Source organism: Panthera leo, chromosome A2 (genome assembly GCF_018350215.1).
Source record: "Panthera leo isolate Ple1 chromosome A2, P.leo_Ple1_pat1.1, whole genome shotgun sequence".
NCBI lineage: Eukaryota > Metazoa > Chordata > Mammalia > Carnivora > Felidae > Panthera > Panthera leo.
This window is the reverse complement of record NC_056680.1, coordinates 160,724,248-160,846,143: the sequence shown is the minus strand read 5'-3', so window position 1 is coordinate 160,846,143 and position 121,896 is coordinate 160,724,248. Positions and strand designations below refer to the sequence as shown.

Genomic DNA, 121,896 nt, shown 5'->3' with positions numbered 1-121,896 from the left:
CCCTCCCCCCCAGGCCAGGCCTGGTCCACTCAGCAGGCAGGGACACTCCGGCATTTTAATCTTCCACCCGTTAAGACTGGCTAAGCTTTGGGGTGCTTGGGTGGCTCAGTTAGTTGAGCATCTGACTCTTGATTTCAGCTCAGGCCACGATCCCAGGGTCGTGGGATCGGGCCCCGCATCAGGCTCTGTGCTGAGCGTGGAGCCTGCTTAAGATTCTTTCTGTCTCTCTCTGCCTCTTTCCCCAGCTTGCTCTCTCTCTAAAATAAAAATTAAATTAAATTAAAAAAAAAAGAGAGACTGGCGGAGCTTTAACATCTTTGCAGCCTTCTGCAAACATTATAGGGAGTCAAGTGAAAGATCTTGCCCTCGTGGCATTTAGAATCCATATAGAAGACAAGCACCAGGGGCCCTGCAGTCTCCAAAGAAATAAAAGCCAAGGTCTGGGCTCATACACCTAAGCTTTAGGGAGAGAAAGCTTGAGTTTTATGAAACACCCAGACCATCCCATGTGGTAGTATATGGCCCACTGTGGGCACGGGGGGAGTCCAGACAAGGGGAGGCTTCAAGCCAGAACATCAGAGAGGGCTTGATAAGTAGGAGGGTCCTGAGTGAGTCTTGAAGGATGCTAGAATTGGAGCAGAGGAGGTGGGAGAATCCAGAACAATGCAAGAGAGCGGTAATTAAGGGCTGACCTGTGCAACCGGGCGCGGTGCCACAGGAGGTCAGGCATTTGTGACGCTGAGTTTGCAAGGAGAACGGGCTGTCTAGCTCCGTGTGTGCAAAGCAAACACTTCTCTCCAGTTCCCCTGCTGGTGAGGCATGGAATAATCAGGACTCTTTCCTTCCCCTAGCACTTCACAGAGCTGGCTGCCACGCCCCACCTCCCGGTGTCAGCCACTCCAAAGAAACTACCGAGGGAAGGGGCAGGCAGTGTGAGAAGGGTTTGCCATTGCTACCGCTAGTAATAACGGCAGCTAATATTTACCTAACACAGCCAATCTTCACAATAACTACCATCATTATCCCCGCTTTACAGATGAGGAAGCTGAAGCACAGAGCAATTAAGTCATTTGAACGAGGTTGTTCATTCATTCAACAAACGTGCATTGTCTGGCACTGTTAGATGCTGGGAATAATAATAGTCATAAACTAAAATATCTTGGACACTTACTTCGCACTAAGTACTCTACAGATTAAGGGTTTTACAAGTGCTGCTCCCCTCTTCTCACTGCCACCCTAGGAGTGAGCATCACTGTCCTTGGTTTAGTTTTTCTGATGAGGTAAAATAGGCTCAGAGAGTCTAAGTAATCTGCATACAATTACACAGCAATGCATGATGAAAGCAACCCAGTGGTTTGGTTCCAGAACCTGTGCTTTTTAAAAAAAACAAACAAAAGATTTTTTTTTTGAGGAGGGTAGAGGTAGGATAGACGTCCAAAGTCAGGGTCGATCCCCTTTGAAGTGTCTGAGGGAGAATGTGTTCCAGGCCTCTCTCCCAGATTCCATTGTTACTGGCAGTCCTTACTGGCTGTTCCTTGACTTTGTGAAAATGAACAGAAATATATTCAAAATGGGGGGGGGGGGGGCGCACCTGGGTGGGTCAGTCGGCTAAGCATCCAACTTGGACGTGGTAGTGATCTCACAGTTGGTGAGTTCCAGCCCCCCCTCGGGCATTCTGCTCTCAGTGCAGAGCCTGTTTCAGATCTTCTGTCTCCTGCTCGCCGCCCCCCTGCCCCCCCCCCCCCCCGCAGGCGCTCTCTCTGTCTCTCTCTCTCTCTCTCTCTCTCTATCTCTCAAAAATAAAAATAAAACATTTTTTTTTTAATGAAGGTGGAAAGCCATGATGGGATGGCTCTCACACCGCTACCACACGTGGGAGCTTACTTACATAGAGCACCAGGAGAAAGGAAGATTTCCTCTCTGCCTGGCAACCATGGAACCTGCCCTCACTTGCAGCCAATGAGAGGTCAGCACTTCAATCAGCTCAGCCAATGAGAGGCTGCCACCGCTCGGAGCTCCCATTTTCCTCCGATGAACTTTTTGTTCAAAACACTCTCCTCCCCAATCCTTCCTCTCCTCTATAAAAGGATGGTCTCCTTTGCTCTCCCAACTTGCCTATGGTTCCCCTTCGTTTGTGCGTTCCGAGTTGCAATTCCTGTGCTATTCCCAAATGAACTCATTTGCTACTGGAAACCCTCTGTTGTTTTAACTTCTGAAGTTAACAACTTGCAGACGCATCACTCCAGTCCCCTCCCCCTCCTCCTCTTCCTCCTCCTCCTCCTCCTCCTCTTCCCCGCTTCCTCCTTCTCAGGTACTCTTCTCTGTGTGTCTGTCTGTCTCTGTGTCTCTTCTTATAAGGATCCAGTCATATTGGATTAGCCCACCCTGATGACCTCATTTTAACCTGATGACATCTTCAAAGAGTCCATTTCCAAATAGGGTCACCGTCATAGGGACAGAGGGTTTGGCCTTCAACCTATGTCTTTAGGGGACACGTTTCAACTCAGAACAGAGCTTCACTGAGATACCGTGTCACAGCTGCAGGAGGAGAGACGGAAATGCAGGTTCCTAGCGTTGGGCGAAGACTGTGGTGGGGACGGGCCAGCTCGGTCCACCAGGGGAGGGCTGCGGGGGGGCACAGTTCTGATCGGGCGCGGGCAGCAGTGGACCTGGGCTCCCCAGCGGCTGGCATGCCCCAGAGCTCTTGCACTTCCACTGTGATGGGCTGGAAACCTTTGGAGATGTATCAATGCACTCAAAAAAGCTAAAAGATAATACTTTGGCTTTGTGTTCCTTTATTGTAGAAGTGACTTTTAAATTTGTATGTTCTTACTTCTATAGCAGTACAATAGCTTTGACATGACCACAAACACACGAAAAAGCACAGCTGACTTTTAGGTGACTGTAGGAGCAACAGAGAACGGAGAAATCCACCATCAAAGATGACTGCTTTGTATAGCGTTTCTGTGAACCGTGCGTGTAAACCGCGCATGCGCACGCACCTGGGTGCTCTGGGGCTTATTTGTGATGAGACGGAGGGGAGGAGCCACGCGGGGGAGATGCTGCCCCCAGGGGTGAGTGGGTTTGGAATGGGGCTGGTGGGGCCTGGCGGGGGCTGGCTGGGGCAAAGCCGGGGAGGGCTTCTGGCCAGCATCTTGAGGGAGAGTTGACAGCCTGAAGTGGGGTGGGATGGGGGTGGGGGTGTGTGTGGGGTGGGGAGAGTGAGGTCAGAGGACAGGTTGGTCTCCAATAGCGAACGTTGTTTTTCTACCCCTGGTTACTCAAGAATCTTCCTTGGCTTGTGGAACCAAGCCTATGGTCACAACATGGCAGACGCCGTCTGGGAGGAAAGTGATTCCAAGGGCCGGGGTTGGGTGGGGTGGAGACACCCGTCCCCCTGCCCAGCATGGGAGAAACAACCACTCTTCAATCCCTATTGATCCTTGGAATTTCTTACACTTCACACTCGGAGGCGATCACTCTGTTGTAAATAGGTGACATCCTTGTCCTTTCTGGAGAGCTTTTATCTGGGGTAAGGTTGGCACGTGCCATGCCTTGGCCTTACAGAGTCGAGAAACAGCCACTGGGGAGGAGGGGGGCACCAGGGGTCCTCGAGAAAAAGCATGGCTGTCAGGGCCTGACAGAAAGGTTTTAGGAAACAGACTTTTCCCAGCCACCCAACAGAGGACAGAGCTTTAGGCTAGGATTAGGTCAGCCTCAGGGCAGGGGCATTCTTGGTCAATACGAGGACATGAACTTATGTCATGGGCTTATGTAACATCATTATGTAACATCATTAGGAGCATTGCAAATTGGATTCTCCTTCGGGCTCTCCAGAAGCCAGACCCTGGGCTCTCCTCCAGCCCATCAAGGCAGTTGCTGCTTAGCTCAGAGCCCCCTTTCCCTCGCTGGGATTTCTCCTCTCAAGGTGGCCCTGGAGGGCTGTATGGGGGCCCTCGGTGACCACCATTGCGCTGCGGTTTCTTCCCAGAAGGCCCTGAGTTTCAAAGGGTTGAGGCTCACTCTTTCCGAGCAGGCGGGGCCATGGGGATCCTTTCCCAAGAAACGATGGGCCTCAAATCCATTAACACACTTGTACCTGCTGATGCACATTCCCCCTGCTGTACTTGGTCCTCACCGCGCTGTCCACACAAGTCCCCTGACAGATCTTCCTCTTGTCTCCAAGCATGCCAAGGCCTTTCCGCCTCCCCTGCTTGCCTCCCTTGGTTTTCCCATCTTGAAGTGACCACCCACCCTGACTTCCTTTGTAAGCCCCGTTGGAGGCCCCTGGGTGGCCTGTCCTGAAGGCCCAGCCACAGGGCTGTCCTTTTTTAAAGGCCTGGACACCCGCTGTTTGCCATTTTATCAGATGCGATTTCCACAGGGTTGTTTCCGTATACTCTACACGGGACTCCGTGCTTATTGTGACCTCGGCTCTTGGTGAATCCCCCAAAGTCCTCTTTGATAGGGAGTTATTATCCTCATTTCACAGGTAAGGAAACTGAGATTCAGAATGGTTCAGCCACTATGGGTGTGAGGGCCTTGTCTCCCCCAGCCACCAGGGAGTGGCTCCAGGGCACTGTTTCGTCATCTGGATTCCTGGGACCTGAGGCCTTTGCGTGACTACAAGCTTGTTGAACTGGGTAGTGGGAAGAAAAGCCTTTGGAAGGCCCACCTATCTCAAAATCTCTGCCCTGCTAGGGAGCCTTGCGCCCAGAGTCCAGCTTTTCTGAGTGAAAGCTTTGGGCTAAGTTGTGGTAACCGCCAAAGCACAAATCCTGGAGAATGAATAAATATTCAGCAATCTACTCTTTCCCCTCGGCTGCCGGAATGCTTAAAACTAAATGTACTGCTTGGATGCACTGTCCAAGCCTGACGTCTGGTGTATTTCAGATACTTTACATCTCTCCCAACTTAACAGCCTTATTGTAATGTACCGTTTTTTTGGGGGTTCTTCAAGACTCTCTCCACATGCGTTACTAGATGAGAAGCCAGCCATAGAGGCTGAGATGAGCAGAGGACCACACTTGGGGAGGGTACATGAAGGGAAAGCAAGAACCCTGGTGTCGGAGGGGATGGGGAATTCTCTAACCAGAGGTCCCCAACCTTCTGTGGGCCACCAAGCACATTGTTAGGATGTTTCAGGCTTTCCTCAGAAAAGTGTCAGAGACACAATAGTTTGCATGTCCTTTCAGAGGGAACATAGACACCCGCACAAGCCCGCCCATGGCCCTCATGGTCCCGGAAGCTGGCTCGAGAACTTCTGCTCTCTGTTCAATTGTAACCCTCATCCTGCACATGTGAGAACAAGAGCTGGAGGAGAGAGCCCCCCCCCCCCACCCCCCGCCGGGACTGAGGGGTGGGAGGAAAGGAAAGATGGAATCCAAGGGTCTGCCAGGGCGGTCCCTGCCTTCAGATGTCCTTGTGACACCTGGGCTGCCCCTACCACAAGAGGAGCCCAGAGGCAACTTGGGAACCATTGCGGGGCCAGAGGAAACACCCCGGCTCTGCAACCCCCTTCCTGTTGGGCAGGCTTGTGAAGGGGCGTATTCAAACCCACAACTAAGGGGGCTGAGGGGCTGGGACCAGATCAGGGCTCATAATTAGCCGAAGGACCCCTCCCACCCCCACCCTGCCTCCAAACCCAGACGGAAGCGCACCCTCCTGGCGAGGTCTGGAGGCCGGGTGCACCGCAGGACGACTACCTGGGTTGGACCCAGGAAGCCTGGGGTGCCCGGCAGTCACACATTCATGAGGAGCCCCGCCCCCCCCCCCCCCCGCCACCTCCTCCCTCCTCCCCACACCCCTCCCCCGGTCCGTGTGGAACAGTCTGATTAGGAGCTCTTCACTCCACAGCCGCCCTCCCCAAGGCCTCTTCCTGCTCTGCCTGCTTTGTTTCAGGAGGCAAACAAAGCGATGAGGGTGTATCCCACTTGTCTTTCCAGTCAGGACACAGGCCTCGCCTGTCCTCCTGGGGCCGGGGCTGGTCTTTTGAGCTTTCAAGAGCCCAGTGGGGAGATGCCTGGACGACCATTGCTGAGCGGGACAAGGAAGCGGGCCAGAAACTCGAATGATCCATTTGCCGTGGAGTAGGTACTTAGGCACCTGAGAACACCTGGGGGAAAACATTGAGGCCCTGTCCGGTATCACCGTGAGAATCTGCCTTCTGCAAACGCAAGTGGCCAATGAAATGAGGTGAGCTGGGTAGGTGGTAAGCCAGAGGCAAGAAAGACATTCTTTTTTCCTCCATCATCACCTTCGAATGCATTCTGTCGGATCCGTCTTTTCGGCCGTGCCAGGTTTTACACTGTTGTGCAACAGATCACTCCAAAACGCACTGGCTGGAAGAACCAGCGCTGATTTGCTCACAGCTCTGTGAGTTGCCGCTCTGGATGGCTCTTCGGCTGGTCTCACCCAGGGTTCACGCCCTTGCAGTCACCCTGTGACTTTGGGGCCCGACGGGGCCCGAATGGTCCCCACTGGCCCCATTCACGTGTCTGGGGGTTGGGCCTGCTACCAGGTAGGTCTCTCCTGGTCCAGGAAGCTGCCCCGGGCTTCCTAACGTGGCAACTTTGTGTTTCGAGGGGCGGGGGCAGAACCTGTAAGGACTTGGCTCCAGAACATGTGCAGTGTCACTTCTGGCACGTTCTCTTGACCAAATCAAGTCACAAGCCCAGCCCCGGTTCAAGAGGCGGGAAGTCGCCCCAGAGGGGACAGCGGCAAAGTCACATGGCAGGGCAGGAAGGGCTGCGGCCATCCTTGTGGCCAGTCTAGCTCACCTCTCCTGGACCGTGTAGCAGGTGCGTCCCCCTATGTCTCCCGTGTTTGGATAGTCCCATTTTCAGTCATTAAACAGTCTGGCCTGATCTAACCCCTCCCGGTCAAGGCTGGCCGTGTCTCCGGTAGACTGACCAATGGCTGTCCACCTTGACCTTTCCTCCTCCTCAGTTGCTCCCCGCCAGAAGGTGGCAGTGGGGAAGGGGGGGGTGGAAAGGATGCTGTCATCTGGCACAGTGTCCTCTGAGGGGCAGGATGCCGCTGGAATGCTGACTTTTTCTCTCACGGGTGCTTGCCGAACTCCTCCAACTCACTCGCTCCCCGAGGGGACCATGGCGGGCTGTGCTGTTGCCCCCGAGGGCAATGCACTCTCTGAACCTCTGCACGGCCGCTTTCTGCCAGGTGACTCACCGGACAGGGGGTCTTCTCGCTCCTGCTTCTCAGTATCTGTCCCTTCCTTCTTCTCAACGGTCCGGCATTCCTGCCTCTTCATTCTCATGGCATGGTGAAAGTGGCCTGTCCACGGCTTCCACCTGGAAGTGTGGTTACCAGTGTGGTTAGACGCCCCACTGACCTTCTCTCTCCCACATTCCTGGAAGAGAACATCAGCTAAGCGAAAGTCATGTTTATCCCAGTTTGATCAGCTATGACTAGGGGGGGACGGGATCACATGAATCTTAACGAATAATACTGAATGCTCAGTGGCTAGCACAGAGTAAGCACTTAAGAAACATGAGATATTGGGGGTCCTGGGTGGCTCAGTCAGTTAAGCATCCGATTTCAGCTCAGGTCATGATCTCACGGTTTGTGGGTTCGAGACCCGCGTGGCGCTCTGTGCAGACGGCTCAGAGCCTGGAGCCTGCTTCGGATTCTGTGTCTCCTTCTTTCTCTCTGCCCCTCCCTCACTTGTGCTCTGGCTCTCAAAAATAAATAAAGGTAAGAAGACAGTTAAAAAAAAAAGAAGAAGAAACGTGAGATACTGTGAGCTATTTTTATTTCTTCTTTATACTTTTGCCTTTTCCATATCTTCTATAAAGACATTTTTTAAATGATCAGAATGAAGATTCATACACGAAAAGAAGAGGAAGCTGGCATACGTAGGTGTATTTGTGATCTATCGCCGCATGACAGAGAACCATGCACACAGGGGCTTCGAACAACACACGCTGACAGTGTCTATGGGTCGGAAGTCCAGGCACAGACAGCCCGGCTGGGCCATCTGCTCAGCGTCCCTAGGGTGCGGTGATCAGGGTATAAACCCAACTGCTTTCTCTTCTGAGGCTCAACTGGGAAGAGTCCGAACCGGATCACTCAGGCTGGCAGATACATTTCCTGTGGCTGCAAAACCAGGGGCTGCGGCTCCCTGCTGCGTGTTGTTTGGAGGTCGCCCCAGACCCAAGGTCACCTGTAGTTCTTCCTCAGGTAGCTACGTCCACACGAGCTTCTCAACACGGTGCTTACTTCAGCGGGCCGGCCAAGGGAGTTTCTGCTGGTACGACAGACCATGCCAGTGACACCCATGACCTTTCCCATATTCCACTGGTCAGAAGCCAAGTTACAGGTCCTGCCCACACTCAGAGGAAGGGATCATGCCAAGGACTAAACACCAAGAGGTGGGATCATGGGGCACCTTGGAGTTTGTCCTCCGTGGTCAGTTTTGTGGTACTGAGATCAATGCCAGAGTTCTTTTTTTTTTTTTTTAATGTTTATTTTTGAGAGAGAGAGACAGAGTGTGAGCAGGGGATGGGCAGAGAGAGGGAGACACAGACTCCGAAGCAGGCTCCAGGCTCCGAGCTGTCGATACAGAGCCTGACGCGGGGCTCGAACTCACGAACCATGAGATCATGACCTGAGCTGAAGTCGGATGCTTAACCGACTGGGCCAAACTCATAATTTCTTAATCTAAAATAGAGATCCTCTGGGGCTAGGGGTCTGGGCTTTACAGGGGTCTCACTTAGGGTGCAGGAGCTGGCTGCGGTAGATGGAGCTTGGGCATGCTGGGAGCAGTGAGGGCCACTTGAGTAAACAAGGTGACAGTGCTCCCAGGGGGCAGCCTGGGGAGAAGACAGAATACGACCATAGCACCTGAGAGAGAAAGATAGTGTGTGAGTGTCAGTGCATGTTGGATTATGTGTGAGCGAGTGTGTGGGTGTGCCTGTGTTTCTGAGTGTGTGTGTGTGTGTGTGTGTGTGTGTGTCGGTAAGTCCGGAAGGATAGATCCACCAGCTAGTCTGAGACTGAGAAGGTGGACGGATCAGAAGTGGCCGCTTTGCTTGGTTTTTTATTTTTAAAAAAAATTTTTTTAACGTTTATTTATTTTTGAGACAGAGAGAGACAAAGCATGAACGGGGGAGGGTCAGAGAGAGGGAGACACAGAATCCGAAACAGGCTCCAGGCTCTGAGCTGTCAGCACAGAGCCCGATGCGGGGCTCGAACCCACGGACCGCGAGATCATGACCCGAGCCGAAGTCGGCCGCCTAACCGACTGAGCCACCCAGGCGCCCCTTTGCTTGTTTTTTTAGACAACGGACTTTTTGTTGTTTGCCTCAACCACTAACTCATAGATGCCACCTTTAGTGTTGCTGAGCAGAGGAAAAGCCTCCTTACATGAGTGTTCCAGAATATTCTCTTCCCCTTACTGGGACAGCTCTATAAACAGAGGTCACAGCCAAGGGGGAGAACCCCAAAGTGAAGAACCGTGGGAATGAGACAACGAGGAAGCAGGACTGAGAAGGAGTGGGTGGATTTTTGGAGAAAAGTTGTCCATGAGAAATATGTACCGGGGGTGGGGGGAGCGGGGTGCAAGGGGCACGCGAAGGCAGGTCACACAGTCCAAGGTTCAAGTTCACGTACCTTCTAAGCACTTTGACGCTATGGTTCCTTTCTGATTAGGCTGCATCTCTCTCTCTCAGGTGGTAGTGACAACATAAAGTCTAAGCCCCATGGCAGACCTACTGTTCAATGTGTGTGTCAAATGAAGTAGCATTGGGAGAGCTTTGGTTCAGCGACCTCAGAGACGGGCGTCCCCTTCCCTCAGGCCCCAGAAAGGTGAGGACTTAGCTCCCTCTGAGAAGGCTGGGGGGTAGGCGCCGATTCCCGGGGCCTGTCCAGGACCGCTGGCACACGTGGAGTGGGTGTGCAGGGTAACTGCCCTTTGCACGGGGCTGTCCCGTTATCCCGAGGTGCAGTCGGGTTTGAGAACCCTGGACGAGTGACCTCTGAGATGCTGTCGAACCCCGAGTCCCACCTTTCCCTGCTGAGAGATTCCTGTTAATTCGTCCAAAACGTCCCTTTTCCAGTTTCAAGGTGGGCGCGAAAGGGGGGGGCCAGGGGCGGCCCCTTCCAAACCCTAACACTCACCGAGCACTCGGCCTGTGTTGGACACCGCGTGTGCGCCATGGGGTCCTCCTGTGACGCGCAGCAGAGTCTTGGGGGGGGGGGACCTGCCGCTGCTCTGACAGAAGAGGAGACCCAGGGGCGCCGGGGCAGCTCCGTCGGTTAAGCCTCGGGCTTCGGCTCAGGTCATGATCTCGCGGTCTGTGAGTTCCAGCCCCGCATCGGGCTCTGTGCTGATGGCTCGGAGCCTGGAGCCCGCTTCGGATTCTGCGTCTCCCTCTCTCTCTCTGCCCCTCCCCGCTTGCGCGCTCCCCTCTCTCTCAAAAATAAATAAACATTAAAAATTAAAAAAAAAAATAAAAAAAAAAGGAGACGAGGAAACCCGGACCCAGAGAGATTGAACAAGTCGCCCGAGTAAGCAGGGACTGACTGGGGGAGGTCGGCGGGTCGGGTCTCCCGGCTCCAAACCTGTCTACACCCTGTCTTCATCTGCAAGATGGGGAGACTGGCGATGCCAAAGCACCCAGCGCCTAGGCCGGTCGTGAGAGCTTTGAGGGGATCAACACACACTGAAGCCTCACTGGGCACGTGGTCAGCCCTCTGTAACGTCAACTCTTATCGGGTTAGCGCGAGCGTCTCCTGTTTGGGGGAGTGGCACATGGGGCCCTGTTCGTGTTTTCTATCCTCTCCAAAATTTAAATTCCACCCCCTCTGAGTCATCTTGGGCTGCCAAACAAAATACCGTGGACTGGGCGCTCAAACAGCGGACATGTATTTCTCAGAGTTTTGGACACTGGGAGTCCGAGGTCAAGGTGCCGGTGGCCTGGTTCCTGGGAGGCCTCTCTTCCTGGCAAGGGCCTTGCCGTGTTCTCACATGCGGAGAGAGCAAGCTTTCTGATGCCTTTGTTTTTGTTTTTGTTTTTTAAATGAGGGCACCCGTCCCATTGGGCCACGGCCGCACCCCCATGACCTCCTGTGGCCTTGATTACTTATTCCAAATACAGTCACACTGGGGACTAGGGCTTCTTCAACATGTGAACTGGTGGGGGACACGGGTCAGTCCACAGCTGGCCCTTTTAGGCTTTCCTCTGTAGAATGGGAGCTGTCTCTCTTTACACCTTCCCAGAGCTGTCCTCCCTCGCGCACGACTCCCAGCCATGAATAAACATTAGATTACCTGCCTTGAGTAAAAAAGTGCTCAAAGGTGTTACTTGAGGCTCCCGTCCTGCCCTGAGGCTGGCTTTGGGCACAGAGGCTGCCACGTGCCCAACTCACCCCGCGTGACTGAGGAAGGCCGACTGAGGGCGTCAGGAGGGCTCAGGGAAGACAGTGCCCCTCTTAAGTGACATTGCACAGCACACGGCGTCAGTAACATGAGGGCCAGTAGCGAAGTCACCTCGATCTCCAACAGGGGTCCGCGGCCACCTCCTTGTGGGGCCACCGCAGGGCCCCTCATGGGGGATGCACCTGTAGGGGAGCCCCTCCCCTGGGCTGCACGCGTCTCCCCCTTCCTGGGGGCCAGGCCTTGGATGAAGGCTCAGGACTCCTCACCGGCCCTTCTGCGGGGCTCTCCGTTCTCTTCCCCAGGGCCCGGGAGGAGACCCGATGTCCCATGTCGTGTCCGGCTCCTCTGCCACGTTCCCCCAGCCAGCAGGCCGAGGAGGCCTTTGCAAGCTGGAAACCATCATTCTTGGCAGATGCCTCGCCTTCCCTCATGGCTCCCCCACTCCTGGAGACCCCAGAGCACCGACGGCGTTGCTGAGCCTTGTTTGCTCAGTAGAGGCGCCTCAAAGTACGAAATCGGGGCACACGGGAAGGGCGTGCTGCAGGCACGGGAAAGGGGGTGGCGCGGGCACGCCAGGGGGCTTCTCTGTCTCTCTCTCCAGATATTTACATATCTTAGTACAAAACTCCACCATTTTACACGGATCTTTGAGCCGCACGCTAACAGTAAGGTGTCCTGGGGTACAGATTCATCGCCCAGGTGACAAAGTCTCCAAGTCTCACCTCACGGACAGCTGACCCCTGAATAAGGTGGGGGTCGAGGCGCTGATATCCTGCACAGCCGAAAGTCCGCGTGTAACGTGGCTCCCCCAAAACACAAGAATGGCCCACCGCTGACCAGAAGCCTTACTGACAACGTAGTCACGTAACACATATTTTGAAGGTTATATGTATTATGTACTGTATTCTTACCATAAGTAAGTGAAAGAAAAGAAAATGTTATTAAGGAAACCATAAGAGAAAATACATTCAGAGTACTGTACTGCATTTATCGGAAAAAAAAAAAAAAACAACCCACGTTGGGGCGCCTGGGTGGCTCAGTCGGTTAAGCGTCTGACTTGGGCTCAGGTCATGATCTCATGGCTTGTGGGTGTGAGCCCCCTGTCGGGCTCTGGGCCGACAGCTCAGAGCTTGGAGCCTGCTTCCCGTTCTGTGCCTCCCTCTCTCTCTCGGCCTCTTCCCGCTCACGCTCTGTCTCTCTGTCTCAAAAATAAACATTAAAAAAAATTTTTTAAAACCCTCATGTAAGTGGGCCACACAGTTCAAACCTGTGTTGTTTGAGGGCCAACCAAAGAGAAGAGGCATCTTCACGGGGAAGAGATCTAGTGGGCTCGGCCATAACCAAGGGATCACATGTATCATCGTCACGGAACCGTCATCGTCACCGTCACGGAACAGGCTGACAATCTGTACTTCTTGACATGAAATAACGGGAAGCATCCAGCATCACCTATGTGTAGACTGGCTCAGAATGTTGAACCTGAACCCAGTCACGAAGAAACAATTAGGCAAACCCGGATACTGCGACGTTGTGCAAGGCAGACTCTCTGACCCATTCAGAAATGTCAATGTCACGGAAGAAAAGAGTAAGGGCAAAGTTCTTGATTAGAAGAGACAGACCAATTAAATGCATCGCATGATTCTCAGTTGATTCTTGGACAAAAAGAAATTGTAAAATCATTCTGGGGACGACTGGGGCAATGTGAATGTAGACTATGCATTGTATAATGATGTCAGTACATCGATGTTCAGTTTCTTGGCAGGGGGTGCTTAGTGGTAGTATGATTATTGCAGGAGATTGTTCCTCTTAGGATGTACATGATGGAATATTTTGGAGTGAAACACCATGACGTCTGAAATATTACCTACCAGTGGTTCGGCCAAAAAGAAAAAATACCTACATATCTATGGAGAGAGGAAGAGACGGACGGAGACACAGAGGGAGATAATGCGACTGTGGCTAAGTATCAACAACCGGTGAATTCTGGGTGAAGTGTATATGGATATTCATTGTACCCGTCTTTCACATTTTCTGTACGGTTGAAATTAAAGGGGAAAATATCAGTTCCACTCCGTGATCTATATTTGTAAAGCCGATACAGCTATGTGCTGTTAATGTTAAAGAAAGTGTGCTTTTAGAAACAATCGGACTTTCCCTGCCCAGATCCCTAAGACGCACGTATTCGGTGATCCTATTTCGAGAGATTTCAAAACAGGAAAAAAGCCAGGAGCGCAAAGATGCTCCCTGCAAGCCAACCATCAAGATGTCTAAATAAATGAAGGCACCTCAATTGCCTGGAAGACTGTCCCCTGATAGAATTATAATGTGAACCGATAGGGTCACGTGGAAACGCTGAGGCGACACTAACGAAAGGGGGCAGCAGAGAGCAGCAGTCGCGGGCGGACCTGCATTGCCGGCGCTCCACTCCCTCCCTCCCAGGTTTGTGATTTAGGACAAGCTACGGAACCCGCTCTGAAGCTCGGAGCTTGAACCTATAAAATGGGGATAACAAACCTTACCTTTTAAGGATTAAACGCCTTGCAAGCCCTTAGCACCACCGTTCCTGGAGACGGGGAGAGCTTACTGTATGTGAGCCGTCACTATTCAGAAGGGACTTTCTCTCACTTCTGACTGCAGGAATCTCCGTGCATGTCCCCAACTTTGACCTTTGCTGATAAAGTGGCCTTCGTCAAAACGTGAACATCGGGGACGGATACTTCTGCAGGGGAGCAGCAAGGCACTTGCGTGGGCCCAGGCTGCCCAGGGAGCAGCGGAAAAGTCCAGCCGGTCTGGAACAGAGGTCTGTGGGCAAGCGCGGTGCCCTGAGTGTCCAGCTGGCCGCGGCCGCTCACGGGAGGCTCTGGATGCCAGCTCACCGCCTAGCACCTGGTTCTGTGCTCTCTTGGGGAGTCTCTGAAGGAGCTGCCACCCCGCCTCCCCCCAGCAGGGTGGCAGCAGGAACCGGGAACACGCAGGATGGCCTCCTGGGTAGGACAGTGGACGCTCCAAAGAGGCCTTTAGAGTTGCTTTTAGGAGCCAAGGGGCCAATCTCCAGTGCTCACCTTTCCTTTCGGGGCCTGCTGTTGAGTGCTCGTCCAGCTGTGAGTGCTCGTCCTTCCCTGCAGGTGGCACTGAGGCCTGGAACCGAGGCCCCTTCGGTCGTCCAGATCCCAGCTGGACCCTAGGAGGCCCGAATTGCCGGGATGCCCCTTCCGGCCGCCCTGCCTGGGTCTGACTGAGCCAGCGGTCCCCTGTGGTTTGATCGACAGTGAAAGGCGTCCCAGACTGGAAGAGCTTTCTTTTCTGCTCGCAACCACCTGAAAGTCAATAGGTGATAGACTGATGATGACAGGTAGATAGGTGGACAGATAGCAATGCTGGGCCCCACTTCAGACCAGTAGAACTAGAATGCGCATAAGTGGGCTCCCTCCAGATTGCTTTAAACCTTTCCCAAGTGACCCCAATGTTCACACAGGGATGAGGACAGCTGTTCTAGGGTCTTGCCCTCCAACACCTTAGAGGCCACGTCCAGATCACCACCATGCCGGAAACGTTTTACAGGCTGACAGTGGAGAGCTGGCATGTCTCAGTACCCGCTGGTGGCCGCAGAGTCTCTAGGACTAGGAAGGAATATCTCTAACTTCTTTCCCATATGGAGGCATGACCGTGATCTCGTGGTTCGTGGGTTCAAGCCCCGCGTCAGGCTCTGTGCTGACAGTTCGGAACCTGGAACCTGCCTCGGGTTCTGTGTCTCCCTCGCTCTCTGCCCCTCTCCCTCTCGCACTCTGTCTCTCTCTCAAAAATAAATAAATATAAACATTTTTAAAAAAGAAATTTCCTTTCTCATCCTAGTTTATTTATAGATGTTGGCTCTTATCACATGATCTTTCTGCCACTATAGAGGTGACCACATGATGTTTTCCTTTATTATTGTGAGTTACCACTAGCGATTTTCAAATGGTAAGACCATCTGTGAATCTCTGTGACAAACCCTACGGGTCATGATATTTTATTCTTTTTATAATTTGCTAGTTTGATAAACTTTTTTTTTTTTTTTTTTTTTTTTTTAGAATTTTTGCTTCTATGTACACTTCTCTAGGTTAGCTTGTGATTTTCTCTCGTACTGTCCTCAAGTTTTGGTTTCAAGATTGTTAGTCTCATAAAAGGAGGCAAAAAGTGTGTTCTCTGGAATATTCTGTGTGGCAGTGGACTTGTTTGCACTCAGGTCAGCCAGGAGCCATCCGCCGGCCTACTTCTCACGGTGGGGGGCAGGCAGAACTAGATTCTTCTCTGTCTCCCCCGCCCCCCGCCCTCGCCAGGTCCCTGGAATCCCTGAGTTCAAAAAGTCCTCTCAGGGGGCGCCTGGGTGGCTCAGTCGGTTGGGCGTCCGACTTCAGCTCAGGTCACGATCTTGCGGTCTGCGAGTTCGAGCCCCGCGTCGGGCCCTGGGCTGATGGCTCAGAGCCTGGAGCTTGCTTCCGATTCTGTGTCTCCCTCTCTCTCTGCCCCTCCCCCGTTCATGCTCTGTCTCTCTCTGTCTCAAAAATAAAACTTAAAAAAAAAAAAAAAATTAAAAAAAAAAAAAAAAAGTCCTCTCAGTTCCTTTTGCCAGAGACCACATTTCCCCGTGCAGTGGGCAAAGGAGACACACACGTGAAGTGCACACAGATTTTTCACCAAAATCTGATCCTAGGTTTTTTGGGGAACAACTGCAGAAGGGTTTTGTGCTCGTGGGGCGGCGGACCTGTGGGATGAACACACAAATCAGGCAGTTTCTTATCATTCATTTTATTACTCATTTTCCACATTCTTAAAAAAAAAAAAAAGCTTGGGGCGCCTGGGTGGCTCAGTCAGCTGGGCGTCCGACTTCACCTCAGGTCATGATCTCGAGGCTCGTGAGTTCAAGCCCCGCGTCGGGCTCTGGGATGACGGCTCGGAGCCTGGAGCCTGTTTTGGATTCTGTCTCTCTCTGCACCCTCTCCCACTCACACACTGTCTCTTTCTCTCAAATATAAATAAAAATTAAAAAAAAAATTAAAAAGCCTTGAACTTCCTGTATGGCTGGATTGGATCTGGACCGCGGAGACTGGGCTGGCCCTGAGCGTCCTTGTCTGCGGCGCAGGTGAAGGCTGGAACGTGTCCCCCTGCGGTGGAGGGTGCGGGCACCGCCAGGGTGCAGTGCTCTTGCAGGCTCCGCCAAGGACAGGCAGTGCAAAAGCAAGGTCATTCACGACCTCTGAGCTTGTCTGTTCCTTCGTGCCTGCTACGCAGGGTCTGTGTGACGGCTGACACTGGTAGAGTCCACAAAACAAAACTTTAAAATGCCGTACAGAGGTGGGTGCAGACCACCTCCACGGCCGCCGCCGAGAAGGGGGCCAGGGGACTGGAGGCCGGTGGGCAGGACAGAGGGAGGGCCGAGCAGGGGAGCACAGAACTCTCCTCCTCCTGACCGCACCCCCTGACCCTCTCCCCTCATCCCTGTCCTACCGTTTCCATTGGCTCTGAGCCGTGCCCCGCATTGCCCACCGCAGCCCGAAAAAGACTCATCTTCCTGAGGTCTTTGAGTGGAAAGCCTAGAACTTTTCCGTTCCGTGTTCTCTTACCAAGTATGGCTACATGTGAAGAGACTGCCTACTCCAAACATCCTATTTACATGATCTGACAGACATTGGCTTCTGAGACGATCACCTTGGGACTCATTCCCGTCCTGAAAACATTTAACGCTTCCCTGCCTCCCTGCCCGACCCCACCCCACCCCACCCCACCAGGGTGTCTGTCAGCCCCAGGCCCTCCCCCTTCGGTCCCACATCAGCAGCCTGCTGCGTCTGTAGGGGCAGCCAAGGGAACAGGCCAGGCCCTGTGTGTGTCCCCAGCGTGCTGTGTCCCTGATCAGGCACGAGGCATCGCTTGTGCCACCATCGAGCGCCTTGGTCCTGGCAGCAGAGCGAACCATGCCAGGCCACGCTTGGCGACCCTTCCTGGGCATCAAGTATACACACACAGTTCCCGAAAATTATTCACATCTAGTAAGGACTAAAGTGGGAACATAAGGCTAGAGCAAAAGATCTGACCCTGGGGAAGGACAGGAGGCAGGTGACAGGCAAGCCTCCCAGTATATAACCGAGTGCCACCTGAGGAGGGGGGCCCAGAGCAGGAGCTCTCTTCTCCCAACACAAATTCGAGAAGACTAACTCAGTCCATCATACGTGTTATGGTTTGAACTGTGCCCCCCAAATTGGTGTTGATGTCTTAACTCCCAATACCTAAGAACGTGACCTTATTTGGAGACGGGGTTTTAAAGAGGTGATCAAGCCACAGTGAGGGCACTCGGGTGGCCTGGTCCTGCGCAGATGCCCCCTCACACGAAGGGGAAATCTGGAGATCTGTGCCCAGGGAGAAAGCCACGTGAACATGAAGATGACCACGGACAGGCCAGGAGAGAGCCCTGAGGCCGACCCTCCTTGCTGCCTCGGGCCTCAGCCACACCCCGACCTTGGACTCTGGCCTCCACACTCTCAAGGGTAAACGTCTGTTGTTTGAGCTGCCTGGTGAACAGGAGCCACTCTTCAAAGGAGTCGTGTACGAATTCCATTCTGCAGCTGCCTTTCCCAGCCTTCTGGGAGATTGCCGACTTCTCTGGAAGCGTGGAGAGGCAGGAGCTGAGCCGACTGGGTACTCGTGCTGGTACCATAACCGATGGCAGGAGCCCAGGGCCTTTCCCTCAGCACCCCACTTCTCTAACGTCAGACTCCACACGGGCAAATCCAGCTGAAACAGTGGGGCTTCTCTCCAAAGGAAACCGATGCCCCTATTTACCAGGAAAGCAAGAGCCAAGCCCCGCTTTGTGCCGAGATCAGGAAGGGCAGGTGCCAGGAAGAGGGGCTCTCGTGGTCCCGCTGCAGCTGCTCAGCTGCCCCGGGCAGGCGCGCCTCCCACCTGCGTGCCACGACAGATCCAGCGGGAAGGACAAGACGGGGAAGCAACACCTGAATGAACCTGAGCCAAGGAGGCCAGGGGCGTGGCTGAGAAACGCACCCAACAGCGGCCTCCCTGAGCAAGCAGCATCCCGGAGTTGGAGGGCGGTGGGGTCAAGGGCCGAGCTCCCAGCCCCTTCACGGTCCAGAGGCGGGGAAGGCTGGGCTGGAGCAGGATGAGGGGGCGGGACGGCACCTGGGGGAAGTGGCCAGGGTCGAGCTGCCTTCGGCAGGGCTGAGCTGATGAAGGTGGCTAGGGGCCCCCCACCTCAGGGCCCTACACCCCCCACCCCACAGTTCCTCCCCGAGGGCCCTCTGGACCCCCACCACCAGGCTGCTGGGGTCCTTGGGCCGGCCCCGGGTCCCAGGAGGCAGGGCTGCCACACACGGCGGCTCGGCGTCCACACTGGCGGTAGCACAAGCCACCTGCGGGGGTCCGGCGGTAGGCACTGAGGAGCTGGGGGCACTCTGCGGACCCCCGGCGTGTCCGAGGGGGGCATGCGCGGTCACCACGGTGTGGCAGCTGCATCCTGAGGACAGGGGCTGCTGGGAAGGGCTGCAGTCGGGGCCAGAAGGTTCTGCCGTGGGGGCGTCTGGAGGCAGCTGAGGAACCGGGCGGAATCTTCTGCAGGAGAGGCCTGAGGCGTCACCAGCCCTGCAGCCTTCCACCTGGCCACGCAGGATCTTTGGTTTCGGCCTGGCGGGGCCCTTCTGTCTCCCGTAGGGCAGGTGTCTGTGAGCAGGGCCACTGGCCCAGCGAGGTCCCCGGGAGAGGGCCCACGGCCAGGAAGCCTGGCACTTTGGCCCAGGGCCCCGAGGGCGCCTCCCTAGCCGATCCACCTGCGTCCTCATAGTGGCTACTTCCTGAGACAGGCCCGCCAGGGCGGCGGCGAGCCGATCCAGCTTCTCCGAGAGGGCGGCACCGAGGCCGCGGAGTTCCTGCTGCAGAGAACTTCCGCAGGGGCACGGCTGTGGGGGCGTCTGCGGCAAAGCCGGAGGGATGGCGGCCACAGGGGGTGGCTCAGGCAGGCCTCTGGGAAGTGGCTTGCCCTGGGTCCTGGCTAAAACCAGAGCAGGGACAGAGAGTTCTCAGGCTGTCAGAACCTTTCTCTCCCCCCAGGGAGCCCCATCGGCTGCCCTATCTGGCATCCTCCCCATCCGCTAAGGCCTGGCTTTAGATGGGACAGAAGTGACTCAGGCTTGAGAATATCAATGCCAGTGCTCATGACATCAAAGGTAGCACATCTCCTGGCCGCTCCCCAAATTCACGTACCGGACAAACTACAGACTGGGTCTCCAGCTTTCTTAGGACAGCGGCCTTCCCACCTTCTAGGAAAAGGTTCTTTGTGCCCCATTTGAGAGCATGGCACCCCAGACCACCTAAACCTGCCCTAGCACATCAGTGGGCAGGGCCAAAAGAAACCTCAGCAGACAGCATGAGGCCAAGGCCATGGACGGCAGCTGGGAGAGGGGCCCAGGAGGACCAGACCAGCCTGGGGCGTGGACGCCTCTAGGGGCGTGGCCAGGGGACCACGGCAGTACCCGGTGCTGTCGGTCTCAGCACATGCACCCTGGCCTTCACCATCCCCATTCAGAAGTCAGAGTCATAGGACTTGAGATCTCAAATTACTTAAAAAAAAAAAAAAAAAAAAAAAAAAAAAAAAATCAGCTAATCCTTCATCCGAAGGCCCCTTGGAACTGGTCTCCACCCCAGGCAAACCTACTAAGAAAACCCCGTTACCACCCCAGACTGGTGGGGCAGACCTGCTTTCCTCCACTTATCTGCATCCCAGCCCAGCTCTGCCCCCTCGTTAGCAACTCCCGGCTCCAAACAGAGGCGGAAGTGACTTGTGGGCTGCCTGGTCAGGTTCTTCCGGAAGGATTTAAGCTGAGGGCTGCCAATGCACAGGCAGGCTTCTAACTTCTGTCCCAGAGAGAGGCCATGGGCCTGGCAACCTTAGGCCAGCTCGGTGCTCTTAAAACAGCTGCACCTTGGGGCGCCTGGGTGGCTCAGGTCATGATCTCGCGGTCCGTGAGTTCGAGCCCTGCGTTGGGCTCTGTGCTGACAGCTCAGAGCCTGGAGCCTGTTTCAGATTCTGTGTCTCCCTCTCTCTCTGCCCCTCCCCTGTTCATGCTCTGTCTCTCTCTGTCTCAAAAATAAATAAATGTTAAAAAAAAAAAAACAAAAAAAAAACAGCTGCGCCTCCAGGGGCGCCTGGGTGGCTCAGTCGGTTAAGGTTAAGCGTCCGACTTTGGCTCAGGTCATGATCTCCCGGTTCGCGGGTTCAAGCCCCGCGTCGGGCTCTGGGCTGACAGCTCAGAACCCGGAGCCTGCTTCAGATTCTGTGTCTCCTTCTCTCTCTGCTCCTCCCCTGCTCACACTCTGTCTCTCTCTCAAAAATAAATAAACATTTAAAAAACAAAACAAAACCGCTGTGCCTCCAGAGGGCCAGAGCCCACGAGCCAGCAATGGAGCCCCAATCGAGTTGCTGGTGTGAGAGTCTTGGCGCATACCCTGCAGTGAGGACGCACTCCAGGGCCTCCCTCACGTGCCTCTAACACGTACAGGGAGGAGCTTCCCCAAGGTCAGGTGTGATGCAGAACCACATCTCTTGGGATGCCCTTGGCCAGATCACTCTGCATTACTGGGCCTCAGTTTCCACGTCTGTCTGTAAAGTCTCTTCGAACTCCAAGCTTTGACTCTCGGCATTATTTACTCTGGTCTCCTTGCCTCTAAAAAGTATCTGAGTGCTTTTATGAAAGAGCCAGCTATTTCTGTTAGAGAACACTGAAGTGAAATAAGCACCCTGGAGATCAAGGTGAGCCTCTTCCTACCTATGACCCAAAAAGCTTGGAAGGGCGCTGCGAGAGAGCGTTTCCCAAGCTCCTGGCCGGCCTGCCCCGCGGGAAGGAGCTGAGCGGCAGGGAAGGCGGGTGGCCACTGCAGATGCGGACCCCCTGCCCACCCCTGCCTGCAGGACTCCTGATGCCTTGAGGGGACAGGGAAGCCACCAGTTCACCTGCAACACTTGGTCTTCCATTTGCAGGCCCCAGGCCCCTGGATTCTTCACTGACCCTGGGCTTCCAAGACAGGGGCCCATGGGCCGATCCAAGGGGCTGGCAGGGCCCCGGCCCGGGCCTTTTCTCCAGCTGAGGGGCAGGGCAGGGGTTCACAGCGGCCCCTGTAGAGAGAGCACAGAGCACCTGGGGTGTGGACATGTATCATTTTGCAGGAGCCGTTCTGGCACGTGGATATTTGGCCCTGGCCTAAAAGCCTAAAAGCCACTGAGCTTGCAACTTTCAAACAATGTTAAATGAGATGCAAGATGGACACACAAGGCCTGTCAGGGAGTCCGGCTCTGCTGAATGGCCTGCTGGGGCACATGTGATGAGGGCAGACTGGATCAGTTCTGGAGTCTTCTGCAGCCAGGACCTGGCATCTCCAGCTCTACCATGAGGGGGAGGCCAGAGAGGGCGGATGGAGAGGGCAGTGACTGGCAAGCCCCCTTCCCCCTTCCCGCCCCCTCCAGGAACACGCTGGGGACGCCTTGTGGGCCACAGGAAGCCAGCCCGTGCCCAGACCCACACTGCTGTTCCCCACTAGGCCCACTGAGCAGTGGGGAATGCGGTACAGCCTGGCTGGGAGCCAAGGACCGTGTAGAGCCTCTGGCCCGAGTTGGGGGGCGGGTAGAGCTCCCTTCCCCGACTGCCCACCCCACCCCTACCTCCTCCGCCACTGCTGCCCAGGGGGCCAGGCCGGCCCGGGATTTCCGAGTACACTTCTCTCCAGGGCAACTGGCACCTGCCTCCCGTCTTCTCTTCGGCTCTGCCTGCTGGGGGCAAACACCTGGTCGGGCTTGGACCGAGAGGCGAGGCCGCCCGCAATGGCACACAGCTTTTCCAGCCTTCTTGACGGCACAACCTCAAAGTCCTCCCAGGGGGGAAGAGTCTGACTGTTGACACTGTTTTTGTTTATTATCAAATTTCCCAGTGTACATGACGATCATCATCATATGCACACACACATATACGGACATGCAGCCCAAGTGCCTGACCCCTGACCTTAAGCGTCCAATCGCCGGGCCGTCCATTCAGAAAACATCCATCTCAGAGAAACACACTGCCCTCTGCACGACACGGCAACTGGCAATCCCGCCCGACCCACGAATGCCCGTCTTTCAGAGGGCCCAGGGTGACTTAGGTTTAGGTAACTGGCCACTTGAGTGTCCCTGCTCCTCCCTTCCTGTGCCCTAATTCCCGCTCCGATGCTTTAAATTCCCCAGTGAAGAGTGAACCGGACAAAGCCCGACGCCCCGCCCTTGAGCCGAATAAAGGCAGAGCCCTAGGTTGGCACACTGTTCTCCTTTCCCTACCTGCGGCCACACTGTGCGCCCCTCAGGCCTACTGTGCACCCTGCAGGGCCTGTGAGTAATAGATCCCGTCCCTCCAAGTTCCCTGATGGTTTTTGCTGACATGCATCCTATGACAGAAGAACCACAGGGGACAGGCCCGTTAGGTAAACATCTGTGGGGCTGGCTGCCTATGAGTCGGGGCTGGGTAGGCGCCTCAGGCTTCCTTGTTGAGAGCGGCACCGCGGGTAGGCTGGGACCAACACAGCGGTGTGTGTACATAGAGACGTTATCAGTGCATATACTGTGTATGTATTACACGTATGGAATGTATACGGACTAAGTTCACTGCCAGGCTTCCTAATTAAACACACTCGTGTAACAATCCTGGGCCCTGGGCCCTCCCTCCTCTCTCAGACGCAGCTCAGCTGACAGGGAACTCAAGCATGACAAAAGTAGAGAACTTCCTGGTAAGAGTCAGGCAATATGGGGATCCAGGCCCCTCTCGGGAGACCCCAGGCTCACCTGCATGGAGGCCGTAGGGGGCCCCGGGCTCTGCTCTCCGTGGGCCTTCACCCAGGCTGCCGCCTGTAGGGGCGCCGCCGGGGCGTGGGGACAGGGGGCCAGGACCCCTGCAGCTCGGAAGGCGGTCCCTGTCTGGCAACACAACCAAAGCAGGGGTCAGGTCGGAGGCTGTGCCCGTGGGGCCTGGCTCCCTGGCCTCTCCTTGTCCCCCCCACAAGCTCACCCTGGGGAAGCAGCTGCCACAGCTCTTCTCCCTCCGAGCTGCTGAGGCTGGAGCTGGAGCCGGAGCCAGGGCTGGGGCTGAGGCCCGGGCTGGAGCCGGAGCCGGAGCCGGGGCCTGCCAAGCAGGCAAAGTGCAAGGGCCTCCCGGGCAAGATCCCCTTCAGGGAGTTCTCCAGGCAATGGAGTGGGGAGGGCTTCGTGGCTGCCCCTGGGCCATGACAACAAAAGAACACTCAGGAGGACCCTCTACCTTAGCGAACAGGCTAAGTCCCCCTCCAGCTCAGCTGACGGCCCCACACGAGCGCGGGCAGACGCTGAACAGCTCCCACTCCTGCTGGCAGGCGGACAGAAGCGAGGCTGAGCCTGGTCGGGCTGCTCCAGAAAGCCAGCGGGGCACCTTCCCGGAGTCTCACGTCCCTGGTTCCAGCCAGGCCTGCACCTACCTGCACCCCACTCAGGACCAGCGGTCCAGAGCAGAGACTCAGTTATGTCCCCAGGAACCTCACCCCCCACCCCAAGCCAGTTCTTTTCTGCTGGGAATATTTAGAAATACCACACTGAGCCAAACAAGTCAGACCCTGCCAGCCCACTCGGGCCGGGCTCGGAGGGAACACTGCTGTAAGTGCAAAGGAGCAGTGGCACCAGAGGAGGGAGACCCGCCCCCCTTGGCCCCAGGCAATCTCTGCAATAAAGGAAATGACCAGTCCTCTCCCAGAGAAACCCAACGGCTGCATAAAAACCATTCTCCTGCCTTCCTTTCAGCGACCCGGGTCACAGTCTTCTTTCAGCACACCTCGGATGCTCCAGCCAACAGCTGGAGGGAGGTGGGGGAAGGCCCACCTGCTCTAGCACGCAGCCTGTGGTGTGGAGCATGCGGCCGGGGCAATGGCGGGAGACGGAAGGAACAGAGGAGAGGGAAGGGGAAATCTAGTCCCTCATGGAGGATTTTATCTGGAGGGAAGGGCTGCCACTAAACACAGAGGGAGATGTCAGCTCACCATCTTGGAGCCACCGCCACGGTCCCGGCCTGGTGGCCCCGTGGTCTTTGAGTCCTCGCTGGTAACAGATGGGGACGCTGCTAGAGGTCAGCGCCTGTGGGCTGGCCAGCCGGAAGCTCCTGGTGGGTGTTTCCCCCTGGCTCTGTCCCAGGTGGACTGGCTCACAGGCCTCGCCCCTCAGTCCTGTTTCAATGAGAAGCCAAAGGGCCTGTCAGCCCCATGGGGCATCGAGACAAGGAAGTTACTGGACAGAGAATAGTTTCTGCCGCTGTTGGCTTCTCGGGCACACGAGCTCCAGGTGTGGGACACACACCAGGCCGACAGATGCTCCCGGAAGCCGCCCAAACCTTCCAGGACCTCTTCATTCCCCAGACCCAGCCACCTGCACTCCTGAGGGCCCCATAGCTCAGCGAGTGTTCTGGACAGCTGAAGGCGGGCAGGGCCGGCACAGCCAGGATAGAAAGAGCAGGCCTGGACCCAGAGTAGTGCGTGGTGGGGCTGGGTATTCTGCCCTGACTGCGCCCACACTCAGATCCTGGCAGCGCTATTTGGCTTTCTGGCCTCACAGAAGCCCCTGCCAGGGCCATCCCCAGAGCATCTTGTCTCGGGGCTGGAAGTGGGCCTGCCGGCCGCGCAGGGACGCAGGGCGGGGGTTGGCAGTGTGTGAGTCGCCTTGCCCTGCTCTCAGACACTGGGGTGGCCATGCTTTACCTTCCTTATCTGCCGTCCAGTTCTTGGGCTCCGCTCTCTGTGGCCCCCTGTCCCCCGCTGAGGACCAGGACGAGGCTGACTGTGGCCTGGGCACAGGTATCTCTCTGAGACAGTTCTCCAGGCCCTGGAGTGGGGAGCTTCCCACTGGGCTTCCTGCGAAAACCCAACATTTGCAATCCTGGATGGTCAGAGCTCAGTCTCTGTGAACCCCGGGAGCCTGGCTATGCCCTTGTGTGCGGGGCAGCTGGGGTCCCGGGGAGGCTGCATGGAGCGCTGGACCGGTCGCGCCAGGCACCCGGTCCCAAACACATGTCAATCCCGGCTCTGGGCCGGCCTGCTTGGGCTGGCCCTGGAAGAGGCCAAGCTGTCTGAGCCGGAAGATGAGCCACAGATACAGGCCAGGCTGCCTCACAACACCCTGCTCCACCCTGGCAAGGGAGGCCACCATGCTGCTTCGCCCACAGACAGCCGTGAGGACCGAACGCCATGAGGCCCCCTCCACTACACGGAGGAAAACGCGTGCCCTCGCCTCTGGACATGACGCAGCAGGTTGAGAAGGCCAACACCAGTGCAGTCACAACTTGGGAAAAAACCCAAATACATCGCGAATAACGCATTTCAGGTGCCAGAGCTGTGCAAACAGCAGGAAGTGGATGGGCCAAAAGTCCAGAAAAGGAAAGGCCCTTATCTACGGGAGCTGCCGCCATGGCCACGCTCTTTCCTGAAGGCGTCTGCAGACACTGGGCCAGGCCAGGCACAAAGAAAGAGAGGGTACCAGAGCTCTGGGCCGCCGTGTGGTGCTAGAACAGCAAAGTTCAACAACAGCAGCCCCGAATGCGGTTCTCCTGAGTTCCAGAGCCACAGAGGGAGCTGCAGAGCTGGGCTGAGAGCTTCCAAAAGGCAGCACGGCCTCTCCTGCAGTTTGGGTTTCTTAGAAAACAAGGTGCCCCGAGAGAGGCTGCCCAAACAAGCAACGCGCCAAGCCCTGTGACCGACACTGTCCGGTGGTTCAGAGGAACGGGGTGTGGCTAGTGTCCAAGAAACATGCAGAGAAAGTTCAGGAAGGTGCCAAAGGCAAACGGTAAAACAAAAAATGAGGTGGGGGAGCTGTGTAGAGCGGGCAACCACCTGTGTGAGGGAACAAGCAGCTTGGCCACGCACGGGACGCCCCGGAAGGGGAGAACTCACAGCAGTGGTGACCCGGGAGGGTGGGGGGCGGGGAGGCATCATCTCTCCTACACAACCTGTTTTAGCTTTTGAACGAAAACCCTGTGATTACCTATTAAAAACTAAAAGTTGGGGCGCCTGGGTGGCTCAGTCGGTTAAGCGTCCGGCTTCGGCTCAGGTCATGATCTCACAGTTTGTGAGTTCGAGCCCCGCGTTGGGCTCTGTGCTGACAGCTCGGAGCCTGGAGCCTGCTTCGGATTCTGTGTCTCCCTCTCTCTCTCTGCCCCTCCTCTACTCACACTCTGTCTCTCTCTCTCAAAACTAAATAAACATTTAAAAAATAAAATAAATAAATAAATAAATATAAAATAAAATCAATAAAAAATAAAAACTAAATGTTAAAAAGAGAAGTTGGCTGCATTTGGGGAGGAAAAAGCCCCCACACCAGCAGCTGACCGTGGCAGGATGCAGGAATCCGGGCTGCCGTGGACACTGGAGCCCCCAGTGGTGATCTGCGGGCCCCAGCTAGCCTGGCCCAGGGTCCTGGGGCAGCTCTAGGCTTTCCACAGATAACACATGAGGTGAGCAAAGGGGGACTGAGTGCAGACAGGGCAGTGCTTGGACTATTCAAGTGGGTAAAAAGGTCAAGAGGGGACCCCACAGAATCCTGCAAGGTTCCAAAGAGGTGTGACAGCTCACAGTGGATGCCTCCCCGTGGGGGCACCTAGGACAGACACGGGTCACCACAGACACTCCTTAAGGTGGTTTTACATGAACCTGAACCTCTGAACTTTTTTTCCTAAGTTAGAGGTCAGTTTGATATCATAGGCATTTCTTTATGGCTGGGACAAGGGAGAATTTGACACTAAAGGAGACCCTTTTCTATTTTTTAAGAGACCTTAGACATCGTCCTGCCCCTTCTGAGCCTAGTGGTTAAAATGGATACTCCCCTCCCCACCCCTCAACCCCCCCATCCCCCATTCTCCCCCTCCCACCCTGTAATAAGTCCTGGGTTTGCTCCTGCCTCAACATCCCCAGCTCTGCTCCAGACACTGGGTAGGGCGGCCAGACTTGGTCGGGTCAGACGATGTGGGCAGGGGAAGAGCCCACCCTTTCCCAGGGCTGACGGCCGCAGGCCCGGCGGCTCACCTTTTCCAGGCTGACGCCCCTGGCTGCCCCCTGGGCTCTGGAAATCCAGGTCCCCATCGGTGCTGCTGGATGAGGAGAAGCTGGTAGGGGTGCTGTGGGGACCTGAGGGGAGGGCAGGGCTGCCTCTCACATAGCCCTGCAGACTCAGAGCCAGAAGAGGCCCCATAGCCACCTCTGCAGGAAACAGCACAGCTGACATCATGAGAAAGCCACTGGGCATGAGGTCCCCGGGGCCCTGGGTGGGCACCAGGAGACTTACCCCACAGGATCTCCCACAGGGGTTTCCCCGTAGGCTGGGGGCTCACGGCTCTGGTTAAAAAACCCGTGGGAACCCAACTGTTGGTCTCCTGGGACTAGAAGGTAAGCCAGAGCTCTCAGAGGAGGCAGTGTGCAGGAAGAGTTGAACTGGTTTCCCCCACATTCAGGAAGTGCTTGGGGGCAGGCATCAGTAAGGGAGCTAGAGAAGGGCATGCATCTCATGGCCCAGGATGAGGAGTGGGGGACCTAACGACGTCCTCAGTGTCCCCCTATGCCATGCGCAGGGACAAATGCCACCCTGTGCCCAGGGCCCCGTCTACCTTCACTGTGTGATCTTCGGGGCTGCAGCTCGGGCCTCTGAGACCCGGGATCTCCCGGCTGAGGGCTCCGGAACCCAGAGGTGGCCGGCGGCTGGGGAGGTAACGACCCACTCAGGGGAATGCCCTTCAGACAGGCCTCCAGGGCTTCCAGGGGCGAGCTCGAGGCACTGCCGGCTGGGACAGGGGAGACGGCCCTATCACCATCTCGGGCACATTCCCCTGGCCCGGCCCCAGGCTGGCTGCCCCAACCTGCCTTCTGCAGGGGTGACAAGTCCTGCACCAGGCATGGGGGCCTGCCAGGCAGGACACCCTGCGGGGGACTTTGATTTGTTCTCTGTTCCTACACGGGAAAGACACAACTGTACCCCAGGCCCAGGGGTGGGGTGGAGAGACCCGCTAGTACATAGGGGCCAGCTTCCTGGCAAGCAGGGAACCTCTGCAAGACGAAAGTCCTTACAACGGAAGGCTCCTTACAACGGAAGGCTCCTTACAATGGAAGGCTCCGGGGCGGGCGCCCGGATTGAGAAGGATGTGGGTTAAGAGAGGGGAGTCACTGCCAGAGAAGCACGGCGTGGTCCCTCCCTCCTCCCCTGTGGCCTGGACCTGCTCCCTCTTCTGTGGGTGGGCAGAACCTTGTTGGTGGGGCTGAGAATCCCACTGGGGAGGACTCGAGCAGATGCCCCCAGGCCTCACCTTGAGCTACGGGGCCCCAGCTGGGCACCTGGACCGCTCTGGCGTCTCTACTGCTCCCCTGGCTGCTGGTGGCAGACGGGCTGTGGGTCCATTTGCCGGGCTGACAGGACGCAGGCACTGGGGGGCTCTGGGCCCGGCTGTCCTCTGTCTTCACCACAGGGGGCACGCCGCCAGCTCCTGGACCAGGGCCGGGAGGAGGGGTCTGGGGGGGCCTGGGCCCTGTGGGAAGCCCACACGAGGCCTCTGTAGGGTTGGGACGGGGCTCCCAAGGCCCCTGGCCTCTACAGCAGTCTCTGGCTCCAAAGCGGTCACTGTTCACGGACTGACATGCGCCGACTCGCACTCCCATCTTGCCCCTGGCCCCTCTGGGGCGCCGCCTCCAGGGGGGGTTCTACTGAGGAAAGCCACATCAGCCTCCTCCGGCGGCACCAAATCAGGTCTTTACTCCAAGGCCAGCAAGCCCGTCTCAATTCGACTTTCCCAATAGTCTGAGAAGCTACTGAGTACCAGTGAGCTACAGTAGGTGGAAATGCTACCCCAGCCCACGCGAACACGAGGACAACGCCCAATTCGAAACTATGCCCCAAGTGTGTATGGGGAGCCAGAGCCGTGTCTTCTGTTCTCAGCCTCCTACCCCTCCCTATGCCCCCTTCCTCCCTTCTGGAACTTTCAGCCCTACTCTCACAGCCACGCTGGATGGTGATCACGGACCGATGAAGCGCCTCTGACATGCCGAGCCGACATGACAGGGATCGCCCCCAACATGCATGACCCCCACCTACATGCAGAGGCCAGGGCCTGAGGGCCTGGCTGTGGAACCCTGCTCGGAGTGGGGAAAGGAAACGGACGGCGTCCTGGGGCCCTCCCTGCCTGGCCAGTGGCCTTTACCTCCAGAACTCCTCCTGTAGGCCCCTGGATCCTCCTGCACGCCCAAGGGGCTGGGACGCCCGTGCGGGGTCTCGGGGATCTCCTTCAGACAGTTCAGCAGACCCTGGAGGGGACAGTCCCCGGAAGCTGCCTCTGACTTCACTACAGGAAAAAGGAGCATACTTTCACCCTGGGCCCGGTCATGACGCGCAGCCAAAAGCAGCCGATCCAGGTAAGCAGTTAAAAGGGTTCGGGGCCAGGAATCTAGAGATGTGGGTGTTCTCGCGGCTCATTCAGATTTGCACAGGCCGCCGTCAGCTTGGTGCTCAGTGCTCGGTTTAAAAACGCCTGCCTTCACGCCTCCCTGAACCGGACGGCTGGAGGGAGGGAAGATGCACGGGCACGGCATGGAGGCAGGGCACGCGGCGTCACCGCAGGTAGCAGCGGCAGGAAGCGAGCTGACAGGCTGCGACCTGCACGTGGCTCCCTGGGCCCCGAGCCGAGCTGGCATCTCCGGACCGAGCTTCTCACAAGCAAACACCAGTCCGTCACCGTACCGGGGCCTCACAACAGCCCCCGAAGGGGGGACAGTTAACCCCTTTTACAGATGGGGAAGCCGAGGCTCAAGGGCTTCAGGGGCCGGGCACAGTCTTCACAGCCACCAGGCGTCAGACGCCGGGCCGGCGCTCCCGCCCCCACCATGCCGCCCGATCCCCCAAGCCCCTCCAAACACGCACTTAGTGCCACGTGAAGTGACAGGCACGGCTCCTCCTCAGGGGTCCCGTATTAAGACGGGTGAAAAAACACACGAGGATCTAGGGCCGAGTCTGTTTTTGAGTTTCCGCCTACGAGCTGACCGAATGCCGTCCTCCCAAGAAAGCCGCCTGGCTCCAGAACGAAGACACTGAGGATACTGGAGCAGCCACGCTGGGAACGATCCTTTGGGAAGACATTGCTGTTCGGAGAAAGAGCTACCGAAAGGCAATCTGGGGGCTTCAGAAACCTTGACCTGAGGAGACAGGTCCCCGGGGGACTCACCTCCCCAGGGCAGGCTCCCAGGCCCCAGCTCTGCTCTGGTTAGCCGAGAGGCGTCCCGGCCGGGGACAGGAGGCAGTGAGCGTGGGGACACCTCAGGGCGCTGGGCCCCAGGCACAAGGATCTCCTTCAGGCAGTTGATAAGGCCTTGCAAGGGGCTGCTCCCAGGAGAGATTCCCACGGCACCTACAAGACCGGCCAAGGTCAGCGCAGCCTGACGGTGGCCTTCAGAAGGTCTGTGTGAGCAGGGACAACATCTGCTGTGTAGGGTGGTCAGGGGGCTGAGATGAGAAAGCCGCCTGACACGTGTGTGAGCCAAACGTGCCTCCGTTTCCCTTCCCTGCTCAGCTCCGGGGCAGACCCCACTCTCCGCAAAGCCAGCCTCTCACCTGTCCCCACGGGCCCTCTCTCCTGTTTCCGGTGACCCTTCTTCCTGCTGGGGCTACAGGTGGGAGGGCTGGGCTCCCCACCTGGGGCTTCGGGGCCTTCCTTCTCTGTAGATCTTGGTTTGTCAGCAGTGTCTGTAACAGGAGAGACAGAAAGGTCTTTCTAGCCCTGGCTCCTGGTCCTGAGGAACCGACCCAGATTGGTCCCCACAGAACAGACCTCTCAGCACCTCAAATCCCTGGGGGGGCAGCCAAGTACTAGAAACTTGGATTTGCGGCAGGGCCAGCTCCTGCGGGCTTGTCCTAGGAGTCTGTCTCTGTTTCCTTCTGGTGTCATTGTAAGCACCAACAGGCTTTCCCTGAATAACCTGGAACCCCCCCAATTCCAGCCTCTGACTTTGGCTCAGTAAGTCGCTCCAACAGCCTTAACACGCAGGACCCAATCTTGCCCTCCTGCTTCTCAAGTCAGAGCACATGGACCCCCAGAGCGAATCTGCCAGACGACACCTAAAGTCACAGGCTAAATGGGGTCTGTTTTTCAAGGGTGTCAATTTTAGTCCCTCTTCATTTAAAATACTTTAAAAACCAGCTATTCTGACAAATGCAAAATTGGCAAGAATTTCTGAAAATACAATGAGACTCCAGAGGAATTCTAGTGGCTACCCTCACCCTCCTCTGCTCTCAGCGGGGGGAAGGTCTGAGACTCCGATCAGGGGCGCACAGGTGTCCCCTTGCCGATGGGCCTGCATGTTAGACACTGCCCTCAGCTGACTGCGCATGAGCACACAGAGCACAAGCGGGGCTGGGACAGAGGCTGCTCAGGGACCGAGCATCACACCTGTTCTTTGGTCTACAGACAGGGAACCTTGTCCCGTTCTCTGGGGAGCCTGCCCCCTTTAACAACAAGGGAAATTGAGTCCTAGAGACAACAGAGGGCACAGAGTCCAGTCTCCCTGACTCCAGGGTCCGAGCCCTGCCCCTGCTGGGTCACACTCACTGATGGGGAGGGGACTGCCCTGTCCCCCGGCTCCAGGAAGGCCGCTGGACGATGAGCTGCTACTAGACGTGGTGGCCAGGCTGGGCCAGCCAGTAGACGCGTCTGGAAGGCAGCTGAGCAGGCCTCGGAGAGGGCATGTCTCCACGGTCACAGCTGCTATTGGGAGGAAGGACAGGACGCTGGAAGCCAGAATTTAAGCCCAGCAATGGGTAAAAAGCCCCTGACACTGTCCCACCCGGGCCCTTCCTTGCCATGTTCCAGTACCAAGGCAGTATCCTCTGCATTGTCATTCCTGGGCTCTGAAATACAGATTCCCAGCCACGGTCTTGTTCCCATAAGATCCTCCCACCCCATTTTCCGTTTCATTTACCATCCACTGAGCAGGCTCAAAGGCCAGGACTGGTGGGGACAGACTTCGAGAGAAGGTGCAGTCTGAGCTGACAGCACCGGTGAGCAGGGGGAGGGAGCAAGAGTCTGGGGAGGTGGGAAGAGCACGGGCTGGGGGCACCAAGCCCAGTCTGCGTGGCTTCCTCTTCCTCATCTACAGAACAGGGACTGGCCTCAGCTGCCACACAGGGCACGACGCGACAGGGCCATGAGGTGTGGCTGAAGCCACGTAGAAACCACCATGAGAAGAGTCGGGAGCCACTGTCTCACCAACCACCCATGCCTTCCAGGGGGCGGACGTGCTCCCGGGGCTCGTGAGCCGGGGACTCCGCCTAGGGTCTGGCAGGAAGTGGGCAGGCACACAGCTTGCAGCCTGAACTTCATCTTGTGGAATGCAGCGGCCACTGTCCGACTTACCCTCGGGGCTGGCCCGCTCCCCGTCCAGGCCGGCTCCCCAGCTCTCGCTCTCGGGGTTGACCTCCCCAAACAGGAACTCTGGAATCTCCTTCACCAGCTGCACCAGGGCCGTGAGGTGCAGGCTGTGCGGGGGCGCTCCTCCTGCCAGAAAGGCCGCAGTGAACCCCCACACCCTCTGTCAGCTGCGTGGTTGGTGGTGGGAAGGGGGCTTGAGTAGGTCTCCAAGGGTGACCCTAGGTTTCTTCCTAGCCCTGCGTACAATGGGCAACTGTGTGCCAGGTTCCCAGCCCAGGGGGGCAAAAGGTAAAAAGTCGCAGAGGGCTTTGGGCGTAGAGTATGGCAAGGGCTGAGGTCACAGTGGTCCCTGAGGAGTAGAGCCAGGGGCTGAGGACCACCCAGGGAAAGCGACAAGAGTGAGTCCCCCTGGGCCAGGGGGCCAGAACACCCGACGAGGCCTGACCCTCATCTGCCAGGATTACTCACCCAGGGGGCCTCCTCCCTGGGGAGGCTCCTGCCCCTCACCAGCGTAGCTCCTGCCTTCCATGGTTCCAGCAGGCTCCGTAGGAGACAGGAAGGCAGAGAGGGGGAGCAGCTCAGCTGTCCCTGGGAAAGAAAAGAGGGAGGGACAGCCCCCTGGGAATGGAAGCTGGCCTCCACCCAACTACACACAATCACACAGCTGCTTACGTGAGTGTTCGGTGTGACCACCCAACCCCAAGAACCGCAGGGCCGTCGGGTGCTCAGAGACCAGCCTGCTCCGCTCCGGAGCACCCACCAGATCTCACCCAGAAACAATGGCAAAGAAGATCAGCGAGGCCCCCAGCGAGGCCCGAGGCTCCCGGAACACCACTTCCAACTGTGTCCATTTAGTAGGTAAGACTAAGGCCCGCCGGGCCCAGGGTGACTCAGGACGTGGTGCTGGCCCGCTGGGCGAGCGGGCTCCTTACCCAGGGACAGCAGCGTCTCGTAGTTCTCCCGCATCACATCCTGGTACAGCGCCCTCTGCCCCTCCCCCAGCAGCTGCCACTCGTCCTCTGAGAAGCGCACCGCCAGGTCCTGGAAGGCCACGGACACCTGTGGGCACAACCTCAGGGGAGCTGGTGGTTCCCGCCTGGCGACACCAGGGGTACACCAGGAAGTGGGGAGCAAGGAGGGTTGGCGGGGGGCTGGCACGTGGGGGCAGGTGAAGGGGTGACGGGAATCTGCTCAAGAGACAGTGATGGGGTTTGGACTGTGTGCACAAAGAGGGGGGCTGCAGCCCTGACCCCGGGCCCCTGTGAATGCGGCCCTATTTGGAAACAGGGTCCCTGGCGATGTGGCTAAGGTGAGGTCATACTAAGGTAGGGTGGGCCCTTAACCCAGGATGACCGACGTCCTCATAAAAAGGAGACACGGTCACACAGGGAGAAGGCCAGGTGACAACGGAGGCAGAGACTGAAGTGACACAGCCCCAAGCCAAGGAAGGCCTGGAACCACCGGAAGCCAGGAGAGAGGAGGAGGATCCTCCCCTAGAGCCTTCAGAGGGGGGCATGGCCTTGCCCACACCCTGGTTTGAGTCCTGTCGCCTCCAGCACAGTGAGAGAATTCACTTGCTGGGTAAGCTGGTTTGTAATCCTTTGTTACAGGTTCCCAGAGGAGCTGGTACAATCCGTGGCCCTCAGCCTGGGCCTCAGAAAAGGTCAACTCCAGGCTGGGAAGTCCAGCCAGCCCTGAATTCACCATGTTAGAGAACCCCTGGAGGCAACAAGCAAGCCTCACCTTGGGTGTGCAAGGACCTGGGATCCTATCGCTACGGCATATAAAAAAGTTGACACATAAAACGGATAGTAAGGACGACAACGAACGAGACACTCCAGGCTTTTTAGTGGGGAGGACCCAACAGTCAGGAATCAAGCAAGCAAAATGTTTACATTGCTCCTCCCTGTCCCACCCCAAGGAGGAGGGGGAAAGAGAAAACCTCAAACAGCTCACAAGTCTAGAGGAGGCAGACCCTCCCACAGACAGATGGCTGGGTGCCTGTGAATGAAGAAAACCAGTGGCCGACGCACCTGTGCTGTATTCGTAGCCCCTGAACTTCAGACCCCAAATCTTATGGCCACAGTTCTTCTGTAGACCCTCTGGCCCGGCCAGGTAGGACTCTGGTTTCCAGCCGTTTTGCCAGAATCGAGGCCTGTGCTGGGCTGAGCCTGCCCTCACTTTCCTGGTCTCACCTGACCTTCAGGGCCCCAGCCAGCCACGGTGATTGCCATGGCCATGACCCATAGCATTCACCACCAAGCCCATGCAGCTCGTGGGCACTACACTCTAGCAGGAGATGATGCCACCCAAGCCCTTCCCGGCCACCGTCCAGGGCTCCCTGCTCCCACCTCCACACTCCCTCACTCTGTCCCCCTCCCTGACCTTTCACTCTTTGGCCCTCTAGGCTTGGAGCCTGGTACACCGTTATCCGTTGTGCAGAGAAGGGCTCTGAAGAAACCTGGGACCACCCTTGGAGAGCATCCCCTGCTTTGTAAGATAAAAGAAACATTTTGTCCTGACTTCTTTAGAAATAATCATTAAGTGGGCCTTAAGATGGCTGTGAGACCCCAGATGACCAGCATCTGATAGGTATGAATTTTAAATTACAGCAAAAATTCACTTTGTGCAAATTAAGCAAACAGAACGTAAATTGTGGGAAGGGTCCTTCTGGTGTAGAAATAGATGCTCAACTATTTGTAAGAAAAAAATTAGTGAATAAAATGAAAACACTTCCTAATCAAGCAAATAATCTACTGCCTTGTTTCATCATCTCAAGTCAGCGACTTTAAAACCATCACTGCTACCAACTCTCAGCATTGTCACCCATGGCATCTGTTTCCCACTCTACCCGTCACCCTTTGACAGTGGGCACCACATGGTCACAACCACTGCCCTCCACTCTTCTGCTGAAGTGGTCGGGACCCCATCCACACACACACGAGGCTTGAGGCAGCCTCCCCACTGACCACCTACCTGTCTTTGGTCAGTGGATGTCTTTGGATGGAGGTTCCCATCCTCCCTCTACAGCCCACTAGGCCAGCCAGGAGTCTCTCTGGAACTAATCTCCACCTCTCTGGCCCACGTATGCTCACTCCCTTCCAGGAACACGCTCAGACATCCTCAAAAACATCTTTCAGAGAGCCACCCCCATTTCTTCCTGGCTTTTGGACATATACAATGTAGTCAGTGGTAGGGTCTGTGCATAACAACTAGCAGAGCAGGCCTGAGGCCACCCTGCTTACAGGCTGGGCCTGGCCAGTGTTAGGGAACTTGGATTTCAGGAGGGTGGTTCACTGGGCCCAGACTGTTTGCACAGTGTGGTTCATGCTGATCATTTACTTTCATTCCGGAACTCTGGGATTTTGTTCCATGTCAGGTGGAAGTGACTATGTGACCAGCCCCCAGTGAAAACCCTGGGCACGGAGTCTCTAGTGCGCCTTCCTGGTAGACAATATTTCTTTTCTTTTCTTCTTCTTTTTTTTTTTTTTAAAGTAGGCTCCATGCCCAACATGGGGCTTGAACTCACGGCTCTGAGATTAAAAGTTGTATGCTCTACCCACTGAGTCCCCAGCCAGGGAGCGCAGGACGCTCCCTTCCTTCCCAGAGCCCACAGCCCACTGCCTTGCTACACTCTCTCGTCCCTCTGCTCCTCCCGGCTACATCCTCTTCCTTCTCTCCCTCCTAGGCAAGGGGAACCCCAGGGCTGATGGCGCAGGGAGACACCTCGGTCAGAAAGTTCTCATCTGCACAGTAGACCCAGAGCCTCTGACTTGCCCTAACACGCCTGGTGTCAGAATGGTCACAAACACGGTCTTACTGACTGAACACACGTTTTTGCTTACACACTTTGATGACTACGTTTAAACGTATACAGATTCTGTTGTGATTATGTGCGTGTCCTTTAAAAGTAACACTGAAAAGGGGACGTGTGTCCTTTAAAAGTAACACTGGAAAGGGGCACTTCGATGGCTCAGTTGGTTGCATGTCCGACTCCTGATTTTGGCTCAGGTCATGATCTTACGGTTCGTGAGATCAAGCCCCACATCAGGCTCTGCACTGACAGCGTGGAGCCTGCTTGGGATTCTCTCTCTCTGCCCCTCCCCTGCTCATGCTCTCTCTCTTTCTCTCTCAAAATAAATAAACAATAAAAACATTTTTAAAAATTTAAAAGTAACACTGAAAAAACTTCTTTTAAAATGCTCGCAAAGACTACCATCTAATATGCTAAGGATACAACTACATAGGGTTCAGGGGAGTTTCCAACATTGAAAAAGAGGATCCCAGACCCAACAAGGTCGGAACCCCCTGTTAATTGCCCCATTCGCTCACTGCTACAGCTGAGGAAAGATGGGGAGGGGGCAGGGAAGGGCCATCAGGTCACGGTTATTTTGCTTTTATGCTAGCCATACAAATTTTTATTAAACTCTCACTCTGGCCAATATACCAGAGCAAAATAAGACATCCCCAGAACTTGGAAGCTAGTCAAACCAAGCCCGATGGGAGAGATTAGCCACCTGGAGAAGGCGGCCGAGCCGCGGGGCAGATGTGAGTAGTTTGGGTGCGCTGAACACACCATCAGGCTTCACGCCTGCAGGCTTTCACGCCCAACTGTAGGACTGGGACCTCTGAGCTGACACTCGGGTGCCCTTTCTGCTGGGCTTAGTTGTCGCTATAACCAATAATATTAGTAAACCTTAAGAAAACAAGCATCAAATGGCTCTAATTTTTAAAAAATTATTATTACCCAATAAAGTTTGCTGTGACGGATCCTCAGTACAAATAAAGGCTCCTGTGGCCACTGCTAAATGGCAGAAGAGTCCAAATGGCATTGCTCTGGCTGGAGCGGGGAATGTGGGAGTAAGGACTCAGGACAGCCGAAGGACAGTTCTCCTGGGGAGTTAGTTTATCCCAAGAGGTAGGCAGACAAGTTCTCTGTTTAACTAACTGAGTGAAAAATACTCTGTATCCTCAACTTCTCCCATCAGAAGCTTTTTATAACATGATGACTGAAAAAACAAAAGGGCTTTTGGGTTCAAATGATTTACTTCAGTTTGCTTATAATTAGGGCTGATTTCCCTGCCTCATTCTTGATTTACTGAATCAGGAGTCAGCCCAGAAATCTACATTTTCACACATTCCGTTATCCTGACACATTCTCAGCTTAGAATCAGCGGGCAGGGGAGCACTACAGTCCAGTCACAGGCTGGAGTCCTGCCCAGCCTTGCTGGAAATGAAAAGTACACGGGAGAACAGACCTCTGCAAACAGGCTCGGCCCCCCTTCTTCCTAGGAGCCAGCTCTCAAGTGGAGTGCATTTGTGAGCTAAAAATCACAGGTAACAGCTGTAGACCTTTTAGGAGCAGGGATCATGAAATGCCGATTTCCACCCCAAACAGGATGGCTCTTCAATTTCCACTTGAATGCCTTCAGTAATGGGTGGCTCACCACATTTCCAGCAGCTGGTCCTATCGCTGGCCCAATCTGGCAGTTTGGAAGTTCTGGACGCACAGACAAGGTACAGCACAGGAGTTGGGGCTGGACCCCAGGAGCCAGGCTGCCAGAATTCCACTCCCTGTTTTGCTTCATATTAGCTATGGCATCTTGCCAAGCTACTTAACCCACTTGGGCCTCGGTGAACTCATTTATAAAATCGGCCTACAGCCTAGGGATGTTGTGAAGACTAAATGAATTAACACAGGCAGTGCCTGGACCAAATGCTGGGACACAGTTAAGTGTTATGATTAGTATTGCAGCAGCCAAATCTGTCACCCTGACGTCCAATTACACAGAATGAACTCGTCCACACACACACTACTCCTGACCTCGAGTGCCTCTTTATCTCCTGGCTAAATACACCCAGCTCTTTTAGACATCTAGAAGGGATGGTTTCCAGGTCTTTCACCATCTCAGCCTCAAGACAAATTCTTCAGGACAAAGTTCTTATAAAATGGAAATGGGAACGGACTGTGGCCAGAGTAGGTGGTTCAATCAATGGCCTCCCTCTGCCCAGAAAAAGCGGAGGCACAGTGAGGAGCGTGTGTGTAAGGGATGCAAACACATAAGGCACAAATGCTTGCCTCAGGAGACGGAAACACGCTGTTGGCTTGCAGTCTGGACCCACTGTCCCCTGCGAGCCCTACCTCACCTCCTCTGTGACGCTCAGGCCTCCCTCCCTCAGCCGACAGGAGAAGAGTTTTCTGGATTGACCCAGGATTGTTGTAACTGTGCAGTCTCCTGGCTCACTGCCGCCATGCTGGTCCTCCTAAAACATTCCTTCTGCCCTGCCACTAGCCCAGCATGAAAACCACAGCTTCTGTGCCCATAGGGCCAGTCCATCTTTCCACAGTCCTTCCTGGCCTAGACCCCTTCTCCCAGAGTGCCTCAGGCTTGGGTTCCCAGATCAGACTCTGCACCCTGCTGCTCCCCACTTATGGGCTGTGCTCACATATCCCTAGGTATTTGGAAGACACACTGGACAGGAAGACAGGAGGTCTTTCCCATAACTATCCATCTGATGGTAATCTCCTGCTCCCCAAAGCCACTCTAGCCACCTCCTCTATGAAGCTACAGGGTGTGAGGACCCTGGAACTTCAGATCTGAAAAACTGGTGGTCTAAACCTCTCTAAAAACTGGTTCCAGATCTTCCTGGAACATCAGATCTGAAAAACTGGTGGTCTAAACCTCTCATTTTGTAGAAAAGGAAACTGCAGCATGAGGAGGGCCTAGCACAGGCCCAGGGGACATAATCTGAGCAAGGGTGCCCTTGGGCTGCTTAACTGCACAGCCAGAGCTTCAGGCAAGGCTGCCTCTGCTCCCGCAACTTCCACTTTTCCTGCCTTCTCCCAGGAGCTTGTGGGCCATTAATGACTGGAGGTTCTGGTACAGTGTGGGCTATGCCTGGCCACAGATGGCCCCAGCCACCATCTCAATCCCCGCTCACCTCCAAACCATGGAGTCTACAATTGGTTGACGCTGGCCCAACCTCACGGGCCACCAGAATTACAGAACTGGCTCCGTCCCTCACCCAGGGGAACGTGTGACAATTCCCCATTAGGTATCATCCCGTATTCCCAGCACCTTCCCAGCCCCGCACGCAACTAGCCCCAACTGCCCAGGCTATGACAGATGGGGCTCTTCCTCCAGCTCTCGAATCTACACACCTTACCTGGTGGATAAAACCTGGGGCCTTGTTTCACGCCCCCTCCCCCAAGGGTCCAGGAGCCTACCAAATAAACGCATCAGATTTACTCATTCCCGAGGCCTTCGTGCCCACAGCTGCCAGGATAACTAGCAATTAAAAGAGGCCACGCCGAGGGAGGGCGATGCGTAACCCAAAGGAACGAGTTTCCAAAGGTGGAGACAGGCTCCACGTACAGGGTACTGGGGGCCGAGGACTGGGGAGGGGTTGGGGTCGTCCGAGGGCCTAGACTTCTCGCCAGGAAATCCTGCCCCGCAGGCCCGTCTGGCCGAACACAGCCAGACCCCAAAGTTGGCGGGTCCCGGGGTCTTCGCCCCGCCCTACCACCGGACCGCACCACGCCGCGCGGAGCTGACCGGCCGAGTTGTCCGTCGGTCCTTCCGTCCTCCTGGGTTCGCCTTACCTGGCGCGCCATTCCGGGACTCGACCTCCGCTCTCAGCTTCCGGCGCGGCCCGCGGCGCCCCCTCCCCGCCCGCAGACTGTGCCGCGACCCTCGGCGACAGCGGCGACCGAGGCCAACGCGGATGGAGGCGGGGCTGGTGGTCTCGGGCAGTGGGCGAGAGGCGACGCTGGGGACGCCCCGGCCGCCCGGCGCCCCCCACTCCCAGAGAAGTGGCCCCACTTCCGCCCGGAGACCCCCGGCTTCGGCGGCCCGCTGGGCGCAGGCGCGAACTACCCTTCCCAGAGGGCGCCGCGGCACCCGCAGCGCGACAGAGTCGGGGGCGGCCTCCTTGAAGTCCCCTCCCCACCTGCTCGGCTCACTACCCCGGGAGGCTGCAGGGAGGGACTCCGCGCCGGGATCCGCCTGGTGGCCAGCCTCCGGGTGTGTCCGCACGCGGGAACGCATTCATCCATCATCCATCCGTCATCCACTCTTGCATCCAACATTTACTGAGCGCATCCTCCGTGCCAGGTGGGGATGCTCTGTTGAAAAGGGACCCGCCTCTCCCAGAGGTCACATCCCGTAAACCGACCGTTTCCGAGGCCACGGGGAGGTGTGGGGGGGGAAGCGGACGCAGGGGTGAAGAGGAGTCTGCAGGCCGGACGGCGCGGGCCGCGCGGTCGGGGGTGAGTCGGAGTGGCAGCCGGACCCCCGCGCATCCTCAGATCTGCCACCCCGCTCCCTCGCTCGCGGTAGCATTGAGCCGGGCCATTGTGACCAATTGCTGGCCTATTTGGTTGACTTAGGTGACCCCAGAAGTTTCTGGAACGTAGGCGGTCCTCAAATAAATGTGTGATGAGTGAATGAAGCATGGGCCCCACCATTCTGGTCAGGACGTGGTGGGCTGGGGGCAGGGGGAGGATCCCTGCTGAGCACAAGGAGCCTCATTCCGACCCTGGGGGACCACCCCCTGTTAAAACAGCTCAGAGAAGGTGGGCATGTGGAGCTAAACCGGCTCTGGGAGACAGAGGCACGGGTCCAGCCAAGCGGAGAGGCCCACAGCCCCGGGGAACCGGCTTCCCCCGCTCCCATCCCCCACAGGCTCTTCCTCTGGAATATTTGGGGAAAGAGAATTTCTGGCCCAGCAGTCCCAGTGCTGGTCCCTGAAGCAGCTCTGGCCTGCCATAGGTCTCCGCTGGCCTTGCTGCTGGTCACCTCCAGGAACTCTGGGGTACAGTGTTGACATCCTTGGCCTGGCCTCTCAAGGAAAGGCCTGGAGGGGAGACCACTCTCAGTCACTGCCCAGCTTCATACCCAGGGCCAAGCCCGGCCTTCGTGCCTAAAGAATTGGCAACCCTAATTCAGACCGGTGAGTGTGTGCGTGTGTAATCCGCTGTGGGAGTGTTTGAAGATATCACAACGGTTTCACCGCATGGAAAAGGAAAGCTTCAAGTTCAGCATCTGATCTCGGGATCCCTAAAGGTCGTAGCCCCTTGTGGTAAGCCCCTTGCCTGTGCTGTGTGCCCGGTATTCGTGCTGAGATAGGTTTCCTCCCAGTAGCCAGGGTGTCCCTTCTCCCAGTGCCTCCCCTCGCCCCACCCTCAGTCTCTAAAATCCCTCAACTTAGAAAAAAGTAATTTCTCCACCCAAGACACACCTTTATTATAGGATGTACAGAGTCTTGGCATCTCTTTGACTCAACCGCCCCCTACCCGACCAGGCTGAGACCCCCCTTTGTAGACTGGGTCAGCAGTCGCTAAGATTTGCCAGCTTCCAGTCTGCTCAATGACCAGTTTGCCGAAGCTCAATCTGCTGAGTGGCCAGCTCTCCCAGTGCTTGAGGAACCTCCTTCCTATCTCTTTTAGTTGTACCTCTGACCTTGTTCCTACATCCAGCCCTGCCTCTGTATCTGCATTGCAAAGTGGTTGTGGAGAACTCTCCTGAATTCCATTGGAAGTGTGTGTTTGGCAGCTCGGCACAGAGACAGAGGCAGGAGTGTAGCTGGAACACATTTTTTAAAGATTCTCAATCATTCAGTTTGGTTTTCAGCAAATTGATATTCAGTGGTCTAGTTTCATCATATTTGGCCTTTGGCTACCTGGCCATTGTGTGAATTGGCTTTTGGTGAATTAGCCAGCTGTAGTTCTCCCAAATAAATTGGCCAGCTTCCTCCTAAAGATAAATGGTACTGTCCACTCCTCCACGTGAAAATGGCTGCAATTTAAAAATATTTTCTGGTTTTCATTATTTTCTTTTTCTATCCACGAGGTTATTGAATTGTACTTTTTAGTTTCCAAATGTATGGGTCCTTTTCAAAGTTTTCTTTTCCTTATTGAGTTTTACCTTGTACTAAGAGAATATAGTACGTGATGTTCTTTTGTTTAGGATTTTCTGAGACTTGCTTTGTAGTCAGGGATGTAATAAATGTTTGAAACTGTTCTGTGTTTGTTTTGAAAGAGCGTGTATGTGCTAACGTTGGTTGTAGGATCTAGTTTGATCTGTTAAATCAAGCTTACTGATTGTGTTGTTTGTGTCCTCTCCTTCTTACCATTTTTTGCTTCTCGATGTATCAGTTACTAAGAATGATGTATTAAAATCTATTTATGTTGTGCATTTGTCAGTTTCTCCCTGTATTTCTGATACTTTTTGCTTTATATATTTTGATACTGTGTATACAGTATAGAATTGTGTTTTCCTGGGACAGTCCATTTTACTATTATGAGGTAATACTCTTTGCCGTAATAGTACTTTTAATCTATAATTCATTTCATTTGATAATGATATAGCAAAACTAACTTTATTCTGGATAGTATTTGTTTGATATATATTTTCCCATCCTTTTACTTTCAAACTTTCTGTATATTTATGTTTCAGGTGGTGTCTTATAAGAGCATGTAGCTAGAGTTTGTTGTTGAATCCATAATGACAACCTCTATCTTAACTGGCAAGTAGTCCATTTGCATTTATTGTGATTAGTAATATATTTTGATTCATTTCTACCATCTTATTTTTGCTTTCTATTTATTCTGATTTTTTCTATGCCTTTCTTTCCATTCTTGTATTGGATTGATCACTTTTTCTTTATTCACCTTTGACGAATTCACCTTGATTCACCTCTTTCTATTAATTTGAAATTTATCTAATTTAGTCTTCTTTTTCTATACTTTTAGGGGTTACTCTAAATTTTTACACACACACCACCTGATCTGATACAGTCTCACATTAATTAGCATTTCCACCCTCCTTTCACACAATGGAAGGACTTTAATATATTAATTCAATCACATCATTGCCCTTGTCTTCTGTGTAATTGTTCTCTTTAGTTCAGTCTTATTTTTAAGCACCCCCCAATTCATTTTTCGTCTTGTTTAATCTGTGCTATTTAGATTTACCAGTGTGCTCACTGGTATCTTTGTTCACTATTTTTTCTTTTGCCTCTTTTTCCTTCCTTCTGGGTTCAGTGTTCTTCTTTCTGAATTACAAGTTTTAAAGTTCTTTCAGCAAGGAAATCTTAGAACTAAAAGCCTTCAGTTATATTTCTTCCACACCTGAATGATAGTTGAGCTGAGTAGAGAATTATAACTTATAGTCTTTGACGTGTAAGATTTCATTCCATTGTTTTCAACCATCATTGTTTCCGTTGAAAAGTCTGCTGTCATTCTAATTATTATTCCTTTGTACATGATTTGTCTTTTCTCTTTGGCCACTTTTAAGATCATCCCTTTGTCTATGGTATTATGAAGTTTCACTGCAATGTGCCTGGGTGTGAATTTATCTTTTTCAGAACTTATTCCTAAATCTGAGGTCTTTGTACAAGTCTGGAAATTTCTCAGCTATCGTATTATTTAATATTCCTCCTTATAATTATAAGGATACTTATAATTATATAATTATATAATTATATATATATAATTGTATATTATATATATATAATTATTATATATTATTATATGTAATAATAATATATAATATTAATATTATATATTAAATAATATATTATATAATTATATATTATATAATATATATTTATATATATTAAATAATATATAATTATATAATTATATATAATATATAATTATATATAATTTCCTCTTCCTCCTTATAATTTATACTTGCAGAATTCATATTTGACATTTGTCTTTATTCTGCACCTCTCTTAACCACTCTTTTTTGTTTTGCATTTTTTTAGACCTTTGTGCTTCACTCTTGGTAGTTTTTTAAGATTTATATTCTATTTCACTCACAAATCTCTCTTCTGTCTAACCCACTATTATACTATTAATTTCAGTTATTGTATTTTTCATTTTATTTATTTATTTTAATTTTTTTTAATGTTTATTTATTTTTGAGAGAGAACACAAGCAGGGGAGGGGCAGAGAGAGAGAGAGGAGACATAGAATCTGAAGCAGGCTCTGGGCTTTGAGCTGTCAGCACAGAGCTCGATGTGGAGCTTGAACCCACAAACCATGAGATCATGACCTGAGCTGAAGTCGGATGCTTAACAAACTGAGCCACCCAGGCGCCCCTGTATTTTTCATTTTATATGAGTCTGCTTCATCTTTTTAAAAGTCACATATTCCTATATATTCAATTTCCTATGTCTTTAATAATTTTAACCATACTGAGGCATCTGGGTGGCTCAGTGGGTTGGGTGTCCGACTTCGGCTCAGGTCATGATCTCACCATTCGTGGGTTTGAGCCCTGTGTTGGGCTCTGGGCTGACAGCTCAGAGCCTGGAGCCTGCTTCAGATTCTGTGTCTCCGTCTCTCTCTGACTCTTCCCTGCTCGCTTGCTCTCTCTCAAAAATAAATAAACATTTAAAAAAATAATAATAATTTTAACCATACTTCATAGTATCTATATGATAATTCTCTTATCTGACATCCTTTATTTTGTCTGATGGCTTTCACTCATGGTTGGCTGATCCTCATATGTTTTATTATTTTGAGTTGTGAACCCGTTTTAAGCCAGGTTTCATCCGTGGGAATTCTGTGGGGCCTGGTTTGCTGATGTGCCCTTCAGAGTTTGTGTTTGCTTCTTCTGGGTACCCCACAATCATTGTTAGCCTGGGCACATTTTTTCTGTTAACTTTTAGCTTGGGGAATTTCTCAACCCTGCAGGCAGTATAAATTCAAAGTTCTAACAAGAATAGCTTTGTAGTTATAAATTTTCAGGGGAATTATCCCCTCCCCCCTGAAAAGACAAGGACCTCTTGTCTACTTGTGCTGGTGTTTTACTAGCCTGCCCTTTTACTAATGGTGCGACTCTGAGAGTCTGACTTTACATGGGGGAGGGGATTCCAAGTCTAGACCTAACCTTCTGGATCCACATGGCTGTTAAAACTCAACACCTAGGCCGTCTCACCACAGCCATGGGCATTCTTGGGGTCACAACTTTAGTTCATCCCCCCACCCACCCCCAAGACACCCTTTATTGTCATGACAGCTCAGTTATACTTACGAAAGGATATTTGCTATATTTTATCTTGCATTTCTGGGTGCTTTGAGGTAGGAGGAATTTTAGATGATCTAATCTAGCATATTTCTGGTATCAGAAATCCTTTTATGTTAAAACAGCACTCTCTTCCAAAACATACAAAATAAAATAAAATAACCCTCTCCTCTGTTTAGCTTATTCTTGTTATTCACTTGACCGTTTCTTCATGTGGCTGTTCTACTCACCACAGATGGTTCTTGCTCAGCTCTGTCTTCCCTGTGTCCGGCCTCGAGTAGGAATCAAATATGTCTTGAGCGAATGGATGATTCCATGGCCGATCAGATGGATATCAGCCACTGCTCTGATGTCGGTCAGCATCGTGAGGATAGAGTAGGGGTCAAAGAGTCCATTGCTGCCTCGTTGGGGAAGACAGATTAGGGACAGTGGTGTGCCAGAGCCGATCTTGCTGCAGAGAGTCACTTGTTAGCACACCTTCCCAATTCCATGTTCAGTGATCTTACGTTTGTAGCTTGAAATTGGCCACGGTGAGATTGTTTATACCGTGAAACTGGAAAACACTAAAAATCAGCCATGCTCTTCCCCCAAGAGCTGGTTGTTAAATATTTACCAGCATACCACAGACTGGAGCGATGAAAACATGTAGACCAAATAATCCTAAGCCTATACGGAAAAAGACCCATGGTAAGTGAAACATGAAGTCAGAGTTGGAGGAATCTATCACTCTGGGGCTGTGGTGCTTGGTGACAAAGCTTTAAGTTATCCCTGACTTTTTTTTTTTCCTCCAGATTTGGAAAGTCTTAGTATCCTGAGGCTCCCTATTAGGGAAAGGAGCTGAATCTTTAATAGCAGCTTCAATGAACAAAAGTGAGGGCCGGCAGGGGGCACCTGGATTTGAACCAGGGACCTCTTGATCTGCAGTCAAATGCTCTACCCCTGAGCTATACCCCCTGATGTAGGTTGGGGCCTAAGTAATACCTTTTACCTGTGTAGCCACACCCAACATCCCTATAAATTTTCACTACAAACGTTCACTGGCTGGGCCTCCTGGAAGCTGCCAAGCCTTCCTCACTACAATTTTATCTCTCTGATGCAAAACAAGCAACAGTTTCCCCTCCCTATAGCTACCTCCCTGCTTTTTCTGGAAAAGCACTGACACCGACATTTATAGCTGGAAGGGGCCCCAGAGTCGCTAGTCTCTATGCCATTCACGGTGGGCATCTGATTACAGGGATTCAAGATTACTAGTCTTCCTACGACAGAAAGCCCTTTATTAATAGGATCAGAACCTGGATCCACTCTTCCTGACTTTGGGTTTAGAACCCTGGGTTCCATAGGCTATAGCATGCCCTTGGATTTTGTTCTAAGGAGGGCGGTAAGCTACTGAGCAGACCAGGAAATGTGGTCTCACTCATGTTTGAAACAATCATCTGGGTGGAAATAGGAGGAGGGGAAGAACAGAAGGGGGAGACCTGTGAGGAGAGTATCAGGACGGGCCAGGTGGGGGCCGGACCCTGGTCCTTGACCGCAGGTCCCAGTGGGGGGCCAAGAGAACCGCTCAGATGCAGACACATCTGACAGCGGAGCCCACAGGTCTCGCTGCCGGCTTTGGAGGCAAAAGAAAGAGGTGACCCAACAGTGGCTGGCAGGTGTTTGGCCCTGGTTGCTGGGGGAAATCCTTGCACTTAGGTGGGCACCACGGATGGAGCAGGGAGCTGGTTGGGAGTGAGAACTCATCATTCGCTTCCCTCTGTGTTTGGTGTGAGAAGCCTGTTCGTTCTCTGCATGAGGGTATCAGGTGTGAGATGCTGGCTCTGGGAGGAGGCTGCAGGTACCACTGGAGGGTCACCCACGGACTTTTCATGTCCCTGTTTCTCCCCAGGGCTCATCTCCTTTCTCTGTCCGCTGTGGATGGTGGGGTTCTGCTCTAATACACGCGCTCAGGTCTTGCCCAACTGACAAGCCCTTCCTTTGCCCTCGTGCTTAAGTATTAGTTTACCTGGGTTCAGAATTCTAGGCTGGAGGTTGTTTTTCTTCATCTGTAAAAAATATTTATTTTATAATAGCATAAAATATCAATAAAGACAACTTTATTCAATTATTCATCTCACCAAAGAGAAAAGAAAGTTTTAATTTCAAAATGCCATGGTTCAAGTGTCTACACAGCTAAAAGGTTATGCATATCAGTGCTTACTACTTTGGATTATAATTCTCAACTACAACTTATTTTTTTTTTTAATAGCACACACAGTAAAGGAAGGAACTCCATGATTTAGAAAATATACATTTCAAACAATCCTTGATAATTATGACCATCCCGGGCTTAATCTGAAAATATTTATGTTTTTTAAATCCATAGACATTTAACAATGCAAGCAGTACATTTGGGGCTGTGGTGATTTGAGATATAGTTTGAGTTTTTTACTTTGGGGAGAGATGGGGGGTGGGGGGAAGGTCTACTAAAATACAGATCTGCCCGTTAGATCTATTTAATTTTACTTTCTTTTACTTATGTATATATTTTCACTTGAATATACAGCTTTTTAAAAGAAGAATGTTTTCCTGATTATAATAAGGCAATAAAGGCGGTACTAGAACCAAGGGACAAGATGGTTGAGTGATAACTGCTTTCGCACAGTAGAGGAAAATCAAACAAGAACCGAGCTCTGTGGGAAATGAAGGGGAAGCTTCATCACTCAGGGCATCACTCTGAACGATGAGGTTCTGCAGGCCCCCTGAGTGAAAGACAGTCGCAGTGTCCTGGAAGGTACCTGGGTATTGCAACAGGTTAAAAGATGTCAGTTAGAAGTTAACATCGTGTGTGGGGGTATAGCTCCGGGGTAGAGCATTTGACTGCAGATCAAGAGGTCCCCGGTTCAAATCCGGGTGCCCCCTGGAGGTTTTCTTTCCGCGTCATCCCCGGTCCCGGCAGTGGTTTCACCCTACCTATTAATTAGGAGGCTTTTTAATTGTTTCACCCTACCTATTAATTAGGAGGCTTTTTAATTGGGCTGATTTCCTGTGGACGGCTCAGCAGACCGGAAGTGGAAGCGGGAGGAAAGGCCGGAAAGGGCATCTCCTGCTTCGGGAAGTGGTTTGCTGCGGGAAAATCGCATTGCCCGCCCAGAAACAGACCTTTTTGCCACGACCCTCTGGCCCACGTGTACGTCTGGTGATCTCAGGCACTGTTTCTCCTTCCGAGTGAGTAAGCAGGCAGGAGGCCGGGGCGCACACAGAAGCCGCAGCCACGAGACATCACAGGCCTCGGAGCCGGGACTCTGATGCGGGAGGCCTGGGCAGGGCCCATCGGGAAAACCTGGCACCCTTCTGCCCTTCCCCCTATCTCCTCCAACCCCACCCGCTCTAGATGATCTGACGGACGCGTGTGGGGCAAGACTACGCTGGATGATTTTTAAAGGACCTTTCGCCTAAATGTGTTTGATTCTCAAAGCCGGTGCCCTGGGCAGGGGCCTGAGAAGCTGCCAGGTGCAGAGGGAGGCCTGGCAGGAAAGGGGCCCCTCCGCCATGCAGCAGACCCCCCCACCCCCCAGGCTTGAGGCGAGCCCACGGAAGACGTGGGCGACTTGCTATGCTAAGAGCTCTGGATACCGATTGCGGGCCAGGGGCAAGGCGCCCTGGCTCCTCGGTGGGTCCTTTGAACACAGATCTCGTGGTCTCTGGTTCGCAATCCAGGGAGTCCCCACCTGCTGTCATTAAAAATATGTATGTTGCCGACCTTATTTCTTAGAGCAGTTTCCAGTTTACAGAAAAACTGGGCAGAAAGTACAGAGAGTTCTCCTATACCCCCTCACCTTACCCCCCCCCCCCCCCCGCCCCGGTTTCCGCGTCATTCACACCTTGCACTAGTGTGGTACATTTGTTAAAATTGGTGAATGCATATTGATACGTTATTAATACCCTGTAATTTACAGTAAGATTCCTGCAGTTTTATGGGTTTTGACCAACGCAGAATGCCATGTATCCACAATTACTAGCATCATGAAAGATAGTTCCACTGTTCTAAAAAATCCCCCCTGCTCTCCCTATTCATCCCTCTCCTCCCGGCAATCCCTGGCAACCACCTATGTTTTTACTGTCCATAGTTTTGCCTCTCCCAGAGTGTCATACAGTTGGAAGCATACTGTATATAGCCTTTTCAGGTCAGCGTCTTTCACTTAGCTATAGTCACTTAAGGTCCTTCCATGTCTTTTTGTGGCTTGACAGCTCATTTCTTTTTTAATCACTGAATAATATTCCATGGTATGGGCTTGCTGTCGTTTCTATTTAGACTTGGTGTTGGCATTCCCAATAACTGCATCTTCCAGCAAGAAGAGGAGAGAGAAATTAAGAGTGCACATACCTTGATGAGCACCAAGTATTGTATAGAATTGTTGAATCACTACACAGGACACCCGAAACTAACATGACACTGTATGTTAACTACACTAGAATTTAAAAAAAAAAAGGGGGGGGGGAAGAGAGGAGCAGCAGGTCAGGCCTTTGCTAGAAAGCTTCCCCCAGTCTCTGGTAGCACTACACAATTTTCTCCATTCCTCATCCTGCCATTGATTCAGTCTCACTGATGATACTTGTGGTACATATTTGTAACTATCTTACACCCTCAACGTTTGAAATTCCTTTCCATTTTGGGGGGATCCAGAGCTGTGCATGGCTGGTGGAAACCAGGATATAACTATACTACAAAAGGCAAAAGTACCAGACTTTGCCCTCCCACAAACCCCAGCAGGGCTTAGCCGATCCCATGCACGTGATGGAGACTTGGAACATGGAATGAGGTACACACAAGCAGGAAGAGTCTGGAATTTACTCCAGGGGGGCCACTGCTCTGGCATTGGCAGCGGGGCTGATGGCTGCAGCCGGTGCACAGTGGGGGCATTATCAGCCCCCTAACCAGGATGCTGTTTGGAGGTAAATGATCCTGACCCCCCCCCCCCCCCCCCCCCACCGGCTGTCCTTTAATTCTGCCCATTTTCTGAGCGTAGATCTCTAGGTTTCCTTTAGTGGTCTGAGATTTTTGTCATTGTGCCAGTAATTTCCTTGTTTGTTTCATTTAGCCATTATCAGTTTCTGTTTTTGAGACAGAATGCTGGCAGTGCGAAAATTGATACCAGAGTTCGGTGCAGGAGGTGAAGGGGACATGACATCGATCATCTGGTCTTGTTGGGGCTAAAAGCAGTGAACATCTGGCTAGTTATTCACAAATTGGGACCTGGCAGTCATTGACACACACTGACAAAGCAGGCAAGTTGAATATTGCCAGTGTCTCGTGGAAGGAAGTGCATGATGAGAGCCAGGCCTTGATGTGCTAAGAACACCAGGGGACACCATACAGTAAAGTGGCTAATTCTAGGGGCGCCTGGGGGGGCTCAGTCGGTTGAGCATCTGACTTAGGCTCAGGTCATGATCTCACAGTCTGTGAGTTCGAGCCCCACGTGGGGCTCTGTGCTGACAGCTCGGAGCCTGGAGCCTGCTGCGGATTCTGGGTCTCCCTCTCTCTCTGCCCCTCCCCCGCTCATGCTCTGTCTCACGCTCTCTCTCTCTGTCAAAAATAAATAAAACAGTAAGAAAATATATATTAAAGTGGCTAATTCTATTGGCATTGGGACTCAGAGAAATAAAACGCAGGTCAAATGTGTAAACCCTCTACCCAGCGCCAGGCACAGACAGTCTGATCTCTTACCCCTAAATAACTGAAAAAGCCTCCAGCCAAAAGTAGGGTTTGATCCTGTGGGTTACTGACTTATAATGTCAGTTAAATTAACAGTATCTTTGTCACATGCATGAAAGATAGGACACGAATCGGAAAAGAGTGGGATCTTCACATCCATCCCGGGCTTATTCAATGGCCTCAGAAACAAAGGCCAGAACTTCGGGCAGGGAGGCTAGGAACCAGCTCTGCCTAATGGATTTCGCCTCACGGGGGAACATGGCCACCCCAGGGAAGGGTGCCCAGCTTTCCAATCACCTCCCTTAATAAAAAGATGGTGTTTTATAGGGCCGGCAAACAGCCAGCAACATGGTAGCAGGTTGATTATGTTAGAAACATCCTGGATGGGGCGCTGCTTTGTTCTCACTGGAATACTTATTTCGAATTTACATTCTATTTTTGAAGTGAAACATGTTATCCGCGTAACGCAGTAATGATCCAAGTAAGCTGCACAGGAACGAGTCAAGAATCTCCCCTCTTTTACCGCATTTTCCATTGCATAGCTCAGTATCCTCTGTGGTCTCTGAAAAGTGAATCTCACTGGTCTCTGATGCCATGTAATAGAACATAGGTTACTGTGCTGGTGCCTTTTAGGAAGGACTGGTGTGTGTCCTCCCTATGTGAGTGAGGGTCGGCAGTGGGGAGGGAGTGGGAGTGGGGGCGTGGGTACATGCAGGGCCTGGGCTCTGCTGCCCCTGGGGCAGAAGAAAGAGCTATCTCTGACCATAAACCAGGGATCCTTGCGCCAGGGCTGTGGGTCTCCAAATAGCAGCCTTTATGCCTCTCGCCAGCTTCCTCTGTTGTGCTGCAGGAAGGATTCAGGGGCTCCTGCCTCTCTAGGGCCCAACCAAGCCGCTGGGAGACTGCCTCAGGAGGGGATTGGGCTGGGGAGACGGGGGAAGATGTGAAGGAAAACGGGCGAGAGAGCAAGCAAGGGTGAGGCTGGGGAGGATGGGGCAGAGCAGGTGTAGCTGAGGGAGGAGGGAAGAAAGGAAGGATGGGGGGGCTGGGGTCCACAGAAACCTGGTGCCTCCTGCAGTTCAGGTGTGGCTGTAGTGGAAAAGTGCTAGGAGACAAGCGAAGGGTCCCTGGGGAATCGAAAAGGCGGTGTTATGGCTGCATAGCCGTCTTTAGTGAGTTGCGGTGCACCTGCCGGCTTCACAGGCCGACCAGGAATGAACAGAACTTACAGTGCCCTATGGAATGTTTGGTGCGGCGTCACAGGTGAAATAATGTAAAGAGGACCTCATTCCATGCAAGGGGGTATAGCTCAGGGGTAGAGCATTTGACTGCAGATCAAGAGGTCCCCGGTTCAAATCCGGGTGCCCCCTGCTGGAGCTTTGCTTTATTGCCTCTCGTAGAGGAGTGGCTTCCCAGCTACCACATTCTATACAATGTCATCAGTTGCCCTCCCCACCTCTTTTCCCCAGGCCCTGGTGTTTTTTCAGGCGTCCTTTCTCCCTTGACATACTGAAGTATGGTAGGTTCCTGGTATCAAATTTCTGAGGGGCAGAGGCCAGCCAGGTGGCCGGCGGCGGCAGGTGCACACACGGAGTTGGGAGGGCCCAGGGTGATGGTCACCGGCCCAGCTGGGGCTATCGGGTCCACCGTGGGACTTCATTCCCCAGGTGCGTGCCTGGGTCCTCACATTCCCACACCACTGACCAACCCTGCAGCAGAGACCAAGGGGAAGGAAAAGCAAAAAAACGAAAAACGAAACAGAACAAAACAACACGTAGCAGGGAAGAGGGAGACAAGCCCCTTTTCTCCTGAACATCCCTCCGGCGCCCTCTACTGACAGCTCTTAGCATTGTGCTCGCTTAAGGAGAAAGGCGTAGGGAAGCCAGTCCGTTATTGTAGGGCAGGTATGGAAGCATGAATTTGGACCCAGGAGTCAAAAAATTGATAACTGGCACATCGTGTGAGTGCCAACAGGATGTTAGCAGGTGTATGCAGGTGGGCGCTTGAGATCATCCTGCAAATTTGAGTGTGCCCTCTGGCATTTCTGCCATTACTGTGAGATGTGTTTATCCTGTGAGCTGCTGCCCCTTCAGCCTGGGCCCCAGAAAGAACACACGTGGTCCAACCTTAAGCGCGACTCACCTAGAAAGGCCAACGCCCTCTGGACCCACAGCTTGAAGCGGGCTTACCCAGCCAAGCCCAGCCTCTATCAATTGATTCTCATTCAATATTCTGACCCATGAGCATGAGAATAAATGCTTATTGTCGTGTGTCAATGCTTTGGGGCGTTTTTGCAACACTCTTATGAATACGACTGGAAAATACTAACATTGACACACAGAAGGGGCCTCCTGCTATAACAAAAGCCTAAAGTACATGACATGTCTTTATGATGAAGCATGGGGAATTAGTGGGAAGTTAGTGGGGTAACTATTATTGAGGGCAGGGAAAACGGGCTCGTGATAACCTGGAAGGCAGAAAATGCATTTGAACTTGTAGTGTTAGCGGTAGGATATTACGAAGAAAAATACTGAATGCATGAGCTGTTTTGTTACAGGCTGTTTTTGATAAAGTACTGCAAAAAAAAAGATTTGAGTTCAGAAGACAACTTACTGGTTTGCAGTCAGAATTTAGAGGCAATCTAGATAGCTCAGAATTGTGTAGTGAGAAAAATAAAACCATCCCGTCCAAAACAAAGGCGAGGCTGTTATTACATCACTTTAGCCAAAAGGCTAAATCCAGAGCCTTCCAGTAAGACATAGCCCCAAACCAAATCAAGCTTAATGTGCTCATAGCTTAGATGTACCTCATTAAGAGCACTGAAGAATTAAGCCGATACTAAGTATATCCTCTCGGCTGGACAAAAGTATTCCTAGAAAGACTGAGGATGTGCCCAAGTACTTATAATTGAGCTGGAGGGAGAGCATACATCAAAGAGAATTGTGGTCATGGCTTTCGGCATGTGGAGTCAAATACATAGAAAACCCACACATTTCTTGAGAGAGCTGTATTGGCGAAAACATTACTAGCCTGGACAAAAAAGTTACCAAGACTGGAGAATAAAAGGGCCTGGGCTTCCAGCATTCCATAGGGGGAAGCAAACTGAGAAGAATGCCTAGCCACAACAAAGGACATGTTTTCCAATGATCTCTCCAGAAATTTCAGAGAAGGAGGAAGGAAAAAAGGAAGACGTCTTAGAGGGTGGGCCCATGAGTCATGCAGAACAGTGAGCAGGGAGCTCTCCCTAGGTAGCAGAACCAGAGCTGACTCAAGGAATTTTCCCTACTGCTGGAACGCGTATGTTGTGTGCCACTGGGTTTTGGGGTGGTTTGTTATACAATATTATTGTAAAAAGGCTGGCAAATACTGAATTTGGTATCTAGAAGGAGGCTCTGTCTGTAACAAAAGGCAAAAGGGGAGCGTGGCCACTTATGCCTAGCATTTCAATGTCTATGGCCATGTGTTTCCCGTTGTGATCAGTCATTGCACGTAAACATTTACTGCCGTAAGTCTGTTCCTGCACCATCGCTGGACTTTGGGTGTATGAGTGGTAGATAATTTGTTTCTTAAGCTTATAGGTCTCTGGATCGAGAGAAGCCTCATCTGGATCTAACGTATATCATAAGATCCTGGACTTCGTCTGACTGAATGAGGCTTTGGGGGCTTTGGGATGAGGCTGAGTACCTTATGCACGTGGAAGAGATTTAAGTAATTATGACCAAGAGGGCAAATAATGGTAGATTAAAATGTTGGCCCCAGTTCTGCACTTGTTCTATGTGTGCCCTTTGCCACAAGACTTTTCACATCCTCCCATTAGAAGTGGAACAGGTTTGGGGTGGCTCCGTCAGTTAAGCATCCGACTCCTGATTTTGGCTCAGGTCATGGTCTCACAGTCGTGAGATCGAGCCCTCCATTAGTCTGAGCATGGGGCTTGCTTGAGATTCTCTCCCTCCCTGTCCCTCTCCCTCTACCCCTCCCCTGCTTGCACGTACGTTCTCTCTCTAAAAAAAAAAAAAAAAAAAAAAAAGATAGATTTCCCTGCCCTTGATTTAAGGGTAGGTCCTAAGACTTGCTTTCACTGATGGGATATTAGCACGTGTGATACTAACAGAGGCTTGAAATCTGCTTGCGTGCTTGGGCTTGACCTTTTTGCATTTCTGCCACTGCCATGAGAAAATTTTCCCTGCTAGCTGTGACTCTTCCAACCTGGACCCAGGAAGAAACAGACTTGGAGCAGACCTGTGCCCAACTCACATAAAGAAATGAAGCACAGGAAAAAAAACGAAAAAAGAAAGAAACCAAGCACAGATGGACCTCCAGCTTGAAGCAGGGCCACCAGGTCAAGCTCAGACTAGATCTACTGGTTGTCACCCATGTTGCTGACCCTATGAACATGAAAAGAAATGCTTATTGTTGCATGCATCTGAATTTGGGGATGGTTTGTTATGAAGCGTTATTATGGACATAACAGGCCTGATTCCTACACTTCCTCTCCCTTCTCCCCACCCCCCAGGTACTGAGCAAGGGGTGAGGAGGAGATTGCAGTTTATGGGAGGAATTCAGATTGTGGCTTCAAAATGGAAAAGTGCTATTTGACCAGCCAGAAGCTCTGGGTGGTGGGGGGGGGGGGTGTGGGGAGGAAGGGTGAACTCCTGGCCAGAGGGTGGTCTCCAGTCAGTTTCTAGTGGGCTTGCCAGTTTCATTGGCTGACCAAGAGTGAATAGAATGTACAGGACACTGTGGAATGCTTGGGTGTGGTGTCACGGGTTAACTATGCTAATGAGGAGCAGGACCACAGTAAGGGGGTATAGCTCAGGGGCAGAGCACCTGACTGCAGATCAAGAGGTCCCCGGTTCAAATCCGGGTGCCCCCTGTAGGTGGCTTACCTTATTGACAAATAAGTGACCTAAGTTAGGGTCCTGCTTATTGGAAAGTCCTCTCCATTGCCACCTTCCTTTTCTCAGGTGACTTCTGGGATGCGGCACATGTCATGGAGCTGTTATGAATGACATATGTGTGACAGAAGGTCCTAAGTTCCTCTTCAAACTTTACCTTATGATCACAGGTTACCCAGCCTGCCTGCACGCACTTAGGGACCTTAGTTAAAAAAAAAAAAAAAAAAAAAAAAACAGATGAGCCCTAGGGATTATGATTTAGTCGGACACAGGAGGTACCTGGGAACTTTTGCTTTGGGGAGGCACACATCCCACCACCCCTCCGCTAACTTCAATTGTAACATCCAGTGGTTCCAAGTAAGTATTTTGGAACATACAACACTATGTAATGTTAAACAACCTTCTGGTGGTGAACATCAATGGGCTGTAGGCACGGAGAGTGGCCAGGTGTGCAGAGGGGAGAGAATGCAGGAAAGGCAGGGAAGGTGTGGGCATGCTAGGGTGGTGACAGATCGTAGTGGCACCATACTGCTAGGTGTGGTGACTGCCCATAACTGATAACTTTGCTTTAATTTCTTGTTAATGTTTATTTATTTTTAAGGGGGGGGGGCAGTGCAAGCAGGGGAGGGGCAGAGAGAGAGAGGGAGACACACACACACACAGAGCAAGCTGGGGAGGGGCAGAGAGAGAGGCAGACATAGAATCCAAAGCAGGCTCCGGGCTCTGAGCTGTCAGCACAGAGCCTGACGCGGGGCTCGAACTCACGAACCGTGAGGTCATGACCTGAGCCAAAGTCAGCTACTTGACCGACTGAGCCTCCCAGGTGCCCCTCAACTCTGCTTTAAAGTTCAGAATTGAAACACACTTATTAGACGAGACTGGTTGTTTCTGAATGAAGCGTTTGATTGACAATCTAGAGGTCCCTGGTTCCAATTCAGGTGTGTTGTTTTTCTTTTTCCCTCCCAACTTTAGAACCTTCTTTCCATCTTTTGAGGATGTCCAATTATGGGAGCCCTGGTGGAAGAAATGTCTCCTCTTGCAGCTGCAGAGGCCAAATATAAAGGCGATTTTCTCCCTTTCTCCCAGCACTGCTGGCCAAACAGGTGCTCCTGACTCACACTACACTCGGAATGAGTGACACAAATCCCAGGGTTGGCAGCGCCCGAGGGCCTGGCTGGCTGAGTCCCCTTGGGTCGCCCCTGCCTCGCGTGAACCTGCGCCTCCAGCCTTCCCTTCAGCGCTGCAGGCTCCCTGCCACACAGACAGTGGTCATCTCATCTTTTGCCACAGGCAGAACCAGTTTCTGTTTCTGGAACCACGTGCCTAGGCCGATACAACATTTGGGGTCTTTTGCTGCTGGCAAAAGACCTTCACGAAAGTGGGGTGGCTATAGAATTGCTTTTCTGTCCTATTGGCGTTGAAGGAGGTGGAAGTCCAGTTGATTCGTCAGGGCTGAAAATCTGAGAGCCCACGGGCTGTCAGTGGGAAGTTAGCTGATGAACTGATCACATGGATTCAACTGGCCAATGGGTTGGAGGAAGCTTATTCATCGGGCAGGCATCTGATGGCTGTTTACGGCTGGCGTGCATTCCGATCGGTCAGTGTCTATGCTGTGAGCCGTGGTTAAGGGTTCTGAGTACCACTCCTTCTTGGAATAGAGATCCCGCTGAAGGACAGAACCTTTAGGGACCACGTGTTGGGATAGAGCAGTAGAAAGAGCCAAGCCAAGGCTGACGGTCTCGGGAAGCTCAAAGTCGTGCAGTGGAAAGCTCCGATGTGTGTGTTCTCTTCTCCGGACACAGATGGAGACGGCAGACTTCCCAATAACCCCAGCCCAACACTCAGCTCGTCTGCTCAATGACTGACGTGCTGAAAACCAAAGGCAAGATCGTCAAATTTCTATCCTATTGGGTTCATAGTTTCACCCGCCTCTTGTATGAATCATTTCACAGCATGTCAGGGCCCCTCCTCCAATTCAAAAAGCAAGCGGTGGAGCACCGGGGTGGCTCAGTCGGTTTAGCGTCCGACTTCGGCTCAGGTCATGATCTCGGGGATCTTGGGTCCGAGCCCTGCACGGAGTCTGCTTCAGATCCTCTGTCTCCCTCTCTCCCTGCCCCTTCCCCCCTCAAAAATAAATAAACATAAAAAAAGCAAGTTGCTACATCTTGCTTTCATTTTAGCCTTTATTGGGACTGTTCCTATTACCCGGGTAATGGTGCAAGGAATGACAAAATACTTAGACACAAAGGGTCTCCCTGAATAGTCAGGTAGAACATGGGGGATGGTTATTAGTTGCCAAGTTCTGCCTACATGTACATATGGTTCTATATTGTGTTTGTATTTTATAATCCCCAAAGCTTTTCTCTAATATTTAACTCGTGTGCACACGTATGCATGTGCGCGCGCGCGCGCACACACACACACACACACACACACACACACACACACACTGTGTCATCTCCCATTTCAATGTATGTGATGGCCTTTCTGCTTTTTATCCAATAATGAGTAGAGCTTTGTAATAAGGGAAACAGCCTTGTTACTTAATTCAAAGGGATATTTAGCAGATGCCTCAGCAAAAGATAAAGAACAGGAAAACACTGAACTCCTAAGATTGCTGCTGTAATCTCTGAGGCTGATGTGGTCATGCCTTTCCCAAGCCTGATTTTCTGCTTCCTACCAATTCTGTGATGTATTTCCAATAGTTCTTTTATATATTTTTTTAAGTTTATTTATTCATTTTGAGAGAAAGAGCATGTGAGCTGGGGAGGGGCAGAGAAAGAAGGAGAGAGAGAGAATCCCAAGCAGGCTCTGCATTGTCAGCACAGAGCCCGACGCAGGGCTGAGACCCACAATATCAACTGATACACCTGCCTTTACCGTCTTTTTCCTTTCTAGCAATTGGAATGCACCATGATGACATCTTTGGACTGACCCAGTGGATGAGGAACAGAAGCTTTGTAAGAAAAATCCATCTGGGTGTGCAGAAATGCAAAAACTCTTCCAAAAAATAAGACCATTGGAGCCACCAAAATGAGGTCAGAGATCTGAATCTGGATACCCCTGTGCTATGAGACCACTAGCCTGGATACTGGGTTCTTGGCACAACATCATCAGGAAGGGAGCAGGTGGGATCGGGGCAGTTGGGACCTGTCTCCACCGACCCATTTCGAATCTTTTTGGAACCAGTCTCTTTTCAGACAGAAGCATCTCCTGTTTAAGTGACACAGACCATTGGAATTGTTGCACTTTTTTTTAAGGTTTTATTTTATTTTGAGAGAGTGTGAGTGGGGGAGGGGCAGAGAGGAAGGGAGAGAGAGAGGATCCCAAGCAGGCTCCGCACTGTCCGTGCAGTGTCGATGTGGGGCTTGAACTTAACTGCGAGATCATGACCTGAGCCAAAATCAGGAGTCGGATGATTAACAGGCCGAGACACCCAGGCACCCCAAGTTGTTGCTTTTTATTAAAGCAAAACTAACTTGCGTGGAGAAAAGCAAATAGGTCATGTCAGAGATGTTTATAATTTGCATATCGTTTTCTTACAAAGATGAAGCTATTCTATGACGTTTTTAACATCAAAAGGAATAGATGACTTTTTCACACCAATAAAAAAAAGCTTTTAGGACACCTTTCTTAGTGGATACAGAGTATTCTTCTGTATGGCGGCTGCTACCACTCTTGACTTAGCCAACACTCCTTTGTTGGCCCCCCACACGGTTTCTAACCTCCCCTCGTACAGACAGATCTGCAAAGCGTCCTGTTCAAGATGCATGTCTGCTTTTCATCTAGTTTGGCCTCCATATGCTATGCCAATTTGGATGATTGTCCCTTCTCTGCATCCTTGGGATCTCTGTGGCCTTTGGGCCTCGTAGTGGTAACTTCCAGGAGAGGTCCAAGGAGGAAGGGACCGCTGGTCCCAGTCTAGGAGATAGTAAAGGCCTGAGTTTGGTGCCCAAACAGCGAGTCCTTGTACCTGGTCCCAAGTCATCTGGCTGTGCTGGGCTGATGGTTTGGGGCCAGCATGGCACCGTGACTTGTCCAGTAAGGCCATCTCCCTTTAAAGCCAAGGAGTAAGGAACGAAAAGAGTGGGGGTAGCAGAGAAAGCAATGTAGGACAGCGCAGAGGAGCCCATGCTGCAGGGAGTCAGAGTGGGACTGGCGGCAGCGGACTGGGGAAGTGAAACCTGAGCGCGAGGGAAGGAAAGAGGGAAGATTCCAGCTCTAAGCAATGATTAGTGCCCCACACGGGGACTGGGGAGGAGGCCGCAGTGCTCTGGGCAGGGAAGATTTCTAGAAGTTTCTAGAGAAGGACAGAATACGTCCAGAGTCAGACAGAGGTCTACCTGGACGAGGTCGGGCAGTCAGCTCCCACTAGTTTGCTAGGGATGAGAAGTGAGAGTGCGTGATAGCTCCTTGGGCACAACCACACAGGTGACGTGGTGCTCACCAGGAACCCCAGTTCAGGGGGAGAGCCTCTGACTTTGTGTCGGGGAGTCCCTGGTTCCAGTCAGTGCGTCGCCTGTTGGCATTTCTTTTTGCTCTGACCTCCCGTTTGCCATCACGCGGTCCTGTGTCTGTGCTCCGGTGACCACAAATCTCTCATTCTTGCCTCACCGCTTTCCACGCACTGCACGCTTATTTCTGCTGCCTGACCCACGGAACGATGCAACAGGCAGAGAATAAGGGAGAAAACGAAGATAGGAAGGGGGTAGCTCAGTCTCCTGCCCAGTTTAGTGCAAAGAGGCCCCCTAATCATAAACGTGGATTCTAGTGGTAACTTGGTCATTAAACCAAGTGAGTTTGGTTGGGGCGTGATTTGAATTCCAAACTTTTTTTTTTTTTTTTCCAGATCTATCCCATGAGGGGCACAACAGCTCCCAAATCATCAGGAGCTTGTTAGAAGCTCATGTTGTCCCTCGTCCCCTTCCCAGAGAGTCTGGCTTAGGGGTTCTCAGGTGGGGCCCAAGCCCTGCCTCCCCTCCCCTCCCCTCCCCTCCCCTCCTCTCTGTCTGTTGAGCAGCTAGTTCTGTATCCCGCTCTTGCAGATGAGTCTGAAGAATGTTCCAGCTGCAAACCTCAATGTGGTCAATGCCAGTGCCTACAGCCAGGGGCTGAGGGAAGGAGGAGGTTGTAAGTGGAGGTAAGGGGCAGGGGTGGGCATAGTGGGGAGGGCATGTTTGCAGGGGTGTTAGGACGGCAGAGTGCCACCAAGAATACATCTCGAGTCAGAGACAGTCAGGGCGTGGCTCTGAAGGATTAAAGAGTTTATTAGACACCTATAAGCAGGTGGGGGTATAGCTCAGGGGTAGAGCATTTGACTGCAGATCAAGAGGTCCCTGGTTCAAATCCAGGTGCCCCCTTATTATGCCTGCTTTTGCCCCCCTATAACAACTGTTGTGTCCCCCACTTGGAAACCCCTCTGAGAAGAGATGGATCCCAACCCCTCGGTTTCACCTCCTGTGTTTCTCCAACACTCAAGTGGGCTCCACCACCCAAGCCTCTCTGGTGGCTTCAGGTGGGCATTTGTGTTATTCTTTGACTGCCCAGCACCCGAACCCCCACCCGAAACAGTGAGTCTTGGGGGAAAGCACAGCTTTGCAACCTGCTCTACCAAACCAACGTGCCAAATCCTGCCCGGGCCTAGGACCCGGCTCAGACCTTGCCAGGTGAATTCCACTGCAGGATACAGAGCTCTGGCCGCCTTTGCAGGGCTGGAGGGTCCTTCGGCACCCACTGGGGATACAGTGGCTTCTGCCCCCGCATGGTGCTCTGCTGTGCCCTTGGCTGTGATTTTGACCACTGGGGTCCCTTTGAGCCTGGCTCTCCCACCCTCCCTCCGGGGCCTTGGGCTCCTGCCAGCCTGCCAGTGACCGTCTATTCTGTTTCCACCAGACAGAAGCAGGTTCTGGGTTCGCACCTGTGTGCATGACTGGCTGAGAAATGGGTACAGGGAGCCATTTGCAAGCAAGAGATCCTTGGAGAAATGGGGGGCTGGGGGCAGATGTGGGACTGGGGAGCTAACTGCCAGGCCTAGCTGTGCTGAAGTCAGTAAAAGTCCAGTCGGCCCCTCCTGGTAGGAGTATAGCAGGTCAGGGTCCACAGAGACGAAACAGCTAAATAAATTCTTGCCTGGGGCCAACCGAACCAAAGAGCCCGCTGAGATCGAGAGACATGGTGGCTGATTCTAACATACTGGGAACGCCTGGATCCGAGGTCCAGCTTCTTTGTTCAGGGCTCAGAAGGCCACACGGGGTCTCCAGTGGCCGCGCTGAGAAAATCTAAGGCACCACATGACCCAGCGGAACACCGGAGGCAGACTTTGATCCTGAGGTTGCCAAATTCCCTTGAAACCAGAGCTTCCCTGGTCTCCTGCGTGAAAGTTGGGGCATTTGTTCAGGGGAGAACGGTGCTTCCAAAACCATACAGGGGATTTCTGAGAGGATGGGGAGGAACCAGCACCAGAAGCCAACTCCAGAAGCCACCAGTCCCCATGGATTTCGTCTTAAACCAGGACTGATAGGATTGCTTGCAGAGGGTCCAGTGCCCCGGCCCCCACCTGCCAAGTGCAGAAGCTGCCCGCTCGCTGCTGGTAACAGAGAACACCCAGGGGGTCTTTCGGGCCCATCAGAATCTTTGTGCGTCTGGTTTGGAATCCACACGGCCTGTGGCCCCAGGAGGGGACAGTGTGGGGTCCCCTGCAGGGGGGGACGTGGGTGTGGTCTGACTGTCCCGGGGCAGTAGCCCTGCCAGCAAAGTGAGAGTCCCCGTGCCCATTCAGAAGGCTTTTGGGCTTTGGTACCCCAAACAGGCATCCCTGCCCCCTCCAGGTGTGCTGAGTCCCAGATGTGAGGCCTTCTGAGGCAGATGGGGCTGCCCACAGGGAAGGTGACTTCAGCCTTCCTGGCCAAATGCCTCCCCTAGACTCAGCCCAAGGATTTGGCCTTGGGATGAAGAAGAAGTGTCTTGAACAGGAGAGGCTGGGGGGGGTCTGGGGGGCAAAAACAAATGAGCCCAGGAGGAGGTGCAGTGAGGAGGGAAGGTCGGGGGGAACACCAAAGCGTACCAGCTAGAGACACAAGTGGGGGCGGGTACTGGGCAGGCCAGAGGGGGCTTCTGGGCACTCAAATGAGGGGTCGGTGGGAAAGGGGAGGGAGCCGATGGCCAGGAGAGGGTGAGTCAGCCAGGACACGGGGCAGATGGGAATAAACAGCAACTACCAGGTATTGGGAGGTCCCAACCAGGAAACAATTTGAAGTGAGCTCCTGGCTCAGGGGAAAAGATCCGACTGCGGGTCAAGAGATCCCTGGGTCAGATTTCCAGGCCGCCGTGAGCTTATCTCATTTAGTACCGGATGGGGGGGTTGGTGGACATGATCCGGGTCATTATGTGGCGTCATGTCTGGCACCAGGTTTGGGAAGTGGAAAGAGCCCAAGACCAGCCGTGTGAGATCTGGCCCCAACCCTATTATTAATCAGGTGTGTGTGCTTGGGAACGTCTCTTAATTATGGCCTCTGTTCAAGCCTGTCACACGGGGCACCGAACTAAATTGGCGGTTTCCAATTCTGACTTTCCACCGGGATCATCCCATGGGCTTGTTAAAAATAGAGTCTGTTGGCCCCACGCCCAACTATTCCGATCCAGGCAGTCTGATCTGGAGCCTGTGAGCTGTGTTTCCGAGAAAGCACACACCCCGCTGCCCTTACCCCCTCACACACCAGGGGCTGCGATGGGCAGTCCCCCCGGGGACCCTTGGCCTTAGAGGAGCCCGGAGCCCTCCAGTGACACAGCCCTGCTCTGACCCAGATGTCCTCGGCCACGGGTGGCTGGTGTGGGCAGGGGATTGTGCAGAAGGAGGGCAGGAATGCCTTCCACCTGCAGTAGAGGTCCGACTAGACATGAGGGGTATGCCAGTGTCTAAAGGAGTTCTGGAAAAAAAAAAATAAAAAAAAAAAAAAAAAGGAGTTCTGGGATTCACGTGGGAGGCCAGAAGTGTCCCTGTCACAGTGAGGTGAGCTTTAAAGGGCAGGTGCACCTTACCTGTTCCTGTCCTTACTGATTTGGGGAATGGGGTTCGAGCTTCCTTTCCCTCACTGGAGCTGGTGACTCTACACTGAGGAGAGAGAGAAAAGAGGCAGGGAAGGCCAGTCCTCTGTCATCTTCTATACTAACTCCTTGGAGTCAGTCCTCCAGAGCCAACCGAAATCCTGCTCTTCCGCAAGGGGTGGGGCTGAGTCTGGAGCGGGCCCCAGGGGGAGCTCCAAGAGCTGGGGGCTAGAGCCTCAGACCAGGGGCTCTGGCCTGCAGAGGGTTTGATCTGCTTCATCTTTCTTTGCCGGGTGTTCTGGCCAAGGAGGACCAGGCAATATAGGACCCACTTGTGATTAAAAGCTAGTAAAGGAAGGGGGCACCCGGATTTGAACCGGGGACCTCTTGATCTGCAGTCAAATGCTCTACCCCTGAGCTATACCCCCTTAACTGGCATGGTGATGTATTATTAACACCTTGTACCTGTGTCAATACACCGGGGTTCAGTTTTGCTGGTTGGACTGTCCTAGCCAACTCTGCTCCTCTCAGCTCTGGCCTCCCTCCCGCAGGAAACCAGCCCGTCCTCTTCGTGTATCTCTTCTGTGTGCACCTGGCTGTGGGCGCCCAGTAGCCTCCTTGACCCTTACAGGTGGGCAGACCCTTAAAATCATGCAGGAAACTCCCTCCCACTGTTCCCCATCCACTGCATGTCAGGCACACTGGGACGGTGACATACCTGTGACCAGGTGACAGCGCCTTCCCCTGTGCCGAGAGAAGGTTCAGAGCCCACGTCCGAAGATTATTTAATTACACGGAAGAACATCCACGAGAATTTGCCAAATGGAAAGGCAGGTTGCAAAACAATGTGTCTGCATGAAATTATACATGATCTCAGCTTTTTCTTTTTTTTTTCTGTGCTTTTATTTATCTTTCAAGCTTTCCATATTGAACATGTGGCCTTTAAAAAAAAAAAGTTACTTAGGAAAAATTATACGCTAGGAGACTCCCGCTCCTAGGGATTTCTTCCTCTAATAGTCCCATGAGTACACAAAGGCACACATATCTGGAGATTCATCGCAGCATTTCCTTTTTTTGTATCAGCAATAAACTGGAAACCACCTAAATATCCATTGACGGGGATTAGGTTACAAACATGGTGTCACAGGATGGGCTGTGATGCGACAGAAAATGATGAAATAAGCCCAGAGCGCTATCTATGCGAGGACTCATAAACAAGATCATGAAGGCCAAAAAGCAAACTAGGCGGCATATGATGTGAGATCCTTTGGGCTTTTAAAAAGATACTATATAGGGGCGCCTGGGTGGCTCAGTCAGTTAAGAGTTAGGCTCAGGTCATGATCTCGCGGTTTGTGAGTTCGAGCCCCGTGTTGGGCTCTGTGCTGTCGTCTCAGAGCCTGGAGCCCGCTTCGGATTCTGTGTCTCCCTCTCTCTCTGCCCCTCCCCTGCTCATGCTCTGTCTCTCTCTGTCTCATAAATAAATCAAACATTAAAAATTTTAAAAAGATACTATATATACATATCATTAGATGATAAGAAAGATTACACATACATACAAAGGTATTTATGTGTAAACATATATTAAATTTTTATATATAAAATACATAATGTATAGTTAGTATATATTTAATATGTTTAAATATAAATTTTCCTATTTTAAATATTTCGTTATATACATTTGTTATATATACTTTGTTATATATATATTTGTTATATACATTTGTTATATATATTTTATTATGTATTGGACATTAATATTTTATGTTATATACATATAGTGCATATATATTTTTTTAATTTTTAAAATGTTTTTTATTTATTTTTGAGAGAGAGAGAGAGAGTGTCAGTGGGTGGTGGGCAGAGAGAGGGAGACACAGAATCCAAAACAGGCTCCAGGCTCCGAGCTCTCAGCACAGGGCCCGACGTGGGGCTCGAACCCACAAACTGGGAGATCAGGACCTGAGCTGCAGTCAGATGCTCGACAGACTGAGCCACCCAGGCACCCCTAAAATGTGTATATTATATATAACATATATATATAATATATAATCTCCTCTGGAAGGAAATAAACCAAAGAGCTATTGCCAACGAGTGGGTGAGGGATTCTTCAATTTTCCAATTTACGCGTGTAATAACCCAATGTCGGCACAGTCCCACCTTCCAGGTACTGACTGAGTGGTTACAAGTAACCGAGAGAAAGCACTGCAGACGTTCCTTCCTTCCCCCAGCTCTGCAGCTGCCCTCATCCTGACTCCTCCCTCTTCCCTGGGCCCCTCCGGGTTTGTCCTTCACCCACCACCTCTGCTGCGGTTGTGCAGGCATTTCTTGTTTCTGCCAGTCTCCAGCCCCCTCCCCTCCCCTCCGGTGCCGTCACTCTGGTTTCACACACGGGTTGTCCACTGTCCACCCAGCTAGGATCCAAGATGTCCTTGGTTGCTCTGAAGGCAAAGGGCCAGCCCGCTGCCTTCTTGAGACGCCCGGCACCTGCCCGCCTCTCAGCCACACACCACGCTCTTCCACGCCTGCCTTCCCGCCCCGACCTCTCAGCCTCCGGAGTGGCCTCTCAGACTTCAGGCTCTGGTGCCCAGGGTACAGGGAGGGCACGCTCGAAGGGCATAGAAACCGTGTAGGAGGTCACGTCCCAGGTCAGCTGAGACTCGCAATAAAGTCGAAGGGTGATGATGACATTTCCAAAGGGAGAGAAAGGTTTTGATATTCACACTTGGAGTGGGGTGCCTGAGTGGCTCGGTTGGTTAGGTATCTGACTTCGGCTCAGGTCACGATCTCATGGTTCGTGCGTTCGGGGCCCACGTCGGGCACTGCGCTGACAGCTCGGAGCCTGCGGCCTGCTTCGGATTCTGTCTCCGGCTCTCTCTGCCCCTCCCCGGCTTGTGCTCTGTCTCTAAAATAAACATTAAAAAAAAAATTTTATATTCACACTTGGAGCAAGACAGCGGAGGAAGCGATAGGCCCCAGCCAGTGATGGGGACGGTACACAGGGCCTTGTATGTAGGCCTCTTTCCCTTAAGAGGGAGATGGCTCCATCAGGGGCACTAGGGAGCCCTCCGGAGGGACAACGAGAGGCAGGTGCGGCTTCTGCCCAATTCCGTGGGCCCCCAGGAGGGGAGGAGGAAATGAAAGGCCTCTCTGCCCGCTATGGACCTACTGAGCCCCGGCACCAGGGAGCCCCGTCTTCTTGCTCTGCGCTTGGGACTGCACTGGCCCTTTAAGGGCCTCCAGCGTGTTACTTGGCCTTCCTTACCTCCAAGGGAGGCTGGGATGTGTAGTTTTTCTTCTGTGAAGCCACGCGACAAGAAGGAGGCTCCAAAGGACACTGGGTAGGGGTGGGGATACTGGCACTCTGCCTCACCCAGGCCTCTCTGTCACCGCAGCGGGGTGGACTCTGTGAACACATTAGAGCTAAGCCCGAGCCCTGGAAGGATCGTTATGTGGCGTTGACATTACTGAGGCTGAAGGCCGAGGGAGCCAAGGCAAATACAAGTGTCAGCCTGGTTCTAAAATCCTCCACTAAGCTTGGGGCATCCCAAGAAGGGGACCCAGAAGGGCAATGCGGGGCAGAAGGCGCTCCCTCCAGTTGGGGGGTTGAAGGCGGAGGTGCAAGGAACCCTGAAAAGGGAGGGGGAGTCTCATGGGGAGAGGGCGAGGAGGAAGAAAGGGCCCCACTGAGCCACCAGGCTAGGACGATGGGACCGCAGGACCAGAAGTCGTAATGGGGTGACAGATGGAGGCTGTCATCAAAGGGGCCATTTTCTTTCTATTTTTTTTAACGTTTATTTATTTTTTGAGAGAGAGGGAGAGTGAACGGGGAGAGGCAGAGAGAAAAGGAGACAGCATCTGAAGCTCTGAGGGGGGGGGGGGGGTTCAAAGCGCGAACCCTGAGATTGTGACCCCAGGAGCCCCCAGAGAGGTCATCTTCAAGATCAGGAGGTGTCGTGGGAGGGCAGGGACAGGAAAGCGACAAGCCGCCAGGCCCTCAGCCAAAGTTCCAAGTGTTTATGAAACAGGGGGAAAAAAGTACTAATTAAGAAATTCGAGTCTCTCGCCAACAAAAAGGAAAGAGATTTAATGAAAGAGAAACTCTGAAGCACATCACTGAAGATAAAAAGAGGTTTTGTCTTTTTTTTCAGGGACTTATGTTGTGTGCTGATAACGGAAGACAAAGAAAATTCGCAACCCGGGGTGTCAGACAGAGAGCTTTTTGCCGGCTTGTCAAGTTAGACAGTCTGACCGCGCTGTCCTCAGTGGCCGTTTCTCTGCCGCATTTTCCTGCCGTCCAGTGTAAAGAGATTGAGGCTTTCTTGCTGTCAAGTAATTTATTGTGAGAACCTGTTTTTAGCCCATCTAACGCATAGAGTTTTGCTGTTGATACAGGCCTAGAGGATCGTGAAATGTGTTTTAGGGAGTCGGGAGAAAGGTCATCGAAGATGATTGGTGTGGGGCCCCTGGGTGGCTCAGTCGGTTAAGCGTCTGACTTCAGCTCAGGGCATGATCTCACAGGCTGTGAGTTCGAGCCCCGCGTCGGGCTCTGTGCTGACAGCTCGGAGCCAGGAGCCTGCTTCGGATTCTGCGTGTGTCTCTCTCTCTGCCCGTCCCCACTCGCACTCTGCCCCTTTCTCGCTCAGAAATAAACAAACATCAAAAAATATATATTAAAAAAAAAAGAACATTGGTGTAAGGGATCATAGAAATCATGACAGATTTCCGAATTCCATGCGGGGATCTCGGGACTCACGGCGAATTCTGGGATTGTCTACCAAAATGCTCAGCGGCTTGTCCTCCAGACCACAGGAAGCCATTACATTCTTCAGTTTTGAGACGGGTGATATATAATTCACCGGTCCCTCACGCAGAAGTTTACTTTGAAGGTTTGAGGAGGACATACCACTGGCTTTAATTGTTCCTCAAGCTAACCGTGCACTTGGACAGGTAGAGAATTCATCCTCTACAAACTCTCTCGGCCCCAGGAGAGCCTGCTGTCTGAGCCACAGATCCTGGTGCTTTGGCTTGGAAAGAGAAAACCACTCCCCCCCTCCCGTGCACAGAGATTGCCCGGATTAAAAAGGGGGAGGACTGAGGAAACTGAGGCAGAGACAGTTAACATCTCTGGAAGACACCGTCAACGTCGCCTTCCGATGATGTATACTTAGGGCTGAATAGGAGGAGGTCCAGAACGCAAGGTGCTGGGCACACAGAGCGGGGATGAGGCAGCCTGGGTCTAAGCAGGCTTCCTGGAAGCTAACTAAGGCTGGTTCTCAACTCCGAGGGGCTCTCACCCTAACTGGGCTCCACCCCAGATACTCTGACTTCATTGCTCTGGGGTGAGGCCTGGAAAATGGCATTTTTATAGACTCCTCAGTGAGTCCCAGCTCTATTTTGAGGTAAGAACCCCCAACTTTGGTATGAAGCTTCACCAGTTTGCTGGTTCCAGGGAAGAAAAACAACTTGCCGTTGACATCTAATAAGGAAGAGGAAGCTTTAAAAAAAAAAATGCAACACCAATATAAATTAGGAATAAATAAGGGGGCACCCAGATTTGAACTGGGGACCTCTTGATCTGCAGTCAAATGCTCTACCCCTGAGCTATACCCCCTTCTGTTGTGGCCTGGCTTAATTAATATTCTTCATCTGGACAGCCACACCCAGACTCCCCGTAAAGCGATGAGCAGCCGGGACAGACCGCTCTCTCCGTCAAAAATAAATAAACATTAAAAAAAAAAACAACAAAAGAAGTAGGTGGCCAAGTGGAGTTAGGAATCCCCCAAAGCATGAACAAACCGACCATCTCCCCCTATCATTGGCATGTCCCCCTCGTACCCACCAGCCTTTCCCTTGGAGCCCCGGAGATCTCCTCTCCTGGCTGGAAGGCTGTAGAAACTCTTACTTCTACACCGATTTCTTTCTTTTTTTTTTTTTTTAAGTTTATTTGTTTTGAGAGAGAGCGCGCCAGCACTAGCAGGAGAGGGGCAGAGAGAGAGGGAGAGAGAGAGAGAATCCCAAGCTGTCAGCGAGGACCCTGACACGGGGCTCGACGAACCATGAGATCACGGCCTGAGCCGAGATCGGGGTAAGCTCTTAAAGGAGCGAGTGATTCAAGACAAGAGGCAGGGCAAGCCTGAGCCCCCCTGGCTGGCTGACCTGGCTTGGGCCCTGAGTGTGCCCTCCTCAGCCGGTGGGGAAAATGACACGCAGTTGTTTTAATTCAAGGTGGACTCGGTGTGCATGGGGCCACGGGCTCCTAGGCCAATGAAAATCCTCCCCGAAATGATGCAGCAAGAAACAAGCCTCCAAGAGCCCCCCTGGGTAGGTTTTAACAAATCTAAGTGTGAAAGAAGCAGCGTGGCAGAGAGGCCAACGGCACAGACTCTGAGGGCAGATAAGCCTGGGTCCAAGTCCTGTCCCAGCTCGGAGACCCTCGGCCGGCTACTCCCCTTCTTTACGCCCTCCTCTGTGTAAGCTGTAAAATGATAATAGCGTGGACTTGATGCCTTGGCACGTTGATTAGATGAGTTAATCCACGTACAGTACTTGAACCAGGACTAGCACATAGAAAGCCCTATGTCACTCTGCAGAACAAAATTTAAAACATCCTAGGGAACTAGCCAACATTCATGAGAGTCATCAGAGATAGTAAACATTGGAACTTGACCTGCAAAGACTCCACCTCTGAGATTATTTGCACAAATCAAAGGGTATCTTAAGAGGGAGAAATGAAAACTAAATTGAGGAGCAAAAGACTGAGAAACGCTCGCATACATTTGAAAAGCTAATCAAATAAGACGTTCTAGGAATGAAAGATGTAATTAACTTGTTTTTATTGACTTTCTAACGAAGTATCATCTACATGAAACACACAGATCTGAAACGTACAGCCCAGTGAATTTTTACACAGACATACACCCAGGTAACCACCACCCAAATCAAGATACAGAAGATTTCTAAAACCCCTTGGGGTTCGTTCCCTTGGACCCCCTTCCCAATCGCTCCCTCTCCCCAAGGATAACCACCACTCTATGGCCATGGATCAGTTTGCCCGTTCTTGGGTTTATTCTTTTGAGACTGGCTTCTTGCACCCAACCTCATGTTTCTGAGATTCATTCGTGTTTGTCCGCTGTGACCCTTCATCAGTTATATGGATACATGTATATCACGTATTTACAGGGAAGTTTGGAGGGACCATGCAAGAGCGGAAGTTTGGGTGAAGGAAATGACCTTGTTGGAAGACAGGAGAGTGAGAGTGAATAGCTTTATCACTTACTGTGTAGGAAGTTGGTATGCTATGCCACGTCTATCAGCTAAAATCTTGTATTTTTCCATGGACCCAGCTCAGTCCTGCTAACCTCACTAACTCTATTTGTGTCAGCTATATTTTTCTTGAAACTTTTCCATGCCATCTAAATATTATACTTTATTGGCACAAAGCCACTCATAAGATAGGCTTATGATCTTTTTTCTTAATCTTATGATCTTTTTAATGTCTTTGGAAATTGTAATAATGTATCCTTTCAAATATCTCTTATACAGGTTATTAGTGTTTTCTCTTTTTCCTTTGTCAGTCTTGTCTGGGTTATCATGTTTATTATTTGTTTCAAAGAACGACATTTGCTCTACTGGTTCTATCTCTTGTATATTTGTTTTCTACTTAATCAATTTATGCTTTCATTAATTAACCTTTATTACTCCTTTATTTTTCCTTTGGATTTATATACTGTCCCTTTATACCTTTTTGGGGGTAGATGCAGAGTTAGCTAATTTTCACCTTTTCTCTTCATAATGCTGTGGACACAGGAAGGCTTTAAATTGCCCCGTACATGCCTGTTATGGTTACGACTGACAAGTTTCAAAATCTAGTATTTTCATCATCACATAGTTCACCTATTTTCTAACTTCTAATTCAATTGCAATTTCCGTTTTGACCCCTGGATTATTGAGAAGTATTAGAAAATTAGGAAATTTCCAAGATGGGGATTTTCTATTTGTTGGGTTTTCTTATTATTTGTTGTTATTGGATTTTAATTTTATTTTGGTCAGAATACATACTCTTTGTGATTTAAATACTTTGGAATTTGTTGAGAGTTGCTTTGTGCTCAGAATATGGTCAATTTTTGTGAATGTTCCATGAGTGACTGGGGGGAAAAATGCACATTCTATAATCCTTGAGTAGAAAGTTCTTTATGTGTTAATTAGGTCATGTCTGTTAATCACGTTGTTCAAATCTTTCATATCTTTCTTTTTTTCTTAATGTTTATTTATTTTTGAGAGAGAGAGAGACAGAGTGTGAGAAGGGGAGGGGCAGAGAGGGAGACATAGAATCTGAAGCAGGCTCCAGGCCGTGAGCCATCAGCACAGAGCCAGATGCAGGGCTTGAACTCGTGAGCCGTGAGATCATGACCTGAGCTGACATAGGATGCTTAACCAACTGAGCCACCCAGGTGCCCCACATATCTTTCTGATTTTATACCCACTTGTCCTAGCAATTCACAAAAGAGGGTTTTAAAGATCTCTCACACGATCAGAAGGTTGTCCATTTCTCCTTTTTAATCTGTTCATTTTTGCTTAAATACGTCTTGAGGCCTTGTTATTAGGTGCATCAAATTTAGCATTGTTGTACCTAACTGGTGAATTGAACTTTTTATCAATCCAAAATGACTGTCTTTATCCCTGGTAATGATTTTTGCCTCAGAAATGATTTTGTCTGATATTAATATGGCAACACAATATATAGTCGTCATAGTTACATCTTTTTCTGTCAATTTATTTTCAATGTATTTATATCCTTATGTTTTCTGTCTATCTCTTGTGAACAGCCTATAGTTTTTTTTTTAAATCCAGTTACATTCTTTGTGGTTTTCCTGTGGCATTTTATACATTTATATTTAACGTTAATACTGATAATATTTTGGCTTAAATTGTCTATCTTCTGGGGCATCTGGGTGGCTCAGTCGGTTAAGCGTCCGACTCTTGGTTTTGGCTCAGGTCGTGATCTCACAGCTTCGTGGGTTCAAGCCCCATTTTGGGCTCTGTGCTGTGAGCCCGGAGCCTGTTTGAGATCATGTCTCCCTCTCTCTCTGCTCCTTCCCTACTTGTGCTGTCTCTGTCTCTAAATAAAATAAATAAATAAATAAATAAATAAATAAATAAATATCTTCTTTGTCCTGTAAGTTCTAGGTTCTTTTTCTCTCCTTTATCGTCTTCTTTTGGCAACTATAGGAAGAGACCCTGGGAGTTGAGAGATGAGATCCTTGCATCCTGGGACAGAACTGGTAAAAAAAAAAAAAAAAAAAATCCCTAAGAGTCCATGGAGCTAACAGATTTCTTTTGCAGTTGGGATCACTCAAAAGACGGTCAGCGTGTGGCTGACAGACACTGGGACCAGGATCTACACAAGGCACCAAGCAACCTTGGCTACTACTGAGAGTGACCTAAGACTCCTTGGGTTGGCATTTGCACAGAATAAAAAACAGGGAGCTAGAGAAGGAAATCACTAGCACTTTTCCTGTGCTGACCCGGGTGGGGACAAGTGTATTTAGCAGACAGCAATTTTCTCAGTGTCCGCAAAAGTTGACTTCACAGAGGTGCGGGACGCGATCACAGCTCCGATAAAACGACACCCCTCCCCGCAGCAGACTCTCCACCTCCTTTGTTCAGATTGCGGACTCAGCAGGGATAGGCTTCCCTCCCCCTCTTCCGTCCCCAGACTCCAGCACAAGACGCTGCCTCTGCTTAACAGACAGAATCGAAGCCTCTAGACCACAGCTCCCTGGTTTCCCTCCATACCTCAGAGACCCCTCTCTTCAGCTATCCTACGCCCTCTCCCGTGGGTGCCTGGGTGGCTCAGCCTCGTCCAATTCTTGGTTTCGGCTCAGGTCATGACCTCACGGTCCGTGAGTTCGGGCCCCGCGTCCGGCTCTGGGCTAACAGCGCGGAGCCCGCTTGGGCTTCTGTCTCTGGTACACCGGACAGCGGACGGAGAGGTCTCTGGGTCACATTTCCATGCCCGCTACTCACTCGCAATTTTATTCACGGGACTGGTGTTAAACATCAAGATCCCCCACCCTCGGTAAGTGGCTGAGTGCTGGCCAGGAACCTTCTGGACCAAAGCACGTTCCAGCTCTGAGTCCCTTGCGCGACTCAGGAGCCCACAGCATTGTCAGCACCAGGGGACTTTTTCTCCCAATCTCACGGGTCTCCCAGGGAGGCAGGGGGTCTGTCTGAGACTCCAGCCTTTATTCCCACACACTACTGGACTCGGAAGGCCTCAAGGAGCCAGTCGATCACTTGGCCTTGGAAATGGGAGAAAAAAATCAGCAAAAAGAGAGAAAGTCAGGCCAAGGGGATCACCGGACGTGTGGTATGGGTTGACTGGGTGTGTGTACAGCATGGCCTTGAACCGCAGCTGTGTGAAGCCAAGACCCAGAGCAGGACCCACCGAGCCCTGCAGTCTCCCCGACCTGGTGTCTCTCCCCAAACGCACCAGGCCCCTCCGGCAACTGTTCCTGCCGACCCCACAGCCCTTGGCAACTCAGGACGCAGCGAGGAGAGAGTCGGCTTTGCTTCCTTGGTTTTCACCAGGCGCCAGGAGATTACCCTTTCTCTCCATCAAAACTGCAGAGCCCCGCCTCCCTGGCCACTTGGATTCAAGGGGAACAAGCAAGTTCAGGCGGCAACCACGCTGCCATTCAACGCGCTTCTGTTCCCTTCATGTTTAAAGAAGCTGCCGAGGGTGGTCTTTGTCTCTCATTGGCCCGGGAGTCCACGGACAGAAATGGCCTGTTGGTTCAAACCGTGTGCGCTCAACAGAGATTCAGGGGCTTTACTCCGTAAATCGGGCTTTGTGGGAACAATTCTTCAGAAAGAAATTCAAGTAGCATGAGAAGCCCCATGAACTCCTTCCTTGTCGGGAATCTGCTGATACCAGTCACAGCATCTCGGCCACAGGGAACGGAGACACAAGGACCCCCCTAGCCACTGGTGGCCTGGTTTTATAACTTCTCCAGAGGACATTGGTCCTGAGGTTTCAACATCCACTAAGACCAAAGTTATTTCCTTTAGCAGACATTCTCCAAAATAGTCCAATAATAAAAAGACTTGGGTGCCTGGGTGGCTGCGTCGGTTAAGCGTCCAACTTCAGCTCAGGTCGTGATCTCGCGGTTGGTGGGTTCGAGCCCCGCCGGGCTCTGTGCTGCCAACTCGGAGCCCGGAGCCTGCTTCGGATTCTGTGTCTCGCTCTCTCTCTTCCCCTCCCCAACTCACGCTCTGTCTCTCTCTGTCTCTCTCTCTCTCTCTGTGTCAAAAATAAATAAACATTAAAAAAATAATAAAAAGACTTGCTATCATTTACCTTAAAGCATTAACTGCTTTAAATTCTCTCTCTCTCTCTCTCTCTCTCTCTCTCTCTCTCACACACACACACACACACACACACACAAACCCTATGAGGTGATACTATTATTATCCCCCATTTCATAGATGGAAAATCTGAGACATAAAACAGTGAAGCAACTTATCCGGGGCAACACCCCTACCTCACCGCAGCCACTCTCAGGATCAAACCAGACATCCCACGGGAGCTCCTGACGTCTCCCTGTTGTTGCTACATGTATGCAAGAAACAACTTGTCCTCCCACCATCAGAGCACAGCAAAGTGCTTGGCACCTGCCAATAGTTGATGTTCAACGAGTCCATGAGTGTAACTGGACAGTTTGTGCACAACCTCCTGGTACCTTTCTTCTTAACTGGCAGCGCAGGATGGTAAGTGGGCTGGCGGGGGGGGTCAGGGAAGGACTACCCAAACTTGCACATAAATAAGGGGGCACCTGGATTTGAACCAGGGACCTCTTGATCTGCAGTCAAATGCTCTACCCCTGAGCTATACCCCCACGCTATAGATGCTACATAATTAACACCTTTCAGCTGTTTGGTAACACTCAGCTCTGCAAAATGAAGTCATGGCCCCCCTCCAGGACTGACTTTCTGGAAGTTGCCAGACCTGGTTCACGGTAAGACATCCTCTCTAAGCTCTGCAGCTTTCCAAGCCTCAGTCCCTGGAGGGGTCATTAGAGAGGAAAATAGGAGGGAAGCCGCCTGAGGAACTCCCAAACTCCCAACCCATTTCTTTTTTGCTTTAGCCCAAGAGCTGGCCAGCTGTCTCCAAAACTACCCACCTATCGGGGCTCCCAGCCCCTCGCCTTTCTCCCTTCACTGAAGACAGAAATGGACTCTAATCCAGTGTTGCAGAGCTCTGTTAGTTGGGATTTACAGCAGCAACACTGCAGAATTCCTGTCTCCCTTGTTTGAGTAGCTAAGCCAGACGTTCGTAGACCCACAAGGTTGAAACAAGGGTGTGAGTGAGCTTTGGTGTGAGAAAAACCAGGTCCCCGGAGGAAATGCCCATCCTACCTGGAGAGAACCCGGATGCTGTGATTCGTCTCTGTAGGTCTCACCACAGGTCCACTGTGCCAAACTGGTTTAGGTGGGAAGGAGGGCTGAGAGTGATAATTTAAGGTTACCATCTAGGGTCTGTTCCCGGGAAGTCTGCTGTATCTACTCTGGTCTGCCTTGGAAAAGCCAAGCAGAATTCCGCATGAGTCCCTGCCCTCTCTTTGATGACCCTTTAAGAGTTGAAGAAATGAGATGTATACAGAAGGTTGGGGGGTGGGGGGGAAGGCTAGATGCCAAGAGGAGGAGGGATACCCAGGGTATTAGCGTGGGCAATCCACCCAGATTGCCATTGTGCGATGGCTTCCAATTTTAGGAAGGATCATAATTAGCATGGATGAAATGAAATCAGAATATTGGCAACAGCTGCGAATAGGAAAACCAATAGAGCAGGGGGCACCTGGATTTGAACCAGGGACCTCTTGATCTGCAGTCAAATGCTCTACCCCTGAGCTATACCCCCTTGCTTGGTATAGGTGTCTAATAAGCACCTTTCATGTTCATAGTCACACCCATTACTCCTATAACACATTGAGAGTTTCTACTTGTCTCTAGAGAGCGGATAAAACCAGCAATTTATCCCTTCACAAACTCATCCCAGAGAGGTCCCCCTCCAGTCCTCAGAGGCCCCAGCCTTACCTCTTCCTATGTCTGCATCTCCCCATTTTCTTCAGTCTGTGGTGACAACAGCAGCAGCAGGAAGGAGCATTGACTGTAACTACTAGAAGGACCTTTAGGATTTACTTGTCTGTTTTTCTCTTGTTCTACACCACAAAACAATAACTTGAAGAGATCCTGCCTAACCTCTTTGGAGACACATGCATTACTTATAGCTGAAGATGTCTTTCCAGTGTGTGCATCTATTCATTAACCTTGGAGGGTGGTGGTGGGAGCAGCTGTGGAAATTAGTGAAATTTCCAGTCCCTGACCTAGATCAGGGAGTTGTCCTAGAAGCATCATGGAGACAGGGAGACATGAGGACTACACAGGGCCTCTGGATTCCAGCCAGGGAACTCTTTTTTTTTTTTTTTTTTTGGGGACAGAGAGTGACAGAGCATGAACGGGGGAGGGGCAGAGAGAGAGGGAGACACAGAATCGGAAACAGGCTCCAGGCTCCGAGCCATCAGCCCAGAGCCTGATGCGGGGCTCGAACTCACAGACCGCGAGATCGTGACCTGGCTGAAGTCAGACGCTTAACCGACTGCGCCACCCAGGCGCCCCACCAGCCAGGGAACTCTTGAGCGAGAGCGAAAGGCTCTATCCTGAACTACACCTCCACCCACAGGACATGGAGGTTTTTAATGTATTTTTTTTTTGTTTTTATTGAAGTATCTTGTGCAATCATTTTTAAAAGTCAAATACTGTTTTTCAAGCTTATCACAAAAACCTCAGTCCTCTGTATCTCCCTCCTGCTACCCAGAGGCAATCATTCTCCACACTTTTGTCCATTTCTTTTAGTATATTTGCCACCACGATTTCAAATAATATAAATATCTGATAATATGCAATATCTAACTTAACCAAGTCTGGACATCAACTGTCTTACTTTTATGATGAGGATGATAACTTATATGCCTTCTTCCCTTCTCAGTTTTCTATTATATCTTGACTTTTGGTTAAATAATTTTCTATGTTTCTATGTTTAATATTTTCATTGTTATCAGTTAATAGTGTTCATAGTGCTAAGTAGAACTAAGAATTCTGGTGGAACTTTTTGTTTTTCCTGAAGTTAGTGATAGCCTTATGTTTCAACTGCTTAGTTTTCTTTGAATTTCTAAGATTTTCCACAAGCTTTAATCATGCTAAAAAGTGCCTTTCAAAACAATTTTCCACTTATGAAAGCTATCAGATAATTAACATTTCCTTTTATTGTTTTCCAGTATCCATCTATCTTCCTGATCCTTCTGGTTGCCCTAAAAAGCCTGCTACACACTCACGAGAACATTCTTTCCACCTCTCTCTCCGTTTGGGAGTCCTGCTTTCCTGGCTTCTGAGTCTTGAATATTTCTTAATTTACTCACTTAGCCTGGCAGAGGACCTCCTCCAACTACCACAAAATCAGGATAGGTAAATTTTTAAAGAACTCACATGTCTTCAAATGTCTGTAATTCTACCCACAGACTTGATTAGCAGTCTGGATGGACAAGTCATAGTCCCTCATATCGTGAAGGATTTTTCCTATGATGTTCTAGCATCTAGTATTGCTACTGAAAAATTAAATACATCATAATTCCCTTTCCTTTGTGTATCACCTATTGTTTCACTCTTTGAACTTTTAAGAGCTTCCATTTAGTCCTGGTGTCCTATAATTACACCGTAATGTATCTGATGAGGATCATTGTTCTAGGGGCTTGGAGGGTCTTTTCTAATGGAAACCCATGCCCTTTCATCATGGGCAATTTTCTTGTATAATGTTCCCTCCCTCATTTTCTCTTTCTGGAACTTTTACTAGTTGGTTTTTGCACCCCCTGGTGTCAACTTCTAACTTTTTTACTTTTAATCTCTATTATTATCTATTCTTTTATCTTTTTGTTTGTTTTACTTGGAAACCACCTCAACGTTATTTTTCAAACTATTGAACTTATTTCTTTTGATTTCTAAGAGCCTTTTCTTGTTCTGTAACTGATTCTTTTTTATAAAGCATCCTCTTCCTGTTTCACAGATGGAATATATTTTTCGTATCTCTCTCAGGATCTTATTCCGCTTAGCTTTTCTCCACTCCTGGCCAATAAACAGGGAACCCAGTGACCTGTGGTTCTGCCCACACAGGGATAATAACCAATCGGATTATCTCTTTTCAAGATGCTTAACACAACAGACACAGAGAAGGGAAGAGGAACTGAATGCAGAGGAGAAACAGACAGTCTGTTTGTCCAACAGACAAACACAAATTGACCATAAAGTCTATAAGCATGTTGAAATAATCGGTGAACAGAAACTGTGAATGAGGTTGTATAGATGTTCGGTCAGGAGTGGTATCAGGTAGATCTCCTTGGAGAAACGGTGTCTTAGGCCTGAGTCCTAAAGCTTTCTTAATGATGTCAAAAACCATCCCAGACTCCACAGGCCTGTTGTCTGACTACTCCTGGATCCCCATGGAAGTGCACGTCTCCCATTCTGTTCTTACCACAAGCCCCCTGCCTCTGATGAAGCCTGAGAGGCTCCACTCTTTGTAACCCAGGAGTGGAGGCTGGCTGGTTGCTCAGATGGGGCCTCCCAGGCAGGGTCTCAGCACAACCACCATGGTAAGGCCTTATCTCTCTGCAGTGTTTGATTTTTTGCCCGCAAACCACAATTTTTTAAGGTTTATTTATTTGTTTTGAAAGAGAGAGAGAACTCATGTGCTAGCATACAAACAAGTGGGGGAGGAGCAGAGAGAGAAAGAGAGAGAATCCCAAGCAGAGAGAGAAAGAGAGAGAGCTCTGTCACCACAGAGCCCAACGAGGGACCCAAACCCGCAAGCCATGAGATCACGACCTGAACCAAAATCAAAAGTCAGACACTCAACTGACTGAGCCACCCAGGCGCCCGCAACCCCACCAAAAAACGACAATTAAAAAAAAAAAAAAAAGGAAATTACTTCACCACCAAAGATATTACCAATTATAGGACTGTTCACACTCACTAATCGGGGCTCCCCCCTCCCACATCAAGACAGTCAGGAGTCTGTGGCGACACTGCTGATAGAGTGAAGGGGGCTGGTTGCCTCTGGGAGACTTTCCCCGAGCAGGGCAAGAGCCTCGTAACTTCTGCCTGACACGCAGCGCAGTCCCCTCTACAGGGCCCGTCTTGGTCCCACTGATATGGAAAAACACAAGCAGTCACTGTGCCTTTCCCCTTTTCAGTGTTTCTGGCCAACCACTGCATCAGGTCACAGTTCCCAGGGGTCATACCTAGTCCTAAACATTCTGCTACCATCTTGACTCGACAGAGGCACGTCCTAAGTCCCCCTCAGCGCACACGCACAAACCACCTCTTGTCCTGGATGCCTTCTGCAGAGGGACTGCCCTCCAGATTCTCAGAGGGTAAGCTTGCTCCCAAATGACGGTAACTTCCCAGATACCAGAGAAGCCAAAAGGAACTCGGAGGAAGGAATTCTAGCTTCTCCGTCCCCACTCCCTCCTGGCCGACGGGGATGTCAGGACTGAGGAGGGCCTGCTGAAGTCCAGGCCTGGGGACTGGGGTCAGGGGGCAAGACCAGGGGCCTGGTGGGGTACCAAGAGGTCCGCTTCAAACCCAAGTGCCCCTTAGGCAGCCTTGCTTAACATCCACACAGACGGTTCTGAACCTCTCATTCATTTCCACCTGCTAAGTCCTGAGTCTGTAAAGTCCACAAGTAAAAACCACACAGGTTGGACCCTTGACAAAGCCCTCTTTGGCCTCAGACAGATGAACTCCTTATGCCAAACTCCCTCCTGGCCCCAATCCTGGGCCCTCATCCAAACCATCTCTCATTATAAAGTCCTGATGAACGCAGCTTCCCAGAGACTCCCGTCTTACCTCGAAAAGACACGTTTTACGCCGTGAGCCCTCAGGAAATCAAGTTGATTAAATAATACCAGCCAGGGCCCCTCCAGAGGAGAAAGGGCAGAGTGGTCTGGGGCGCCATGCAGTGTCTTTTCCACAAGAGCACAGTGACCTGACCTCAGCGAGAGATGAACGTTGATGCAGGGAGCAAAGGGGACAAAGAAAAGTCTGGAAGGCTGAGAAAGGATGAAGGGTTTTTGGTGGACTGAACCCAAATTCCGAGCCCTGAATATAAAGGCCTTCAGTCTCTGGCCTCTGCTCCCCTTGGGGCTCCCCCAACCCACTCCCTATGGGGGCACTTAGGTCACCTCTGGAGGCACTTCATGGCCTACCTCTGCTTACGCTCTTTCTCCCAGATTGCCCCTGCCCGCAGCTCCGCAAAAGCCTAGGAGGCTTCCTGGAGGAGGCAGCAGCTTCCTTCCACCCTCTTCAAAACATGCAAAGAAACTGCCTCGCCCCTTACAACATGGTGGTTTTTGTCTCGTAGGCTAATATTTTATGCGAGTGAGCAGGTTGCACCTACGCTTGTATTATTATTGACTACTACTGTTCCCTGTTCTGGGGGAAGGGGGGGGGTGGGGCATCACCTGGCAGGGATGATGCAGGACGGGCTTCAGATTTTTGCTCTCCTGACCTCCCGAATAAGAATGTCAAGTGGAATAAAACAGAGCAGTAAGCTGACACATCGAAGTTGGACACCGCTTGCAAGAATGCATTGGCTAGAAGCACCGTCGTGCCTTGTGATCAGGATGCGGGTATATTGACCTGAAACACCAACGCCCTCCAGGGACAACTGGTCCACCATCTGGATGCCGGCACAGAGCACAACTGAGCACTAATTAGAACAGAACCACTGCCTTCCCAGCCTCCCTCCAAAATGCCAGCGGCCAGCATTAAAGAACTCCCTAGACCAGGTCACCTTGGACATCTTCCTGAGAAAACATGTTGCAGCTTACTCATCCCCGTGGGCCCTGCCTGTCTCTGCTGCTCAGATGGAAAGCAGATGTCCCATAGGGCATTGCCAGTGTCCCCGTGCAAGGCAGGCGACCGGGGTCCCTGTGTGATGGCAGGGGGCAGGGAAGTAGCCCCCGGGGGGCACAGGGTCTCCGGACTGGCGTGGCCCGCAGCCCCTCGGTGCATCCTGTGCTCTGTGCACATCCTGCAGAGGCAGCCCCGGGGCGGAGCGACAGGAGCCCTGGGGGTCCGCTGCGGTCACAGCCCCGGTGCTCGGTAGGGATGGGGTACACACGAGAGGAGTCAAAGCTCCATTCTCCCCCCACAGTGGAGGTGGCCATGTGTGGCGGGAGTGGGACTACTCACAGGATGGGTGACATCTGCAAGGCTTGAGGGATAAGTGTTAACAGGGGGCCCGAATCAGCCCTGGAGAAGTTCCCCTGCAGCTGGCAAAGATCTAAACCATCTGGGCTCCCTCCTCTCCTTGCAGGAAGACTCAGCTCCGCAGGACCCAGAGGCGGAAAGGCAGTCCTGCCATCAGTAGAACATGGAAGGGAGGCTTGAACGAGAGACCCCTTGATCTGCAAGGAGACCCCTGCCTTCGCTCGTGCCCCCACTTGTTCGAGCAGGCTCCCAAGCACCTGTTTGCTTTCCGTCAGCCCACGAGACAGCTCCACTGCGGGCTGGATGCATTCCTGCCCTCCTCGTCCTTCCCTGGCCCCAGCTTCCTTCCACCCAGCAGACCTGCATCATCTCCTCGCCCCACCTCATGACGGAGACATCCAGAGCCGCTCATGTCAGCCTAGAAAGGCCCTTAGAATGCTCCAGAACAGCAGTTGCTACATGCGGCAGCCCAGGAGAATCGTCTGGTGTTTCTGTGATGTGGGTGGATGAAAACAAAGAATCGTGCTATTGAGAAATGAAGTTCCTCGGGGCCTCAGTAAATCAGAATCTCTGGACTGGGGGCCTGGAGAGTGAGTGAGTGTGTGTGTGTGTGTGTGTGTGTGTGTGTAACCACTTTCCCCAGTAATTCTCCTGCTCAGACACAGCTTCGGGTCCACATATCACCTTCACAACACAACACGGTCATGGATTGGACCACGTTTCTGGTTCTGGGACTTGCACAGGTCAAGGCTTTCCCAAAGGACCACACCCCTCAATCTACCAAACAAGTGCCACCCTGAGGGTGCCATTCGGTGTAGGTACTAAAACTTGAGTCAGGGGGCACCCGGATTTGAACCGGGGACCTCTTGATCTGCAGTCAAATGCTCTACCCCTGAGCTATACCCCCTGGTTTGTTAGGTGCCTAATGAATACCTTTTCACCTGTGTTGCAACACCCACCTCCTCTGTGCACTGGAATGCCTATTAATTTTTAGAAAGTTCTGGAAATATGGAAAGTTTCCCTTCAGGAAATGAGCACCTTTTGGCCCTGCCCTTCCACATAGATGCCCCCTAACTCTGGCTCCCAGAAACTTCTTTGCTCACAATCTTGCAGTCGTATTTTCTCAGCACCACTTTGAAGACACTGCTTGAGAACGCATTGCTAAGAGCTGGACCGCTTGTGCCTTCCTTGCTGTCCTCAGCAAGCTCCATGACTTGCGACGCGCCCTCTGCGCCCTCCCTTCTCACCCTTATCCCCCCACACGGCCGATGGATCCCAGGCTTTGTTGCCCATCTCTCTGCTCTGTCCTCCTTCCATGGCTACCTCCCGGCTTTTGGCAGGGTCCTGACTGAACCCAGACGAGTTACTGGAATTACTTAGCCAGAGAGGTCACAACCCCCAGCCTGGGGCCCAAGAAGCTGCCCCAACGGTCCCAGGGGCCCTCACACCAGAAAGTCAGCCCAGCTGGAGCAGCAGGGACTGTGGCCGAGACCCAGGACCAGAGATGCCTCTTGCGGGAGAAACTCCTGCCCTGAGGCACAGCACTGCAGCCCTAGGAAGTGAACCTGGCCCCTGGCCAACACACCACCGAGATCAAAAGGCCATTGATGCCCCAAGTGTAGAGAAAAGACACCCGCCCAAAGGGACACGAGAGGCAGTGAAAGAGCCTGTCGTGTCTGCATGAGGGAGACCAGCGCTCAGAGCGCACAGGGACTTGCTATGGAAAACCCCTCCCTTGTCCCTGCAATCTATTTCAGGGACTTATGTTTATTTCACAGGTAGTGAGCCCTTCTTGTTGGGGAAAAAATAAAAAAGCAATGTCTCTGCATCTTTCGATAGTGGCCACAACATTAAGCATAGAAGTTAGTAAGCAATAAACGCGACAGCTGGAGGGAAAGATAGCGAAATTGACCACGGCGTCTAAGTCTGGAGCAAATACAGATTTTCTGAGGCGCCACCAGCCAAACGCTGTTGGTGTTTTGGTGTCCGTTCCTTCAAACTTGACCACCACCTCCTTCCCCTGAGTTTGGACTCTCCTCTATTGGCAGAGATGGGCAGTTCACGGCCACGTGATGGCCCTTACCCTCCACAAATCATGATACTCGATGGTGCGATGTTGAAAGCCTTCTCTTGAGAACTGGAAACAAGGCAAGGATTGTACCTAAAACCAGAGATGGTGTAATAAGACGCAAAAAAAAAGGGGGGGTGGGGTGGTGTGGGGGGAGGAATGGAATGGAAGAAACAAAACGCCCATTATTCATTTATTCATGGATACTCTGATTATCTTCGTAGAAAATAAGCTACAAGTGATTTGAATTACCAAGCTTAATAAACTTCGAGATAAAAAATGAAATTATTTAAAACCAAATCTACTTCTATACACCCGTAATGAAGAATTAGAAATAAAACATTTGAAAAGATGTTATTTAAAATAGTAACAAAGGGGCGTCTGGGGGACTCAGTCCCTTAAGCGTCCGACTCTTGATTTCTGCTCAGGTCATGATCTCTCGGTTCGTGAGTTCGAGCCCTGAGTCGGGCTCTGTTTCTGACAGTGTGGACCCTCTTGGGATTCCCTCTCCCTCTCTCTCTCTGCCCCTCCCTGCTTGCACACTTCGCGTTTTCTAGCACGTTACCAAAATGGCGTTACAGTTTGTGTGCTCTTTCTCGTCTCGCTTCTTTCGCTCCGCGGAAATGTTTTCCCCTGGTCTGGTCATCTGTGTTCTTTCCAGTGTTTGGCTATGACCACGCTTCTGTGAACAGTCACGCACGAATCTTTGGCTACGTACTTTCATTTCTCTCGGGTAAATACCTGCCAGTGGGATGACTGGATCAAAATGGTTGCGGCATTTTACATTCTGGCCAAGAGCGTTCGCGTCCCGGCTAGCAGCTGCTGCGCTCCGCATCCTTGTCGACGCTTGGTGTGGTCAGCCGTCCTGAGGTTGGCTGTTCTAACGGATGTGCAACTATGGTAGGCAGTTTTCATCGCACTGTGGCTTGGGTTTGCATTTCTGCAATGACTAGAAATATCGCACGCCTTGACATGCGCTTGATATCGCTGGAACCACTCTCCCAGCATCATTTCCTGGTATAGGTTCAAGGTAGAGTTGGCCGAAAGAAGAACTATTGAGTGGCATTTGGGAGGTGGAAGTGAAGCGGCAGCCGTGACTGTCTGAAAGTCGCTGTGACATACAGACACCAGATATCAGCAGATCCCAACTCACCTGGGCTCTCCCCTGTTGTGTCCAGGTTTCCTTCCCAACTGCCAGCCCCATCCGTCACCAGTAGCCCCAGGGCCTTCACCAGACACTTGCCTGAGGATCTACAGAAGTGGTAATTTTCCACCAGGCTTTCCCCAGCCCCTTCCTGGCGCCATCCCAGTGGCTGGATGTGCTCCGCTTCCCAGATTCCCCTTCATCTCTGTTTCCACCTTGCCACGCCTTAGGAAGGCTCCAAAGTGACTGTTCTTTGGTCCTCCAACTCCCTCTCCTGGACCGTTCCTTCTACCGGCTCATCACAGAATTGTGCAAGGTCTTCTTTCTATAACAATTCCCTTCTTCAAAAATACTTGCGGTGATTCCGCTGCTCGGATTGACTACTGACCGGCACGTCTCAGTGGGTTTCTTTTTTTAAAACGTTTTCATTCATGTATGAAACATACAAATATGCACACATCATCAGCGTTCATCTTTCTGAGTGACAAAAAATGAATACACCTGTTGCAACCCTGCATCCAGAGTCTGAGAAATAGAACAGTATTCAGAGGTGGATGGAAATGAGATGCCAGGAGTAATATAGGAATAGCTCTTCCCTGAGTCTACATGTTCATATCGCCTGAATTTTTGAATTACTTTACTGTTTTACATTTCAAAAAAAAAAAAACCCTGCAATAAGTATGAGGAGATAAATCTAAAGACAAATGTAAACAAAACCCCAAACCCTAATGGTGTAGCATATCGGTCACATGGCCCCAAAGAAGAAAACATTCTCAGTGCTATATATTCTAAGGGGGAGGAAAAAAAGAGACATTGAACCACGTGAGACGTTGAACTGCAGTTGTTTGGGTACAAGTTACAAAACCTATTTTTGAGCAAGTGAGTAAATATATTGATATTTGGAGGAACCAGAGGTCTAATTGTGGGGGACAGGGGACATTACTATGGAATGGAGGAAGGCAAGGAAGAACCATAGAGAGGGATTGGAATTGTAAGCAGCAGTGTGAATACACACACTGACGCACACACACACGTGCACACACATTTCCTAACGCTGCCCTCTCAAAGGGGCTAGAAACAACGACTCGGTTCCAATGAGCACTCCTAATGCTCGTATTGTGGTTATTAAACACCCTCAGAGGGAACCAGGAACCCTTGGAGAAATTGCTGATTCCAGGGCTGGGCAGGAAACCTAAGAGGTGAACTATGTAGCATGTTGTTCCGGAAGGTGAGAGAGCGCTCAAAAACTGGTGAGTACGTGTGGACAGAACATAGGGCTAGCTTGAAGAGGCTCAGTGTTAGCTCAAGTGGGGACAATTTGAGAATCAAAAGAAATAAAGATAGGACTATGTTATAGCTCATTATTAAAGAATCCATGAATCCACGTTAATACCGTTTTTTACATTTTAGATGGGGAAAGGAAAACAGCTTTTTGCCAAAAGAAGCCAACTAATACAAGTAAAAGGACTGATAGAAATATAAAATCACCATTTTATAACCATCAGGGTAGTAACCGAGTTAAGTAAGAATCACTAATGGTTGCTAAGCATGCAAGGTGAAAATTGTTGGGGAACAGGATATAGAAAAATCTGTCCACCATCATTTTAACTGAATAATCAAATTCAACCTCATCAATAGTGGAGTAAAGTGACATCACCCTTGAGGTAATGCATGGACATAAGATAAACATATATAACATAAACATAATATAAATATAAATATAATAGGGGGCACCTGGGTGGCTCAGTCGGTTAAGCATCCGACTTTAGCTCAGGTCATAATCTCAACATTCATGGGTTTGAGCCCCGTGTCGGACTCTGTGCTGACGGCTCAGAGCCTGGAGCCTGCTTCAGATTCTGTGTCCCCCTCTCTCTCTGCCCGCCACCTGCTCCTGCTCTGTCTCTCTCTGTCTCTCAAAAATAAATAAAACTTAAAAAAATAATAAGTATAAATACAATATGACATAAAACCTGAGAAGGACTCAATATCACCTATGTAGTCATTTTATCAAAATACTGAACTTTAAATGATGAGGAAACAATCAGATAAATCCTTCTCTCCGAAAGTAACCCACTATTCTAACTTTTTAACACATTTTTGGCCTGTGAACTTCACATACTCTTGCCCCCAGTGTTACATTGGTGAGATCCAGCCATGCTGTCCTATGTGTGTTGACCTCCGGGACGGTTCTGTCCATCACCCAGCTTGGGCGCTTCAAAACTGTCCATTACCTGAAAGAAAATAGAAGAGTGGAGAACTATTCTGGGTTAAAGCAATTTAAAACCACGTGACAACCACGTGCAGTGCATGAAACTTGACTGGACCTTATGTTGGAAATAAAAGACAACTATCAGTGACTTTATTGGGACAATTGAGAAATCTAGACTATGGATTGCCTAATAAATTATTGGATCACATCGTTGATAAACCTCCTGAGGGTGTTGTGATTATGCAGACTGCCTTTCTTCTCAGAAAATCCATGTTGAAATATTTAAGGGTGCCAGGATGTCTTTGATGAACTTTCTAATGTATCAGAAAAACCTCTCACACATACATAGAAAGAAAGAGAGCGTGGGCACGAGAGCAAAGGTGGCAAAATGTTAACAATTGGTGGTGACCCAGGCAGAGTATTAACATTTTCATTATCGTGGTGCCTGGGCGGCTCAGTCAGTGAAGCATCTGACTGTTGATTTTGGCTCATGAGGGTCAGGATCTTGCGGTTCATGCATCCGAACCCCGCATCGGGCTCTGTGCTGATAGTGCAGAGCCTGCTTGGGATTCTCTCTCTCCCTCCCTCCCTCCCGCCCTCTCTCTCTCTCTCTGTCCCTCCCTCACTCATGCGTTCTCTCTCCCACTCTCTCCAAAATAAATAAACTTAAATTTTTTAAAAAATTTTTCATTGTATTATTTTTATAACTTTCCTATAGCTTTGAGATTTTTCTAAATAAAAAGTTAGATTATGTGCCTATCTTTCTCCCTTTACTGTTTGTGATATCCAGCCATACTATTGTACGTGAGAAGGGTTTTTTTCCTTCCATTGCCGTATGGCATTCTGCTATATGAATATTCGTTATTTATCTATGCTGTTGAAAAGCTGTTGCCAGCTTGGGGCTATTAGGAAGAAGCAGCTATGAAAATTCCTGTACCTGTCTTTGATGAGCTCACGTATGCGCTTCTGTTAGGAGCACAATTGCTGGGTCATTGGAATGCAACTGTTCTGTTTCAGTAGTTAATGACATACAATTTTCCGAAGGGGTTATATGTACCAATTTATTGGCCATTTGGACAGTGTCTAATGTGAAATGCCTACTCCACTCCCATTCTCCTACGGGGTCCTCTGTCTGTTTTCTCACTGATGCGTGGGCATTGTTTTTATATTTGGATACAAGTCCTTTGTTAATTACATGCATTTCAAATCTCTTCTCTTTGACCTTCCGCTTTCTTAAAGATGTCCTTTGATGAGCTGAATCCTTAACTATAATGGTCTGATTTATCCATCTTTCCCTTTATGTTTAGTGCTTTCTGTGTTCTCTTTAGTAAATGTTTACATTTGCACCAGACCACAAAGATATTCTTTTAAGGTTTCTTCTAGAAGCATATTGTTTGGTTGTTTACATTCAGAGCTACAGTCTACCAGGAACTGATTTTGGTGTAGGGGGTGAGAATCTATGCCTTTTTCCACATGGTTATCCAACTAACCCAGCCTCGCTCATTGGAAAAACTATTCTTTCCCTCACTACTCTGTGCACTGAATTTGTCATAAATCAGGTCCCCATTATCTCACTACTTTCGATGTCTTTAATTTTTTTCAGTGATGGTTTATAGCTTTCTATAGAGAGACATTGTACACCTTTGATTATTTTTTTCCCTCGTAGTTGGTTTTTTGTATGTTATTGGAAATAGAATTGTTTGCAATTTTTCTAACTTTTAAATTTCTGCCATATAGAAATAGGATTGATTTTTGTATTTTCATATTTGTATTTGTATTTTTGTATCTAGTGACCCGGCAAATTCACTTAATTCCAACGGTTCATCCGTATATTCTTTTGGATTTTCTACACACACAATACTATCAACTGTGATTAATGACAGTCTTATTTCTTCCTTTCTTATTCTTTATGCTTTTTATTCCCCCCTTTTTTTTCTCCTTATTGCACCAGCCAGGACCTTGGAAACCTAGCTGAATAGAAGCAATAACTCTGCATGTCATTTCCTCTTTCCCAATCTCAAAGGAAAACTTTCCAGTATCTCCTCATTAAATGTGATGCTTACCATGACGGTCTTCTAACACCCTATATCAGATTAATAACATTGCCTTCCACGGAGGGCTGAATAATGGCCTCCAAAGATGTCAAGTCCTAATCCTTGAAACCTGTAAATGTTAGCTTATATGGAAAAAAGGGTCTTTGCAGACGTGGTTAAGGACCTTGAACGGGAGATTATCCTGGATAATCTGGGTGGCCCTAAATGCAATTGCAAGAGAGGCAGAAGAAGATCTGACACAGACAAAAGAGGAGAAGACAATATGGACACAGACATGGAGGCGAAGTTTGGAGGGACAGACCCACAAACCAAGGAATGCAGACACCAGAAGCTGGAAGACGCAAGGAGTGGATTCTCCCCCGGGAGCCTGCTGACACCTTCATTTCAGCCCAGTGAAACTGACTTTGGACTTCTGGTCTACAGAAGTGCAAAATAATGAATGTGGGTGTTTTAAGCCATCAAGCCTGTGATTATTTGTGACAGCAGCCATAAGAAACTACACCACCTATGAATAGTATGCCAAGTATTTTTTAATCCTGAAGAGATGTTGAGTTTTTCAAATGCTATTTCTGCATCTATTAGGATGATGGGGTGATTCTCCTCCTTTACCCAGTTAATGTGATGAATTATATAGATTTTCAAATATGAAATCCACCTTTGATTCCTGGAATCAATCTCACTGGTCATTATATTTTATTCTTTTAGATATTCTCAGATTCACCTAGTTCATAAGAAAGATCAGCCTCTACTGTTCCGTTCTTACCTTTTCAGGTTTAAATATCAGTGTTATCCTGGCCTCATAAAATATGTTGGGAAGTATCCCTTATTTTTCTAATTCTCTGGAAGACTGTATATACGTGTAGTATTCATTCTTCCTTACATTTGGAAGAAGAATTCACCAGGGAAGCCATCTGAGCCTCAAGTTTTCCTTCTGGGAAAGTTTCTAGTTAGAAAGTCTATTCAATAGGTAAGAAAATATTCGACTTTCTATTGCTTCTTGGTCAGTTTTTATAAATTGTGTTTTTCAAGCATTTTGGCATTTTTCTGGAAAATTGCATCTAGTTTTTCAGATATCTTGGCATAAAGTTGTTCACAATATTCTTCTTATGTCTCTTTGCTGTCTTCAGGACCTGAACTAATCTTTCACTTGTCTTTTTTTTTTTTTTTTTTTTTAAGTAGGCTTCACACCGTATGTGCAGCTTGCACCTTGACCCTGAAATCTACCGACTGAGCCAGCCAGGGACCCCTCCTTTGTCATCCTTTGTATCACCCATAAGTACCTTCGTTCTTTGTCTCTTGATCACTCTTGCTAATGGCTTATCGATTTTGTTAGTTTTTTCAGGGATCAACTTGGCTTTGTGGATCTTGTCTGTGAATATTTGTTTTGCGTTCTTATCTTTATGAATTCATTTTTTTACATTTGGGGGTTTAACTTATTGTCCTTTTTCTAATTTCTTGAAATGGTTACTTATAGTATTGATTTCCCAGCCTTGCTTCTTTTAAGGATTTCAATTTCTAACTCGGTGTGATTTGAGCTGTAAACTACAAACTTTGCCTATGTTCTATTTTCATAATCATCCACTTCGAAATCTTTTCTGGTTTCTCTTTTTTTTTCTTCTTTTTTCATTTTATTTTTTATTTTTTAAAATTTACATCCAAATTAGTTAGCATCTAGTGCAACAATGGTTTCAGGAGTAGATTCCTTAGTGCCCCTTACCCATTTAGCCCATCCCCCCTCCCACAACCCCTCCAGCAACCCTCAGTTTGTTCTCCATATTTCTGAGTCTCTTCTGTTTTGTCCCCCTCCCTGTTTTTATATTATTTTTGTTTCCCTTCCTTTATGTTCATCTGTTTTGTCTCTTAAAGTCCTCATATGAGTGAAGTCATATGATATTTGTCTTTCTCCGACGAATTTCACTTAGCATAATACCCTCCAGTTCCATCCACAAATCTTTTCTGACTTCTATGTGTTATTTAGAAGTGTGTTGTCTAGGGGCGCCCAGGTGGCTCAGTCGGTTGACCGTCCGACTTTAGCTCAGGTCATGATCCCACAGCTCGTGAGTTTGAGCCCCACGTTGGACCCTGTGCTGACAGCTCGGAGCCTGGAGCCTACTTTGGATTCTGTGTTTCCCTCTCTCTCTCTCTGCCCCTCCCCAGCTTGCACTCTGTCTCTGTCTCTGACTCTCTCTCTCTCTCTTCTCTCTCAAAAAATAAGCATTAAAAAAAATCAGAGGCACATTGTCTAATTTTCCATCCCCCCCATGCTTCAGACATTCTAGTTCCTGTCTAGAATGTTCCTCGCCCCACCTTGTCGGCCTAGCAAACTCCTATCGACCCTTCGCTATTGCTTCAGGAAGCCTTCCCTGTCCCCCAGGCAAGAGGTAGCACTCCTTTATTCTGCTGGGTTTTGTTTCCATACTGATCCTGCTGTCATTGGTGACGTGCATGTCCGACTCTCGCTGGACGGGAGCTCCTTTTAGGCAAAGACATCTTTCATCCCTGTGCCAAACCCTGAGCAGTTTTTGTTGAACAAATGCACTTGTGTGCTTGTTTTCCTAGGACAGTTTTAATTTCAGATATTCCCTTTTATCCATAGGAATCTATAAATTGTCCCAGATTTTTCGATGTCTAGGGCCTGAATCACACCTCCCAGGCTCCCTCTTAGCACCAAAAGGGACGTAAAAGTCCTTTGTTATACGAAAAACCCTGGGGCTTTGGTTTAGGAAATATGGTCTCCTTGATTATATAGTCTTCATGCCCAACACCAGGCTAAGGACCTGCGAGGTACCCAGTATGGACTTGTTGGCTAATGTCTACTGATTGGGCTTTGTCCCTGGCCAAGCTGGAAATAACTCAGTGCCCCTATAAAATATTCCTCATTTCAGCTGACTCGCCTTTGATGTGACAGGGTCCCCCCTCCCCAAGCCCTGAAAGCCATTAGGCAGTGTTGTATTCGTTACGAGGTCATCCGAAATTGATGACTCAATGGTCAGCCTTATAAAACTTCAAAATCTCTCATAAAAATGAGTCAGAATCTAGTAATAAGCTTGTTTCTATTATAATTAATAATGTCACTGCTGGGGTGGGCCGTGTTCTGCACAGTAAGTGTTCTTTAATGTACATGGTGAGAAATCTAATGTTCGTAACTATTTTCAAAAGCCGTGGGGAACGTAGTTTTGGGGAAATTCAATAACTTTAGTTATTGAATTTTTTAAGTAAGTCTAAAAGCCAACTCTGATGCTTGTTTCATATAAGTCTGGATTTTTCCATATTTGGAGTTTGCTTAAAATAAGCAAACATTCTTTTGCTGTACCCTCCTCACCTTTACCAGCTTCAGGTGACTTGACTTCTGCCCCGGGAGAGGCCAGGCCCAGAGCCTTTCCCTTTGTTGAGGAAGCCTGGAATGTCTTCGGGTTCAAGACTTCATTCCTGAGGCTCAAAGCTCTGACCCCATGGAAGACGCAGGGGCCCTGGGATGATGGGTCACTCTCTAAACCGTCATCGCCACTGGCACGCTCAGCGTAGGCAAGTTTTACATCAGCATATGAGAATAACTGAGGCCACGGAAGTTTCTAGAAAGCATGAAGGGCGATCATGGAGGCCAGGGCACTGAATCTTCCTCCACACAGTTGCCACACACCCACCTTACCCCAGCTCTCGAAAGCCTCCTCAGGAGCTAACCTCCAGGTTGGCTGAGGGTGACGTCATCACAGTGGAAACAGCAACACCAGAGGCCCTGATGCTAGCTCTCTCGAACTGAGGCACGGACCTTCCCACCGCCGCAAAAGAGAGGCCCCATTGCGGGGCAATGTTCTCTGGGGGAGCCCTTCCTTCGTCCCCTCTTTTCCCTGGGTGGGAGAAAGGCTTGAGCGAGAAGTCAAGCTTGAACAGACCCCACTTGGGGCCCAGGATGCCTATCCCCCGTGCCTGGCCAACTTTCACCCCCAACTCTCAGTATCAATGAGGCTAGACTAGGTCAAGCTGTGCTAGCACTCAACCCCCAAATTGTGGGACTTATTCTACCATAGGTTTGTTTTATGCTCCCGGGACATGTGTAGCTGTCAATGTCTCCTAGTCAATGTCTCCTCCCTCCAGGATGCAGGCTAATATTACAGCCACTCTCTCAAATCTCGCTGATTGCCGGAGTGGAGGGAAGGGAATCTTCGGAAAGCCCCAACTTATAATTAAATGTTCGGCCCAGAAATGACAACTCACTGGCCAGACCTAACCAGAAGAGGCCAGGAAACGCAGTCCAGCTACGTCCCTCTGGGAAGCCAACTGGAAATATTTGGGGAACAGTATTTGGTGATGACTACCACAACCTTTTTCAAAGGCCTAGGACTGACTTTTAGGCTGTGTGCCTGGTCCCAAGGGAAAACCTTAGGCCTAAGGGTGCAGCTGGAAAAAGGGAGATCCATGCATACTGTTTGTTGTACTTGACCCGGCACAGGAAGTACAACAGGGCCTTCTGGGTGAGTAGCCCTTGCATCTGAACCGTCTGGACCCCGTGCTTCAGGCCCCCCCATCGCCTGGGCTGGCGTATGGTCTCATGTTCACCAGTCTCCCCCCTCCTGCTGAGCGAGCTGCAGATGATCAACGACTACCCCAACCGTGGATTTTTCTGGAAGCTTGGAGGTGATGGGAGCGTGGTGATGGGTAATGGACCAGCAGAGAGTGATGAGCTCATGAGACCCTAGCTCATCACACCCACATGAAAAGATCAGTCAACGTTAATACCAAGTGATGACTTTATGTTCTGTAAACCTACACTCTAGCAAGCATAGTAGAGGACCCCAGAGGCATAAGAAATAGCCCTTGCTCACAAGAAGCTTATAATCTATGAGGCAAGTTAGGACGCTATTACCTCGTGTCAGACTTTTTCTCTAACGGCAAATGAATGGTACCAATATTAAGCTAGCAGCTTGGCCAAGGCAGAATTCATTGCAGACGTGACTGGAATGGAAAGGCTTTGTGGGAGAATTAGCCTGTCTGGGGCAGATGAGGGGCTTCACGTGGATAAAAGAGGAAGTGAGGAAAGGCACAGGCATGAAAACCCTCACGCCTGCTCTTTGCACATGTGTGAACAGACTGCCCCATAAAGTTGGAAATGGAGGGAGAGGTTACAGAAGGTCTTGAATATTAATCTAAGTGTGTGTGGGTGGGTGGGGGGGGTCACTTTATACTTTTTGCAAGGAGAGGCTGGAGGGCCAGTGACCAGAGATACTTTGCAATGGATTCTTCTTTTTTTTTTTTTTAATGGCCATGTACCTTCTCTCTCTCTCTCTCTCTCTCTCTCTCTTTAATGTTTATTTATGTATTTTGAAAGAGAGTGTGTTTGTGCACATGAGCAGGGGAGGGGCACAGAAAGAGGGGGAGACAGAATCCCAACAAGTTGGCTGTTGGAGCAGCGCCGGACGTGGGGCTTGATCCCAAAACCTGTGAGATCATACATGACCTGAGCCGAAATCCAGAGTTGGAAGCTTAACCGACTGAGCCACCCAGGCGTCCCCACAATGGATTCTTATCTTAGGCAGAAGGTTGGGCCAGTCAATGATTTCCTAAACTAGGCTGCACATCAGAACCCCAGCCCCACCCCTCCCTACACCCACCCCTTACTATAAGCTTACTATATGTTAAAAATAGATCTTCCTTTCTAAAAGTCGCCCCCGCAATACTCAGGACCTACCCCCAGAGATTTTGCTTCAGTGGATCTGGGACGGGATCCAGAAATCCGTACCCTTCACAAGCTTTCACGCAGTGACAGCTCGTCTGAGAATCCACTGTGATGGGCAGTTTCTACCTAGAAGTGGCACACATCAAAAGTTGAATTTTTTTATTTTTTATATTAAAAAGATTTTCTCTTAATTTTTAATGGGCATTTATTTTTGAGAGAGAGAGGGAGACACAGAACCCGAGGCAGGCTCCAGGCTCCGGGCTGTCCACACAGAGCCCGATGCGGGGCTCGAACCCACGAACCGTGAGATCATGACCCGAGCTGAAGCCAGACGCCCAGCCGACTGAGCCCCCCAGGCGCCCCTGGGGAGTTGAATTTTTAAAACCACATTCCTGAAAACTAGTTCCTGTTCCTAGTCCCTTTGTTTCTGTTGTAGGTGCACACTCCCCTCCCCCTGCCCCCCCAGCACCTCCACGCTCTCCCGGAATTTCTGTTCATGTAAACTACACATCTGGTTGGCCACCACCTCTCACTGCGTACCATTGCCAGCCCTCTCGGTTGCTCCTTCCTTTCTGTTCCCACTCCTGCGACACTTGGCCAGACATTTCCTCGCCTCACACTCGGACCCCACAGTACCTTCTTCCCAGGTTCATCTCTCACCCCTTTGACCCCTCCCTGTACACACCACCATCGGGTAAGCCTCCCGGTCGGCATGGCACCTGGCTTATTCCCTGCTCAGCCACAGTCACCGAATCTAGCCCCCCAGCCTGCGGAAAGTTGGTAAAGCTTGTCACAACACGGCTCAGCCTGTCTTCCCTCGTGGCTTCAAGTCTTGGCAAACCGGATCGCGTTCCTTCTCAATGTGCCCTGTGCCTTCCTACCCCCCTGTTTTTCTAGGCTGTTCCCTAGCTAACCCTTCTACGACCACCCTCTGGTCTGCGTTGCCCTCTGCTTATTAAAAATGTTGCCCATCCTTCAAGATCCAGTTCAGATTTGATCTACTTTATAGGGTCTGCCCTGTTTGAAAAAAGAGAAAACCATATATGTGTTTAACACCCCCCCCACACACACACTTATCCGCCAGTCTTCAGAAATACAAAGATGGATGAGTCCAACCCCCTGTGGGAGCCTTGGCTTTCAACTCTGCTCAGAAGGGGTGCTCTGTATTGGAAGTAAGAACCAAGCGAGTCAGATCCGCTGTCCTGGGAAGAATTCATCCGAGAGACACCCAGGCTGCCCCCAGTCCCACACTGCTCACATCCTCTGTGAAGCGAGTAACATATTTCCTCCTGGAAGAGCTGGGACCCCGAGGGGCCATATCACCATGGAGGTGACACCTCTGTTTCCTTGAGAAGGAAGAAGCCCCCACCCCTTCTCCAAGCTAATCCGGGAACTGGCCAACCCGTGGTCTCATGACAACATGAGCAAGCTCTCTTACACAGCCCAGCACATAGGTCACAGTGAGAGCAGACATAGTGGTCTTCAGTTGGGTGGAAGGAAATTGGCATGAAAGGAAAGCCAGACCCAGGAAAGTTACAGAACAGCCCGGTCCAATCTCCTCATTGTCCGTCTGAGAGGCTGGCTGTCTTGCCTGAAGATCTGTGCCAGCTAATGGCATGACTTTCCAGTCTCTGGCTCCCACTTCCCCCCGCCTCCCGTAATACTCCAGGGTTCACGTCCCAACCTACACCACGGGCTTGGGCATGTTCCCACGGCTGGTTTTTTGTTTGTTTGTTTTTTTAATGTTTATTTTTATTTTTGAGAGAGAGAGAGAGAGAGAGAGAGAGAGAATGAGTGGGGGAGGGGCAGAGAGAGAGGGGAACAGAGGATTCAAAGGTGGTGGTGGGGGGGGGGGGCTCCATACTGAACCTGATGCAGGGCTCGAACTCACAAACCATGAGAGCATGACCTGAGCCGAAGTCCGATGCTCAACCGACTGGGCCACTCAGGTGCCCCTGTTTTGTTTTTGTTTTTTAATCAAGGACTTTACCATGAAACTAACAAACCTTAAGATTCAGATCACCTGCCTTGCACCAGCTCTGTACCTATTTTTTTTTTATTTTTATTTTTAGAGAGAGAGGATGAGCAGGCAAGGGGCGGAGAGAGAGAGAAGGAGAGAGAATCCCAAGCAGGCTCCAAACTGTCAGCACAGGGCCTGATGCAGGGCTCGATCTCACGAACCCGTGAGATCATGACCTGAGCCAAAATCAAGAGTTGGATGCTTAACCGACTGAGCCACCCAGGCGCCCCCCTGTACCTACTTTTAAATTTGCAATTTTGTGAAGTTTTTTTTCTTAATAATATTCCGGGAATCATTCAAGATTCAAGCCCATAAAACATGGGCCCACCCTGGCAGAGGGAATGTTATTCGGGAGGGGAAGAAATCATGTGGAAGCAAAGCTAGAGGGAAAAAATATATATATATAGGAAAAGGACCACTGGAAGGTTCAGGAACATTCTCCTACAGTCAGTGGATCGACTACACCCTTTCAGGGATTTACTCCAGAAGGCAAAAGGGTGGCAGGGGCTCCAAGCTGGAGAACCCCTATCCTTCCCCCACCCCATCCCTACATGCGAGAAACAACCTTCAAGAGCTTGGGGCATCCTAAAAGAGCTGGGCTGGCATCGTGAAAAAAGAAATCAGGCTCTGGGAGCAGACTCCTGAGGAAAGCGTCCCCCCACCCCCACTCCTGGAGAGATTCCATTTCTACACATGAAGAATGCATCCGGATGACCCCATTCTGTACCATCCGCGGGGGCTGCTGGGGAGAAAGCAAAGGGCATATGAAGACCCCTGCAGGCTAGACCCCAAAGCCCAGAAGTCTGGACCATGTGGGGCACAGGTTCCCTCTTCAGGAAGAGTCCCGCTTGGAGGGAATTCTGAAAGGAAATGCATCTTTGTGGCCACATGGGGGCCCCATTCAAAGGCTCCGTCCATTCCCCCCGCCCCGCCTGGGTTTGCCTCTTAAGGAGTTTTTCCATTTATTTATTTATTTATTTAATTTTTGCCTCCTTTTTTGTTTAAAAATTCTATTCTCGTTACTACAAAATAAAAACATAAATTGAAAAAAAAAAGGTTAGACAATGTGCAAAACCGGCCTGTGGTCTCACTGTTCGAGAAAAACCGCTTAGACTGTTGATATACATGTTTCCAGACTCCTGCGTGTGTTTTTTCTTTTACACAAAACTGAGATCATTCTGGACAGACTTCTCCTCTTAAAATACCGCGAACATCTTCCCACACCAAGTTCTTCACCAAAATAATTATAAATATGGCATTGTGTTCATTCCATTTAGAAATATTTGTTATAAATAATAAGCACACAACAGAAAGTTCTAAGTGGCTCCCCACCGGGATTTACCGAACTATTTTCCTGTTGTTGGAAGGATTTATTCCATTCCAAACCAAGACAGACGTGAGCTACAGCTGCCCAAATAAATAAATACATAAAAAACCCAAATCGTCTGGCAAGACCTAGAGCAGCAGAGGCGACGTGGCGGATGCCCTGTGGGAGAAGGCACGGGTCTCCTGAAGCTCGAAGGGAGAGCGGCCCTGTAGCCGCGGTCACCCGGCCGGCCGGGCTGGTCCCTGGAGCCGGAGTTTCCTTTTAGTGAGCGAGTCCCTCGGGGTACGTGGGGTCCAGGGCGTGAGGCTCTCAGCAGGATGCAGGTCCGGCTCGGGGTTCAGGCGGTGACTCAACGCGCGCCCCGCCGTAGGCCAGTGGGTCTGGGGGTTCTGGAGGCCAGTGGGTCCGGTGGGGGGGGGGGGGTCGGGGGCCAGTGGGTCGGGCAACGTTGGTGGGTAGGGGGGCTAGGGGGTCGGGGGGTCGGGAGACCTGTGGGTCTGGCAGCGTCAGTGGCCGGGTGGTTCAGGGGGTCCGGAGGCTGGTGGGTCGGCTGGCCCGTGGGTCGGACAGCGTCGGTGGGCGGGTGGATAGGGGGGTCGGAAAGTCGGGGGTTCCGGAGGCCGGTGGGTCGGCGGGCCGGCAGACCGGTGGATCGGAAGGTCGAGGAGTCGGGAGCGGGGGGCGGGGGGCGGGGGGGGGGTTCGGGGGGCGGGAGGCCGGTATGTCGGAGGTCAGTGGATCCGGGATAGGGCGGTCGGAGAGTCGGGAGGCCGGTGGGTCGGGTCGTCAGTGGGTCCGGGATCCGGCAGTCTGAGAGTGGGAAGGCCGGTGGGTCGGGCGGTCAGGGGTCGGGAGGCCGGTGGGTCGGGGGCTCGGGGGCTCGGGGAGTCGGGGAGGCGCGAGGCCGGTGGGGCGGGGGTCTGGGGCTCTAGGGGCCCGCGGGCGGGTGGACCGGTGGGTGGGTGGGTCTGCTGGCGGCGGGGAGGGGCGGGGAGGGGCGGGGCGGGGCGGGCGCCGCGCCTGCCGTTCGCCTCTCCGGGCTGCAGGTGGGGCTGTGCGGCCGCGCTGCCTCCAGGAAGCCTCACGGGCCTGCGCCGGCTCCCAGGATGCAGTGTGGACCGGCCGGGCGCTGACGGCGGCGGCGCGTCTGCGGGCGGAGCGGCGCGGGCCGGCCAGCGAGGAGCGCGGCGACGCGGGCGGAGAAGGCAGGGCAGGGCCGGGCGGGCGCCGCCTGCGGAGAGGCCGGGGGCCGGCCTGCGTGGAGCCGCGCGCGGCGGCGGCGGCGGCGGCGGCGGCGGCGGCGACTTCCTCCGGGCCGGGCCGGACAGCGCACGGCCATGGCCGAGGCGGCCGCGGCTCCGGTAAGGGCGGCCCGCGCGCACCGACGCGCGGACTCGGGGCCCGGGCCCAGCACACGGCGCCGCAGGCCCTGGGGAGGGGCTCCCTGGGCCGGGCCGGGCCTCCGTGCCTGGGCTCCGGCGAGCGGGGCGCGGGGTCCGCCGGGGCCTACGGCGCCCGCCGGCCGGGCCCCCCCATCCGCGGCCGAGCCTGAGCAGGGCGGAACCGACCGTCCCCGCAGCGGAGGCCGCCGCACGCCGAGTTCCTGCAGCCCTCCGCGGCTTCCTGCCCCCGCCCCATCCGCCGGCCCCTCCATCTCCGCGCCCCCCACCCCGCGGCTCCTTTCTCTCCCCACCGCTCTGCCTCGGCGCTCCCTACCCCCCAGCTCCCCCCAGCGGCCTGGTGGCACCTGGGAGGCGTCCGAAGCGGCTTGGATGGCGCGCACACCGAGTGCCCGGCTCCATCGAGGTCGGGGCGGAAGACAGCTGCTCCCTCTCGTAGAAGCAGGCAGGCACCAGCCCTGTTAGGCATTATTTTGTCCTCACAACAAACCTGTGGGGTAGGTGCTCGTTCTGTCATACAAAAGAAAAACCCGAGGCCTGGAGAAGTTAACTTGCCTGGGATCGCACAGCTAGAAAGTGTGTGAAAAGACACAGTTGCTCCGTTTTCGGGGCCGCATTGTGTTTTGGGGGAAGCAGACAGGTACACTGGTGTTAAGGATGCAAAACAGAAAGAGGTGAGTGGTTCCTGCATTGAAGTAGAAAGGGGCTGTGGGAGTGCAGGGGAAGGAGAGGGAGGGACTGGCACCCCTCCCTGGCTTGTGCTTCTGTGATTTGAGCTGGGCTTTTAGGGAAGGCTAGGATTTCATCAGGCTGGGCGGACCAGTGGAGCTTTCCAGGTCGGGAGGTGGGCTGGAGCACAGAGAGACAGCGGTGGGGGGGGGCATGTTCAAGGACCAGAAGGCAGCCCCCTGCGCCAGAAGACGGTTTTGGTAGGGAGGCAGTGGGAGAGAAGGCTGCAGGAAGGGTTGGAAGGGGTTTTGATGCCTGGACTTCATCATATGGGTGGGAATTCCTTGAAGGATTTGGAGTTCTCTTACCATCCGCTCCCCTGAAGCATGGACTTTCCGCTTCCCTGGCAGGAGTCTGAGGACAGCCCCATATTATCCACCCACCGTTCAGTAAGGAGCTGGGCCTGAGCACAAACAGTCACCACCTCCCACTAAATAGTCTGAAGCCCTCATATGGGGCTCCCTGCCCCATTAAAATGTAAGAAAACTGTGCCTTGCTGGTCGTAAAGTAGTTTACACAGATGTCCTTTTCCTGCAACGCAAAGATTGGGATAATGGCAGTCAAGTGCACTGAGATGCCGAGTAGGATTTCAGGAGCTGGGGAGCCAGGTGATGAAGTGAGTGGATGCTTCTGGAGCAGACTCTTGGGAGGCTGGGGTCAGATGGCAGTGGTTGATCAGAAAGGACACGTGGGCAAGGGAAGGGATGGTCGCCGTCATGGAGGGTGGCCCAAGGTGCCAGCCCAGTTCAGTCCCTGTAGCCTGGAGGCAGAAACACCTACCCCTTGAGAGCTAGAGTCCCGCCCACATCCACCTTCCCTCCAATGGTTCTCTGCCTCTCCAGCTCCTCCCCATCCTCTGAGACCCAGGTGAAGCCCTTCTTCAGGTCAGAGGTCATCTGGTATGGCCTCCTAACAGCCACAGAAGCACTGAGGGTGCTTGACAGTCCCCCCCCACGCCCCCCATCACTGCTCACACTCTCCTCCTCTCCCTATTATCTGAAGTGTCCACCCGTGTTGTTCTCAGTGACTTTCTCCAAAGGAGCCCTCGTTCCTACTAGGCACCGACCATTTGTTGAGGACTGGTTTCCAGAACGTTGTAAGGAGCCGTCCGTCCTCAGGCACCACCAGAAGGAGGCACAAATACCTAAACCTCCTCCCTGACCGGCTGGTCCCACCTTCAGATGTGGGTCAGTCAGGTGGTTCAGCCCGTACCCAAAGCAAAATGAGCCCTTTCCTCAGGGTCCCCAGCTGCCAATCAGGTCATTCAGGCTACCATGCGAACTTTCCAGCAACAGGGAAGTCACTGCTTGGGGCAAGCCTTATGACGGTTATCGTATATATAAAAGTCTAACCTCATGGCATGTTTTTACCTTCTTCCCCAATCTGTCAGGTGTGTCATTGATTCTGGGTGACTACAAAAATGTCTGAGACTAATTCTCCCTTTGGGAGGGGCTGGATACCACGAGTGACAAAATCAGACTCTCCAGGGACCCAGGGGACCTGTGTTGCTTTTGACCCCTTGACCCGCCAATGCCACCTGTGTCAAAAAGTCTAACTCTTGGCTGGTGGAGATTTGCAGTTAACGGCGGTTTTTATTAGTTTAAGGAGGAGCAGTTGGGAAGGGGACAAAATCAGATTGCACTGGAGGGAGAGGAATTAGCTGTTTGATTTTTATGTTTATTAGAGTGAGACATGAGGGGTGCCTGGGTGGCTCAGTCAGTTAAGTGTCCAACTTCGGTTCAGGTCACGATCTCCCAGCTGGTGGGTTCGAGCCCCACGTCGGGCTCCGTGCTGACAGCTCAGAGCCTGGAGCCTGCCTTGGAGTCTGTGTTTCCCTCTGTCTCTGTCCCTCCCCCACTTGTGCTCTGACTCTCTCAAAAATAAACAAACATTAAAAAAAATTAAAAAAAAAAAAAAGAGAGAGAGAGAGACACGAGATACTTAAAAAAAAAAAAAAAAAAGGCAGTTGAGCAATGCTCATGTTTGTGCCGGTTCAGTGAACCAGCTGTTTTTTGTTTGTGTGTGTGTGTGTGTGTGTGTGTGTGTGTGTGTTGCTAGGTCATCATCAGTAGACAGTTCCTGTGCGATTACGATAGGAAGTGCAGGCTGGGCTCTAGTAAATCTGCAGTTTACTATTTATGCGCTGAAATGAGCCAGCAGGGCTAAGTCACTGTTTCTTAGCAGAACTGCACTGAGCGCCTTCCGCGGGCCGCGCACTGTGCTGCGGAAGATGCTCCAGAGAGCCCCCGCAGGCAGATGCAGATGAATGGGCAGGGCGGTGAACGCTGGGATCCGGGTGTGCAAGGTGTGCTACAGAGGCCCGGAGGGAAGGCGCCAGCCCAAACAGCCGTGGTGTCTGAGTCCCCCAGAGGAGCCGATCACCAGGCCGCGATCTGGCGTGTGGCACAGGGCGTCCCCGCTTTCCCTTTGTGCTCCGCACACACACCCCCACCCCCATCCCCGGCCCAGCCCCCCCACCCCTAGCAGAGATGGGCTCAAGGCACACGGTGGACAGCACGGATGATGGTGGACTTCTCCTTGTTTCCGAAAGATTTCTCCGTGGACAATGGCAGCCACAATTCAGGCCATGGAGAGGAAGATCGAGTCGCAGGCTGCCCGCCTGCTGTCCCTCGAAGGTCGAACTGGGATGGCCGAGAAGAAGCTGGCGGACTGCGAGAAGACGGCCGTGGAGTTCGGGAACCAGCTGGAGGGCAAGTGGGCCGTGCTGGGGACCCTGCTGCAGGAGTACGGGCTGCTGCAGAGGCGGCTGGAGAACATGGAGAACCTGCTGAGAAACAGGAACTTCTGGATCCTGCGGCTGCCCCCGGGCAGCAAGGGGGAGGCCCCCAAGGTATCCCTCGGGCACCGGGGGTGGGACAGCGCGCGGGGCCGTGCCCGTAAGCGTGTGGGTGAGCGCACGTGGTGCTTGTGGTTCCAGGTGCCCGTGACCTTTGATGACGTGGCCGTGTATTTCTCTGAGCAGGAGTGGGGCAAGCTGGACGAGTGGCAGAAGGAGCTCTACAAGCACGTGATGCGGGGCAACTACGAGACGCTGGTGTCCCTGGGTAAGGCGCGATGCTCAGTTTTCTGCTAAATGTGATTTTGAGTGTCCCCAAACCTCTCTCCTCGTGCAGGCGGGCTTCACCACAAGGGTGCGTAAATCACTAGAAGCTTTGACCATGCCAGGTGTTACCTCCTCTCACCGTAGAGGAGCACCGGGTGACTGAGTGGAAAGCTTCCTCTAGCCAGTGAAGTTCGCGGGTGGCCGGACAGAGAGGCGTGGTGGTGTTTCTCTTAAGCAGGCATGGAGCACGGACGTCTCTGTCCTGCTGAGACGGAGTGTAAAACCTCTGACCGTTCTCGGGTCCAGGAAGGAATCGATCCACTTTCTTTTAGCCTTCTCTTACTGGGACGTGTGGCCTTGATGGTGACACTCCTCCAGTTTAGTGGACAATACGGGCAGACCTTGCTTCCCCTCTGCTCCCACAGACTCCCAGGGCCCCTGTCACTCTCCACATGGGGTAACCCCAAGAGGCTGTTTCTTCCTGGGCTTCTTTCCTCTTGGGATGGTTTCTGCGTGACCCAGACCTGAAGGCAATAAGGCACGCTCAGTGCGGATGGGAACAGGCGCAAGTGTGATGTTAGATTTTAGCTTGAAGGGAGGTGACTGGGTGGTTCAGTGAGCGTCTGACTTCGGCTCAGGTCACGATCTCACGGTTCGTGGGTTCGAGGCCCGCATCGGGCTCTGTGCTGATAGCTCAGATTCTGGAGCCTGCTTCGGATTCTGTGTCTCCTCTCTCTGCCCCTCTCTCTCTCTCTCTCTCTCAAAAAATGAATAAACGTTACAAAAAAATTTTTTTAATTAAAATAAAATAAAAATGTCTCCCAGACTGCCAGATGTCCCCTAGGAGACAAAATTGCCCATGGTTGAGAACCAGGACTCTTTACTAATCTAGAAGTTTCGTTCCTTGGCCATTCTTGGATTCCCAGGCTGCCTGTCCCCAGCTCTGAATGGAACCACGTGGCAAAAGCTAACCTTCCTATCTTTCCTCAGACTACGCCATCTCCAAGCCTGAGGTCCTCTCCCAGACCGAACAGGGGAAGGAGCCGTGCAGCTGGCGTCGCACCGCCCCGAAGGTTCCAGATGTTCCTGTGGACCCGAGTCCAGGTGAGGGGCTGAGAGAAGGCCAGGGACGCCAGGCAATCAGGTGGGAACGGGAAAGTAGAGGGCCAGGGAGGGCATGACTTTCTTTCCAGGAAGAGCCAAGGAGAAACCTCAGCCTCGAATGTTTTAAATCTGTTTTTTAATAGTTGAGTTATGACCTACAGCCTGTTCAACAAACACTCCAGGAATACTTCCCGGCGGGGAAACAGGCAGGAAACCTAGCTTTCCAGAAGACAGATAGAGCCAGGGCCCGGAATTAGGGGAAGAGGGAAGAAGTCACTGAGAGGGAAGGTAGGAGTGTGTCGAAGACAAAAATTCTTTCTCAGTTTTATGAAAAGCCAGCCTTACCCCCGTCCAAGAGCCGATCTCATCGGCCGGTCACATGTTTCAACGTGATTAGAACCACAGATTTATTTAAGGTGAATCTGGACACCCTGGGCCACGGTCTCAGCTTTTCCTGGAGCCAGTCAGCACCTTTGAGAGTTAAAGAAAGGACAGGTGGATGCGTGAGAAGAGCCTGATCACCAGCGTGATGCCCCAGACAGGTGTAAGGGGTGACAGTCCCTCACTGACCGGGAGACCCCACCTGTGCAGGCTCGAGCCTGCTTTCTCCACAGAACAGCCTCGTCTGTCCCACCTGCCTCAGGATCCCCTGTGGCCCGAACCCCTACGTTACTGAAAAGTCTACCTGTTTAATCTGTGATTAATGAAATGTGTTTTCCCTGTTTGCTGCTCCATCACAATTAGAGTTTCGCCCGGCCAGAGCAGGCGGTGCGTAGAGGTGTCGGGAAAGCATTCGCCAGTTTAGTTCCCCGGGCGGCCCCACGGACGGCCCCTGAGTCCTTGCTAGGTGCCAAGGGCAGAGCTGGAAGTGGAGCACAGCGGCGTGACTGGGCAGGGCGCCATGTGGTTGGAGAAGAGGGACCGGACACCTGCCCGGCTTCCTAGCCTGCGGGGGAGGCCCACCGTGGGTTGGTTCATTTTCCTTATAACATCTACGCGGGGGCCTCTCTGGTTTCCACCCCGTCATTGATGAGAGGGAAGAGGGGCCCCGGAAATACCGTGGCTGCTGGCGGGCCCCCACTCGCTCCTCACCCCTTCTGGGCTGGGCATGCCCTCGACAGACCTCGTCTCCGCTTCAGTTCCTAAATTCTCCCGCCCTGCTTCGTGGGGACTCCGTCCCCAGCAAGACCTCAGATCTTCACGCTCTTCCCGGAGCGTCCCCACCCATTCTTGCTCGGATGGCTTCCCCGGGCCCTGCATTCGCTGCTGCCCGCCCCTGCCCCGCGTCCCGCGTCCCGCTCAGCCCCGGCCCGGAAGGCACTGGTGTCCCTGCGCCTCCATGTTGCCTCTGTGCTGCTCTCCCCTCCTCCCTGCAAACCCCCACCTTTCAATCAGACGCCTCCCGTCTTCCTACCGCCTTCCGCAGACCTCATCTCCGCCCCTGCCAGCATTGCTAGCGATGGCACGTCCCCAGGATGACGCTCTGAGCACCGCAGCCTCTCTGTTCCTTTGCCCCCACCCTCCACTCGCTCTCCACCACCCACCCGGAGGTCCTGCCCCTGAGGCAGCCCTCCCATCTTCTTGACTTGAACCCGGCGCCCTAGTGCTCCTCCTGTCCTTGCAGATGGCTCTGCCCGGTACCCTGACCCCAGCATCTGGCCCTTCCACTGCCCAGCTAGTCCTCAGTTCCTCTTTGCCCAGCCCGGGCTCTGGTCCGCTGGCGTCATCCCCCCGTCACGCCTCTTGTGTGTTCACCTGGCAGAACTATAATCCTGGTTGGATCCATCTGCCTGTGGTGCACCTGTTCCCACGCAGCTGCATGTGGCTGCAGAAAACCCCATGAGCCTTCTCTTCCTCACCTGCAACCTGGGGGCTTCAGCACTGCTCCGGGGTCGCACGGTGTCTCCTTGGTCCACTCAGTTGCCCAGAGGTCGGCGAACCGTGGCCCGCAGGCCGGATCACTCACCGTCTGTTCTTTGTTTGGCTCCCGGACTTAGAAGGATTTTCATGTTGAAAAAATACCGTTTGAAACAAAAAGAAACAAACCTCGTGGCCCTCCCACCCCGGCAGCCTGTCTGCCTCACCTGTGCCCCGTTCTCTGTGTTCGCTGCTGCGGCCATCCCTCCCGCCAAAGGCCTGCCTCTGCTGGACACTAGATCCAGTCTGGCCACCTCCCCTCATCCTTCCCACCAGCATCTGCCCCTGCTGTCGGATGCCCGATTTGGAAACAGACCGCTTTTGACCCCACGGCCCTGCCGTCCCACTTCTGCCCTCCTCGTGTCACACTGCCCACAGGCGCTGTCCTCCAGCGCCCGCTTTCTCCCACTCCTCTTCCTGCTCTCGAAGCCCTTCCATCAACATGCCTGGCAAGACCACCAGGGACCCTCGTGGCGTTACGGGTCTGGTCTTACCAGACCCATTTGGGACATTTGTCACCATTGATCACTCTCTTCCCAGGTTCACTTCTTTGACAGGAAACCTTCCTGGTTTCCTCCTGGTTTCCTCCTGCCTCACTTAACACCTTTCCTGTGCTATTCCTGGTATTCTTTCTGACCTTGAACCGTTGGGGTGCCCTCCCACCTCCACCCGTGCCCCTGCTCTGCCATCCCAGCAGTGGCTCTGAGAGCTCCACGTGCCACCGGTGTGCCTCTTGCCTCGCCCCTCCCTCAATTCTGCGCACCTGCTGAGCTCCACCTCCTCCCCCCCCCCCCCCCCCCCCCCCCCACCAGACACGTCTTCCTCTCGCCTGCCACAATAGACAGCTGTCCACCCTGCGGGTGCAGGCCAGGACCCAGGAGTCAGCCCAACGCTTTCTCACACCCACATCCATCGGGAAATCCTAGTAGCTGGCACCCCCTTCAGACTTGTGCAGAGTGCCGTCCCGCCTCTACCCTGAGGCCATCGTCTCCTGCGGTCACCTTCCAACCAGCATACCTGCTCCTGCCTTAAGCCCCCAGAGCAAGTCCTACACTCTTCTGTTCACAACCCCTTACTGGCTTCCCACTGACTCAGAGACTCTGGCTCATTTCTCTATGTCCCGCTCCCTCTGTTCCAGCCACACCGTCCTCGTTTTCCCCGACACCGCAGGCTGCTCCAGGCTCCAAGCCTTTGCACTTGCCAGGAATGCCCCTCGGATGCTTCCCAGCTCCACCCTTTACCTCCTTTGGGTCTCTGCTTGTTGAAAATTGTGGCCTCTTCCCCCCCCCCCCCCCCCCAGAATTTCCAGTCTCCTTCTCCTGCTTTGGTTTGTTCCGTAGCAGATGGTGTCATCTATTATGTATATTTCTAGATTGTTATATATAGTTCATATTTACCGAATTGATGGAGATACAGATATTATATGTATTTCACACAGAGAGAGATTATGGATTTCATGTTTACAGATTTATGTATGGCCAGTAAATTTCATGAGGACAAGAACCTGTATGTCTTTTCTTCATATGATCATTACAGGCACCTAGAATACCGCCTAGCACAGAGTAGGAGTTCAACAGTTATTTGTTGAGTGTCTGTGGTGTTATGTAATTTAAAATATCTGCGTGTTAAAATATGTGTGTTAAATTCCTTGTTAGATTTCCTAGACTCACTCCTCCCTATGGTAACCAGTTGTCCTAAAGTTGGTGTTTATCCTTTCCATCCACATTTTATGTTTTGTATTATTTTTTGTTTTTCATTTAAAGCCAAGCTAGTTAACATACAGTGTAATAATGATTTCAGGAATAGAATTTACTGATCCGTCACTTACATATAGCACCCAGTGCTCATCCTAACAAGGACCCTCCTTAATGCCCATCCCCCGTTTAGCCCATCCCCCCACCCACCTCCCCTCCAGCAACCCTCAGTTTGTTCTCCATATTTGAGAGTCTCTTATGGTTTGTCTCCCTCTCTGTTTTTATCTTATTTTTGCTTCCCTTCCCTTATGTTCATCTGTTTTGTATCTTAAATTCCACATAGGAGTGAAATCATATGATATTTGTCTTTCTCTGACTTACTTCATTTGCATAATACATTCTAGTTCCATCCACATAGTTGCAAATGGCAAGATTTCATTCTTTTTGATTGCCGAGTAATACTCCTTGTATATATGTATGTATGTGTATATGTATATGTACATATGTGTATATATATGTATACACACACACACACACACCACATCTTCTTTATCCATTCATCCGTCAGTGGACACTTGGGCTCTTTCCATCCTTTGGCTATTGTCGATAGTGCTGCTATAAACATGGGGATGTATGTGTCCCTTCGAAACAGCACACCTGTATGCCGTGGATAAATGCCTAGTAGTGCAATTGCTGGGTCGCAGGGTAGTTCTATTTTTAATTTTTTGAGGAACCTCCACACTGTTTTCCAGAGTGGCTGCACCAGCTCGCATTCCCACCAGCACTGTAAAAGGGTTCCTCTTTCTCTGCATCCTCGCCAACATCTGTTGTTGCCTGAGTTGTTAATGTCAGCCATTCTGACAGGTGAGAGGTGGTATCTCACCGTGGTTTTGATTTGTATTTCCCTGATGATGAGTGATGTTGAGCATCTTTTCGTGTGTCTGTTAGCCATCTGGATGTCTTTGGAAAAGTGTCTATTCATGTCTTTTGCCCATCCATCCCACTTTAAAACTTTTATTTAAAACTACTATGTGTAGGGGCGCCTGGGTGGCTCAGTCGGTTAAGCGGCCGACTTCGGCTCAGGTCATGATCTCACGGTCCATGAGTTCGAGCCCCGCGTCGGGCTCTGTACTGCCAGCTCAGAGCCTGGAGCCTGTTTCAGATTCTGTGTCTCCCTCTCTCTGACCCTCCCCTGTTCATGCTCTGTCGCTCCCTGTCTCAAAAATAAATAAAGTGTTTAAAAAAAAATAAAAAAATAAAATAAAAAAAATAAAACTACTATGTGTATATGTAGCCATAAACAATATACAATGTGGTTTTGCAGGTTTTGGAAAGTTATATCAATGTCATTATATTTATCACTCAATATTCAGTATTTCGGGTTTATCTCCCTTGATGCATATAGATCAAGTCCATTCATTTTAACAGATGCTTACCATCCCCAAAGCAACCGCATTACAATTTATTATCCACTGGTCTGTTGATTTGCACTTCCGCTGTGTGTGATTTTTCCCTCTCACAAGTGGTGCTGCAGTGGGCAGTTTTACACCTGTCTCTCTGTGTTCATGAGCCGCAGACTCTCTGGGGAATAGACCCGGAGAGGAACCCCTGCATCACAGGGCACACTTGTCTACACCTCTGCTGTTGCCATGGTTACACCAGCGTGTCCCGCTCCCTTCAGCAGTTCTGAGTACCTGTTTTCTTACAGCTTTGCCCACTTTCAGCATGAGACTCTCGCCAGTCTGATGGAGGTTGAAATGAACGGCATCGTTTTCATTTGCATTTCCCCCACTCTTAGGGAGGTGGAGCCTCCTTTTCACGTTTATTTGGTTTCTTTGCAAATTGTCTTTTTTTGGTTTTCACTCTCTTATCGATTCAGACTTTACATAGGTTCTGGATACTAACCCTTTGTCTGTTATTTGCATTACAAAACATCTCCCAGTCTGTATCAGGTCTTCTAAGTTTGTAGTGCCTTGTATAGAAGTCTTGATTTTGGGTCGAATCAAACTTACCCATTTCTTCCTTTACGATCTGCTTTTACTATCTTAAGATAGCCTTCCCTACCTCATTCCAGGTCAGAAGGACATTCGCCTCTACCTTCTTATAAAACTTTCAGAGTTTTGCTTTTCACATTTAAGTGTTTATCAAGAATTAATATACGTGTAGGTTGCAAGGGAGAATGAAAAATGTTTTTCCCCACAAGGGTATCTGATTTCCCAACAAAGTTTGCTGAGGATTCTTTCTTTTCTCCAATGATTTGTACTGCCAGTTTAGTCGTGAACCAGGTTCCCATACACACAGGCACATTTTCTGGGCTCTTTATTCTGTTTTTTGGGTCTTGGTCTCTACGCCAACACGCACTGTTTTTTAGCTTCATAATAAGCCCTCGTACCTAGAAGACTAAGCCTTCCCTACTTGCTCTCCAGAACTTTCCGTGGCTTTTGTTCTTCTTGGGCCTTTGTTCTCCTATATGAATTTCAGAATCTTTATGTCAAGTTCTCAGAAAATCCGGCTGGCATTCTGATTGGAATTGCATTTACTGTATAATTTCATTTCTGGAGAATTACCCTTATTACAATATGAGCCCCTCTACCCATGGGAAGACTCGTTTAACGAAGGCTTCTGTGTGTGCTTGAAGAAGGCTTCAGTTTTCTCTGATCGTTGTGTCTATTGTGAATGGGGTTTTTACATTAATTACATTTTTTTATTATATGAAATTTATTGTCAAATTAGTTTCCATACAACACCCAGTGCTCATCCCAAAAGATGCCCTCTTCAATGCCCATCACCTCCCCTCCCCTCCCCTCCCTACAGTTTAAATAGTTATCACAGGTACACAGCTCTGCTGTTGACTTTCTTAAGTAAAAAACAACTTTTACTCAACTTTCTTATTCTAATGATTTGCCAGTTTAGGTTCTCATGGTTTTTTGGGTTTTTTTGTTTGTTTGTTTGTTTTGTTTTGTTTTTTAATGTAGGCAATTGTACCCTCCACAGATCACACAAAAGTTATCTCTTCTTTTTAAATTGTTGTAACTTTATTTTTCTCGTCCAGCAGTTTGGCTAGGACATTGCCGAGCAGTTCCAGAGATAGCTGGCATCCTTATCTGTGAGGTGCTTCGAAGGTCTCAGCAGTTAAGGATGGTTTTTGCCATAGACTTTCGATAGTACTCTTATTAAAAGTTTATAGAAGTTTCCTTCCACTTCTGGCTAAAGCTATTGTGAGCAAGTATTATGTTGTATCAAATGGGTTTTTTTTTCTTTTTTAATATTGTTTTGTTTCTTTAAAACATTGTAACCGTGTATCATACATAACATTAGCAAATACATACAGAACAAAATCCGTGTGACCCTTGGAGAATCATAGTAAACACCCATAGTCTCAATACCCAGCATCAGAAATAGATCACAGCCAGAACCTTCCATGGCCCCATTGTCCTTCTCTGATCCCATCCCCCTCCCTTCCTTTTACAGATAAACAGAAAATTCAGAAGTAGATATGACCAGTCCCTTGGTTTTCTTTACATTTTTCATTCCTTATGTGTATATTCCTAAATGCCATTGTGAACCTTTTTTGAATGACACCACACCATCTCTATTCTTCAAGTTGAACTTGGTACAGATCATAACATCTGTATCCTTTCATTTGACCTTGATTCTGAGCGTCGTCCCTGCTGATGCGGTACAGCTGATGTCCGTTCCTTTTCACCACTTCATGGGTTTCTCTCTTATGACTGTGACACAGAGCATTTTTTCCTTCTGCTGATGGGTGTTTGTCTTGTTTCTAACTTTTTTGCTTTTAGGAACAGTGATGTTGGGAACATCGTTACGCGTGCGCAAAACTTCCTCTAGGTGTAGACCCGGCCGTGGAACTGCCGGGGCCTAGGAAAGATGCATGTTCGACTTTTCCAGGTGACGTCTGAGTGTTCAAAGCGGCACTGCCACCAGGCACCCGCCAGCGGTGCCCAGACGTCCGCGGCACCTCATCCTCGCCAGCCCCGGAAATGCCTGCGTCCTCGCTTCTGCCCATCTGGTGGGAGTGAACCGGGTTAAAAGTCGTATTTTACCACGTGCATTTTCCTAATTAGTGAGATTGCACATCACATCCCCCGTTTCCAGGCCACTTACCTTTCCTCTTCTGTGAAATGCGTGTTGAGTATGTCTGTTGTCCATTTCTCTTGTAAGTTGTTTTCCCTTTACTTACCGATCTGTAAGCGCTCCTTTCACGTTCTGAGTATTAATCTTCTTGTCAGGTATGTGTATTGCCGATACCTTCTCCGGTCATGGTATATTTTAAAGAACAGATGCTTTTGATTTTAATGTACCGGGATTTACTAGTTTTTACCTTTTTGGTTTGTTCTTTTTATGTCATAAACTAGTAAGAAATCTTTCCTACCTCGAGGTTGTGATACACCATCTCACATTTTCTTCTAAAGGTTCTGCCTTCCGCGTTCAAGCGCTGAGTCTGTCGGGGCTGGATTTCCCTGGCGGTGGGAGGCGGGAGCCTGGTCCCTCCACACCAGTGCTTCGGGTCTTTTCCTTTGTTCTTTGGGGTCAGCTTCTCAATTGCCTTATAATAAGTTCTGTGAAAAATCCAGCTGGGATTGTGGTTGGAGTTGCACTCAGTCTATTATGCCCATTGGAGACAACGGACTCCTTTGCCGTTATTCGTGTTATTTGTGAATGCCTGAAGCCCCTCCGTTCAGCTCGTCTGTACTCTCTCATTGAAGTTTTAGTATTTTCCCCCCAAAAGATCTTGTTTTTGTTGTTGTTAGGTATGTTACTAGGTTCCTGGTGTTTATTTTTATTCTTTCTTTTTTTTTTTTTTTTTTTTTTAGTTTTTTCCCTTGTATTTTTCTTAAGTTTTATTTATTGTGAGAGAGAGAGAGAGAGAGAGAAAGAATGAGTTGGGGGGGGATGGGAGCAGAGAGAGCGAGAGAGATGCAGAGAACAATGCAGGGCTCGAACCCATGAACTGTGAGATTGTGACCTGAGCTGAAATCAAGAGTCAGATGCTTAACCGACTGAGCCACCCAGGGGCACCTCTTTCGTTGTATTTTTTTTAAATCATTATTACCAGCGGTGCCTTTTGTTAACATGCTTCTTCTGTCTGTTGCCGATGTATGCTAGGGGCTACGGGGCAGGAAACACTCCTCTCCAGGCACTTTATCTCTCGCAGGGGCTCAGTTATGTGACATCCCTCTCTGCCCCCAGGCATCCCCTCCAGGGGGCCCACCAGGGACATATCTTGTCATTGGAGAGTTTGGGAGTAGGGTTGGACAACTACAGTCCTTGTCTGTCCGTCCTCCTCCCCTGGGGCAGCTGGTCACCCACAGGGGACAGGTTCCTTCACTGCGGTCAGGTAGGGGACTTCCTGTCCTAGAGTCAGTACTAGGAACCCCTCTTGTGCACGATAATCCTCAGCTATCATTATGTAATAAAAACAGTTTACCCTCACCTGACTTCCTCTTTTGTTTTATTTTCTCTGTTAAGATCCACGACAGGGAAGAAAAATGGTAGTTGATAGACTCCCTTAAAACCCTTTTGAGGGGCACCTGGGTGGCTCAGTTGGTTAAGCGTCTGACTTGGGCTCAGGTCATGATCTCGCGGTCCGTGAGTTCGAGCCCCACGTCGGGCTCTGTGCTGACAGCTCAGAGCCTGGAGCCTGTTTCAGATTCTGTGTCTCCCTCTCTCTCTGACCCTCCCCCATTCATGCTCTGTCTCTCTCTGTCTCAAAAATAAATAAACGTTAAAAAAATTAAAAAAAAAAAACCCTTTTGGAAAGCGTACAAAAATACAGTTGTATTTCATTTACTGATATTTCCACCTAAAAACCTTGCTCACATTCTCATTAATGCTAATAACATTGCTAATAATTGTCTGATGATTCTCAGATCTCCTGAAAAGATAATCCTATCATCTATGAGTAATAAGAATGTTTTGTCTCCTTTCAAATCTTTACGGCTAATTTTTCTCTTGTCTTATTGTGCTGGCTGAAATAAAAGTGGCGATAGCAGGTATCCTTGGTTCATGATTTTAAAGAGAATGCTTATTAACTTTTCACATTGAGTCTAACGTTTGTTAAAGGTTTTGTTTATCAGTACCCTTTATGAAGTTAAAGAAGTTTCCCGTATTTCCAATTGATGAGATATTTCTAACAAGGAAAGATGTTGAATTTTTATAGAATGCTATTCTGGTGTCTGTTGAGATGATTATGTGATTTTTCCTCCTTTAACCTGCTAATACGGCAAATTATGTGATTTTCTATTGTTGAATCAATCGTGATCTGAGAATAAACCTAACTTAGTCGTGAACCTTTATATACATTGCTGGATTCTGGATTTAGTATGCTAGTTGTTTAGGATTTTTGAATCTTTGTTCATGAGTGAAACTGGCCTATGTAATTTTACTTTTTCAGACTGTCTGGTTTTGATATAAGCTATGACGTATTCCCTCCGTTTTTATTTTCTCAGAGCGTTTGTGTAATATTGGAATTATCCGTTCCTTGAATGTTGAGTAGAGAATACCAGTGAGGCCATCTGGGCCTCAAGTGGTCTTTGTGGGGGGAGATTTTTGTCTACTGACTGAAGTTCTTTAATAGGGATAGGACTATTCAGGTTTTCTATCACTTTTTAGTCAGTTTTAGCAAATTCTAGTTTTTCTAAGAAATTTGTCCACCTCCCCAGAGTTTCCAAATGACTTGGAATAACATTCATAAAACCATCTTCTAATCTCTGCTGTGTTTATAATTCTGTTCTTTTTCCATTCTTCATGTCGGTTATCAGTGCTTTCTCCTTTTTTTCTTGATAGATGTAACGGTTTAATAGTCTCTTCAAAGAACCAACTTTTGGCTGTCTGTATTCTATCTTTGTTTTCTCTTTTATTAATTTATGCTCTTGTATTGTTGCCTGTCTTCTACTTTTTATTTATTTTATTTTTAATGTTTATCTATTTTGAGAGAGAGTGTGTGCACGAGTGGGGGAGGGTCAGAGAGAGAGAGAGAATCCTAAGCAGGCTCCACACTGTCAGCACAGAGCCCGATGCAGGGCTCAATCTCACAAACTGTGAGATCGTGACCTGAGCCAAAATCAAGAGCCAGACTCAACTGGCTGGGCCACCCAGGCATCCCTGTCTTCTAGTTTTTAAAGGGGTTTTGTTGTGGATGTCATTTCTTTTCCAGCATCTTGCCCTGACCCTTAATTTTCAACCCGTCTTCTCTTTTTTAATATAAATATACAAGGTCATAAAATTCCCTCTAAGTACCATTGTAGATGCAACTCACATATTTTGATAAATTATATTTTCGTTAGCATTGGGTTCCAAATATCTTCTAATTTTCATTGTGATTTCTCCTTAGAGTCTTGAATTATTTAGAAAACATAGATTTTTTTTTTTTTTATGTTTATTTTCGAGAGAGAGACAGACAGACAGAGTGTGAGTGGAGGAGGGGTAGAGAGAGAGAGGGAGACACAGAATCCGAAGCAGGCTCCAGGCTCTGAGCTGTCAGTCAGCACAGAGCCCAACGTGGAGCCCAAACCCACAAACTGTGAGATCATGATCTGAGCCAAAGTCGATCGCTTAACCTACTGAGTCCCCCAGGCGCCCCAGATATTTTTAAATTTTAGTAGGTATGGGGAGTTTGGGGGGGTATATGTTATTGATTTCTAACTTAATGTTATAGTTACAAAATCAGTGTTTAAAAGATTAGTATTTTAAAATTGACTAAAGTTTTCTTTATGGTCTAGAAAGTGTTCATTTTTCCTTATTGCTCTGGGTGGCTTAAAAAACTTGTGTTTTCCTTGTCTTTAGATTCTACATGTCCATTTGATCAGGTTTGTTAATAGTGTATTCGAATCCTATGACCTTGAGTCAGCTAGATTTATCAGTTATAGAAACAGGTATGTTGAAATACTCCACTGAGAAGTTGGGAGTTATTTCTTCTGGAGTTTTGCTGTATTATTTTAAAGCTAAGTTATTAGATTAAAAATGTAGAATTAGTTTTTCTTTCTGGCCAATATAACTTGGCACAGTGGTCTTTTTTTTTTATTTCTGTGAATATTTCTCTTTTTAAATTCTATTTCGATGGGGCACCTGGGTGGCTCAGTTGGTTAAGCTTCCAACTTCGGCTCAGGTCATGATGTCACAGTTTGTGAGTTCGAGCCCCATGTCAGGCTCTGTGCTGACAGCTCAGAGTCTGGAGCCTGCTTCAGTTTCTACATCTCCCTCTCTCTCTCTGACCCTCCCCTGCTTGTGCTCTGTCTCTGTGTCTCTCTCTCAAAAATAAATAAACATTTAAAAAAAGTAAAAAAAAAAAAAATTCTATTTTGGGACGTCTGGGTGGCTCGGTCGGTTAAGCCTCTGACTTTGGTGCAGGTCATGATCTCGTGGTTTGTGAGTTCAAGCGCCACGTCGGGCTCTGTGCTGACAGCTCAGAGCCTGGAGCCTGCTTTGGATTCTGTGTCTCCTTCTCTCTCTGCCCTCCCCTTCTTGTTCTGTCTGTCTGTCTCTCTCTCTTAAAAATAAACATTGAAAAAAAACTTTATTTTATTTCATCAGATATGGGATAACTGCATCTTTTTAAAAATTTTCTTTATTCTGGCTTTGATTCTTTTACACTGCTTTTGCAGCCTTCTGTTGTAGGCGTGTCTTTTGCAAACAGCATATAGTTAGGTTTCTTGTTCATTTTTAGTCCGATCATCTTTACCTTTTAAATGTCCAGCATGGTGAGCACTAGCCACATGTGGCTGTTGGTGACTTAAAAAGTACTATAAAGATGAGATACATAAATGCTGAACATTTTGGATATATTGGGTTAAGTGAAATATATTGTTAAAATTAATTCCACCTGTTTCTTTTTATTTTACTATTTTTTTTAACATTTGTTTATTTTATTTTTGAGAGAGAGAGAGAGAGAAAGCATGAACTGGGGAGGCGCAGAGAGGGAAAGAGAGGTAGAATCCCAGGCAGGCTCCACACCACCAGCACAGAGCCTGACGCGGGGCTTGAACCCAGAAACCGTGAGATCATGACCTGAGCTGAAGTCAGACACCCAACCGACTGAGCCACCCAGGCGCCCCTCCTGTAATCAGTTTTGATACTCTCATCAGATGCTCCCCTTTTTATTTTTCCGAATATATTAAGGTCCATATTCTGTATATGGTCATTCCAGTATCCTAACATCTCTGCAGGGCAGATCCTGCAGTGTGTGGTCTGCTGACCCACTGAGGCAGCTGCTTTTCTGGTTGAGGTGGTGATTTGTAGTTGTGAGCTCAGTAATGTCTGAGAACTGTGTTTATTTTTTTTTTGTCATGTTTAATTTTATTTATTTATTTTGAGAGAGACGGAGAGTGAGCTCGCACGCGTGGGCACAAGCCAGGGAGGAGTAGAGAGAGAGGGAGGGAGAGAGAATCCCAAGCAGGCTCCGCGCTGTCAGCACAGAGCCCAACAGGGGGCTCGATCTCAGGAACCGTGAGATCATGACCTGAGCTGAAACCAAGAGTCAGACGCTTAACCGACTGAGCCACCCAGGCATCCCCTGAAAGATTTAAGATGTTTAAGATGCTGTCATCCTGAGACCCTCTGTCCACCTCTGCTGGTCCTTGGGGCCACCAGGACTGTGGCCTGGAGGTTTCCGGGCCACTCCGTGGTGTGACCTGGCACCAGTGACCCTCGGGCACAGGCTGTGCTGTGTCAACTCCCACGCTGATACTTAAGACACCATATCCTTCAGCTTCTTTTTTTCCGTAGTTCTTGGGAGTGAGTTCGGCCACGACTCTCGTGTTGTTTGGCCGCTCTCCTGGTTTGTAAGTTTATTTTTATAGGACGTCCTGTGGCCTGAGTTTATTTATTTTCATAGGACCTCCTGTGGCCTGAGTTGGGGGGGGTTGTCCCCATGGGCAGGTTTGCATCGCCTGTGCTGGGCAGGGGGGGCCGCCTGGGCGCCGTGGTGGTCAGCCAGCGTTTCTGTGAATTTCTCAGCTTAGGGTCTCTGCACCACGTAGGTAGTATGAATTCGGTGTGGACATGGGGAAATTCCCGTTTCTTAGGGTGGCTGTCCCACCCGTGGCTCTAGACAGGTGGCGGCTTCCCTGTAGCGCCCTCAGGTGGATGGAGTTATTTCCAGCTCCCAGCTCACCGAAGGGACAGAGCCTCCTGGCTCCTGGCTTCACGCAGGCAGCTCAGCACTGTCTCGCCACACCTGGACATCAAAGCCCAGCCTCCAAGGCCTGTGTCCTGTTCCAACAACTCCCTGGGTCACCTGCCTCTGTTCCAACTCTTGATTTGACTTTGCATTTGCTCTTTGATTCTTACATCTGGAATCTTTGTTTTATGCTCACTCATATACATGTGCGGGGTGGGGGGGGCGGAGGGGTAAGGTTTGGGGGGATACTCGGGCTTACATTTTATGTAACATTTCTGTGTTAAGAGTGAGAGCAGGACCTCCCCAGAGCAGCGCGGCCTTCCCCAGGGACCAAAGATCCAGCCCTAAGAACTCACAGTCGTATTCCTCACCCCTTCCCACCCTCCCCTATGCTCACTACCATGTGACTTCACGCTTTGCCCAGAAGGCCCCGCTGCCCCTGCTTGCTCTGGCCTTCCGTTCCCACCAGGCTCTTTTGCCATCTGAGCCTTGTAAGCGCCCGTGTCCATTTCCTTGGCTGGATGTGTGTCCCCCACCGGGGCCGAGGGGCCCTGATGCTGTGTGTTCATGCACTTTCCCTTTCTCAGGCTCGGGGCCCCCGGTTCCTGCCCCTGACCTCTTAATGCAGATCAAGCAGGAGGGCGAGCTCCAGCTCCAGGAGCAGCAGGCTCTGGGGGTAGAGGCCTGGGCAGCCGGACAGCCGGATATTGGGGAGGAGCCATGGGGCCTCAGCCAGCTGGACTCCGGAGCAGGAGACGTCTCTACAGATGCCGCCTCTGGTGAGTGGCCGCAGCTAAAGCAGACACAGGGACAAGTGTGGGGGCTGATGGCAGGGTGTGGGAAAGGACCTGGAAGCACTGTGGAGCTGTGGCCTCCCAGATCTCGGACATCCGGCCTGACCCACTGGGGAGTTTTCCCCCCTGAAGGGAGGGGGCTGTGCCTAATGATACCTTGTGCCCCCCCCCCCCCCCCCGGGTTTGGTGGTGCTTACGTCTCAGAGCCTCTCTGTGTGACCTCGGTCCACTGCACTCCTGTTCACCTTGCCCTCGCCCCGGGGCAAATTGCCAGCTGCCACGCGTTACAGAGGCCTGCACGAAATAAGCAGTGATGTCGAGCCTCCTGGTGCCTCAGAGAAGGGGGCCACAGAAAACCGGGTGCGGGAGAGGAGAGGTGGTTACGCTCCCGCAAAAAAGGCCCAGGTGGGATCTTAGGGTCTCACCTGCCCTTCCTTCCCCTAACCCCCAGGCTCTGATCTGTCCTCACTGCAGGCGTCCACTCCAACTTTTCCACCACGATCCCACCCACTTCCTGGCAGGCGGACCTCCCTCCCCACCACCCCTCTTCAGCATGCTCGGATGGGACACTGAAGCTCAACACAGCAGCCTCCACGGAAGGTATGGTGCGGCTGAGAGGGGGCGGGAAAGGCTCGCGTCTGCCTGCAAGGCTGCCTCGGCCCAGGGCCCTCGTTTTTACTGCCAAACTGCCCTGACCTCTCAGCCAACAGGCCTTTAGGTGTCTGTGGCGTTAGGACTCTATAGTCTGTCCTTGATCTCCTTCCAAACTCTTAAGCTCGAACAGCCTTTCTTGAGAGTGTATGTGTTTCCGACTGTCCCTTTCACATATGGTCCTAACCAGTCAACCCTGTTAAAGCTGATCCCTTGAGAAGGACGTATCACCTGCCCAGGCTCAGCCGTCCTGGCTCTCTGCTGGCGTGGGAAAAACCAAACCAGACCGGAGCCGCTTGTGAACTATCAACACTACCAAAGACAGGCGTCCGAAGGCCAGGATCAGGAAGAACGACTACCAAACTTATGGATTAGTTTTCCATTTACTTCTGTTTTGAAGGCCAGTTATCTGTTACTTTCCTCATTCCTGTCATATTTGTGCTAAAAGCCCAGGTCCCTGATATAAAACTTCAGGATGTGAGAATCAAGTACATTTATATAAAATCAAACACAGTTTTACTGTTTGGCTAATATTTTTCTCACTAGCCGGCTGGCCACATAGAATGCTCGCTGCATTCCAAACGTGCCCACCAGTGGTCAGCCTTAGGATGAACTCAGGAGTAGCCTTAATAACCAAAGAGAAAATGAAAATGGACCCGGGTGAGCAAATGCCATGGTTGCTTTACCTGTGAAGGTCCTCGCCCAGGGTTTGGCCCGCATGACTGCGTGGGGGGAGGGGGGGTGCTCTGCCCAACGGGATCCTGAGGCTTGGGAGAGTAGGGCTCACGGTCATGGTGGAGCGGAGTAGCTGCCGAACAGCCAGATGGAAGGATCTGAACAGCCAGATGGAAGGATCGGCTCCTCCCTTAAGCAGGTACGGGGACGCGACGATACCGGGTCCTTCTGCCTTTCTCAGCAGATGTCAAAATTGTGATAAAAACAGAAGTCCAGGAAGAGGAGGTGGTGGCCACGCCAGTGCATCCTACCGACCTGGAGGCTCACGGGACCCTGTTTGGACCAGGCCAAGCCACAAGGTTTTTCCCTAGTCCCGTCCAG

General features: G+C 51.0%; 2 protein-coding genes, 1 long non-coding RNA gene and 10 other non-coding genes across 19 annotated transcripts in view; 6 read left to right on the top strand and 7 right to left on the bottom strand.

The window, feature by feature from the left end:
- Positions 1–17,172: 17,172 nt before the first annotated feature.
- Positions 17,173–40,682, bottom strand: KRBA1 (KRAB-A domain containing 1). Its single transcript, XM_042927000.1, has 19 exons — positions 40,472–40,682; positions 33,801–33,927; positions 33,337–33,456; positions 32,854–32,994; positions 32,050–32,205; positions 31,056–31,187; positions 30,670–30,852; positions 29,653–29,793; positions 28,765–28,983; positions 28,072–28,245; positions 27,494–27,667; positions 25,178–25,330; positions 24,467–24,649; positions 23,470–23,676; positions 23,247–23,378; positions 22,098–22,205; positions 21,393–21,554; positions 18,700–19,433; positions 17,173–18,394 (listed from the first exon to the last, which is right to left on the bottom strand). The coding sequence occupies exons 1-19, from the start codon at positions 40,481–40,483 to the stop codon at positions 18,305–18,307; spliced, it is 3,348 nt and encodes a 1,115-aa protein (XP_042782934.1). The 5' UTR covers positions 40,484–40,682; the 3' UTR covers positions 17,173–18,304.
- LOC122212973 lies at positions 34,893–35,390 on the top strand. The gene is made up of 2 exons (XR_006199376.1): positions 34,893–34,983; positions 35,276–35,390. It is a non-coding gene; the product is annotated as an uncharacterized LOC122212973 (long non-coding RNA).
- A 6,102-nt stretch (positions 40,683–46,784) lies between the features above and the next one.
- TRNAC-GCA lies at positions 46,785–46,856 on the bottom strand. The gene has a single exon. It is a non-coding gene; the product is annotated as a tRNA-Cys (tRNA).
- Positions 46,857–48,728: 1,872 nt separating this feature from the next.
- On the top strand, positions 48,729–48,800 carry TRNAC-GCA. Its single transcript has one exon. It is a non-coding gene; the product is annotated as a tRNA-Cys (tRNA).
- Positions 48,801–52,892: 4,092 nt separating this feature from the next.
- On the top strand, positions 52,893–52,964 carry TRNAC-GCA. The gene has a single exon. It is a non-coding gene; the product is annotated as a tRNA-Cys (tRNA).
- Positions 52,965–56,395: 3,431 nt separating this feature from the next.
- On the top strand, positions 56,396–56,467 carry TRNAC-GCA. The gene has a single exon. It is a non-coding gene; the product is annotated as a tRNA-Cys (tRNA).
- A 5,310-nt stretch (positions 56,468–61,777) lies between these two features.
- TRNAC-GCA lies at positions 61,778–61,849 on the top strand. The gene has a single exon. It is a non-coding gene; the product is annotated as a tRNA-Cys (tRNA).
- A 3,039-nt stretch (positions 61,850–64,888) lies between these two features.
- Positions 64,889–64,960, bottom strand: TRNAC-GCA. Its single transcript has one exon. It is a non-coding gene; the product is annotated as a tRNA-Cys (tRNA).
- Positions 64,961–70,071: 5,111 nt separating this feature from the next.
- On the bottom strand, positions 70,072–70,143 carry TRNAC-GCA. Its single transcript has one exon. It is a non-coding gene; the product is annotated as a tRNA-Cys (tRNA).
- Positions 70,144–76,357: 6,214 nt separating this feature from the next.
- Positions 76,358–76,429, bottom strand: TRNAC-GCA. Its single transcript has one exon. It is a non-coding gene; the product is annotated as a tRNA-Cys (tRNA).
- A 950-nt stretch (positions 76,430–77,379) lies between these two features.
- On the bottom strand, positions 77,380–77,451 carry TRNAC-GCA. The gene has a single exon. It is a non-coding gene; the product is annotated as a tRNA-Cys (tRNA).
- Positions 77,452–83,688: 6,237 nt separating this feature from the next.
- On the bottom strand, positions 83,689–83,760 carry TRNAC-GCA. The gene has a single exon. It is a non-coding gene; the product is annotated as a tRNA-Cys (tRNA).
- A 16,887-nt stretch (positions 83,761–100,647) lies between these two features.
- ZNF746 (zinc finger protein 746) overlaps positions 100,648–121,896 on the top strand; it is a 24,438-nt gene continuing 3,189 nt past the window's right edge. Inside the window, exons 1-7 of one of the 7 annotated variants that reach the window (XM_042926999.1) lie at positions 100,648–100,710; positions 104,030–104,329; positions 104,462–104,543; positions 105,533–105,646; positions 119,983–120,174; positions 120,664–120,789; positions 121,760–121,896. The exon at positions 121,760–121,896 is cut by the window's right edge and continues 3,189 nt beyond it. In XM_042926999.1, coding sequence (XP_042782933.1) covers positions 100,687–100,710; positions 104,030–104,329; positions 104,462–104,543; positions 105,533–105,646; positions 119,983–120,174; positions 120,664–120,789; positions 121,760–121,896 — 975 coding nt within the window. In that variant the 5' untranslated portion in view covers positions 100,648–100,686. Of the gene's footprint in view, positions 100,711–103,446; positions 103,784–104,029; positions 104,330–104,416; positions 104,544–105,532; positions 105,647–119,982; positions 120,175–120,663; positions 120,790–121,756 lie in introns of those variants that run through there. The other 6 variants (XM_042926998.1, XM_042926996.1, XM_042926995.1 and 3 more) reach the window with 6 other exon arrangements.

Coding starts and splice junctions, on each gene's coding strand:
- KRBA1 (XM_042927000.1), bottom strand. Junction 23,379..23,469: donor GTGGCAGCTGCTTCCCCAGG/GTGAGCTTGTGG, acceptor TTGTGTTGCCAG/ACAGGGACCGCCTTCCGAGC. Junction 21,555..22,097: donor GGGCAGCAGTGGCGGAGGAG/GTAGGGGTGGGG, acceptor CTCTCTCTACAG/GGGCCGCTGTGAACCCCTGC.